Consider the following 144,179-nt stretch of genomic DNA (forward strand, 5'->3'; position numbering starts at 1 on the left):
AGTGCAATGACATCGTGGTTCTTACTGCTGTCCTCAGTTCTTTAAGGGTAGACAAGAATTTGTTTAATTTCTATTATTTGCCTCGCAAAAGGAAGTCTTCTTAGAAGAAGGAGGAAATTACAACAAAACCGTTTGTCCTAATGTGCTTCAAGCATGGTTCCACATTTATAGATGAGACATAGCTGTGCTTCTGTTATGTGCTCTAATTAAGCCAAAGTGCAAAGTCCCACCATACCCAATAGAAACCTTTGGCTTGGAAGCGTGACTGGAGCCATCGAGGGAAACAAGTAATTCAGTGGAACGAGGTAGTCAGTGCGCTAATTAGTGTCCAACAGCTGCATCAGAGGTTTGAAAAAGGTAATACTGAGCCTGCAGCTGAAAGGACATGAGATGTGCTTTCCTTCGTGCTCAGCCACATGTACCTGTCCCTCACTGTGTTCACAGCAGCACTCAAGGGGGTCAGGTCAATTGGATGAGGGAGTTGATCTGGCTGACAACTAACCCTAAGGGAAAGGACAGGAAAATCCAATACAAGCAGTATGTTTCTGGGATGAGGAGGAGGGGGCAACTGGTTGTAAAACTACACCCAGGTATATGGAAAATAACATTTAAAACATCTGATCTACGATTATTTAATGCTGTGCATCAGCAGAGTATCCTGTTAGCAGAGAATAAATTCACTCGAGAGTTCTCCTGTCTCAGTTCACCAGAAGATTTGTATTTTTAAGTTCCCCAACTCAAACACAAACATGTTTCATCGAAGAGTGAAGTCTGCTTGGAATTCATAAAATGTGTTCTTGTATTCTGGGTTCTGATATTTATTTTAACTTTCTGGAGCACCAGAAGAAGAAGGTTCATTTATCAAATGATCTGGTGCATTTCAGCAGGAGAAAGCTGCTTCCATAGGGGTGTCTGTCTGCTGCTGTTAGGAGGAGAAGGGCAGCAGGTCTCAAAACCCAGGGAGTTTTGTCTGTTTATACTAGAGGTCTCAATTAGGTCAGTGTACCTCGTTTGCCGAAACAGGCTGCAATGAGATTTCCAAGCTGACATTACTAAAATGCTGTAACAGAAAGAAAAATTATCTGACTTGTGAACTGAAATGAGGCTTTTGATAACTGCAGAACTAGAATACATCCTATTAATCAGTGATATTCAGATGGGCCACTGCATAAAACACGTCAGCATCACTGATTAGACATCTGCCAAAGAAAGGCAAGTAAACCTCATAGGAGAAGACATTCTTCAATCAACAGGGCTTGTAACGCTCCCCATGGAAGCTGCTCCATTACAAACAGTTCTGTTTCCTCTACCGAAGGTGTGGTGGAAACATCTCATTTCTATTTAGCTGATCAGACAACCATTTCTTTGCAAACTGGAGTGTGGTATAAAACATTCAGAATGAGGTCTTTAAGAAGTTTTACATTTTCTTGGACAGTTTTAAATTTTAGACCTCTGAGTCTTGTTACTGTCCAGCCAGAGCTTGCTAGCACTTTGGGAGTGCCAGTTTCCTTAGTGTTTGAAGTGACAGCTACATGAACTGTGACATTTTAAAAGCATGATGTCTGCTAGGCATGTCTCAAAAGTTGTATGTGTTTGTTAAGCCCATAAATCTACATGTTCACTTGTTGCATTACAGTTTTAAATTCAGATTCCAACTTTTGCTTCTTTTTGCCAAAAAAATTGTATATGCCAGTGTTTAATATTTCACTGTAAATTTATTATAACTGGAAGAACTCATGTAGTGTAACACTTTCAGACAGAGGGGGTGTCTATACTGCACCGTGGAGGTGTGACTGCAACTTGAGCAGACAGCGGAGCTAGCTTTCATCTGGCTTGCTGGGTACTGATAACAGCGCAGTCATGGCAGCAGAAGGCTGAATAACCCATCGAGATCTGTGCCTCTCTGTGGTCTCCAAGTACGCTGAGGCTGCTAGTTTCCAGCTAGGTTGGAGGGCTTTCATGAGCTGCAGTCCCCTTGGGTTTCTGACATGGATAGACAAATGGACAAGGAGACTATGTTAGAAAAAGATACTTTCCAAAGAAATTATGCCAATGGCTGTTATGGCTGTCAGATGAACGACTCTGGAGTTTCAAAAACAGGTCAGAAACCAAGAGTTCTTAGCCACTTTTCCTTCGACCTAGGTTCTTCAAGGATAAGGGCAAGTTCCTCTTGCAGGTTAATAAATGGCCGAAATAAAAGGTATTAAAAAATCCATGTGAAAGTGAACAGAGGAAAGGTCCCCCAAGGACTGTGAGAACCAAAACAGATGCAACCTCCTGGCCAAGAAGTTTCCAAGCCACAGACTGGCATAATATGGAAAATATATACAGAAAATATCACAGTATAACACCTGTTTTTTTCCCTAAGCATCCACAAGCCACTATCAGAGAGACAGGGCTGTGGACAAGATGCACTTCTGGTCTGATCCAATATGGCCATATAGCTTCATTCTTATGCAAAAGCTAGAAGAATCATTTTTCATTTCCCCAGTGGAGAAAAAATACGCACAAGGAGTTGTCTCACGGAGTGTTCCTGGAGCTGTGCCCCTTAAGCAGGCTCAAACACTATTTAGGAAATAGAACTAGGTCTTACTGCAGTTTGTCCTCTGAAAGCATCAGCTCTGGGATTCACACTGGTCTAGAGAGCAGACATGATCTTAGAGTTAGGAGAACACAACTGCAGTGCTTGCCGCCCCCCTGTGTAAATGCATGGTGCCCCCACATCGTAAATCCCTGATGCCGTTTTGGCTGCTCAGTCTCTAGCAGGATGCAGCAGAACTGCAAAAAGGGAAGGCAACAAGGATATTGGAGAAAAGTTCATCGAGGGCAGTAAAAGACAAGGGTGTATTGAACTTTCATACGTGGAAGCAGTCAGTGCAAAAGGTACTTTGACTGAAAAGAAATGACTGTGTTGAGGGTGGAGAGGATAAGGAGATACAGTAGAAGCGTGTAAAATCACAAATGCTACAGAGAAAGTAGATAACAAAAACTTAGATCTGTTGCAAGGACAAGGAGAAAAGGAAGTCAAACCTACTGCTTTGGGGACAGGGTGCAAAACAGAGAGAAATATTTCTAAGCCTCAGTATCTCTTGCTGAGCCCATCTGAGAAGAGGTGCTTCAGCTCTTCTTTGGATGAGGTGAGTAAAGGAGCAACCAGAGGCTCTGAGATGTCTCGGGATCTGCTGGATGATAAGCTGGGAGAAGGCAGGAGAGAGAAAGTGTAAGAGATGCCCCTGGGGCCATAACAACTTGTGGGAATGACTGTTCACTCTTGTCCATCCCATGGGAGCAGGTCAAGCAAGCTCAGAACAACCAAAAGGAGGCACCTTCTCACCTAGGGTGTAATTACAACATTGGATGTCCCTGCCACAGCATGTAGTGGAGGCCAAAATATAAAAAGCATTCAAGAAGGAATAAAAAGCATCAGTGGCTATTAAGCCCTGTGGTGGGGACGCAGCCTCAAGCTCCAGGAGTCCACAGGACATGAAGTGCTACAATCAGATGCTCTACCAGGAGGATAACTCTACACTTACTCCATTGCTTATACTCTTTCCTCAGACACCTACAGACCACTGCAAAGGTGCATCCTGGGCAGGGTGGCCTTTCAGTCTGGCCTGCTCTGACAGTTTTATGTCACACCCTTAGGCAGTTCACTCCCTAAACAGACTGGCTTCCTCCATATGTATTTTTTCATTTCAAACTTGCCAGTGAGATGAAGTGACAATGAATCATTCAAATAATGGCAATCTACAAGAGTGACAGATCTAGGATCAAATAAGATATATTTTTTAAATCAGTTGGACAAGCAATTATTTCCTGGAGCACAGTAGGAACCAGGGTGAGTGCTGCTCTGTTAGCTCTAGAGCACAACATCTGCAATACTGAATATTTAATAGGAAACATGCTTGCTGGAGTGGATCAGACCAGTGCTCTACTGTCTTCATCAGTAGCTATTCCCAGAGGCTTCACAGGAAGGCACAAGACATCCCATAATAGACCACTAGGAAATAATTTATCCATAAGAAAACCATCTCCTTAACTCATTTTGGTTAATGATGTCCTCCCTACTTTGAAGGCTGATACCTTTTCCACTTTAGACCTCTTATTATTCATATAAATTCCTAACCCTGCAGAGCAGTTGGCCTCAGTAATACTTCCTGGCAGAAAGTTCCACAGGTTAATTATGTGTTAATTATTTCCCAAGTTCCCTTTAAAAAACCTGCATCCAAGTCAAAGAAAATCCTCACCTCCCTTTGGTTTCAGTAGACTCAGGGGCTCTCAGACCTTGGCAGTTGGGGGTGGCATTGACAAGGTGGTAAGGAATCCAGCTATGCGTGTAGTTTGCGTTAAATGGAGCATACTCCAGCTGCCCCCATTTTTGATAGAGATCTGAGAGCTGCAGAGATTTAAGGTTCCCCACAGTGATCCATCATGACTCTAGACGCAAACAGAGCTGTGTTCTGGGATGTGCAGCTCCCCGTGGAGCATTTTTCCACGCCAACAAAGAAGCCATTGTGTGTGTGTGCGTGCACGTAGCAGATGGGGAAGGAGGTGAGCGGGAGCGAGCCACAGCACGCAGACTGGTATCTTCCAGAAGTATTAAGTAAACTTCTTCTATCTCACCACCGAAGTAAACTGCTAAACGCTTGCTGCGTCTGACATGAACATGTTTGATCCGTGCCTCTGCATGGGCTCAGTTTCACACCACACCTAGTCTGACCCAGCCGCCAACAACTCCCGAGAGCAGCATCCCAGCTCTCCATCTCCTGCCCATCGCCATCCATTTCCCACACTTTCTTTGTGCTGGGACTGTGCGGCCGCACGCAGACGCATTGCCTCATCAAGTAACCACAGCACCGGGTCAGGAGCTGGTCCTGGTGACGCTCCCATGGTTGGTGTGACGGGAGACATGGGCTGGGAGCACACGGCCGGCGACCTCGCAGCAGCTTGCAACCAGGGGAAGCAGAGACTGGTGTCAGCCCGTTTCCCCCGCCTTCAGCAGCCCTGCCTTCTCCCTCGTGTTGGTGCCAGTGCTCCTGAAGTTACGCAGGAGGTCAGATGAGGAACCTGACCCAGTTGAAAGCTAACATGACCATAAAACAGAAAAATAAACAAAGATATGCTGCGATGGGGATAGTTCCCTCGCCCGGCTCAGTGTGCAGTCTGCAAACACCGCTGCTAGTGCTGGGGGGGCAGAGGAGGGCAGGAAAGCAAGGTCGGATATCAATCTACACAGTAGTTAGCTTACAGGGACTGAAAAATCGTAATTTTTTTCACCTTTTACTCCTTACATTTGGGAAGCTCTAAACACGCTTCCGACCTAGGCAGCAGCCGTGGGTTTGCACAGCATGTTGCACACAGATGCCAGTCCGTGAGGCTGAGCGCTCCCCAGCACACGCTGCGTTCCTGCCGCGCACGCTCCCCGGGGCAGGGGCAGGTTGCGAAGGGGAACGCGACGTCCAGCAGGAGTCCAGGTAAAGGGAGCCTTGCAAAGAAAATGGAAACCAACAGCACAGGGCGTCTCAGGGATGTGAAATCAGAAGAGGACAAGGTGAGGTAGAAGCAGATTTGTCTTCCAGGGCACACAAGCTTTAGCACAAGAGCTCTGAAACGTCGTATGTCTCTCCCTCTGGGGACAGTAGCTGCTAGGACATGGTGGGAGGTGACACTTGATAGACTGGAGTCTCTCACCCAGGTCTGAGAGACCAGACAGACGCAATGTCTCTGCTAGACAGGATGGACATTTTTTTGCAGACCAGAACACCAAAGCTATTAGCCGTGCTTAACGTCACCAGCGTTTCAGCCTTATCTTAATGGATAGGAGGGCCCTATTTTTAGAATCAGTCAAGAATCTAAGAAGATCAGCTCAAACAACTGTTTCCTCCAGCAGTCAGCTTACATTGCTCTGAATTTGAGGAAAGAGAATAAACCCAGAGGCCACAATTTCAAAACAGAAACAAATGAACAGGGATATTTTAGGATATAATTTTCACAGGTCACGGAGTGCTTGATGGATGTGGCTGAACGTGTGCTAGCATCAGAACTTCTGGCTCCTAACCCAGTAGCCGTTTCCTTCCATATTTCCAGACGCAGAATATTTTTTTCCATAGTCTTAGTGCTGCATTAAGGAGGGCAGCACCAGGACAAGGACAGCTGGCTGTGCACCTACAGGAGCTTTCCTAGGGAAAGAAGCAAGGACAAATTTACCCATTCCAGCCTCAAAGACAAAAGGACAAAATCTGAAAACCTGGCCTTCATTATTTCGCTCTGTAAATGTTGGGGATTTTTAGCAAGCTAAAAATTACGGCACCTAAATACTTGGGGGACAACAGTCATTAAGAACATTATAAGCATTTCTGCTACACCTTGGCATTAGTAGTGACTGCATTGTTTTCTTTAGAAGCTTCTGAGTGGCAGAAAAGTGGATATAAAAAAGAAGAAATAGTTAGAAATTGTACAATATTCAAGCAGACTGTAATAATGTTAAATACCATTTTAAAGCCCCTAAACTACTTTAAAAACAACAAAAAAGGGACTGATTTACAACCTGCTTCACAGCTGAAGGGTGGAGTCCAGTAGGAGTATTTGCCTTTGGATATGCTAGTAAAATAACAAACCTGTATTAATCCAGCCTTGAACATAACTGCCAACATTTTGAGTGTATCTGTCTGTTAACAGTATAGCAAAGCAGTCAAAACAGACTTTGTTTTAAAAAGGAATAAAAAGATGAAGGCACCACTAAGACAGAAGTCAGTTATTCATTATAATGCTTTTTGCAGCAGTGCTTCATGTCAGAAGCTGTGGAATTGATTCTTTGCTTTGCTGTCAGATGGCTTGACATGCAAGTCATATATGAGCAAGTCATATATGCATATATATAGTGTGTGTATTTATCTAGATAGATAGATAGATAGATATACACTAAAGATTGAATTAGTAAAATTTTTTACTTGGGGAAGAAACATGAGGTATAGATACATGTTCCAATGCACAAAAAAATCATATCTTGGACTTGGTTCACGGGCACACTGGTAGAATAAGGTCACCTACCATGTACCCTCTTTTGACCAGCTTACCCCAATGTCATCAGCTAATGGGTGTTAAGCAGGAAAACAACTACCTTCAAAGTCATTGAACTGAATAAGCATGTTTGAATTGAAATATTACATGGTCGGGCACAGTCCTCACTGGCCCGCAAAAGGGGGAAGAGTTACCTAATACCAGCAGCTCCCCTGTTACCCTGCCCTGTAGGAAGACGCGAACTGCAAGAGCAATGCAGCTGTGAGCGAGAGAACAGCTCAGTGATGTCTCTCTGCAAAACTCAGCTGATCAGATCATGGTGCTAACAGGCTTGCTCAAAATTGCTAACAGCTTGGCCATTACTCACACCACACCGACTATTACAGGGACTGAGCTGAGATGTCTCTTATGGAAACCATTATAAAGCAAACCATTGGGCCCTATCTTCTCTGTGTAAATGAACAAAGCTCAACTGGGTCAGCAGAGGTTCCCCTTTTTACAAGAGCAAAGAATGTGGCCCCCCTGCTTTGAACCCTCCAAAGGTGCCAAAACTGTCACCTTCGAGGGCTGAGTGATCAAGGTTTGCTCTTTGCATCCAAAACGATTCTTTCGGCAAGTCCTTGAACGCAGGTAAAGTAAAATAAAGTAATTGAAACATTCCAACCCATACTTAAAAGAAAATTAAATAATAAAAAAGACAGACTTACAGCAAGAGAAAGGATTGTGCTTGATTCTTGGTGCCAAAGTCTTCCTCAGTGAGAAGTTTAACTTTTGCCTATTTGGCACGTAGTTGCAGACAGCGCGGCAGAGACTCAGGCCTGCCCCAACACCAATACCTGGCAGCTCACAGAAGACATGGGATAGGAGGAAAACACCTTTCTGTGGTACATTGGGATCTTGTAGAGCCACACTGCTTATTGCCCCCACCATTGCTAGTCATTTGTGCGTAAATAATAGCATCCAAAGATGTCAGTAACAGCTTTTCACTGTGCAGGTTATTCTACCAACCTGAGTGAAGAAACCTTCCCTGCACAACGTAACTTCAAATACAAAAAGCAGAAGTCTAAGGGCATAAGCACATGCAACTATAAAATAAAAACACAGCAAACAGCTGACCTACACACCTGTTCCAAAAAGGACTTGTTGGACATCCCTCATTGTCCGTGGCAGAATAGGTACATTTTGGGTTGAAGACAACTGCTACCACCATGCTTTTGCTTTGCTTCATAGTACAGAGAAGCAGCCTTCCACCTCAGCACCATTCTCCAGTTACCTTTCTGCTGGTACATCCACATTAAATTCAGGATGACACTGACACCCCAGCTAGCTAGCTCAGTCAGGTCCAAAACAATATCTGTCATTTTAATGAGGAAAGTTTATAATTATGTGGTAACTCATCCGTGTCTTCGGCTCCTGTATGCTCTCCTCATGTAAAGCAAAAATATGTGCCGGTGAGCTCCTGACAAGACTGAAGCCAACGGGACTCTCAATATCAGCATCAAAGGATCAGGATTTCAATCCCTGCTCTAGCTCAGCGTAAATCGCTGGCTGGGCAAATCACAAATTTAAAAATGTATTGCTTTTGGGAGAGTTACTTATTTCCCTCTGCCTTTGTTTTCTCCTCTGACAGGGATAACACTCAGAGTTTTATAAACCATAATTAGCAAGTTTTGAAGGCACTTTGTGATCTTGAGATAACAGCACGCTACAGGTGCACAGTGTATTTATTCTTCACTTCAGGCCAGTAGTCCCTGACCTCGGGAGGAGCTGCAAAGATGTACCTTACAGAGATGGGTTGCAAGTTCAGTGGAAGTACAAACGGCAAATTAGTGCTCACAAGTAGAAACTGTGACACCAACCCAGAAGGGGTATTGGGACTGAGGTCACGAACCTGGTAGTGAAACCAGAAGACAGGTCCATCAGTTTTGCTAGTTCCAGAATGGCTTAAAAAAGCATGCTTTGTACTGATAAATATGTTTCCACTCAAGGCTAAAATGCAAAGTGTCACAGACCTGCTTTTCTCTTGAGCTCTCCCTCAAGAACAACAACAGAAAGCTCTGCCTATGCCAGTGATCTACTCAATTAGATTTTACTTCAATATGTGTTAAGAGATTGGACCAAGATTTGAAACAAATGTTTACCCTGAAAAAAAGCCTTAACAGACTCAAACCTATGTTTGCAATGGGTATGCATAATCTGAATAATAATAATAATAATAATAATAAACCTTTGGGATATACTGTGAACATCAGATTGGCTACAAGCTTTACTGCATGGAAAATTTCCTGGCAGGTGATTGCAATCCTTCTAGAAAGGATCAGGGCTGGATCAGCAGCACCTTGGGGAGTTAGGTGCCCATCTCTTATTGGATTTACACTGTGATAATCTAAGCACAAAACTGTTGCTTCTTGGGTTACTTCATTAAAAAGCTGAAATTTTCGTTCATGATGCCATATCTAATCTAAGCACTTGGCTTGCAGTGAGTTTATTTTCTGGGTTTATCAATGGTAAACGGCCATTGTCTTCAACTTTTACAAAGCTTACTGGTTCTTCCTGGGCATTGGACTCTCTCTTTGTCCTAAAAAGCATATTTAATTTTTCAGAAACATTATGTTCTGGAAAATGTTTTTCATAGGGCAGTAAAAAAAAAAAAAAATCCCCCCCCCAAGGGTTTTCATTTGTCAAACATAATTTATGCCCACGTAAGATTAATTCCTTAAAATAAATATAGAAACCTCAGAGAAAACCCTTGTGCGGGGTTTGCAAAGGAAAAAAGTGCCGCATAAATGGGAGCGGCGGTTCGCTGCAGCCCCAGCCCCGCTGGTATCCTCGGTGAGCAGAGCAGCAGACCGGGGTTTTTACTGGCCTCTGTTGTGTCTGTTGAACTGTTGCTCCGTCTTTAGTGAAATCTCAAGCAACAGAAATCCTCTATTAAAACCACCTGCGCGGCTTTGTCAGCCGAGCTCCGTGCTGTCAAATAACTTAGCTTCTTAAGCCAATACAAGTCATTAAGAAGAAGGTGAATTAGAGATTTAGACGTTGCCGATAGTAACTATCTCTGATCAATTGATATCTTCCTCTGATAAAGTGGCGCTCCACGGCCGACCCCCTCCTCTGCCTCATCCACGCAGACCCCGACCACTGGATCTAATTACGGGTGAAGAACACCAGGCCCTCGTCAGCGCTGAAAGGCCATCAGTAGGCCTATCCATTAATAACTCTCCTGTGCGCTGTACATTGTAATTGTCAGACTGCAATTTACAGTAATCCTCCAATGCAAAAACTTAAATAGCTGCAGCTGATTTGAAATTCATACAACCAGTTGAAAGAGAGAAAAACAAGATGCACGGGTTAAAAGGCCAAATTGTGCAAGTGTGTGCGCTGAGTGACAGACATTTTAGTACTAGCCTGGGACCATATTTTAAAAGGTCACTGAAAACTTTTGGCTTGGGCCCTCTGACAAACAATGAACTTTCCATATATTTATTTGCCATCTCTTTGTTTTTACAGCAAGCAGAATAAATGAGTTAAATGACGTTGTGCGGGTCTGCACATTGTCAGCACAGGTTATAAGTCATTATTAAACTCCATCAAATCAGACCAAACCCGGTCTAGGCAATGAGACTAAAAGTTATTTGCATTCCTTCTGTCATAAAAAATCATATCCCCTTACCCAAGACTTTCGTTTCTTTATTAAATGCAGCCACAAGAGTATTTCAGGTCTGGCAATGTGAGCTCAGGAAAACCTACTCTGTATAACTCAGTGTAACAGCTTAGAACCGATTCCACTAAAATGTCCCAGTTGAGTGTATCTGGGCACTCAATCAAGACACACATATTACTTTTAAATAAGATTAGCCTTTATATTTTGCTGCTTAAGTTAAAACTTTTCATGTCATTCTCTCATTTTATGTAAACTCCAACATAATTCTGTTTTAGAGAATACTTCAAACAAATTAAAACCCTCAACTTGAACGTGTCTAGCAAAACTTGCCTAATGGCATAGCAAGCTGTTTGGTGACACTAAAACACTTTTAAATAAGATGAATTTTCCCTGCGTTGCCCTGGCTTTGTAATTACTGCTGCTGAACAGCATACGCCTTTGGTTACAATGGCAAAAGCAGCGGCTCGCGCTCTGAAACTTATTTGACAAATAACTTACAAGTGACCTGCAACATCTGTTTAAAAAATCGTCCTTTGGTATCTGCCTCAAGTCGAGTTCAGCATTAATTATGAAATGCAAACATATCATCTGGGGCCAAGGGCAGCTTTTACACATATACAAGGCATGGCGCGGGGAGGGGGGTGGGCTGCAGACGCCTTCCTTACACCAGTCAAGGGGAAAGAAAACGTTTAAGTAAACCTCCATCCGAGCTACCAGCTTGTAACATCGTGCTAGTGAGATCCAGCTACGCTCAATGATGGGCCTGATCCCGGTGGTGCTGAGCTCCCAGGCGCTCAGGGAGGCACGAGCCATGGTGGGATGGGGTTTGGAGAGGCGGGCGGTGATGCCCAGCACCTTCAGCCACCCTGGACATCAGCTGGAGCGGTGGGACCGCAGCACCTCTGAAACCTGGCCCTGAGCCTCACTCGTCTGGAAGGTGCCAGCAACAGCTATGGAGGTGCCTAAGTCACGGCAAACCCGCCGGAGCTGCAAACACCTACGTGAAAAGCAAAGTGCTCCACAACCCAAAGAACACCAGCGAAAGGCTTTAATAAAACTAATGACAGCCCAATTTACACTCACAAAATCCGACAGTGATAGAGAAGTTGTGTTCTTCAGTCGCTAAGTTTTAAAATCTCTACCCGGCCCTACCTCTAGATAGTTTACTGCTGTGCTGCTTGGTATAATGTCAGCTCAGGATGAGATTCAGCTCATAGTACAAAAGCAGATGGAAGAGTGAAATAGAGCACTTCTCTCTTCTTCAGAGAAGGGAAACGTTTTTTCAAGGTCTTATAAGTCTTTTTTATGTGGAAGTCAGTAAAAAATAAAAATAAGAAACTCCGACCCTATGTAATCCTGAATTACATTATTTTGGATCTGATTTAAAAACTATCCAGCATGGTTTGATTCAAATAACATGTGCAGTACAGCTATCCCTTCACATCAATAAATATTAATAGCATAACTATTGAATATAAACTTTTAGAGAACTATTTCATTATTGCAATCAAAATAAACTGCTTCTAACCTATATGGAAGCACATGTAAAATACAGTTGGACAATACCGAAACTATTGATTTCTGCAGCTTTAAAAGATATTTGCTTGTAAGAGATCAAAGACAGATCTGAAAGTTTACTTCTGCAGATCTCTTTTCTCTGCACTGCTTTTTTCATTTACCTTCTTATACATGAACTTAATCAGCAACCGAGCTCAGCCATCAGGTGATAACATTTCTGCAGCTAATTGTGGCATATTGGAGTCTAGTAAGGAATATTATTAAACTGTCCTATAATTCACATTTCGTGTGAAAACCGGGACTTGAAAAACACCTGCCCAAACAATTCATAAACACACTGCACAGCAAATACCTATGGTAATTCACTGGATTTACAACCATCATATTATATTAAACATACAGTATCAAAATTTATCACCCATTACACAGATTCCTGTTTTAATAATATCTTGTACTTGTACAATAGCACCTTCTCTCCCAAAGGGTCCCGAAGCACTTTAAAATCGTACATACAGGAATTGCTTCATTCGCTGTGGAAATACAGCTGCCTCTGGGGTGGAGCAGGGGTTAGGGGAGGAGAGTAATTGTGCACGGCGGTTATAAACACTGACAGTCGAAAGAGATGGTTGGGGACGGGGAGTGGAGAAAATTATACCCAGGTCTCAGGAGCATAATATAAAAGGCATAACCCCAGTTACAGGCGAGGGAGGTGCGTAGGCAGCCGTGGCGGGACATGCGCTGATTCGGGGTATCCCTGCGGTAACCGTCACCAGTGAGCGGTCCCGACCGTAGGGCCACGCTGCAGCCTTGGGCTCCAACCCTCAGGCAGTGGGTCAGGGAAGGGGATGAGCCTCCCCGTGGTGCAGCCCCGGCTGCCGAGGGAGCCGAGCAGAAGGCTCCGTCTCCAGTATCGTCACGCTGCATTGCTCAGATTCCCCAAAGATAACCCCAGCTGCACTTCCAGGAAACCATGGGACAACGGGAGCCCACTGACCAGAGACCTCTGTGGTGGGCAACTGGGTGAAATTTTCCCAAAATAATGCAACATTAGAGAAAAATCAGGCAGATGCATGGATTTATGGCTAGGCCATTGACCCAGTCAGAACTTGGCCGTCAAAGACTGCTGTTACCTACATTGCTAAAAAATGTTTGTGTTCCTCAGTTGATTGCAATCGCGGCTTCGTCTGCTTCTTCATGCTTGCCGTAATTGCCGAAGTAGTCTCCTGTGGCTTCATGTGAGCCCCAAATCTCTCCAGCCTGGTCTCACTAAGGACCTTTTCAGAGCCTCTTTGATCACAGTGAGGAAAACAACTTCTGAACGTGAGGTTAGGTTTAGCTTTACAAGAAAATCAGTCGAAAGCTTAAAACTGTCCTCAAAGTCACCACCGACGGGCTTACTGCTGCCTATTAGACTTCAACCAGACAACTGAAACCCTAAGCTGCAATTGCTTCTCTCTAGTTTGAAACATGTTATCTTGGTGAAGGCTCAGGGCAGAGATGCTTTTTCAAAAAAGACAGAAGACTGTGCCGATGCAGGGGATGAGCAAATGTAACTCTCAATGTGAGCAATCACAAGGTGAAAAACAGCAGGGGATTTTAAGCCGAGTGATGCCAGGCGGCCACATCTACAGTCCTCTCTCTAACAGCAAAACCAGTTTCCCACCTACCAAACACAACCCTACCGCGCCTTCTGTCTGTGGCATGGCTGGCACAGAAACTGTACCTTTATTGTTGGCACAGCGGGCAGACCATGGCTCTTCTCACCACAAGCCTGCTTTGGACACAAGGCAGAGTTTTCACCACTGTAGTTATGACATGGAGTCCTCACAGGGGTGACACGCAAAGTCACAAGTTCTACACTGTTGCAGGAAGAGACAACGTTCAGGGCAAGATGGCCCCTGGACTGCAGGACTTGTTTTGGACCTGAGAGGACTAAGTTCAGGGATACTTGAACTTCCAGTTTATTGGAAATGGCAAAAACTGGTAAGTGACTTCTGCAGTACCTGATGGCCAAGGTCAACCTCTGCTTCTTGTAAGACTCTGCTTCGCTTAGTTTCTTCTTCTCAGTAGCTCCCACATGTCCTGCTGTCGCCTTAAAACCCGATGCTGGAATACGTGAACTTTGGCTCTGCCCGTTTTCGCCATTGCCCAGCCCTCCTCCACAATGCCCTCCGCTTTTGGGGGAGCTGATTTAAAAGCCAAGTTGCCCAGGTCTGTTCCCTTTCTATATCAGAGGTGGCTCTGAATCTTGGCATTTCTTTCAAAATACTTCCAGCCTACAATTTTATTTGTTGACACATCTCAGGTGTTTATGCAGGTCCCCCATCACTCCTTGCCTCAATCACTGCAGTTTCTGGGATTTTCTGACACACATCAACACACCATATCCTATATAAAAAGCAGCTGCTATATATCTAGCATAGATTACATACTCATGTTTAGTTTAGTTCCTGCAGCCCATGTACCATAGGCAGTTACAATTTATTTAGCTGCTGCATGAAGTAACCCTTCACCTCAGCTAAACTGCCAGTAAACCAACATTACAAGAAATCTTCCACAGAGGCTGCTGTATGGTTATTTTACACTAATTTAGTGGCTTGCAACCAAATGTTAAGTAAAATAAGGAGTACCCTTGCAATGCACACACACAAGGATGTGTGCTTGATTCAGCTCTGCAAGGTGGGTCAGGAAGGTCTAAATTGCCCTTCTTGCTGTACCTGCTGGGGACAGCGGTGCTCTTTGGGAATTCAGCAGGCAGCACTTGGTGCTCAGTGCGGGAACCCTTCTAGCTGATGGATTCCACAGAAAGGGCAACTTTTTAAAGACCAGCAAAGGCGTTGGTCCAGGAAAAAAAATGGTTACTACATCTTCCATAGATCCCTTCCCATCTCCACCACCGTTGTGGAGGCAGAGTCCTGGGAACTTTTGCCCTTGTTTTAAGTGAGCTTTTTTGCTGGCACAGCCCTGCACAGCAGCCAGTTGGCCAGACAGGGAGTACGGCTGCCTGTGCCATGCTTGTTTGTATAATGAGATCTCTTTTGCCTGGAGCACATGTACTATGTAAAGCTGGGAGGAAGGTGATGAGTGTTGCTGGCAGGAACATAATGCCCTGCTATTCCAGCTAGAATCACCCTGAAAGCAATAATTTCTTAACTTAAAATTGGTGCTGCAAAATACTATTAATTGCTATAGATGTGTGAGAATAGGGCAGATCTTAGCTATCAAGATACTGAGGCTTGACTGAATGCAGGGAGGGTTTTGTTCAGACACCAGGGTCTGGCCTAAATTCAGGTGACTGGAGAGTGAACACATGAAAGCAAGAACAGCTGGTGTAGACAACTGTGGTATAAGAACATGGAAGGAGATGTCTATGCTTAACAATACCTGTGTTCACTGGCGCTTGTGCTAATGCTAGTAGTTGTGCAATAAGCAAGTCATACAGCCATAGCACTGCTCCTCTATGTTACTTATAAATGAGAATCTAAAACAAAGTTAAAAACCTAGAATTTATGGCAAAGTGCCATTCAAGTACTTCTGTGAAAACTACTTTCTTAAAAGAATTATATAGTTGAAGACTGGACTGGTGATCCTGCAGACCCCTCCTGTAGCTCAGTGCTTCAGTTAGGTAAGTGAAGTCTGCAAACTTAGCATCATTTTATTACAAATGCTGGAACAGCTGCAACAGTTCATACCCGCGCCCCTGCTTCAGGCCAAGTGGCAGTAAAGAGGGATCATCCTCACCTCGGCAAGAGATAAACGTGACCCTGGAGTAACTAGTGACTCCCTGGCCATGCTGCAGCTAGATGAAATCTCTTCTCCTTGCCTCATCACTTTCCCTGAACAAACATTTCCAGCTTCAAGCTACAGTGTGGGACCCACCTCATCAACTGAGTGCCAGCCCTGGGTGGGGAAGAAGGGGCCTCTCTCTCATTCAGCTCACCTCATGTTGAAAGGGTGATCTAAGGGCAGGAAAACCAAACGGTGCCCTGCGGCTGCTGACGTGGCTGCACTGAAAGCAGAAGAAATGGGTGGGAGTGAGCCCAGACGCAGCTCTCTGCAGAGTGCACGCCTGAAGTTAGCTGAAGCATCCTAGATGTTAATAAAAGCTGTGAGGAAGATTGCCCTCGTTCCTCCCCTCTAACTCTTGCCCAGCTGGCAAAAGAAAAATGGAGCAAGCAGTTGGACATTCACCACGATAGGTGGGCTATCTCAGAAGTAGGTAGCTGGCAAACATGCAACCCTTTTTACATAAGAGCCTCAAAAATAGAAGCAAAACAGAAAAGGCTGCCTTTCCGCATCACTACATTTCTCAACTTTTACTTGACATCTGGAATTTACGCTTTTTATATCTGAAGGACTTTTGTGTTAAGTTCAAATGCGCACAAATTACAGAGCCCGAATGGATGTCTTCCCAGTGACTTCAAGTGGGAGCTGGACAGGAACCCAAAACTGCAGGAAATTTTCAAGTTAACAGAAGAAAATTACTCCAATTTAAGAGTTAGCATGAGGCTTCCAATAAAATATATATAAAGCAATGTTAAAAAAAAAAAATATATATAAGCCAGGTAAGTGGAGGTGGTTAAGCTGCAAAGTAAATGATACTGTTTTCATAACATACGTAAGGTCCTTTGTTATTTTACTCACCAAAATGAAAGTATTGTTCAAATTCTACAATAAGGAAGGACCTAATCACAGCTATGAGAAAAATAAAACCTGCTTACATGTCAGTACTGCCTGTGTCCACTGACATGGAGATTTCCTCTAAGGAACAGATCCTGCACCTGGACTCTAGCAGAAGTGTTAAGGGAAGCCCAGCCAAGCACCAAATCTGCTCCACTGTTTCTGGATTTGACGTTATGATTAGTTTTGTTACTACCTCTTTTAAGGGCTAGCATATTCAAAAACTTACTCCCCTCAGTTTTCACTCAAATTCCTTTTTCTGTATGGTTTTACTTAAGAAGAATAGCAGCTAACCAAATACATATCTTAGCTCTATTGATGCAATTATGAAACACATTTATTCTTACAGTAAGGACATGAGAAAACAGTACCTGTAAACTCTTCTTCAGATAGACGTATTCCCAGTTCCTAGAGTGGCCACTGAAGTTTGTCAGGATGACAAATGTAACTATCCTGAAAATTTGTGTCTTGATGTTATAGCTTTACTAAAGTTAATTATTATTCTTTTTAAGTCAAGCCTGATGTTCCTTTGAGGGGCATGAACCACCCAGTCATTGCTGCATTCTGAGCAGCTTAAACTAAAAAACTAAAAGGATCTTTATTTAATGCTATGCAGTTTCAAGACCATTGCTAATAAGCTGTACTCAAAATCTACAGTAAGTAGGTGCTGCTCCCATACTGGCAAAAAATGCAGTCACCTGCCTTTGAAGCAGAACCTTTATTCATTTTACACTTCGACTTCCTGGAGAACTCTGGATGCTTCACATTACTACCCAGCAAAAGATGGACCACTTCCTTTGAGACTCAAGTTTAGATGGCCATCCCTCATCTCATTCCTCCACAATGAACAGGAAGATAAATAATGGTATCTTCAACTATTTTTTTTTTTAAATTATTCTTTTCAGGCTTATTTTCCTGTAGAAAATTTGGGGAAAGGAAGTTTTCCGATTTGACCCACTTCCTAGAACTTGGTGGGTGGGAGCTGTGTTGTCACCCCCTACTATGGCTTACTAGCCTATACACTGGACCTTAAAGAGACTTACCCACCAGTGCCATCAGTGTCAGGGTGGAACCTAGAGGGGGGAAAAAAAAGAGCTGGAAAGCCACAGAAGATCCACAAGGTTCCTCAGGATTCTCAGCTGAGAATTGCTTGCTTCGTTACAGCTGAGACAAGGAACAAACTGACACTGTTGAAAGACAGGTGATTCGGCCCTCCTCCAAGTCCCAGAAAAAGGTACCGCCATGCCTGTCAGCAGTTCAGCAGGCTTTTCTCTAGAACTTAAGACAAAACACGTAGTAGAAGTTGCCCACTGCAGATGCCAAGAAACCAACTGCTGCATTAGGAAGTTGTCAAAAAAGAAGACTCCTGATCTTTGACTGGCAGGTCTGCCTCGTCTCCGTAAAACATAGACGTGACACTGGTGTGCCAGGCAGAACACTCTACAAACATGCTTTCAATATTCGGGATAAGTGAAATAGCAATTGAAAACAAATGGGAAAAATAATTAAAATCAATGTTATTAAAGTTGAGACTATTAGCTTATATTAACATGTTATTCTTAAAACATGCTGAATTGTGCAAACCTGTGTTACTGAACCCTTGTGCTCTGGGGCTTCCCAGCTCCAACAGAAATTTCGCAGGTATAATGGTCAACACAGGGATCAAATTGTAGCATGTACGCCATCATTTTTAACCTGAGCGTCCCTTAAGAGTCTTCACATAGCTATGAAGACAGTTCATTCATCAGAGGAAGGAGACAAGCAGACTTGTTTCTAAACAATGTCAAGAAATAAAGTTTTCACAAATTAGTTTTTTTATTTAGATTGAGACTGAGAAGTAAGTTTTTGTAAACTCTAGAAGATTCATGGAAAGATAAAGAACTAAAAACAAAAGCAAAAAAAGACAATACAAGGTGAACAGACCATAACTTTATTGGAGATATACTCAGCTACAATTATTACAAAAACTATTAAAGGTAATTGTGATCCATAAGGTGCAGATTGCAAACTTCTGCAGCATGATTACAGTATGAATGAATTACATTTTATGTCCCTTAAAGACAGCTGCAGCATGTGATGGTAAATATTTTATTGTCCATCAAATTATATGTTATTCATTCTACTTGATTTTAACCATCTTTTCAGTCAAACTATTTACAATAAAAATGCCTGCAATTTCCAATTCTTGTTCACAATTTTCTCTCCAACTTGCTGCTGCAGTAAATTCTGAGTGCATCTACAAAGCAATTAAAGTAGTCTGTGGTTGCCATTCAAATAAAAGAGGGAAAAAACCCAAGGACTTTATTGGATAAAATTTATTTTTAAGAAATGTAGTTAGCTTTGACAGAAGTTAATTTTAACTGCTAGTGGAGTATACTACAATGACCTCTAGATATTTGCTAACATAATTCAGATTGAGTTACAGTTGATATTTAGATTACATTTCATGGTCATGAACTGTAGTGTTTTAAACCTAATACAAAAGTAAAGAAATTAACTTTAACTTCTTGAAAATTAGAGCAATTGGAAAAGGATCAACGTCAGTAATTAAGTACCAAAAATCAAAATCCCTCTCGCTTCACTCGTGTAATAAATACAGAGATTTCCATGAGAATATTTTTGTAGGGAACCCCACCTAAAACATACAAACCCAGAATACTGTCAGAGGCAAGTGTAGTATTACAGCAGACCATGATGCTATTTGTAATTTTCTGATTACATGTGCTGCTGTGACTGGGATACAAAGATTTCACTGTCTAAACAGATAAATGCATCTAGCATAGTTATGTCATATGCAGTAACATAAACCCCACATTTTCCAGTTTATGGTTCTGTATTTGCTTACAAGGAGGAAAACCCAAACTCTGCAACATACATATAAGCACAAGATCTTCAGGAATGTAAAAGAATGCAGTTCCATTGATTAAAATGATACCACATCAGTTTGCACTAGCTGAGGATCTGGCACCTCATCCCTGGGCCACCACTATATTCCTCCCCAGCACGGAAACTGGTTCTTGTCCAAGTTCTGTACTCTGCAGTCACAACATACTATTGTGTAATGAGACTTAAAAATAGTAGGCTTTTTTCTGTACGGACTTTAGCAGCATCAAGCTGAACAAACACTTCAGAAGTCACTACTGGGCACTCAATATTCAGACCGAGCAGAGATTTAGTTGAGGTTGACCAAATTACTAGGGGCTGTCTTCTCACAAAAACTACATTATACACATAATATGTTAGTTTGTTCAGAGATAACTACTGGAGTGTCAGAGGTCATTCTAATTTTAATTACTTCACATAACAGTAAAATGATGTAGTAGAAAAACAATAGCTTTAAAATACAATCAAGTGTTGTTACACACCTTTGTTGTATTTTTCCACATACAGTAAAAATGCCACAGACATTACAAATGACCTATTTAAGTTGTGCAAGTAAATGACACATTGCAGGCATTATAATTATCTTTTTCAAATTCAGTAAATCAGAACAGCAGCAAGGCCAAACCACATTTTTCCTCTCTGTTAAGCATTTTTTTCCTTGAAATGAGGTAAAGCATGGTACCAAGTGCAATGCTTATTTGTGCTACATGAACAGAACAGCGCAAAAAAAGCCATAAAAATAAAAACGCAGCATAGTTAGGAGGACTGTTTAAAGTACAGTATAACAGGACTTAGATAAAAAAAAACAAGGTTCATGCCAACTAACCCCCACACTATTTATGATGAGCCTGTGTGGTTGCTTTTGAAGATGGGTTGCAACAGTCCGCTTACACTTGTGCTTATAGCATGTCAAGTGATTTCTATCCCAACCTTCAAATGATCAGATTTAGGTCTTTAATAGCATACACTGTCCAATATAAAATCATATCAACTGTAGGGTAAAACACACAGATGTATAACATGGAAACTAATATGAATTTTCTATCTCAAAGGATAAAAAATATTTCAATGAGGTCACACTGGAAAAAATTACGGCATTTAAAACGCATTTAAAAACGCATCAGCAGCAGAAACTACTTTATAGTCAGCCACTACACATTTCAGATTTCCAATTCATAGGCTTTATCTAGTAACAAAGTGATCATTAAACTATTCTGAAACACAGAGCAAGTTCAGTTAATTTTCTTTGCATCAAAACACTCTGTAGCACTTTACTGCTAACAATTACCTGAAACCCCTGAGAATCTATGACCTTGTAACAATCAGTAAGAAATTTTAGGCGTTCAAAGACTAACTTAAATTTTAGTTTTTCATAATGCAGTTAAAACTACTTAAGACTTTCTAGATGGTCTGATTTTATCTGCTAATTGATGTCTGGCCAGAAACACAGAATTGTTAACATTAGCAATCATGTATTTTCTCTAAGAAACTTCACTCCTACCACAAAGAGCGAGCTATAACTTACATCGGTAACCTTTTTTTTTTTTTTTTTAAACAGCTAACTCAAAGCAATTTACCTTTGAAAATTTAGACTGCATGTTTTTATGTTCCATCTCATTTACATTTGTTTTATACACATCAAGACTTGCAGGTCTTATACTTCCCTGTTATATTTTCATGACTTAAGTACCAAACAAATGCTAAAATTTTTTGTAAGCTAGTATTTTAATTCTCGGTCTGACTGCTGTAACAATGCTGCTTTCAAATAAAAGAATGGTCCTTTTTGCAGAATGAAAAATGATAGAGATAGAAAATATATGAACATTTGAAAACTGTATTTCAGAAAAGCTTAATGTCTACCCCTTGTCACTAAGGCATTTATTTTATTTTTTTGTTAAGAAAGCAAGAGCTGACAGTTTTTGTTTTGTTTTAGTGTGCATTTGTGAGGAAAGGAATAGGGTTTAAAAGCAGGAAATACAGTATTTATTTGTAATTTAATACGTAAGACACAGCATCAAGTTCAAACTATTGTGCTGGAAAACGTTAAAACACCTTGCTCTGCTTTCTCAAACTTCAAGCATAATTAACAGGGCAAAATTGCAGCAAACCTCTACTGATATTGGTGGGAATACGAGACCCACAGCTTTTTTAAAAGGTAAATTAAGAGGTATTATAGTTACAGTGCAAAAAATTAAAATTTCAAGCATAATATATAAACATAGCACCAAAACAGAAAAAAACAATGCATGCAAAAAAAGAAGGAAGAGAAAAGAAAAAAAGAACTGAGGTATTTAAGTGAAGAGTGCCTACAAAAATCTAATTAAAGAAGTATAGGCAAAGCCTAAAAAATAAAAGTATGATTCCCCCCCACCCCCAGTAGACCAAAACACCAATGAGCTAGTTTCTCTAAATTAAGGACCTAAATCACAGATGTATCAAAAGTACGGCAGTTATATCTCAAACATCAACTTTCATGTTATTTAACAGCACAGCTTTGGTAGGTGAAATATGCATGCAACTCTGAAAAGTACAGTAAGAAATTTACGTGGAAATATCTCTAAGTGTAAAGGTGCTCTGTTTGTTAAATACGTAACCAATTGACTATAAAATCTGCAGCATATTTTAGGTGTGATATGTCTAAGGTTATTTTGTTAGAGTGACAGTTTGCACTGTGCAATTATTGATTACTGTTTCCAGTATTGGAACTATCTAGCTTGCAGGTTTGTGTAAAATTGGAATTTTAGCCAAAGACCATATTTTGTTTATGGTATAAAAAAAACTGTAGACTAACCACCTCCTCAGAATTGTTAAAAATAACCTTATTACATATATATGAATACAATTTCTATTATAATCCTGTAATAAGTCACAGCTATAGTAATGAGTTGTACTGTAAATATAGAGCTGTATCATTGTAAAATGCGTAACAAAATGACGGGAATGTAAAACAGTTTGTTCCAAAAAAGATCAGAAATTAAAGATTATTAATGAGGGTTTATTTATTTTTAAGGCAAGAACCTTTTTTTATGCAAGACTGTGTGGCATAAGGAAACTGAAGTTTCATTCTACCAGTATGCCAGCCATTTCAATTAAAACCTGTCCCTAACAAATAAGTGCAATAATGATTGGGAATGCCACCTTAACGTAAAAAGATGACATGGGGGGGGGGGGGGGGGGGGGGTAAAAAAAAAAAAAAAAAAGAGAAAAAAAAGGAGAATACTGGCACACTTATTCTTTCTTATACCCAATCATCCAGCACAGTTTATCAACTGTTTTATGACTGGCACTAGTGCACAGATTGAAGAGTTTCAAGATTACTATATATAAATCTAGCAACTGCATTAGGCGTAAGCTCCCTGGCCTTCTAACACTAAGCAAAGCTTTACTGACAATAAAAGTAAACCAAAAAGACCTGACAACAATTATTCTGAACACTTGCTAAATGTCATCATTAAAGCACTCTTGTGATTAAACAAAGCAGAAGTGAGGAAAGAAGACAAGATTGTGTTTGCGCAAAAAACTATAACTACAATTAGTTCCAAAATTTTATACATGTTAAATGTTTTGTTATCTATTCTGTTATCAAACAAACTTTAAATTCTGTCTTCCAATTTGTTCCTCTCAACATCAACATTTTTAAAAATTTGCTTTATTTGTATGTGGTTTTTTTCCCCCATTTTATTTATTTTTAAGAGGAGTCTCAGCTGTTTGGGACCTGAGGTTGATTTGCTTTGAGGCTTCGTAGTGCTCTTCTCGCAGCTGCAGATTTGGCAATCCTGTAGCTTCTGCCAACACCTTTAAACTTTCCCTTTCCTACAACTTCCACTGTTACTCTGACCTTTCCATCGTAAGTTCTTTCTGCAGGACTGCAAAAATATACAGAAGAATTACTTACTGCCTAGGCAAGTTAATGTGAAATAAGAGACCTACATTCTCCTTTCTACAGAAGTTAGAGCAGTATAGTTAAACAGAAATAATTGCTTTTCTCAGAAAGTTATGCAAGGAAAAAAAAAAAATCAGTGAACATAATGATCATGCTAGCTGCTTAGTGCAAAAGAGATTAAAAGTAATTTGTGACATTTACAAATCCTCAGTAGTTTATGAAGCACAGCTTGAAAACATTTTATGGCAGTGTCTACCAAAGGAAGTGTATTCTTACCTAAATTTGGCTGTCTCTGGCTCCATCTCCAGCAGCTCTCGCACTGGGGAACGGGGCACATTAGCAGAAAATTTTTCTATTTGGAAAAAAATAAAAACAATTTTTTTTAAATTAGCTTTGTTCTCTTCATAGCAGATGGCACTTAATTTTTAATTTTTTTTCTGAAAGCTCACAATACCTATTAATGGCCTCATCATTGGATAGTACACTTGCCAAACCATTTCCAAAGACATTCCACTATCCATATAAATGGCACCAGCAAGGGACTCAAATATATCCCCCATGGCCTTTGGTACTTCAATGTCTTCCTCTTTTTCTTCATCTTCTTCAGATCTTCTGAGCTGTTTGCAATTAAAAAAGCCAGGGGGGGCAGGGAAGAAGGGGAGGAGGAGAAGAGAGAGAAATCATTGCTGCTTTTAAAATAAAACAAAGAACTTCAGAAATGTAAGCTCTCTTACATCCTATCCTGAGCTGCTCCTTTAAGTTTTTTGACAACTTTCCACAGTGAAATTGTTCTTTTATTCCCCAATGAAATCAAGTTGCTGGATATATCATTTTTCAAATGTGAAAAAAATCCCAAACACCATTGCGTACAAAGACCTTATATGCTTTGTGAATTCCTCCTGTAATAATTCTGTAGGATTTCACCACGGGTCTGTTTTTTCCAATAAGAAACAGACTTGGCTCTATCAGTTAATACTAGAAAGCTACTCATAACAAAGGAAGAGTTCATACATTAAACATCTCCTAGAAGGAGACTTTAAAATCTGGAAGTCCAATCTCTGGATGAAAGTCAGATGTACCTTTCCTTACCTCACCTCAGAAGACAAGCATGAAACAAGCATTAGTAAAATAAGCCATTAATAACTGATAACCAGCAACATCAGATTGAACTAAAAGGCACTTAGGTATTTTTTTAAATGTAGCAGGCAGTGTTTTCTTCTATGCTACTGATTTAAGACAATAGTCTATTCTCATTACTAAAACTAAACTTTCACTGTATGTCTTAAAGGTCTCAAGTTAATCTAATCCTTTACTAAAAATACCTCAAATACATATAATATACATTCACCTAAGTCCAAACAAAGCAACCTGAAAACAAAGTTTTTGATGATTCCTCTGCCTAACGAGAAAGAAGCTTCTGTCAGTCTTTTCCCCCAGCAGCTACCCTCTCACTCCATTTGGCCTCTATTTGGGGTTCAAAACCTGATTCAGTCCTCTTAAGAGTAACCATAATACTTCATAAACTGGTCCCACCCAATATTTCTACCTAAAATAAATCAAACAAGAAGTCACACCTGATGCGTACACACTCTGAATGGGAATTTTGATGTTAAAAAACAAATTCAACTGTTTGAATAGCATATTTCATGCAAGAGCAAACTGAAGCACTTTTGAGTTATACTTAAGTAACAGAAGGAGAGAAACTAAGGGCTATAAAGCAAGGGACAACAGATGTTTCAGGAGTGAGATTTGCAAAAAGAAAAGCAGATGACATGGAGACACACATGGAAACCAGTCTAGCTGGCATGAACTGCAGAAACAAAGACTCTTGCATTAACTCTGATGAAATAAGAGTTTCAGTAATTCAGTGCCAGACCAAGATAGGGAGCAGGCGTAGGGAGATTGAAACAAGAATTTTATTTGAAACAGCTATCACACAATTTCGCTGCAACTTTGGTGGAAGTTTCTAGGCAATCGTTTTGCATACTAGCAAAAACTGAACAAAGCTAAAAATCACTATTATGAGCTCTTAAAGTAAGTTTTTAGCCTTTTCACTCATATTGTGAAGAAAACAAGACGGGTAACAGAGTTTGATCCACTGATGTAAAATAATTTATCTAAATTTCAGTGACAAATTTCTCAATGTTTTCTGAACTTTCCCATAAAACATATGGATTTCACTCTGCAACAGAGTGCAAGGGCTGTAAACACATATATGCAACTGAAGTATTTTGATTCCCAAGCTTTTAAATTGTATACCAGAAAGAAAAAATTACTAAAGACAAAAGTAACATGTTTGTTTAGCATTGGAGTATTCTCAGACGGAGTGTTTTCTAAAGGATTGGTCAGTTTTTCAGAAGACAAACTATTAGGGATGTCTATTGGATAACACTTTTAAAGAAAGGATAATAAGAAAGTCCATCTCATCCAGGACTCTGATTAGAATTTGACTCTCAAGGCCCTTGCTCTCATACATTTTCTGAGCAGCTTATCTAAATGAGTTAGTTTTAGTCCATTCTCCAGCGAACAGATGTTCATTATCATTAGCTTTCCTGCATAGCACAGATACGAGCTGTGTTTGCAAGTCTTCAGTTAAACTATTTTTCAAGTGGCTTATTTGAAAGATGCATATAATGTTTTTCTTGCTAGCAGAGATAAAGCCTTTAGGAGCATGTCAAACACCCTGGAGTACAGTGCAATGACACCTGCTCCAGCAGAAATCAGACAAAAACGGTGGAAATCTCTGTCAGTGTGCTACATTTAATAATCCCAGCATTGTGCCAAGGTACTATTGTTCATGATGCTGCATGGATATCCTATCCTGAGTCAGCATCATGTGACTTTAACCCTTCATCACAATTTTATGGTATAGTAGTGCTTCTAATCTGTCAGTAAAGAAAGCAAGCTAAGCGGTTTCCCCCCATCATTTTGTTCTAACAGCACCACAAAAGCAAAATAGTGACTGAAAACAAGTGTCACAGAAAAATCCAAAGGCAAACTTGTTTCAATTTAATTACTTTCTAAATGCTCTTATTGACTTTATACTTTCTGAAGATTGTATTTTACTTTGCATATTGCATACTTTATTACTGGGAGCCTGCTTCTATGGCTACCGTGTGCGTAAAACTAAAACATTATAAAAATCTGCATCACACTAAGAAATCCAGTGACATGCTTCAAATCAGATACTGAACACAGTTCTTCTACTTCCACTAACCTCAGAATCCATTCCTTGCATTTCATTCTTTTCCATTTGAAACTGCACAAAATCATCAATAACATGAAACAGTTCAGGAGAGACAGCTTTGAAGTACTTGTGGTAGTCATACTTTACAGCTAATGATGCAAAAATGGTATTATTGACTAAAGCAGATCGTAGGTCAGTAAGAACTCCTGGAGAGTGTTGTCGTGGGTCTTCATAAAGGTGCTTGGTTATGAGGTAGTCCAAAATTGCATCTCCCAGGAATTCTAAGCGCTGGTAACAATCTTAAAGTGTTGGAAATAAAAGAATGTACAACACCACAATTAAGTTTAACACACACATTCTTTCCAGGCCCTTCTGGACGAGAGGTTTGGTATGCTGCCATGTAAATTCCACAAATTAACCAATGCTCAGAGAAGACAATCTGTTTTTTACAACAGGTATCTTTATGTTTAAAGAGATTATTATCGAATTATTAAAAAGAAACCAAAACAAAAAATAACAGAAAAACCAGAAGTTATATTTAATAATAAAGCCGCTTTTGAACTAAATGTTAATTTGTCAGGCTAGCAAAACACTTGTGTTTATAATCAATTAATGTTTTTACTCAAGATCTTCACATTGTGCTGAGAAACATCAAAAAAGTAAAATCAAGGGGTTCCACCAGCACGCTGATGTAAAAACAATAACAATTAAACCTCAAAAAAATTAATAAAGAAAATCAATGTATTAAAAGCAGGGGGAACATACAATCTGAGATTTTTCATCTAATCTGCCACAGATTTAGAGTTCTCAAAAAGCACTGAACAAAGATTCCCATTCAGAATGGGTCTTTTAAACTGGAAACTAAAATTGCCAAGCCTTTGCTGTTTGGAAAATTGACAGAGGACATGGGAATGGAGAGCTATGGAGGTCTATTTTTAGAATACAAACAAAAGCAAAAAACCCTCTTGAAAGCAAACAGGGATAGGTAGGTAGAGAGGGAAGGAAAACAAAATTACTACAAAAGTAACATGAGAATGAAATGGCTAGTACTAAGTTGCTTTTATAGCAGCTGAACATAAGATGCTGCCAAATCTCAACTGCTAGCTACTCCTTAAGAGAAAAAGTTACAGGTAACAGCAATTCACAGTTGTCTTACTTGATAAATAGAAATGGAATCAAAAGTTTCTGCTACCAACAACGTAATTTCATCTAGACACCATACCTCAAGCTTTCTGTTTGTTAGTGTATATATATAAAAAGAAATCATCTACCTTGTATGTTTTGTGAAATATTTGTAAAAAGTAAATATATACGTGGGTAATATTACCTAGAATGAAAAACCAAAGGACCATTTCAGTGTTTTGTCAGAACTGTTTCTCAATGTACTAACATTTCAAAATGACTTATTTCTTTAATTAAAGCAGAGCTTTCTTACTCCTTGGAATAAGGAACCAATTCACTACAGGGAAAATTCAGACTGCTGACTGCACAGGAATTTGCCATTCGCTTCAAATAGGGTTGGAATTTTACCATGATTTGTTTTTAATCGCATATTACCATAGGAAAATATTTAAAGTTTTAGAATGAACAAATACTAAATTAATTAGTATAAGTAATTCAAGAAGATTACAGAAATATGAATTTGTACTGCTGTAAAATCTTTTATGAGATCACGTAAACATTAAGCAGTTAACCTGAAATTAATATTTAGTCTGATTTAGTCAATTGCTTCAAACTTGACTTTAAATATTTACTCAATAAAATGCCTAGACTTAAATTAAACCTTCCAATTCACAATTTCAAATGGAAGTCTCTGTATTTTACTACCCTACAGACTATTCAGCTAATAAAAGTTGTACAGTCCACTTTTAAACTTCAGAAGTACAGTCAAAGGGTAATATTCTTGGGATTAAATTATGGGACAAATTTGCTTAGTATACTTGCAAAACATGATCACTACTTCTAGAAGTATACTGCAATTTTCCAGAGTTCTACAAGAAATTATTGCAGCTAAATGAGGATCTAATGTCAGTCATATACAACTAGTGATACAGCATCAGAGATGAAAAATGCTCCTCCTTCCCAGAAATTGATTAGGCTTTGGTAAATCTTCTGTCTGTATCAAGTCAAAATATGAATAAATCATTGAGATACAGCTTCAACAAGTATCCCTCTCTAAATAAGGGGCAAGATATTCTAAGATTTTGTATTCAGAGACTATTGACTTCTTAAAGTAACACATGATGTCTAAAAAAAGACTACGTATGGGAACACAACATATACTGCTTCTCTTGCATTTACAATATGGGAAAAAAAACCTAGTTTCTTTAAGACAACTTACCAGTAATGGTATTATAATGGTACGAGGCATGAGTAAATGCCTGAAGAAGATAAGCCTTGTTCTTAAAACTGTAGTTTATTTTCTTCTCAAAGTTTTCAAAACCAGAAATAAGGTGATTTAGGGTTTTTTCAGCATCTGGGTGATCAAACATACACCTCGGTGGAATCTTCAAACAGCCATACTCCAGGTCTTTATACAGACAAGGCTCTGAATTAGCTACAGAAGCAGAAACAGAGTTTGGTGAAAGACTTTTCTGCTCACTGTTACTATTCTCTCTGGTAGCACACAAAGTGCCTTCCCAATCAGTCTTTTTAATTACAGGGAGCACCTTCAGCCCCAATGAACACAGGAAAAGCTGAGCAGCTCTTTCACCACAGCTGGTCAGATAGCAGCCCAACAGGGCTTCCACACAGTCGGCAATACTTTTGTCAGCAATACACTGCTCTGTATGCAAGTCATATGAGATAGACTGTTTTCCTGCATCAACACCACAGTTTTCTTCTGATGGATTCCAGAAGCCCACTACAAAATCATCCTCTTCAACAGCCTTGCTAGGATCCAGGTAGCACATAGCATCCCAAGAGCTATAGTCAAAATCATCAAAATCTGATGAAAACTGAACATTACCCAGGGATGACTTTTTGGGTGCTTTCCATTCATAGTTTGAATCAGTGGTTGAAAAGTGTGAGAGAGAAATTTTCTTCACAAAAGCCCCTGATCCCATTAGCATATTATCAATAAATTTGATATGCTCCTGATCATACTCCAGAAAATCATCTTCAAAGTCTGTTTCTTCCTTGGGTAACCTCCACATTAGGTCTTCATCCTCTTCATCATCATCATAATCATCAGGTTTACCATTAGCCAACAAGTTCTCCTTTGTCTATGAAAGAACACAAAAAATATGGTACTGAAGAAGGAAATGAGAAACTTTTATTCCAGAACTGTCAGAAGAGTAGCATTTGAGTAGTGTCTGCACAATACAACCTCAATTAGCACTAGCATTCTAAGACTAGAATAACTGTCTTGGAATAAAACCCCTTTATTACTAACCTATAATAGCATATATTCAACATATAACACATGCTGCATTTCATAGGAACTCGTGCTTATACTTGAGTGTGATGCACATACAATTAACTTTAAATCCACTGAAATTATACACTTGCACACCAAAGTAAACAAAAGAAAGAATTCTACATTAACAAATTCAGAGAAGTACAAGAAACAGTTCCTGGATGCATCCTTCTCCCTAGCTGCAAAGTACGGCTATTACAAATGTCGATTCAATGTAATTTTGAAGATTCTTTCTACATCCTTCTATGGCAAATACTAAGGGACCAGCAGGGTTTACTACAGTCACAATCACAATAATCTCAGTTTTGGGACACACAAACGGAAAACGCATTCAATGAAAAAACTGTCAGAACTTCTTTACCCTAGTTCAATAATCATCATTTGAAACAGCAAAATACATTTTTCTATGCTCTCAAACACGGTTAGCTGCAAATGAATTCAGTCTACTTGGGAAACTAGTAGAAAGTAAGTGTAGTGAATCAGTGTAGGTGATTTTTATATTACAGATCAAAACCGACAGTCTAATACCAGTTAGTTGGCAAGAATCTAATGCTTATGTGGGTGACAGTCTTGACTGCATGTATTGGGGATTCAATAAGTGATCTTGCTTCTTATTAGACATTAGATATAGGCCAATTTTTACTTCTGTAAGAACCACAGTACAAGCTAGTAATTCTTAATTTTTACAAATATGAAATCTCTCCAGTTTGTCATACATTTACTATCACCAAGATTTCAATATAGCAGGTCTAAAAATGGAAAAGTAGAAAAAAGGCACGCTTCTGTAGTATAGGTTTTTGATGTTTGTTTTTAAACTGAGTGTTAACATATACATTAAATCATGAAGTAGGATAATATCTCAATACAACAACAACTAGTATGAATCCTATGTCCTTTAAAGTACACACTTGTTTAAAGTTTGGGGTTTTTTCAGGCTATACTTATAGCCTTCACTAATTAAAAGGAAAGTCAAAGTTGTCACCAATTTTTTAATACCCACAACAGCAAAACTAATGATGTCTCATGTATTTTCCCTGCTCATATTCAGCAAATTCGTATGGACTGATATAAATTATAAATTGAACACAGATAGGCCCAAGCTATACAAGGCTGTTCAATTTGCCATGGCCCCAATCCAGGAAAGCACTTAAACATGTTAGCTACATGCACAAGTAGCCTTCCTAACACCAAAAGGACTATTCACAGGCTCAACCCAGCCTCACTGATGTCAGCAGGAATTCTGCCACTGAATTTGACAGGAGCAAGATCAGATTCAAAGTGCTTTTCTGGACTAGGTCCTGAAAGCCAACACCATTTTGAAACAAGTGAAACAACCTATATCTGCCCTCAGTCTATGTATGGCACATTGTAGGTCTCAGTCACATAATCTTGCAAATCGATGAACCAGATGCTACCACTGGGGACCTCTCCCTCCGGGCCAAATGTACAACATTCTAGAGGTGTGGATGGGTGGCAGCTGTAAGGTGCACTAGGCAGCACTTGAAACCATCTAAGGATCAAACAGATCATGACTTCCTCATCGGGATGGAGCAGACTTAGTCAGGTTTAGAATTTCTGCTGCTGTAATTACCCATCCCACATACATACAGCAGGGACTTCTGTAACTTGAACTGATCAGAAAGACATAGCAAAATTTGATTTTAAATAGTTATTTTGGATACTAGTAGCAGTATAATGCTCAAAATAAAACTAACCCAGTCTCAACTAGAGCTAGTGCTGATTTTTTCTTGTTACACACCACCTGTCATATCTGTCACTGAAATAAAAATACTTTCTGAACGAGACATGTCTATATAGACGATTCAAAACAGATTTCTGTGTCTGTTTTTGCAAAGATTTAACTTTGCAAATTTGATTAACTTTGATTTTAAGAATTTCATTTTTACTACAATTTCATTCATGAGTTTCTTAAAATAAAATTAATTTTAATTAGCAGGACAGCTACATGAACTACCCTAACACTCTCTGTACATTGCTTCTTGTATAAAATAATCAAATTTTAAGTGATGACAATGAACAGTAGGTAAAGGAGCCATAAAACAATTCTGATAGTTGGTTTTTTTCATCATCAGACAGCATTTCAAAAATAAAACAATGAATCCCAGAAGAAAATAACCTTTTCTTAAAGAATACCTAATTAATTTTGAATAAGTTATGGCCACTTACAAGCTGAAGTTAAAATACATGTAAGTGCTTTTTCCTGCTTTTTGGAAATCAGCTATTTGATCAAATGAACAAAGGAAGATTATTCCCCTTAATAAAGCTTGATAACACAAAAAATACCAACGTTTGACTAGGATGTTTCAGTAATAATTTGTCATAATGAGATTTCTAGCCCCAGTTATAGACAATCAGCCCCTGGATGGAGATGTAAATTTACATCCGAGAAAGCAAAATATTTACTTGGCACAAACCCCCACTTCTTAGTTGCATCACTGTCTGTATTTTGGTCTGAAATTGTGTGTTTCATTTACAAATAAACAGTGACTAGCAAAGAGGAAGAAGCCACTGGAAAGTTATGGAGAACTGAAAGCTTTTTAAAACCAATGATTAGCTCCTGTTCCAAATGTACTATCTTATTTTTAGAAAGGTATAGCAGTAAGACTCTTTGAAATGAAATCTTGGCACAATACAGAACCACAATAATCAGGCTGTTTTATTCTGCAATAAACATTTATTTGCACAGTACATCTACCTAATAGTCCTCTCATGTGCCCTCTGGTGGTTCTACAATCCGAGTGTGGTCTTCAGAATTGGGAAAAAGAAAAAAAATCCCTCCTCCTTCTCCTTCCCCCGACCTCCAAACCAGTCTCAAACACTTGAAGATTACATTACTGACTGCTGTGCTCAGTGATATTTCTTATACATACACTTCTACTCTCGACATACAATGAGTTTAGTCAGAAAATACTTTGAATCGTTCCTCATTAAGATTTGTCATTCTGAAGCTTTTGGTGACAGACAGTGAAGATGTCTAAGCCAGCATTGTACTTTGGATGAGAAGTAGCTCTCAGTCATACTCATGGTATAACTAACAGCAACCAATATTGAACATTTTCTCAAGCCAGTTATAATCTTCATTCTGCCTTTGCACTATGAAAAAAAGCAACTTCTTTTTGTATATTCTATAAAGGTGAACTCATTTATTAAAAAGCAGTCTTCTGCCTATATGTATATATAGAACAGCAAAACCAGTAATGATAATTCCGTTTAAAATTTTGAAATTTCAGAAAAACTCCTGAGAGCATGCTAGCTACAAGCAAAAAAAGGTTTTCTTCTCTGCTTTTCCATTAATGTATATACTCATTATTGGATGATGTTCGGTAAATTTCCTTACTTTGGGTTCTATTCGGGATCAGTTTTCCTCTCATTTTCCGTAAGTTACAGTGAAGTTTTAGAAAAGAAGCAAAGATACAGGTTTACTTTTGTTTTGCTGAAAACACAGCAAAATATCTCGGTGGTGGGAGGAAGTAAGGGTGAGAGAATACAGACACGCAAATAATTATTCTCAACATAGTTAAATAAAGTCTTACCGTTTCATCTTTCTCCCACTTATCAGTGTTGCTCTTGTCCTGGTTTACTATGTAACCAGGAGGAAGCCAATTGACTGGGGGATCAAAAATCGACACCACCATGCGACTAGGCAGTCCTTTCTTTTTTCCAAGGCGATACAAGTTACAGTTGCTGACCTTCAAGAAAAACAGTCTGATAAACCTCTGGACATACATTTACAGAAAAAATAGGTTAAAATGCAAAAGGTGCAAAACAATTTACGTGTAAAGCCAGATCTTGTACCATTTTCTCTAGTTCTCAAAAGGGAGTTCAGCTTTCTTAATATAGTACAACCAATTCACAGCAAGGTACAGATTTTTTTAAAAAAAATTTTTTTTTTAAGGCCAAGCATATTAGTTGTGACAATTTCAGTTAAAGAAACCCAATAGATTAAATTCTCTTTGCAAAACAAAATTATTGCTACTTTTAAAATAATAGTAAATATAACCTGTACAAGTGTCATTAATTACCAGTATTAATAATCAACATTCAGACTAGATTTGCAATGAAAAATGATTGCTATTATGGATAGATTGACCTAAACCTTGGCAGTAGAAAGTGTTAAAACAGTTCGTATAACAAATCTTATTAAGTCATAATCCAGATGTTATTTTGACAGCCTCCAAAATTCTTTTAAATATTTTAAAGTGAAGGGAAAAAACCACTCTTGCATACACAAACATACTTCCTTTTCCTTTTTAACTATCAACTTCTGATCTTCATTTCTCATTTTAACCACACTTTTCATGTTTCTTTTTAAAGTCTTGAAATTTGAACTTGAATATTCAATCACTGCCTTTATTTGACCTGTGCAATTTATTTAGCTCTCCTTATTTTCCAAGATTAAACTACTCAATCATTTAATTCTCAGAGTGATGCATTTTATTAGAGGCAGACAATCAAATCCTTAGCATTTAATTCAAGTTATCACATTATGTGGGGAAAAAAAACAAACAAAACAAACTTTCACATGATTGATTATTCCAGAATTTAAAAACAGCAGCAGTAGAACTGAAAGCTCTGCTCCCTACTGTTTACACTTACTTTAAAATGCTTTCAAAAGTTTTGATGCAACAGTTCTGTAAGATTTTTTGTTGTTTCATTTTTAGTGCTCCTGTAAGACTATGCTAAAAGTTTTCAAGGAAAGTAACTTATTGAGGAAACAAAGGAGAGGTCAAATACAGCTACAACCTAAGGTTCTGTGCTGCTAACTCAATCCTTCCTTCAAGTGCTCCTGTTAAAGAGTTTCTACTCAATACAGCTCTAGTGTTCAGTCCAAACGTCCTCACTAACCCAGAACTTTTAGTTCTATTCAGTCCTGTCCTTTCTTAGGCTGGTAATCAGCTCGTTTAGATTTCAAAATGAACTGTACAAAACAGTTTCAATCAATCAGAGTTATGGCAACATTAATCCTGCAGTCCTGTATTTTTATTCCTAATATGCATGCTACCCAATGTATAATCAGTAAAGCTGTGGAATTAAATCAACCTGTTGCCATTCAATCTTCTAGCAAAATTTTTATATATATGGCTTGTTACAGCATGCCTGTTACATAGTACCATTGGATTGTTATTACTTACTTTTTTGCTTCTCATATATGACAGCCGTCCCTCATGAGCATCAGGGTAAGTGCAAAACAAGTATGTAGTGATGGCATGCTTTAAAAATGAATCACCAAGCATTTCTAGCCGCTCCAGATTAAATCCATCACTAGCATTTGAAAGAGTCAAAGCTTGAAGAATGAGACCAGGATTAGGACCGAGAGTTTTTGAGGAGTACCCACTGGAAGGGTTCTTTTCAGAATCTGCTCTGTCTTTTGAAAGATTAATAGCTTTTGAAGTAATGGTGGTCACTGCCATTTTGGGGCATCCATCTGAGGTAGATCTGTTAGCATTTCCATCAAGGTATTTATTACTCAGTAGAGTACATTCATTGCTGGGCTTGGGCTGGTTCTCACTGTTGTATAAATTCTGAATGGGATATGAGGTAGTTGGTTGTACAGGTATTTCCTGCCTGCAGTAATTCAGCTGATTTCCTTGGCAAAAGTCTCTGTTAACTAAATCACAATTGCCATTGGCAAGATTTTTATTATAAGAAACACCATTAATTGCTGCAAGTTCTGCCGAGACATCAATTTGGAGTTTACTGGGTGACTCATTGAGTAATGTTCTGTAACTCACAGACATTTGGTCATGGTTTTCTGCAGAAGAGGTTCTATTAGCACCTTGATGTGCAGCATTTTCAGGGACTACAATTGTGCTGTGCTTACAGTAATTTTCATTCTCTACTAAAGAGGAGTTAGGTATAGAGATGAAGGATTTGCTGTCAATAGACTTTTTCCATCCGAAGTCCAAGTTAGGATATCTGTAAAGATACATGCTGATTTTGTTAACAAAAAAAATATTATCACAAGACAAGAAGACTCTACATGCACATACATGTTTAAAAAAAGCCACGTTCCTCTGAAAAGAACAGTGACCGCAGCATCTAACTTCACCATTCACAATCAAGTCTTTTTAAACTATGCTTCACTGAAAACTGACATGAGTTAAACAAAGTGTATCAGTTTTAAATTCATGCAGTAATGGTTAAGTTTCCACCTTGTTTTCCAATTAAGTCAGATATATTGAAAAAAGACATGCCTGAAATCTGCAGGAAGTGATTTAACCCCTACACCAGCATCAGTGGCTGTTTGAGCTCTTAGTTCCTCTGCTGTCAAAAGGCAGTGCAGGCGATAAAGTATGCTGGGAAGGCAAACTGCTTTTCTCCACAATGACGCTGGAATAGGATGTATAGCACAGAGCTCTGGAACCAGTATCTGGGGAGAAAAGGGGGGAAGAAAAGAATTTTACCTGTAATGGTAGTCATCACATCACTGTTAAGAGAGAGGCAATTGAATTAAATACTTCTATTTTACCTGCTTATTCTGCAAACTTTCCCACTTTGCTTTCCTCTTCTCAGCACTGCTTAGTGGAAGTGCTTTCCCCTTCTGATTCAAATGGCGAGGAGTCAAAAGATTAAGTCTAAAAAACATGTGAAAATACTTTAATGTAAGTACATAATTAATGAATAGAACTTACTAGCCTAAACTTTCTGAAGTGATGACTTATGCTTAGTATTCAACCTTAATGCATTGCGACAAGCAAGTGGAAGTACAGTTACCTCTGGAAAAAAATGGACTCAAGTTACAGTTATAACATAAGTGAAGTACCTCAAGAAAAAAAATCAGTAGTTATTTTGGAAAACACAAGCCCTCAGCTTTATCCCATAATTAAAAAAAAAAAAAAAAGGCACTTTATTGTCAAACTACAAACAGCAGACACAAATATGACTGTTGTTACCTTGAAGATGTGTGGTCCACATCCAGCAGTGGCTGGTTGAGATTGGTAAGGTCAAGATTATACTTGGTTTTATAATATTCAGCAAAAGTTTCATATTCAGGGGAAGGGAATTTACTGAGTGGAGTAAGATCAGTGTATACATCAGCTACATAGAATCGATGAGGCTGATCAAAATTTCGATACCTAAAAAAAAAAACCCAAACAATATTTTGGCATATGTTATAGTGTTAGAGTAAAGCTTGTGCTAAGTTCATGTTCTAATGTGGTCAGGTGATAAACCATTAAATAGCTCACTTGAGGTTTTTGGTTGGTGGGGTTTTTGTTGTAGAAACCATTTTTTTTAGCTAACTCAAGTACTAAATGAGAAGTGTGCTATAAGGTAAGTAAGAATAAAGTCAATCTATAATCTATGAAATTCCCTCTACAGAAACATTTAAATTAAATGCAGGATTTATGTCTTTAACGTCTAATACAAAATCAAGCTCTGGACAACAATCTCCAAGACTAATGCTGCAAACGACAATTTCTTAATTCCAAACACCTAACAATGAAATTTGGTAATTGGGCTTTTTAATGTCTAGTCTCCTATGTGCTACTGCATACAGAGACTGTACTACCTCACATCTAAACTGGCATTTTACCCAAGTCATCCCACAAATAAAGTTAAAATACAAAACCCCAAATACGTAGTAAGGTAAATTCACAAGTCTTCCAAGGACAACGCAGTTCTTGTAATAAAAGCAGAATGTTAGAGAAACAAAGCCAGAATGCTGCAACACCTCTACTGTCGCTACTGATGCTCACTGGATATACTACAGTGATAAACAGGCAGAGGAAAATAATAATTAAAAAATCATGAAATCAACATTCAATATATAGATTTGCACATTAACTAATTTCATACTTTGATCTGCTGCATTTATCACTTTAAGCTTCTATGCAAACACTGTTTATACACTATTAGTGAGTCTTTTCAGCTTCCTTCCAAAGAGAAAATTCAAGAAAACCATGTTCCCAGGCTGTCTGAACTTCTTCACTGAAGGACATGCTGGTTAAAGGAGCTTTCAGCAAATCCTTTTTTCTTATCTTATTCATAATCATGCCTATTCTGAAGAATTCAATCAGAACTGTACCAATACACAGTCATTGTATTATGCTTCCCCTGCGGAGCTTACAACCAAGTAGGACAGAGAAGGATAAGCACATATTTCCACCATTTTTACATTGACTGAAGACAGAAGTACTTGAAATTCTGACATTTATTAATCTATGAAACAAGGTCAAAAATGTTTTGGCTTCTCCCAAGCCTGAACATTATCAGATGGCAACTAATAATTCTCATAAAAGAGATGTACTCAGCCACCTACCTGAGCCCCAACCCCAATTTAAAAAAAAAAAAAAAAAAAAAAGGGGGGGGGGGGAGTGGGGGCAAGGGGGAAGGGGGAAGAATAATACTGGTTTAGACACTGTGGCCGGATCTTCAGACAGGTGAAATACGGTAGCTTCACTGAAGTCCAGCAAGTGTGCTAATTTGCACCACCTATGAGCTACTTCTACAGGGTTAACTCTGATCATATGAAGTAATGCTTATACACAGTGATGGTTCATCACCACTTTTTTACACTAGCATTTTTACCACGGTATTCATCAGCACTGATAGGAAGATATTTAAAGAAAAAAAAAAAAAGGTCCAACACAGATGAGGCCAAAACAAAGTACTAGTATTTATCTTCCATATATATTCTGCAACTACCATTGCTTACAATATACTAGGTACAAGCACAAGCCAGTCAGTCCATTTCATTTTTTCACATCATGCCAAACATGACAGAGAATAATTAAGTCTCCAAAAACCCCACCAATTCTAGAGAACCTTTGCATATCCAGTACATAAAATGATGTAAACTTCTCCTCTAAATACCACTCCACAGAAAGATTCTTTTAACTGGTCTTTTTCAGTTGTTAATTTTTCCATCTATCAACAGCACACCTTTCTTTAGCAGGCCTTTGGTGTGTATAAGCAGTAACCAGAGAACACAACTCCCACTCAATCTTCCAAATTAAAATCAGTTTCAGTAGGCCAGTTCTTGATGGAGTCACAAAGTTTTATCAGAATACTACATAAGTTTTGTGGTGAACTCTACTATTCCTAATAAAAAGGTAATGAGTCTTGGGAGGCCTAAACACTTAAATCCTACTATATAAGATTAACTATTGACTAAAAGTTATCTTTAAATTATGAGACACCACCAGATACCTTCAGATTAATACCATTCATTTCTTACAAGCAATTCCGTTGCAGACACTAACATCCCCTTATTACAAGTGTTTGTATAAACACAGTAGGTACATACCTAAAGTATGTATACAGTACTCACCGTGGAATGATAACTGCATCCTGGTAATCTTCTAACTTGAAAATAAAAGGCATTTCTTTTGTATATTGTGTACTAGGAATGCCTGTACGCGCCTCAGATTTCTCAATGTCTTCCATAAACTTAAAGTCAATGTCCAAAGTGCTGGAGTCATCAACTTAAAAAGGAAAATGTGTAAACTCAGTTATTCAGGGGACAGTTTTCCAGGCTGAACTTTTCTGGGAAGTTGTAAATTACAAAACTTTTTTCTTATTCTATAGACATATTTAATTATTTCAAAAAAATTTCAAAGGAGATATATATACGATTTTAGACCCTTATGGAGTCAGCTGAAACATACTATAAATCAACTCACATCATCAAGTTAAAACTAATTTGGAATTGCGAAGAAGTAATAAAAATATAACTGACAAATTTTCATACTACCACATATGGTATCATTTCTACAGCAAACACCTGAAATTTAACATAAACATTAACAAACATGTTGCTAAATTAATTCAAAGTGAATATTTAAAAGACAAGAGCTCTGTTCTTACCAACATTAAGAGGTAGAACACAGTAGGCTGAATCAGCTTCTGTGGGTTTGAACTCTAGTGCAGGTTTCTCAAGACGAAGAATATGTGAAAAAATGTACTGGTGGAGTCGCGTTATCAGCTCAAGCATTTGCAGAGACAGAGTAAAACCAGATTTCTTAAGCTCAATAGATATTGTAACCTCTCCAGAGCGAGTATACACAGGAAAGTGAGGAATCTAAATAAGAAAAAACCAAAAGAAATCAAGAGAGAAAATCCAGAGTAGGATTCCTCTACAGAGTACCAGTTGTTTAGTTTAGATGCTGAAGCAGCACTTGCCTGACCACACAGCAAACTGCATCAAACTGGATCAGAATTCTGATCCCTGATGACCTTCAATTATAGATGAGATTTTGAAGGCTTAAAGAATGGCTGCCTTTTTTTTTTTTTTTTTTTTTTTTAAATAGTTCTCCTTGTGTTTTACAGCTTTTTATACAAGATCAAGTAAAAACAGGAGTCTTTTCCATTAAGGAGGAAGAAATGTGAAAACCAGCAATATTCCTGAAATGTTTTCTTCTGTGGACAACAGAAAATATGATTTGAAAAAATCTTCCTCAGCTGAGTCTCATCCACAGAAAATGCCTTTCTATTAAAAATTAAAATTTTCTGAAGCAAGAGGTATCAATTTCAATTAACATGGCCTACTTTTTCTGTTGCTGCAGGCTAGCAATGCTGAGAGGACTTGTTACCATAGCTTTCATACAGATAAGGCAGCACTGCAGGCCATCTCTGTAGCTGATACGCCATTCCTATCATACCTCATGCAAAAAAGGAGGACCATTTTGAATTTGCCACTGCAAAATAATAAAAAATAAAATTGTAAAACAAAAGTTTGGCAAAAACAGAACAGATTGTTCCATCACTAAAGACAGAAAAATGAAGTGGTGACTGGATGGGATGGATATTATTGCTTATTTTCTGGAAGTTACTTGATACAAGCAGCACTTAGGGTAATTTCCAACCCTTCAGTCTGGGGGTGAGGAATAAGTGGAAAATGACAGGTTGTAAGGCATGTAGAATAAGGAAAGGAGCTAGATTCATTACCTGAGGTATAGGTTTGGCTGTCAATATGCCAAAACATCTCGTCGTATCCTCAGGAGGATATAGCTTTCGTCTCCTGAAGTTGAGCTCATCAGGTAGAGGAGTCGTTAACACCATTCCTATTACATACAGGTAACAGGGCTGATCAGGTTTGGGATAACTATCCCTCAAACATTCTGGAATCTAAAAATCAAAACACACAAAAAAAATTTAACATGATAAAAATCTGCAAAATTCACCTAAAGACTATTCTTCGAACAAGACTTCACATGTTTATTTGGAAAGATACTGCTAAAAATGAGGAATAAAAAAAAATTAATCTGGACTTAAGTAATGTTTTCTTTCTTAAGCAAAAACGTTTGGTCAGCAGCCTGGCCTGGCAGCCACTAGATCTGTCCAAACACTTCCATCAAGGGAGCACGATACTCCCAGATCTTCCTATTTGCCAAGAGGCAACTTCCATTGCATCCCTAAACTTCCTCTGTGTCCACCCTGTCTTAGAAATGCAAGTCTAACTGTAGAACACAGACAGCACTTCACCATAAATACAAGTGACATTCTGATGCCAATTTCCATATTTAGCCAGTAACTCTGGAGCACACTTTATGTCCAAGGTCTTTGGACCTTAACAGTTGGGGGTGGGGTGGGGTGGCGTGTAGAAAAGAAAAACGTGTGTGCACAGGAAAAAAACCTACATCCCAGTAATTCAATTTTCATATAAGCTTGGCTGAACCTACAGCTTCATTAACATGGATTCTTTTCCCTAGCAGAACTGTTTAAAAGTATCAAAAAAGTTTTATACGCTTGTGACAAACACACAAACAAAATTCAATACACTGCCCCTTTGCCCAGGCACTACACTATAGAAGTTTTCTAATAACAATTCTAGCTTGCAGATGTGAATACTCACAACACCCACAAGCACTTTTAACTCTGCTGCTCATGTTTGTCATAGACCTTAAGAAACCAGGCTTTATGTTTGGTAGGAGTTCGTTATTTTGTAGGTCTCAAAAATGATCCTCCTGTTTATCTAAAACTAAATTGCAATACATGTAGTCCTGGATTTTAAAGTTATACTGTAGCAAAACTATGGTCTTGGCTTAATGGAAAATTACTCATAAGTTTAATAACTATATTAAGCCCAAGAGGATCTTGTAGACCTTCAACATTTGCCAAAGCTTCTTTTCCAGATGTGAAAAGTTGGTACAAAAGCAAGGGAAAGTATTCTTGGATTCTGCATTAAAAAAATAACTGAGAAAGAATGATGCATCACTTGACAAATCAACTCCTCTGAATGAGAGATACCATAATTGTGCATTTTATGAGTCACTCTTATTCCAACAATCACTCGTGAAGTAAGAGGACTGAGAAAGGCACTTATAACAAGAAGCATCAAGAAACAATGTGCAAAGATTCAAACTGTTTGTGAAGTCTTGCAAGAAAAAGGTTTTCTCATCTGTCGTTCCCTCTGTAATACACTCTGATGCCACAGTATCCTTTCCTAAGCTTTCCTAATAACCAATTATTTAAACTATTAATAAAATTGGGGCATGCAGAGGATGCCAAGAATGGAATTACTTAAGGGCTATCACCATAACTGAGGCTGCACACGAGAAGTACAATGTAGCACTGTAGCCTACTACTGTGAGGGTACGTTGACATTCCCGTATGTGACCAAAGGCTATCAGTTTCTCTGTGAAATGCAAGTATTATCAGAAGCTACTATGCAATCTATTCTGAACGAGTTACCTGTCCTATTCAAAGGACTTTAGACAGAACCTGTAACAACTGCAGGGCAAGAAGGAAGGTTCCAGATTAGTTGCAAAATACTCCGACAAAGCTTCTTTTCTCCATTTTCTCTTAAAGTATTTGATGTTCCCCCATAAATACTATCCAAGAAGTGCAATTCTACAGACTGCTGTGGCTGAAACCTGTTGTAACAGATCTATGGATAAGTCACTTAATAATGCAGAGTTATAGTATGACCCCTTTAGTGTATTAAGTATAATATTTAGAACTATTTTAAAAGTAAAAAATATTAAAAATATACTTCTTTGGTATTCTAAGATTTCAACAAAAATTTATGAAATTCTGTGTTCAACCAGTAAAGTCACCAAACTAAACCAAGCATCTAAAAAAAAAAAAAAAAAAAAAATTTTTTTTAAATTTCTGTGTTTAGCACCCGACAGATAACTTTGATCCCCTGGGTATCTCCCTGAATCTTCAATTATTTGTCTAGAAAGCCAGTAATTCTTCATTTGCTCTAGTATATTTACCTGAGAACGTAAAGATTTTACAGATTATTAATGCAAGACAATTCTTCCTCCCGGTTATTTCTATAGTTGGCAAATACAGCCAACAAGCTTTACAGAAAGCGTACATTCTTTGAACTACAAGCATGCTTCTAAAGCATATGGTCCCATAAGCTCATTCAGGTAATAGTGCAAGTTTCCATACAGTTAAAACTGCAAAATATTTCCACTACAAATGCAAATCTTTATTGTAAAAGATTCTTATCAGATTAAAAGTTGGCAATTTTGCCTTATCAGTACATAAAGCATTTGATCAGAGATGTGGACAGCAGTAAGTGATACTAACAGCTTTAGGATAGCACTGTCTTCGTTTTGTAGAGCCTGGCCTTCCTGGAACGCTGGTTTCTTCTTCATCATGTAAATCAAGCTCCTCCTCATATTTAACCGTTTCTTTACCAACTGGCATCAAATGATCATCCAGTTCACCTGAATATTATGAAAGAGTACAGAGAAATAGCATTATGAACAATCAAATCTTGGTTCCTTCAGATACTACGCAGTAGGTGTGATTGCTCATGAAAACACCTCACCAAAATTTTTAAACTACACTTACTACCGCAAGGCTCCCAAAGTATAGCTTTGGAGGAGTGATAAAGGTTTAATTTTTGGCAAAAATATTTATAGTAAAAACATCTGAAATTTTAATAAAAAGAATTGAATTCTATGACAGTATCAAAGAAAAATAAACTCTTCTTGCCCATAAAAAGCAACCAGTGACTGAAATAGTAATTTAAAAATCACTCACATGGAGTTATGCCAAGAAAGAGGGAACAGTTATATTTCTGTATCATTCTAAAAAGGGAATTACTACTGTTGAATGTGCACTCTCAACACTGAGTTGAGCAATCATGGTGTTATTCTTGGATACATTTATTGGTATGAATTCAGTGATCAAAAGGTTTAACTCAGACAGAAAAAAAATACAAACCCCAGACCTACAAATTTTTTTGCTTAAAAGATACATAAATACTTCTGTACTTCATCAAAGTACTCATAACATGGAATTCTCTTTAAAACATTCCACAATAAAGAATATGCTCCATTACACTTACTAGAGACAAGAGACCTGAAGTAATCCTGCAATGTCCTATTTTTGGAACATGACTTACAATACTGTAGAGAATACAATAAATTTAGGGCTGTGTATTTTATATTTTAATTTGTTACAATTGACTTTAAAAAACGAGTTATTTTTTGGCTGCGGGATGTAGTCCCTGACCTATAATCAACATCTAGAGAACAAGACTCTTTTCCCCTTTATTAAATATATTCAATGTCAAAATCTACGTGTCTTATATTAACATTGCATTTGCTGTTTAAGACAAAATATGTTAAATAACAAGATTACCCTGGAAAATTTAACTTTAGCTTACAAGGTGTAAGCTAAATTAGTAAGTACATGATCATATCACAAAATAAGGCAAGGGAAAGGAAGCTATAGTAGATGGCTATAGCAGAAATGCATGTATATGCATAACATCCATACCATGTTCAATTTCTCAATTATAAAATATTCTTTACCAAAGAGGTGTTGCTTTTCCAGTTCTTACCAATTTTGTGCAGTTTTTCACAGCAAATAAGAGCTACAACTCTCTCAGCCAGTCTTGCACAACTCATTGGAGGACCCTATAAACATTTAAATATTTCTTAAGAACTTTGGTTGATTAGCACATTATTTACTATACATGTTTAATTAGTTTAATTTAACACAAACATTTTAGGTAAGCAAAACTTTTTTAAAAAACACACTGATGACAGTTTTGTGAAGATATTCAAGCTTATGTTGTTTTTCCACAGAAGCCAAAATTACAAAATTACAAGAACACAACATACTATTGATTAAAACTAATGAAGGACATTTTCCTACAACTGATACATAAATGTGTGAAAAAAAACAAGGCACTGGGAAGAGTATCTAAATATTTCTACATTTAGAATAAAGAGTAACTGCTGGAAAACAGATTATAACAGAAACAAACAGCAATCTAAATACAGTTACAGAGCACAACACAGGAAAAGAAAAAGTGATTTTCATTAACAACAATGAAACTAATTCTAGAAATGGCACAGACACATCTATAACAACATATTCACTTATTTCCATGCTTTTCTTTCCCCAAATACCTACAACAATTGAAGCTCGAAGAGGTGAGTTGATTGGCAGGTAGAGAGTAGAGTAAAATGTATGATCAGGTAGTTCTCGGGTTTTACACTTGGGAGCTAGGTGTGTAAATGGATCACTCGGTAATCTAGCGCAGTACCTAAGTGCACAAAACATTTTACAAATCATCAAAACCTGCAAATTGAAACCTAAACACATTTCAGTGGAATCTTACCTTACTGGCCTAAACACTACAGAAGATGGTTTCAGGCCGTGCTGAGCACTGCAAGGGTACACTGCTGACTCATATTCAACTAACCACAGAGCAGAAAACCTCCAAGTCCTTTACTACAAAGCTGGTCTCCAGCAAGGTGGTTCCAAGATTGTAATGATGCACAAGACTATTCCATCTCAGGTCCCAGAGTATGCATTTGTCATTTAATCTTCTGAGTTTACTGTTATCTTATTCCTCTTATCTGTCACAGTTCTGTCCTCTGAATGGTAGTCTTTCCTCCACTGCACTCACTTCTCCCTCTCCCAGCTTGGTGTCAAATGCAAACATGCTGATGTTAAACTGTATTGGACCTCCTAGTGGCCCATGAGTAATACCACATATAACCAGCTGCCAGCTAGCCTTTGAACCACCTACCATTACACCCTTCGAATCTGACTGCTTTGCCAGGTTTTATTTACCAGGCAGTCCACCGAAACAGTCTGCATCTCAAGAATTTGGGTACTAAGGTACTAGGGCAATTGCATCAAAAGCTTTACTTAAGTAAATGACATTCACTGCTTTTCTGCGGTTCCTAGGGTCAATCACTTCATCACACAGGAGACAAGGTTGGTCAGGCAAAAACTACCCTCAATAAAACTCTATTGGCTGCAGCCAACCCCCTTTTCCTTTATGCACCTGGAGACTGCTTCCATGAGGACTTGGTCCATAATATTCCATATGACTAAGGTAAAACTGACCAGTCTGTAGCTCCCTGGATCACCTTCCTTGCCTTTTTTGAAGTGTCATAACATTTATCTTTTCCTGTCACTGAGGGCCTCCTCTAATTGCCACAGCCTTACAAAGATGGTACTTGGCTAGCCCCCTTGGAAGCATACCATCCTGTCCTGGGGACTTGTATTATGTTCAGCTTTATTTTTGTTTTTAAACATGACAACAGATTGCTATTACAAATGTGAATAGTAGAACTGGAAGATTTTACTACGGTTTTAACAAGCCACTTTTATTTATTTATTTGTTTTGGTATGTTAAAAGCTAGCTTGTCGAGCAAAAAAAACCCCAACATGCTCTTACTACCCCTTTTGAAACTGAAGTTTTCAGGGCAGCTTTTAATTAAACAGGGACTGACATCACTATTTTTATTATCAGAGCTAGAACCTCTGTAGGATAAAGAGACAAAAAGCAAATTATCCCTTCCAATCACTGTGACCACTTTCCTTAAGAGAGAAGAGCCTGTCGAGATTTCTAAGCGAAAATGTGTACAATGCCCCATCCTGTGCTTCCATGTTGCAAGACAGACTAAGAAACTTTTTATTCAAGACAAGAAGTGAATATGCCTCTTACCTATTTATGTGTCCAATAGCAGTATTAATAGTAACTCTTGGACTGTTCTCATCTGGCCTCAACACATAGGGTGGAAATACATCATCATCATCAACAATGGGTTCAGTTTCAGTTTCATTGGTATCAACAGATTTTGAGCATTTGTTTCTGAGGATCTTAACATTTCAAGAACAGAACATGATGAGAGATTTTTCCCTTAAAAAAATACCGATATATTTAACAAAACCAGGCACATTCCTTTGACCTCATACCTTTTCAATTGCTTTGTATGTCTTAAGATCTTCTTCAAAACTTTTGATTTTGTCTGTATCTGCTAACATAATGTAATTGGAAATTGGTGCTCTAGCTCTTCCTTTTGACTGCACATAGGAACGGTATTCTGTGGGCAAATCAAAACGCACCACCAAGTTGCATTTTGGTATATCAACACCCTCTTCTACAATACTAGTAGCAATAAGTAAGTTCGTCTCATGTGCTCGAAATTTTCTAAGAACCTGCAAAAGTAATGAAGACAAATTTGAGAGATTAGTCCCAGATCCGTTTCCGTCACCAGATTCATCAAAAACCAGTAAAAACAGAGTGGATCAGACATTCCAAAAACTTGTCTAAATATGCAGATATAAAACTAGTACAAAAAAATCTTTTTGGAAACACAGCAAGACTATTTATCAGAACAGGCAGATTTCTAGGAATCAAACCTGGCATGTGGAATTACATGAGTCCAAGAAGCTAGTACAGCCACTAGCAATGGAGAGGATCCCATCTATTTATTTACAACTTTTCAGCTGTAGTAGTAAAAAAAAAAAAAAAAAAAAAAAAAAAAAAAACCCAAACAAAAAAAAAATGCTGCTTTCAGGACAGCATCTTTTCCAACCGTTCTGAGGTTGAAACATCCTTAGGGGGTGAAGCACATTCTAGAGCTGGTATTTATACTATTTATTAAACAATGTTAAGGAAAGGTGAGGTTTTTGGAGGGAAGTCTGAAAGACAACCCAGCCAGGGGTGAGGGATAAATGCATTTGCTTTCAAAATACTTTACATGTTTTAAGTGAAACCAAAATCATGTGGTTTTATATTAATATCATTTAACGATTTACCAAATTCACTCTCAGCAAAAATAAATATTAAAACCAGCTCAACTGTTGAAAACATCAGGAACTTTGATCTTCTTTACAGTATTACTGTACTACTACTAACCCAATGCAGAAAAATTAGATGGTTGATGATCTGACTAGACACAAACATGATTTTACATGAAGTTTTAATTTCTGTTTGTGTAATGTGACATAGCAATGTCTCCAAACATTGGGGGTTTTTTTGTTTGTTTGTTTTTTTAATGATGAATATCTGTATCTCCAGTAAGTATGCATATCTGTTAAACCCCGGGTATTCCCTGAACTTCCAATGACTGTGCCCCAGACGCTGCCTGTTAAGGGTTTTTTTTGTTTTTAAAGACAAACACACACACACAAAAAAAAGAAAAAAAAAAGGAAGAAAACAAAAGGTTCTGAAGGTACTGCTAGTTTCCATTATTTTTCTTTAAGTTACCTCTTCCTGTTTTCTGAATTCTACTTCCATCTGCTTGTTACGAGGCTGGTTCTTGCCAATGCCATGTCCAGTTATAAAATTGCTACTGATGTAAGCCAGTTCTGGATCTTGCTTGCCAGCTTCTTTTATCAACCTAAAAATATTACATGCGTTTTTAGAAGTCACACAACCCAGAAAATGGAAGACAATCTTTTGTTTGGAAGACCTACATTAATAGAAAAAAATGGAAGCATGACAATTAAGCCATGCTAACACATAAACTGACCTCAAGCTTCTCTAAAAACACTAATTCTAGTGAAAACTTCTGTAAGGATAATAAAAGACAGACTGCATACGTACACAGCATGAGTGTGCATGCATCACATGCATTTCAGACCTACCATGGTAAAACCAGATATTTTTAAGCCAATCTATTATTCTAAGGCTCCCTGTTGTTAAGGCACCCTACTCACAACTGCTTTAGTTAATCTCATTTTCTGTAAATTATGACTGATTTTAGCAGAAAGACCTGTAACTGCTCTCTCAACAAACTATGTTTCCTCAATATAAGGTGTTAATTTTCAGGTTAAAATACAGATTCTTATTCTCCTTAATATAATAATACATATTCTGTTCAGGTATACTAATGACAAAATGTTGACCTGTTTTTCTGAAGAGCAATGCTCAGCCTACCCAGTGAGATGTTTACTACTTTTGAAATTAACCCAAATGTATCTACAATTAGAGGATTTAATCCAATTCTTTAAAAGGAACACTGAACAGGGGGGTAAGAATCATCCATGCCCTCAGTTTATTCCCCTATGCCTGTCTTTAGGTTACAGAAGCAGAAAAGGCTGGCTTCTGCAGTGTTTTGATTTCCGACAAGGTCAAGATTGCTTATATAAATAATGCACTGAATCTAGAACTAGGCATTTATGGATTTAAAAGCATAATTACATTATGCAATCAAAGCAATTATGCTGTAGCATCCTTAGTTGATCTGTTTTCAGCATGAACAGAACCTGGGATTTCTCAACCATAACAGGTTTTTGAGCAGCAGAGCCAATAAAAATCAAGGGATCATATACAAAAAGTTACATCCCTTGCACATCTCACTATAGCCATCCCAGGACCACTTTGCTCATAGCTCATCTGTCATGTCTACTACCAGGTGCTCCTCATATCCAAAGGACAGCCTGCCTCTGCGTACCTCCAACAGTAACTCAAACCTTTCCCAACTACATCTCTAGCAGTTCTGCCTCACATAAGATGGGTGCTGCGCCAGTCCCCCGCTACATGCCTACCACCTGCCCAGCAGGCTACTGCCAAACCAGATGGAAAATGGCAAAGTTCTCTCTGCCCTTTCTACCCTTGGAAAAGTACTGAAGTCTCTCCCCTTTACCTGGCCACTGTTTTAAACAAGATTTATGGGAACAAAAAACACCTTGAAGACTTCCTTTCCTTCCTTCACAATCTGTTAAAACTGGAATGGACAGGGAGTATAGGCAAGAGAATAGAAAAGTGGCAAATAGCTTGCTATGCTTATGGAAATAGACTGGAAGGATCATCCTGTACTAAAATGCATGCGATTTGTTAGTTCAAGGCTAAATGGATTCATGTTTCTGTATGCAGTCTAGGCTCTTGAGACAGACGTACTAAGCATGGGTTAATAACTGGACAAAAACCCTAATTATTTTTTTTATATTTCTTTTTCCACATGGCATATCTGTCAAGTCATATAGCTTCAGCCTGAGTACCTACTAAGCATCTCAAACGTTGTTACTGTATCTCACTTATTACAGAAGTGGACAATTAAAAACATCTGAATAAACATTTCACTGTGCACATCTTTAGCAAGTTCTTGAGAAATATTCAAGACTTCAACCTTGTGGTTAAAAAAGTATTATTAGTGGTAGATAACAGGTGCTGTTTTTCAAACAGATACAAAACCTTCTGCTTTCAGACCCCTCTCAGAGAGAGTTGAGAGGCACCGCGATGAAAATGGAAGGAAACTGGGCTTTAGAAGATGCTGTCTCTTCTGAAAAGGAGCTTACAGACACCAGAACTCAACTGTATACACCAAATAAAACAGTAAGTGTGCCACTTCATCAGTTGTGTGTAATAATAAAGAATAAGTTGAAGTTGGTTTTTTTTTCTAATTTGTAGTATTTACATGTGCAGTGGCTGTTGCTAAAGATCTCTAAAGAAAGATATTATCTCTAATTACTGCTTCAGAGAAAATTCCTACCTATTTCTCCCAGAAAGTACAACACATGCCATGAATTTTGCCCTTCCTTAGCCATCATGGACTTCATAAAATGGGATTCTAGTCTCTAAATACTATCATAATAAATATTTTTTAAGAAAAATTATATTTCTGCTTTAACTTAGTTCTGTATAACGATCCATACCAGATTACTGTAAGCTCAACTGGTTTTGATATACTAATTCAAACAATCATGACTTCCTTATTCAGGAGACAGTCTTTCCACCTGTATATACAGCATAAGTATAGCTACAATCAGCTGAGGCCCTTGAACTAAATCCACTCAATTGAAGTGAGCCTACAGTGAGGTTCTCCACTGAAAGCTTTCAGTCTTAATTCCAACAGCTCAGGTCTGCTGATCATCCAGGTATTTTGAGACCAGATATGTTATATGAGGTGAAGGAGCATTTTGAGAGTCTGCTAGGTAGCTTTCAGAAGTGAATAATAAGTTACATATAGTTTTTTTTTTTTGCTGCCAATAACCCGTACCAAACATGCCTAAAGGTTAAATATGGCAGAATTTCGTTACTTATCTGATCTAGACGTCATATTCTGTCAGGTTCAACAGCAGTTAGGATATAGTATAGTGCATAAATTGGTCTACAAGAACGCACAGTGGAAAAAGTATAATTTAAATCACATTCATAACTTAACAGAGAAAAAAAAAATTCACAATTCTGTTCACTCCCTGTAGGATAATGAAATACTTATTTCAGCTTAGCAAAAATTTATCAGAATCTGTTAATGTTATTTCTTCAGGAGTTATTAACAGAATATGTTCATTTCACTGAATGGCTTAGTTTGCCTCATATTGCTTATTTATGTAAACATATCTAAAAATGCAAAAAAGGCAAAGAAAAAAGATGACGTTCACAAAACACATAGGGAAGTCTGCAGATCAAAGAATATATTATGCACTCAAACTACTGACTCACGCAAAAAGGTAACAACAGACTGGTCAGATTCAGAGGTACCCAGAATGCAATAAACAAATTGCATAGGACATTTAGTACACTATCAAAAAACCCCTACCAAATCCTCAAAATCAAAATAGGTGAATAAATCAGATGTCATCCATGGTTTGCGGCAAACAGCATTTAACAATTAAGTGTTATGTAAAACTAACATGAATCACATTCAGGAATAAGAACTGATAAGGAACTAGAGTATTCCATAGTATACCTTGGCAAATACTCCAGGGTTCATATTTTTCTTGGTGGAGACTTTAAGAAAGTGCTTAGTGTTTGACTGAATAGGTTTTTTATAAACACCAACTGTTAAAGTAGTACTGGTAAATCTTAAAGATATTCATGCAAGGGCAAATTTGATTTTCTGTAGACTTGGATCATATAATAATGTGATTTAGTAAGGTAATGGTAAAATTTCCAGGAGCGTTGCACTCCGTAGGTTAGGGAAGTTTCCAGCATCCATTGCAAATATAAATTTAAACACTGATTAAGACAAATCAGTATATGACTATTTTACAAGTTAAGTACAGTGTCCTGGTTTCAGCTGGGATAGAGTTAATTTTCTTTCTAGTAGCTGGTATAGTATTATGTCTTGGATTCAGTATGAGAAGAATGTTGATAACACACTGATGTTTTCAGTTGTTGCTAAGTAGTGTTTAGACTAAGTCAAGGATTCTTCAGCTTCTCATGCCCAGCCAGCAAGAAGGCTGGAGGGGCACAAGAAGTTGGGAGGGGAGACAGCCAGGGCAGCTGACCCAAACTGGCCAAAGGGCTATTCCATACCGTGTGATGTCACATCTAGCATATAAACTGGAGGGAGTTGGCCTGGGGGATCGCTGCTTGGGAACTAACAGCATCGGTCAGCAAGTGGTGAGCAATTGCACTGTGCATCACTTGTTTTGTATATTCCAGTCCTTTTATTAGTATTGTCATTTTATTATTGTTACTATCATCATTATTAGTTTCTTCCTTTCTGTTCTATTAAACTGTTCTTACCTCAACCCACAAGTTTCACTTTTTCCCTTTTGATTCTCTCCTCCATCCCACCGGGTGGGAAAGGGAAGTAAGCGAGCGGCTGCGTGGTGCTTAGCTGCTGGCTGGTGTTAAACCACGACAGTACAGTATTTCACATTTTGCCTTCTAAAGGAATCAAATTACAAACTCAGGTCCAAAACAAGCCCTTGAGTACAATTTTCAAAGACACATGCTCTTCCCATCCACCCCATATATACGTAGAGTGAATTTTTTTGTTGTTGTTATTCTTTACACAGATCCAGTATGATCTCCTAAACCAACTTTAAAATAGAGTTCTGAAAATACAAGACAATCCCCTACATATTCATGATATTAACATCCATGTGCCTGCAGCTGAGTCTGTCTTTTTTCTTTTTTTAAATACATTTAAAAAAAAAAAAATAAAAAGCTTTACCTATTTAGAACAACTGCTGTGTATCTTCTTTCCACAAAAATAATTCCACATAAAATATTAGTAAAGGGAGATGGGAAATTAGTCTCTGGCTTCTCTTTCTCCTCAATTTCTTCATCCTCATCATCATCTTCAGAATCACTCCAAGATACGTAGTTATCCTGATTCCTATTGTTATACCATTCAACACTTTCAAACTGCTGCCGTTCATAAGGTTTATATTTGCGCAAGATTTCAAGCAGCTTTATTACTTTTGGGGTTACAAATTTCAGATCAAGTGAGGCAGGCGAGAAGTGCTCTTCACAGAGTGCATGTATTTTCCTTAGGAAAGTGTCTGTAAACAATAAAAATTTCCTGTGCAGCTCCTCTTGTTCGTGTTTGATATACTTCTGTAGCTCTCTCACCATCATCCCAGCTACCTTATCTGCACACCAGGGTCCCAGAACAACCAACACAGCTCGACAGTCTGACAGTATCTACAACACATGAATTCAAATATCAGTTCAAAGAGTACATTCGTGAACTATTCATTTAAGACTGAGATCTTGTTTCTCATATAGCGCAATCTTTGTAAGGATTATGACAATTGTTCTATTATAAAAATATTTAGAAGTCTGCTTTTGTTATTTAGATGACCTTAGGAACTTTGGTGTTTCTAATGAAGCAAGTTTCCCCCTCCCCCCTAAATTACTACAACTATACTTTGAACTTTGTATGTTTCTGAATCTGAAAAAAAAAAACCACCTTAAAAGAGTATTTTAGAATTTAATGGAATTGTAATTTGAAATTTATCTTAAGATAATTATGCTAAAAAGGAGAATACTTCTTGAGGCAGCTAGATAAATAAAGCAGAAATTATTATCCTTTATATTTAACATAAAACTAATAAAATAGACAGTTTACTGGGCGTTTTTACTTTATTTGTTACTGATACTTGCCACGGTTTCAAAAGCATCTAACCAGAAAGTTGTACAGTGGCCTTAGGGTAATCTTAGCAAGTCTACCCTCTCAAAGGAAAAAAATTAGGGGTTTGTATGTGTGGGTGGAATAGGAAAACGAGAACTATACCCTACTCAGAGACCATAGCATAGGTAGTTGAGTACCATCAACATCTTATCTGATGGCAAACTTTCCGCCTGAAGAGTCAAGTGGTCAAACAATAAACTAGGAATCCAGAAACGGGGTACATTGATAATAGTATTAAAAAGACTCAGGATTTGGATGTACCATTACAACAGAAGAACTACAACAGAACTGTAACAACAGTCAGGATGATACAGTTTTCAGTTGCTGCTTTAATTTCTCTTCCTTCTTCCCTTCTATGAAAATGTAAAAAACAGGTTATCATCCTCTTTACACTATCCTCCCTGAAGTTTGTCAGCTGTAAGTATTAAGGGCAAAATTTGTCTAAACTAATCGTAATTGCATATAGAGGCTGGATGCTCTCTAGTGCCAAGACAAAAGGCACTTCAGGCTGAAAACTGATTTCTTTTTCTTAATATGGGGGCCTCCATCTTCTTGGAAAGCTATTGGATCAGAAAACAAGCACAGAGGGTTACGCGCATTAGAAGCATAGCAGTTAATCCACTCTTCTGGACTATGGAAATCCTGGGGATTGCCCCCAGCCACCAGCATTCTTTATATATTTTATCCTATTACATTTTCAGTTTAGCACAAAAGTAACCGAGAGTTTCTTTTTCCATGCAGCTGTGATAGGCTGCCTTATGTATCATCCTTCCCTCTGGCCCAAATAATCTTTTTCTGGACAGCGTCAGAGTGCTGGGTTTCTAAGAATGTTGAAGGAAACTGGAATACTTTGGGCTGAAGAAAGAAATACATTCTCCAACTTCCTCATGGACTATTATAGAAACGTGACTCACTACTGACTTCTTGTTAATCAAAGACTTCAGTACCTAAATAGTTGTACCTCAGGAGGCAATTCCAAACCACAAAGCCCAAGAGGGAAAAAAAGCTGCCTGAACCCCACGTGTCACAGGTCCCTACTCAATACACCATGCCTTCTGGCCTCTACTCTGCCATCTCGCATGACAACATAGAGGCAAACACATGGAAAGTTAGGGGCAAGCTTGGGGCTCAAATTCCATTCCAGCAAGATGTGACACTAGTCCAATATTGCTCTAAGATAAATTGTAGAAACTGTAGATCTATGGCTGGAATTTTTGCCTGAATTCTTACTTTATCATCCTTTAATACACCTGGGTACAGTTTTTCCAAATACTTCCTGAGGCATTATTTCCTTTTCTGTACTCAATTATTCAAAGGTCATGAGAGATCACAAAGGCATCAAATTCTTGACTCCAGAAATAAGGACCCACAACATCAGGGTGCAGAATTATTTTACTGCCTTAAGCAAATTTGAATCTCAGACTAGATGAAGGTCTAATCAATGGCTGACATTCATGCCCCACTCATTTATGGAAAGACCTGCACTCTTAGTGAGTACAAAAATCAGAAGTCTTTTTGCTCAGATAGTCTAGGATGGCTAGCTTAGAAAGTTTCAATAATGTAACATACATGGCAAAGAAACACAGCAGTAAGATTTCTGTTCCCCAAGTTTTTCACATAGCTTAATGTCCTTACCTGCTTAGAAATTAAGGTGGAATCTCTTTCTTTTGAATGTACAGATATGTTGCAGTCATTTAGAAAAGCAAGCGCTTCATCCAATTCCTTTAATAATCTTCCATACAACCCACTTTTGTCAGTATATGGTCCACAGTCTACAACAATCTCACATGGCTGAGAAGTATATCTTAATTGAGGGCAAAGATCAAGTTAAACACAGCTTCTCAAAGTCAGAGCTATTTCAGCCTGTTAAGGTTATACAGCAAATAACAACAGCAACATGAAGTATATTCAAGCACATTTCTTTCCCCACCATGAATTAATAATGATGAATAGTTACACAGTTAAATATTTCAAAGTAAAATACCTCCACCACCCCAAATACTTCATTCTAAAATACCATTCCTTCTAATACACTCCCTAAAAAGGAGGTTAATTTCACTAATATTAATTTCAAATATTGGAAAATCTAAGGCAAAGCAGATTGAATTTACTTGACCACCATCTTCACTTTTGTTTTTCCAAACTGTACTCTTTTGATATGCCAAATACAATCCACATAATGTCAGTTTAGGTCTATATATACACACTTACACAAGTAATTACTCTTCTTGAATGACAGAGCTATGAGTGAGAAATTTTTAAAAGCAATGGTTCACTCAAGTTCAGAAAAATGCCTTTAAAAAACACACCCACAAAACACCTGTTTCAGAACATGAAATAACCATCTTTGACTTTGTCTGAAACTCAGTTCACCAGTACAGCTGGTGCAAGAAAACATGGTGCATATGAATCATTTCACACTAATTTCCTCTACAACAAATCATCATTCACAGGATTCTACATTCTGTAAGAACATATAGGAAAAGACCCACTTGCTCTGCTACTTCAATATTGGTTTTACTGCTCCCTCACATCTCCCTGTCTTTCATCAGCCTCTAAACCCAGGCTGCTCTTGGGGAAGGGGCGGAGGGGGGAAGAAAAAAAAAAATCATGCAACTTTCCTGGCATTAAGAATATCTTGTACTGTGGCTGTTGCAACATTTTCCTAAATTAAATAGCAACATTATGGCACACACTGAACATGAACCAGTTACTCTCCAAACATAAGACACTGCATTTTACAGGTTCAGAAATATGTTGTGTAACATGAATTTTTTGGTTGGGGGTGCGTTGGCGTGGTTTTTTTTGTTGTTGGTTGGGTTTTTTGGCTTGTTTGGGTTGGGTGGTGGTGGTGGTTAGTTGTTTTATTGCTTTTTTGTTTTCATTTGGTTGTTTTGGTTTTGTTTTTTTTTTTAACAACTACAGAGAATCTCTGAATACCAAGGCCAATCAGCCTTTGACCTAACTTTAAGGAAAGATGTACTTCAACACTGGTTACTCAAAACACCATTTAACATTCCCCCCCCCAGCGCAAATAGAAGTAATGGCATCACATACACATAAACTTTCCTAAAATTTAAGAGAGCAAATATTTCTACTGGTTTATTCTTCTAGCCAAAATGAAAACATAGGCATCAATTTAACAGCCATAACTGTACAACATACCTGTCTAAGACCACCAAATCAGTTGCAGTTTCAGCATTGCTCTTTAAAATTTTCTCCAGTTTCTGGATCTTCTCCTCTAACTCGGCAGGATCACATTTCCCATTTAAAATGGAAGCTGTTAATCCCAAGATTCGAGGACATGATGGATAATCCTCACAGATCTGTGAAGTAAAACAGAATTAAATACCTTAACTATTGCAAATCTACCATCAAGCTAGCAGACTGCAAAATTAGATGCTTACGTGGAAACTAGTATTTCAATAGTAGCTGGTGGAAAATGAACCAAACATTGAATGAATATTTTCTATTCTATCAACTGGAAGTTAAAGTAGAAATCCAATAACAATTTAACAGCAATCATCTTTAAAGGTAAATATTTACAATGTGAAAAAAGATAAAGAAATAAACAGTTAGCATAGCACAGAGTATCCTTGCCACATTTACAACACACATATCATAATACTTCCACACCATGTGAAAACTAAAGTATCATCTAAAAAAAATAAAAGACATGCTCTGGTTAAACTTGAAGAGAGATTTGGAAAGACATCTATTATACAGGTTTCTCATATTGTATAAGCCAAATATCACATGGCGCCAAGAATACCCTCAGAGCCCTGCAAACATCTACAGAAATCAGTATTTTAAAATAATAAAAACTTATTAGTGCATCCCATTCCCAAACTCATGTATTTTGTCAATGAATTTACAAAATTCCCCTAATTCCATAAATTTAGCTTCTCTTTTCTGTTAATGCCAAAGTTTTCTTTAATCTCCACCACAAAATACAGTGAACACACTATTTTTTTTTATCTTATGATATCACTGAAATCTCAATTCATTACAATAATTTCACAGTCCCAGAACATGCTAAAATATGGCTCCACTGATATTTTTCCTTCGTAGCAAAAGCTGCCTTAAATAGTTCCCACTTCTCCAGCCCTCCCACCTCACTCCTCCTCCTCAACCAAATATTAGAACATCATGCAATGGAAACCCACCTTCATAATGTCACGGTATGGGTGATCCTGGATTGCAAGATGGCACTCATCAAACACCAGAAGATTAATATTTGACAGGGATAAATACTCATTTCTCAAAACAGTCAAAGCAACATGACATGTCATAACCAGAACCTAGATTGAAAGGAAAAGAAAAAAAAAAAAAAACAAAACGTGTCAGTATAAGAAAAGTACAAGCTGGCTTAGGTCAAGGTGAAATAGGAAAGCCTTCTGCAGGTCTTGCTAGACAGTATTAGCAAATATCAGCTACTATTCATTTACATAGACCAGGTAAGGACAAAAGAGAATAAAACATTCTCTACTTGAGAAAGTAATCTGTCTGAAGGTTTTATATGTCACATGCCTAGGAAAAAAAAAAAAAAAAAAAAGAAGTAATACAACAAACAGACGATATCAACACCAGCCAGACCACACAGAACAAATGTCATTAAGTCCATAACAAGTTAGTGTCCCTTATGTGTCCCATCATCAGGCCTCTGGCAAGAAAGATAATTCTTCATAAACTCATAACCACCTGCAGCTACAACAGAAAAGCAGGATGTTATCACAATTCTTTTTAAAGGAAAACTCATTTCTTGTATATTATCACAGATAAAGAGTTGAGCTTCTTGATAAAATTATGCACTATTTTTACGATAACTTTGAACTCCACCAAGTATAGTAACACTTCCACTTGTCAGAGTTCCTCAGAACATAGGCCACTATTAAATACTGGACAGAAAACCCCAGAAATTACAAATATTTGCATTACTGCAAGATACTTAGGTCAGCATGGAAAAAAGATTGTAACAGAAAGGGTCCAAGAACCACCAAGGAAAATGTTACCATTAAAGCTACTGATTTTCTGTCTAAAAAGAGAACTAGAGAGAAACAGTGTACCCAAAAAGGCAGAAATAAAATGCGATTTTCTATCTAAAAAGAGAACTAGAGAGAAATAGTGTACCCAAAAAGGCAGAAATAAAATGCGATTTTCTGTCTGAAAAGAGAACTAGAGAGAAATAGTGTACCTAAAAAGGCAGAAATAAAATGCATGCCAAAGAGAATGTGCTGCATCCCCAAAGAACATTCAATTTTATCATCTTTTTTATTACCTAATATTTAAACATCTTTTAATGGCACTTAAAGTACACTATGCACACTCAGAATTTCTTCTGCACTCATCATCATAATGAACCACAAGTCAGGGAGACTGAAAACAAAGGATTAAAAGGACAGCTTTTTAAAACAACCTGAGAAGCCCTATACATGTTTTGCCTCAAAATTCATATACAACTAATACCAATATGCTGAATTTCTCTTAGAAAATAAGTTAACATATAATTGGAAGAAATTATCACTTCTGATCAAGCCTAACTTACTGTAGACTCTGCTTATTTTTATAGTTTACACTTAATACATCACCTGATGCTTAGAGAATTCCTGACTCCACTTCTCTTTTGTCCATGATTCAGTTATCTCTAAACTTGAATACTCTCCCACTTTAAGATCTGAATGTGTCCTGACAGCTGACACTTGTTGAGCAACTTGATTTGCTTAAGAAAAGAAATACAAAAAAAATCTCAATCACATAAAGGTCTTTTCATACATTAATTTTCAAGATGCCTGTCATATTACCTAGCACTGTGTTTCATAACATGATCTTTAGCTTAGACTAATGTTGAACTAGGTGTACATGGCAAATGCCTCCATAGAAAACCACAGCAAGGAAACAGGTTGATAACTAAACTGCACTTCAGAGTCAATGTCTTAATTTTAAACCAGGAAACAGAAGATGTCACAGAGATAAACAGGTTGTATTGAATGGATCATAAACAAAAGATGAAAGGCATCACATTCTTTAATCAGTTTAGCATCTTTGCTGTTGGAAGACTTTATGCAAAAGTTTCTCCCAAATTTGCTTTCACACAACTTCTATTAAGGAATATTCCATGGAAATATTAGCAGCATGTTCAGGAACTTAGTATACTTTTCCTCTTACCTGAGTTGACCAAGAACACAGTTCTTTTTCCATTTTTGTTGAAATCTCCCCTGATCTGATAGGACAGCTCTTTAGTGAGTAGTACTGCAATAAAAGTCTTCCCTGAGCCAGTGTTTAAGCAGACTATTGTATTATGATCCAAAGCTGCTTCAAGCAGTTCAACCTAGGTTTAAAAAATAATAATGTCCTTACTTGCAGCAATACAGTGAAAAAGCTGACAAAAAAAAAAAAAATAACAGAAGTGGTAAATAAACTACAGACAAGTCAGCAGTATCCCTAGAGATCTTTCCAGTGCCAAAGAATACATCTCTTTCACAACAATGTATTGTCACGTTTTTTCCAAAAATATTAATACACACTATATAGTCTATCTTCTAAATCTAAAATCCTTTAGTATCACAATTAGCTGCTATTTTAAGTAGCTTTCTAGCTATATCTTTTTAATAGACACTTCTGTTGCTAGATACATTGTGTGAATAAAGAAGCTAGAGCTTTTAAATCTAACTGTATACATCAATTCAGCCAAACAAGCAAGTATATTATGTCAAGGTGATCTAAGCTTTTCAGTAAGTCTGACCAAATGCTAGCTTTCAGGCACCTCTGCAGTGCAAAGAGAACTGAAATTCTAGGACTCAGAAAGAGGTTTGCATAGCAAAATGAAAATCAGAGTGCTCCAACGGGGTTTCTGACATTACTGAGCTGCTTTGACCAGTATGTGAACCAAAAATCAAGATTCACCATGTAGGAGACAGAAGGTCAGAGGGGGAAGGAGACGTGATTGTATGCATACAATCAATATGCACAGTGTAATGTTTTCTGTATTTGTCCCTAACAGCATTTTGCAGAGAGCAGCAAGAGAATACTCTGGTTAAAAGTTGTTCTGCTCATTAGAGCAAACTGAGAAGAGAGAATAGAGGGTATTACAAATGTAGAACATGGCCAAGCTAAAGACTCCCAACAGGTGGAGCTGAGAGAGACATGCCTAGACTGACTGTGTGCAACACTGCACATTCTCCAGCTGCTCTGGTTCTTTTTCTACTCTGGTTCTTTTTCTATTAAGTTAATGGATTTAATTTTACTTTTTCTTGACATTACTGTATTAGTATTATCACTAGTACCTGATATTTTCTTGGTGTGTAAATGTTATCATGAATTGCTTCTTGTTGCCATGGTAGTCCAAAAAATGGACCCATTGGGGAGGAAGCAGGGGTCATGAGCTGCAGTCCCGCCATGCTGAGGGATTGCAAAGCAGGGCTTTTCATTCATTCATCCAGTGTTTCTTTCATTGCATTTTTGTTCCAGCACAGCCTACTATGAGAAGAAAAAGAAACAGTATTAGATACAGTCACAATATAAAGCAAGAAGAGAAAATTTATTCTAAGAAGAGGACATTACTTGATTTTACTTCCACTAAGTGCTAAATGTCATACTATTTTCAGCAGAAAATGTTAATTTTAAATTTACAGGCACTTTTCAACTTAAAGATGTGTGTTTATCAAAGTACCAAAGAAATTCCAAAGGAGCTGTACTTTACATGGCAAAGTTCATTCTAGGCATTTGGATTTACGCAAATACGTTTCAGAATAGAGTTCCATTTATGTTCTGACAGAATACCATTTAAAATATCTTTAAAAACAAATTAAAAAAAATAAAGCTCTTTTAGCTTTACTTCAAGAAAGAAAAAGATTGATTTTCTAGAGCACAGGCATAAGTAAGTATCACATTTTCCATTTTTCTTTCCAACCAGAAAGTCCCTATGGCCAGTTAAAGTTTTACATATACACATGCAAGAGGAACTTTATCCTAATCAGAAGGGAAAGAATAATAACTACACAAGAACATCAGTATTTTCAAATCAACAGATTCTGATAAGGTTAACTATTTAAGGAACTGGCAGAAGTATTACAAATAATTGCTGATGATTCTGATACGGACTAATGGAGAAACGGACCCTTATCAGGTTAACCACCAATTTCCAGAAAGATATTCTAATTGATAAACAAATCAACCATTCACAACTTGATGACAATTACACACTAGAAAACACTTTCCTACTAAGCCTATGAAGTCCTCATCACTCAGGGGTTTTTTAAAGTGTTTGCTATCTGTCAGGAATAATCAAGGTAAAAAAAAAAAAAAGGAAAAAAAAAAATCAAATCTACCTTGCCCAGGGAAACTGATTAAGGCCCGACGATATAGAAAAATATTGCTGAAGTGCAACACAAACAGTGCATCCAATCTAAGACATTTTGAATACTTCCCCCCTTCAAATCAGATACGTACCCGAGTCAACAAAACAGTATTTTCAAAAGTTAGTTTTCCTCAAAATTCCTAGATGCTCTATATTCATTTTAGCATCAATCTCAAAATGAGAAATACATAAAAATGACAATGCTTTCAAATTTAATCATTCATTAGAAATTCATGAGGAAAAGCTAATTATCATCCTATTGCATAGAAATGTCCTTGCTTTTCTATATAACAGTAAAGTTGGTTAAGTTTTGCAAATGTGCAGTAGGGAACAAAAAACTAAGAAAAGTATGATATGATATCTAATAGAAAATATTAACCACTAATGGTTATGAGAAATAACTGCTTTGAGAGATTACAAATAAAGCAGTACAATTTAAAAGTATTCATTTATTTTTGTACCAAGATGAAATTTTATTTAACATAGTCTTCAATTAATAAAACATTGTAGCTCTTTGTGGTATATTCACATTTTTAAGTTAAATATTATAATTTGGGCCATGTCTAAACACTGATTTATATTCTAACTTAACTAGTATAAATAACTATGGGAAGCTCTGACAAAAGAGATTAAACCAATTCTCTCTAGTTTTCCATCTCAGGTATATCTTGTAAAATAAAGAGAAGGCGATACATTGAATCACATGGTCACTCCTCTTGCAGATTCATGCAGAAGTAATCCCACTTCATAGAAAGTAGTCAGAGATAGAGCTTTGTCTCAGTTTTTCCAAAGGAACAGGGGGAGTCCTGAAGGACAGTGTGGTTAAGTTGAAGTATCATTGTTCTGTTCCATAATAAAGAATTATTTCTCTTTTGAAGTCAAACATTCAGTAGTAAATGCTACTTAGTGAAAGAGGGTAAACGTAACTTCTGGGTCTTTGGCTCAGCAATCAATGTAGTTTCCCCTCCATCAAAAACAGGATTTCTTTACTAAGAGAACTGTGATGATATTGCTGGAATCTTGTCTGGTATTTTAATCTGAGCTTCACAGAAACTGTCAGGGTGAGAAGACTCCAAAAAGAAAAGATTTATTCAAATGTTTAGGAAAAAAACAAAGGAATGAATGTACATTTTCACAGGACATATTAAAGAATGCTCCTGACATTTCATCTGACTTTTTTTTTCAGTTGCTTTTGAATGAATCTCCAAACTCATGCAAATCTTATTTACTTTTTCAGTCCTGTAACCTAAGCTACCATTTCAGCCTGAGTCTTTCAGATTATCTAAATAAATAAAATGGATCAATGATATTGCTTTATTTAGCTGCAAATAGAAAACAACATAGTCTACACACATCATAAAATCAGTAATATATCATTACTCATTTCAGTTATAATACAAAAAGACTCATATAGATTTTTAAATTGGTTTTGTACATTTCAAACAATGCATACAAGCACATACAGGTCCTATTCTAACAATTCAATTAGTAACTTTATAGAGCATTCAAATCTGGCACAAATAAGAGATGTTTTGGTTCAATGCCTCTTTGGAACTAGTGGCTTCATGGCTGTTCCTCCACTGGGTCTCCACAGCTCTGGGTCACGGGAGACAACCAACAGGAAAGATGTGTATGTGCTATATAGCTGCATGTAGCGAAGATGATCATCCTTGACATTCTGACCTACTGAGCATTTGCACATCAAATGTACTGATGTTAATCAGTATGTGACTAATCAAATGAAATCTGTCACATGGCAAGGACAGTAGCATAATACACAATATTCCCCAGCCACTGGTAGAAAGCATCTGGGAATTCTGGGCACTGCTAACATAAGTGAAGCTTTTGTATGAACTAACAGCTTAGGTATATGAGAGCAGGGGAGAAGGGAGAAAACATCGGGAAATGCGTGTCGTCCCCGACTCCCCCACCCCAGCTTACAGATGAAGCTCCCCTTTAATACTTCAATATATCTAGCTTCTCTTTTTATATTCCACTGAGTAACATGCTAGTTGGTAACATGAAAAAAAATCCTTTGATACAAAAATCTTTATCATGACTACAGTATTTTGTTGAAATGGTCTCAGGAATGTTTCTCTACTCACATATAGCAACTCATGTGGCAACACAAGTGTTTGCTTTGTTAAAATGAGCCCTGGTCACAGCCATCATAACTGCTCAAGACTAGAAGGGACCAGGAAAAAAAAAAAACCCAAACCTTTTGCATAATAAAAGCTAAAGTCAATTCCCCAATCATTCTTGTATTTAAGCCCAGCCACTTCAGTTTTATATATCACTTTACATCAGCAGTGCCTCCTCTTCATTTACTGTTCCACCTATTTTGGTTTTTTTCCAAATCATAAATACAACTTTGAAAACATATAAAATACCTATATCACATCACCAGGAGGAAATTAAGGAAAGAAAATCAACCTTATTTGAGAAGGCTGTTAACAAGAAACAAGTATAGGATCTAATATTCACAAATAAGCATATCTCCTTTGCTACACACTTCATGACAGTGATATTAGGTTAGCTACCCCACTGCAAGAAGCAAGGGGATTCATACTTACATATGGTTGCAGCTTGATCTGGAAGAGCTGTGAAACAACTTATACTCTCAACTACAATTTTGGTTTGTGTATCTTCATGAAAGACCTGCCCTAAAGTACAATCATCTCAAATCAAAAAGCATCTCAAGATCAAAAAGCATTCTCAAAAAACCCTTTGAACTGCAAAGGAAGAAGTACATATGCATTTGTAACTTTAAAAGTAAGCACAAGCAAAACAACGTTGCCTGCCACTATTAACCATACTGTTATTACCCTGCAATCTGACAAAAAAAAAAAAAAAAAAGGAGAATTTAGCTATGATAAACTGCCCATACCTGCAGGGCTATGATCTTACTGGCATCATGGAGACACGGTGGGATGGCTGCTACGGCTGCTATGACGGGAGTGTTGGAGTGGAAGGATACAGGCTCATTAGGAAGGACAGGCAGGAGAGATGAGGAGGGGCTGTCACCCTCTATGTCAATGACCAGCTGGACTACATGGAGCTCCACCCGGGGATGGATGAGAAGCCAACCAAGACCTTATGGGTAGGATTAAAGCAAGGGCAGGGACAGGTGACAATGTAGTGGGGATCTATTACAGGCCACCCAACCAGGAAGACTGAGCAGATGAGGCCCTCTACAGACAGATACGAGCAGCCTCACCTTCACAAGCCCTGGTCGTCCTCAGGGGGGACTTCAATCACCCCGGTATCTGTTGGAAGGACAACACGGCAGAGTATAAACAATCCAGGAGGTTCCTGGAATGCGCTGATGATAACTTGCTTCTCCAAGGAGCCAACGAGGAGAGGTGCTATGCTGGACCTTGTTCTCACCAACAAGGAGGGGCTGGTGGGGAATGTGAGTCAAAGGCAGCCTTGGCTGCAGTGACCATGAAATGGTGGAGTTCAAGATCCTTAGGGCAGCGAGGAGGGCGCACAGCAAGCTCACTACCATATTCAGGAGAGCAGACTTTAGCCTCTTCAGGGATCTGCTTGGCAGAGTACCATGGGATACAGCCATGGAGGAAAGAGGGGCCCAAGAAAACTGGTTAATATTCAAGGATCACCTCCTCCAAGCTCAGGAGCAACGCATCCCAACAAATAGGAAATGCAAAAACGCCAGGAGGCCTGCATGGATTAACAAGGAGGTCCTGGACAAACTCAAACACAAAAAGGAAGCCTACTGAAGGTGGAAGCAAGGACAGGCAGCCTGGGAGGAATAGAGAAATTGTCTGAGCAGCCAGGGATCAGGCTGGGAAAGCCAAAGCCCTGACAGACTTAGATCTGGCCAGGGACATCAAAGGCAATAAGAAAAGCTTCTGTAGGTACGTTGGTGATAAAAGGAAGACTAGAGGAAATGTGGGCCCTCCTCCGGAAGGAAACAGGAGACCTGGTTACCTGGGATATGGAGAAGGCTGAGGTATTCAACGACTTTTTTGCCTCAGTCTTCACTGGCAAGTGCTCCAGCTACACCGCCCAAGTCGCACAAGGCAAAGGCAGGGACTGGGAGAATGAAGAACCGCCCAGTGTAGGACAAGATCAGGTTCAAGACCACCCTAAGAACCTAAAGATGCACAAGTCCATGGGACCTGATGAGATACATCCGCAGGTCCTGAGGGAACTGGCGGATGAAGTGGCTAAGCCACAGTCCATCATATTTGAGAAGTCATGGCAGTTCAGGGAAGTTCCCACAGACTGGAAAAGGAGAAACATAACCCCCATTTTTAAAAAGGGAAAAAAAGGAGGACCTGGGCAACTACAGGCCAGTCAGTCTCACCTCTGTGCCTGGCAAGATCATGGAGCAGATCCTCCTGGAAATTATGTTAAGGCACGTGGAAAATAAGGAAGTGACTGGTGACAGCCAACATGGCTTCACTAAGGGCAAATCGTCTCTGACAAATTTGGTGGCCTTCTACAAGGGAGTTACAGTGCTGGTGGATAAGAGAAGACCAACTGATGTCACCTACCTGGACTTGTGCAAAGCATTTGACGCTGTGCCGCGTGACATCCTTGTCTCTAAATTGGAGAGACACGGATTTGACGGATGGACCACTCAGTGGATAAGGAATTGGCTGGATGGTAGCACTCAAAGAGTTGCAGTCAAAAACTCGATGTCTAAGCAGAGACCAGGGACAAGTGGTGTTCCTCAGGGGTTGGTATTGGGACCAGCGCTGTTTAACATCTTTGTTGGCGACACAGACAGTGGGATTGAGTGCACCCTCAGTGAGTTTGCTGACGACACCAAGCTGTGTGGTGCTGTTGACATGCTGGAGGGAAGGGATGCCATCCAGAGGGACCTTGAGGTGGGCTTGAGAGGTGGGCCTGTGCAAACCTCATGAAGTTCAACAAGGCCAAGTGCAAGGTCCCGCACATGGGTCGGGGCAATCCCAAGCACAAATACAGGCTGGGCGGAGAATGGATTGAGAGCAGCCCTGTGGAGAAGGCTTGGGGGTGTTGGTTGATGAGAAGCTCAGGATGACCCAGCCATGTGTGTCTGCAGCCCACAAAGCTAACCGCATCCTGGGCTGCATCAAAAGAAATGTAACCAGCAGGTCAAAGGTGGTGATTCTGCCCCTCTACTCTGCTCTCATGAGACCCCACCTCAAGTACTGCATTCAGCTCTGGAGCTCCCAGCAGAAGAAAGACATGGACATGTTGGAGTGAGTCCAGAGGAGGGCCATGAAGATGATCAGAGGGCTGGAGCACCTCCCCTGTGAGGACAGGCTGAGAGAGTTGGGGTTGTTCAGCCTGGAGAAGAGAAGGCTCTGGGAAGACCTTATAGCAGCCTTCCAGTACCTAAAGGGGGCCTACAGAAAAGCTGGAGAGGGACTTCTTACAAGGTCATGTACTGAAAGGACAAGAGGAATGGCTTTAAACTCAAAGAGGGTAGATTTAGATTAGATATGAGGGAGATATTGTCCACTGTGAGGGTAGTGAGGCACTGCAACAGGTTGCCCAGAGAAGCTGTGGATGCCCCACCCCTGGAAGTGTTCAAGGCCAGGCTGGATGGGGCTTTGAGCAACCTGGTCTAGTGGAAGGTGTCCCTACCCATGGCCGGGGGGTTGGAACTAGAAGATCTTTAAGGTCTCTTCCAATCCAAAGCATTCTATAGTTCTATGAATTAGCAAAATAACAGAGTTAAGCTCGCATGAGGCAGAACACATTTGAAGTAGCTTAAATTCCCTCCCACTGTATGCTAACTCGGGTAAAAAGAAAAAGTACTCCTCCCTAAACCATCAATGCTACTTCTTGCTGTGCTAAAGTCTCCTAGTCTTCATTTGTATTATTTGTATTGGAAGTACATGAGATCTGACAAGATCAATGTCAACATTATTATGGGAGTAAGCCAGAATAATGAAGTAATTGTATCATTCTAAGTATTTCAACAGCAAGAAGAATATCAAGTTCTTCAGTAAAAGAAAAGCAGTACAGGACCATCTAGAAATAAAAAGGGAAAAAACACATCTACTTGAAGAACAGATTTTAAATTGAAAACATTTGACATGTAAGTACATGTGTTCAGAATTTGTGGACAGAAGTCAACTGAACCTAGCTAACTGAAACTAGCTAACAGGGAAGCAGAAAAAAGCCCAAACTAGTCCTGCTCAGCCACTGTGAGTAACTGTCATGGTTTAAGCCCAGCCAGCAACCAAACACCACGCAGCTGCTCACTCACTCCCCCCTGGTGGGATGGGGGAGAGAATCAGAAGGGTAAAAGTGAGAAAACTTGTGGGCTGAGATAAAGACAGTTTAACAGGTAAAGCAAAAGCCGTGCACACAAGCAAAGCAAAACAAGGAATTCATTCACTACTTCCCATCAGCAGGCAGGTGTTTAGAAATCTCCAGGAAAGCAGGGCTCCATCACAAGTAACGGTTACTTGGGAAGACAAATGCCATCACTCTGAACGTCCCCCCTTCCTCCTTCTTCCCCCAGCTTTATATGCTGAGCATGACATCATATAGTCTGAAATATCCCTTTGGTCAGTTGGGGTCAGCTGTCCCAGCTGTGTCCCCTCCCAACTTCTTGTGCACCCCCAGCCTACTCGCTGGTGGGGTGGGCTGAGAAGCAGAAAAGGCCCTGACTCTGTAAGCTCTGCTCGGCAGTAGCAAAAACATCTCGGCATTATCAACACTGTTTTCAGCACAAATCCAAAACATAGCCCCATACCAGCTACTATGAAGAAATTTAACTCTATCCCAGCCAAAACCAGCACAGTAACAAAGACACCTGCTAAGATGTTCTATCTTTAACCACTGCGTTATTTTGCAAATTGATAGAACAAGGAACTGTAAGAACTTGCTGAAGCTGAATATGGAGGGATAAACACAGGAAACAAGTCCTGCTTCCTGTGGCTTTAGACTAGGTTACAGAAGCTGGACAAAGCAGCACAGTGCCCAAGCTTATCTGTTCTACTAAAATAATACTGAAAAGTCCAGTTTTATGGCCATCAATCTTGATAATTTTAACAGCAAAATCCACAACTTGATGTCCTTACTTTAATGCACATTTATGTGAACAGACAGTGAACTGCACAGCTAAAACTAATCCCTTGTTCTATCATTTAAAGAACTTTATTTCAGAAGGGCACAAGGTTGGGAATGAACAGCCAGCAACGTTTAATAGCGGTTTCTTCTCGTCTACAATAATTCTGTAACTGTGGTGTAGGTTTTTTAGTCACAGGACTATATCCAAGTTGAAGCAGTCCCTTAGTGCACAAAAAAATTTCAAGGAAACACTAAGGAATACAAGCCAAACCAAGTAGGGCACTCACCTGAAGTAAGACATCCTGGATCTAGTCCTGTTCCAAGGACTATTTAAAACATTTACAGAATGACACTCTGAAGTAAACAGAGAAGAGACTAGAGCCCTGGGGATACATCTTTCAAGTTTTTACCACCATTTGCTTGCATAGTATGTGCTATATTCATACCAAGTTAATGCAAAACTACAACTATCTCCTATTAACAAGAAAAATGTATTACTGCCATACACAATATATTTCATCTGCTTTCTTCACCAATGTTTATTTGTAAATTTGTACCCAGCATAATCCTTGTGATACAAAAATTATTTCTAATGCTGTAGGTTTTCGTCTTTGTCCAGGAATGTCTAATTTATTCTCTGAAAACACGCTCAGCATCAGCCAAAAAAAAAGTTAAGTCTCAAGGGGTAAGAAAAAAAAAATCCACATACTCTGAAGTAAACAAATCACAATCTATACAAAAAATATGAATAGAATCTTGCTGCTTGAATATTCTCTTACATGAACACCTAAAGAGTGTGAATATCGCATTCTTTATAGTAAGTTTTATGTCCAAATGCTACATGAAACATTGACTTGCCGAAAGATCCAACGCAGAAAATTCTTACTTGGATAATAGAGGAACAAATAAAAAGAAAACCATAAAATATTACAAATATAAAATACAAAGTAGAAAATTAATGTAAATGTTAATTTACAAAATGTAAAATATTCGCTGAGGATGTTCTATACCAATTACTGCAGAAGTCTGCAGTAAAGTGACTTCTACTTACACTATAAACATTCAGTGGCGAGAGTTGTTTTTGCCCAAGTTAAGGTAAAGAACTTAAAAAGCCCAAACCAAACACACCCAGTTTTTATGTGGAAAAAAAAAAAGCCCCAAACTCAAACATCTCAGAAACAAGTGAAAAAGTTTCATTTTCATGGGAAAAGTTGTGTCGTTGTGTCCCCATCCCCCCCACCTTCATTCAGCAGCCAATATCTAGGATACTTTAAAAATTAAGCATTGACATTTCTGCTCCCAACTCAGAATTCAAAGTTTCTGAACAACATCATTCAGCCCAGAAGGTCTAAGTAAGGCAATACTGTCAAAAAATATTACTCAATAAGATGAATCAGAAATCTCTTTTATATTATGCTATCTTTAACATACAACACAGCTGCATGAGACACTCCTTATCTGTTATCCTTCAAAGTTTGCCTAACAGCAGTTTTTATATTTGATCTTACAATATTCTTAAAGGGAAAAAAAAAAAACCAAAACCGTATTTCAGATCTGTTCCCTTTAAAGAAGGGCAAACAGAATGCATAAATGCTTACAAAGCTCAAATGTAAGCATTCCTATAAGAACAAGCTTCACTGGTTTCCCTAGCACAATCATCAATATTCATTGTAAATGTTCATCCTGATCTAGAAGAATTTTATTTGTTCTATTTTTCTGATACAGAACCAGTCTAACAGCAAAAGCAGAACGTTGGCCTCTAATAGCAAAGTAAGACATACCAAAGCAGCAAAGGCTGCTTTCTGTTGTTCATAAAAGTTTCATTAAAGAGCTTATTAAATGAAGATTACACTGAGGCTCTACATTTGAACGAACTGCTTCTGCAGCATTTTTACAAGCAGTACGGTATAGTTAAGAGCTGGAATTCCTGGCAGACTCCTCCTACATGTCTGTATATAGGAGAGAAATGGAGTATGACATGACACTTAACAGGCTCAGAAAAACGCACAAACCCTTAAGTCCCTCATCTGGTGTTCAGTCACCAGTATGACCAAACCTGGATTTGAGGCAAAAGCCTAATAAACGCTTTCCATTGCAATTAGTCTAGCTCTACCAACAGAGCTAGCAAGACACAGTTCACACCCAAGTTATGCTGCTGTATGTTGTAACAGTCTCTAAAGCAAAAAGATTATACCACTATATACCAGCATAACATACATGGGCTGTAGGGTATTTACCAGTACAGAAATAGAATGTGAAAACAAAAATCACTTTTCTAGCATATCTAGTGTGACACCAGTACATGAGGCATTCAGAATAAAAGTTTAGAAAGGGGATGTTTTTCCTTTAACAAATACAGACATGCAGCCAGATTCTGGGACAAACTATTTCATTTTTTAAAATGATGTGTATAAGGCCCTGTACAACAGTCCTAACTATGTAGTTGCTTAATCAGTGGTGCAGAACGGGTGCTATGCAGATTCCTCTTCTTTCACCTCCTTAACACAGAGGACAAAAGCTACAACGTAAAGTGCACGGCACCTAAGATGCAAGGCAAGGTGAGGACCAGGGAAACTAGATACATCTGTCTTCCCTATGTTATCAAACTACATATCAATTTTTCTTCTACATAGCTTTAATCAGATAGCCTCTTTTCCTGTTTTTGCTGAACTCGTAATTCAAACTGAAGCATACTATTTAAACTAAGGCCTTAACAATTTACCTGTCATTTACTTTCCTCACCATTTACTTTGTATCTCCTATCTGGAACAACATAGAAATTCAATTCTAATTCCAACTCTTCGTACCTCCCCTCTTCGCACTTTTTTTTTTTTTTTAAATTGATTGTATTTCACCAACACAACCACATCGGAATACAAAATCCACAAGAAATATTTAAACACACACATCCTTTCAAAAAAATGAATACATTTCTAATCATATTCAGCTTCATAAGAAGTATCACAGCATGTGTTTCATGACAAACATCTTTTTATCTCTGCCACTGCTGTATCTAACAATCTATGGATAGAATAAAGTAGCTAGTTTCATTATTCTTTCCAAAAAAGTTCACAGTAAAATTCTATAACCTCACACACAGAAGTTGCTTTACTCTAAGGTCCTGAAGAAGCTTTAAATATAAAATAGGAGAATACAGTGAAGTGATACATAAAAACCTGCTTCTCCCATACTACAAAGCATAGTCTTACCGTTTTAATTTCCGCAGTCTCTGTGTTTATGCTTCCCGAACTGCATTTTGACATCATGGTATCAGCTTGTAGATTAATCACATAATTTGCAAGCTTCGGCTCTTAAAAACAACAACAAAACCTATGAACTATAAAAATGGTTTGAAAAGGGAACTACCATAGCAGGGTTAATTGTGGCAATTCAGTTGCTTATAAACATTTAGATGTGTCAACCCCACACTGTAACTTGCTGACAGAAAATGAACTATTTAAGTCCATCCTGAACATGAATTATTTTAGTTTAGTATTAGAAATAAAAATTTAAGAGTGATTTAAAAGCTAATTTTTGGTAGTTTAAATGTGCAAGGAAAGCGAACTTCCCTAATCCTCTTTACAGGTTACTATGATTAATATTAATAACTGGTTCATGTGAGAAATACAAGAGTAGTATGTTCTACATAATTTTACTATGTTTGGTACAATTGTACTGCTTTTTCCATGCACATGTACTTTCATTTCACTTGAGTTAAACATTTAAAAAGAAAAAAAAAATCAGAATTCAAACTTCTGTACAGTATTTCAATTTGAAGCCGCAATTAATACAGTAAACTCATGAAAAAAAACAATAACCATTTCTTCCTAAGTACATTAACACGTTTTTTAATAAAAATAAAAATATTGTGCAATTAAGGTGGTGATTTGCATAAAAATACATTTAGCTATACAAGTAAAAGTAGGAAAGACATGACAAAGAATTTCATAGATATATTAGTCATTCTATACAACTACAACTTAAACCAAAAATACCATATCTAAGCAGATCTACAATGTCCTCAAAGCTCTAAAATATTTACGCGATATATTCACCTAAAGTATGAGTTTTCCCAGACCTAAAAAGAGAGATTCTGAAGTCAATTTTTTTAAAATCAGTACTGAAAACTTAAATGCTGAATGGATCTTGATGAAAATTTCTACTCCAATCAGTTCCACAAAGTTAACAAGAAGGACACTCCCAAGATTACTTCAGTATGTTCATTTTTACCTCAAATGCTGATGCTGAGCTTTTCCAGAGTCTCCAAGCCTGTAATTTTGTTTCACCCTAGGTAACCTAAAAGGCAATATAAAAAAGAGAGCATTTTAACATGAACTGCCATAAAAATCAATTGTGCCATGTGGTAGTCTGCTTTCTTGCATTTTAATATTTAGCTCTGTAGCAACAGCACATGGTCCTCCAAAATCTAATTATCATATGTCCTTTTTTGGCTAGGGATACAGACAGTCAGTGTCTGAAAGATCAGCCTTAAGAGCGCTCAGGAGATATTTGCATATTTTGTTTTATCTGCTAAACTAATCGCTAGTTGAGTCCAACCAGATTTACCGTTTTCCTCCCCTGTGCTCCCTCCACGCATGTTTCACCTAATACAGTAATGAAAACTTGAAGAAACTTATCATTCAACACATTTAAAAAAAAAAAAAAACTTAAATAACTTATGTGTTTCCAGAAAACAAAATAAACAGTTATTGTTCTATTTTACAACAAGAATATTTGTGGAGCACAGCACAGAAAATCTGATGAGTACTGCATTCATATACAAAATAGACCTATGAAAATTTTATTCCCAGGGCTACTTTTTAAATTCGTGTTTGCACTATACACACATCCTTTTCTTCTGCACAAAATACAGCAACTTGCTGCTAAGATGCAGTGACTAGACTTAAGTTTATTATAACTGTTATGCCTAGGTTATTCATTTATTCACCACCTCTAGAACATGAACCAGAATATGTATTCCACTGAACCAGAAAATAGCGTAACAACAGAAAACTATCACACCTCTGCTAAAAATACAGAAATATACTGCACTTTATATTTGCAAGAAAAGCAGAAAGGAACAATACAGACAGCCTTTAGTCACCCCACCATATAACAAACATGAACAGAAGAAAAAATAGTTCAACGCTGTCAGTAAAGCTAACACCATACATGGCTTCACATAGCAAATTTACTTTTTTCCCTAATCGTAGATGGCAAACAAAAAGCATACAGATCAGCAGGTAAAATCTGGGAGAATCAAAAAAAGTATGTAATTCTCCACCAACCCCAACAATTTCCTTTGGCACATCAAAGCCATAAAACACAAGATTGCAGCTTTAATCGATTGGCAGACATGAATTACAGTAGGCCCTTTTAATGCCGAAGCCAACATAAAACCAGACAGGCCACATTCCTGAGATGCAGTCAAGTTCTAGTACAAAACAGCGAGCTTATATCACATTAGCATCTAAATGGTGTTGGTGCACCCACTTAGACAAAAGCTTGTTGCAGTAGACGGCCAATCCTTCCCGTCTGCAGGCCAAAGGCATCTGCAGCTTGCCAATGATCCCAGCCAAACAATAGACACAGCTAGGGGTTACCACAGCAAATAACATAACCAACTACTCCAGCATTTAACAACTGTAACATTGGAGTCCAATCTGACAAGATTTTTTTTTTTTACCACATTTAAAAAAAAAAAAAAAGAAAGAAGAAAAATCTCATTTTACTCTACAGTGACTGGGGATCTTGTTAAAAGAAAGCAAAAGGGTCAAAAAGGAAAAATTACTGACACTGACATTGCTAAAAATTAGATTTCTAGAATGTCTTCTATTGAACAGTAACGCCACCATATTTTTTTTTTAAAAAGGTTTCTATTAAGAACTCAACATTCACATATTTTATCTACAAGGTAGAAGGTGAGAGTTCCAAGATAACTAGCCATTTGGAGCATTTAACTAGACGCACCACAAACACATCAAATACTCAAAGAATAAAGCAAAAACATGAAAAAAAAAAAAATCAGCTCCTATAAAGACATCAAGAGAAGCATCCAAGGAGTGATACACCAGTCACTTCTGCAAATCTCCAGTGCTCTAGAAACCTGCAAGCAACCACTACCTGCAAATCTCAGCCACGAAATTGAAGTATCTTGGCTATCTGCTACTTAAACATTTGCTAATACAAAAACCAAGTATCCAAATATATCAAAGAGTATGCAGAAGAATATATCAACAGGTTTTATTTTTATTTCCTGGTTTTGTAATTCAGTATTTGAAAATAATCATGTTAATATGACACCTAATTGTTGCTATTAAAAAAAGATTGTCAGAAAAAGGAGGACCGAAATTTGCAGCAAAAGACCTACTGACACATTACAGGCAACAGTCTTAATCTGAAACAGACTATCAATGTTTTTGCTCTTCAACATCTTCTACATTTGAAATTAAACAACTATCCCCTCCATCCCAATAATGATGTTAATATTTAATTAAGCCATTATTCAAACTGTTAACAACTTGAAAATGAAGTTCTTATCTTGCAAGATCTATGCAATTGGACTCTTAAGCTCAACAACAAAGCTATGATGAAGTGAATTAGCTTCATGCAAATACAAATGAATTCCAGCACGAATCAAAGTCCTATAGCATCAGAGGGGGTAAGGTAAAAACTACCATTATGATTGGGAGGAAAAAGTCTGCCTGGGCTAGCATCCTGTCTCTCTCTAATTACAGCTGGTAGCAGATGCTGGGGGGGGAGAAGGCACGACTATAAAAAGGGACTCTTCCTTCTCTTCCATGTGTTATTCCAGCAACCTTTAATTTCAAGTATTTTTCTTTGGTTTATTATAGTACAAACAATAAAGTTAGTCAGAAACCACAGTACAAACTCCATACTACCTCAGATTAACTCCAAAACAAAATACTCTTAGCATCCAAGGAACTAAGCCTTCTCAATGGAAGTCAGGAAAAAGAATTACACTCAGGACACATCTCTCTAAATAAAAAAAATCTGAGCTATATTAACACTCTGAAACACATTTAATAGATTTAACAGCAATCAGAATTGAATTACTCCCCGTAATATTTAATTCGATTTTTTTTCAAGCTGCTGCTTGAAAACTAACCCACAGAAGAATCACTGCCAAGTTTATAGATCCTAATTTATATAGGTAACTATACTATTATTATATCAATATCACAAGAAGGGCTAATATCTGACCATATCTGTGAATTTATTTATCATTTGGTCCTTTACTTGGGTACTGAATTATTTACTTGTGATTATTTAGTTTATTTAAAGGTTATGTTCAAGCCTTTCAGGCACCTATGTCTTTCGACAGGAAAGCAATTAAGCAGACATTAAGGCAGGGATTTCTCTCTTCCTCAATCTGGGGGCAAGCTGTGAAGCAAGTACAGTTCCAAAAACACCAATTATTCTTGCTTATGATAAGTAAAAGCAGCAGCTGCCCCCTGAATATAACCCCATGTGGGGATTTCAATCCCATTATTTGCATAAACATAAATCCTTTCTCTCCAATGTGGCAAAAAGTCAAGCTCCCCAAAGCATGGGTGTTTGACAGTTTTCTGTTATCTCTGTGCCAGAACATCCAAAATTACTGAGTCCTACATTACAAAAGGCTTTCTCTGAATTCAGTGATTGTGTGATGCAAACCCCAAATATCTGCAGGTCTTAAGTCACCCTCTAGAATTCCACCAAGTCTAAAATGAGAATTCAGATCTCCTATAGTTGGTCATAATATCAATTTATGTATCACCCAAGAATCAGTGTACAAATGTTAGGCTCAGCTTCAAAAAAGAATGTATTTATTATTAACAGTGCAAACTAACTCATCCTAATGCAACCTTAAAATACGGAAGTATTATGTACTGGTTAGCACGTTATTTACTCCAATTACATCTTGGGCTTTGTAGTTTTTGATCTGTCTTCCTAAAATAGAAAGGCTTCTTACCAGTTACACTATGCGTCTGCACATGTTCTCTCCCTGCAAAGAACTTGCGGGCACACTACTGGAATTTTCTTTTACGTGAAGCTAGGATGAAGTCAATATTAAGTTCATAAAAATATGTAGTATAAAGAGACTATTTTAACTCCCAAATTCAGAAGACGCTCAAAGCTGCTCAGATGCCACAGAATCCAACCTCCAGAGAGGTAACACCAGAAGCAAGGGGGGGAACAAAAACCTCAACATACTTCATTGATTCTTTCATTTTATTGAAGAAAAAACTGAGTAATTGGTAAGACATTTCCACAGGCCCACCAATTTTTTTCAGAATATGTAAGAATGTCTAAAGGTGTAGATGAAAATGCTCTGTGGAATACAGTGTTGCAAAGGCTCTCACACAAGGTGAAAAATAGAATTTCCCATGTATTCTTTTCTCGCAATCATAACATGTGCCTGATTGTAAAATGATCCAAATTAATTCCAAATTGGGAAAGGCCATTAGAAAAGGAAATTCTTAGTATTTTAACCTAAATATCTGGCTAACCAATTTACTGTGCAGAAGAGCCAGAAAGAGATATGAGAGTCAACCAGGCCAGTGTTAATTATTTGCGTGATGACAATCTCAAATCAACAAGCGTAGTACATTCTGCAGCAGTAATGGACCAATGCTAAAAAACTTTGTGCACCATGAAGCACTTTGCACAGATTCCAGTTATTCTGAATTTTCTATTTATAAAAGTATAAATGACCTTTGCCTCAACAGTAGTAATTAATGCTTTCTGTTTGAGACAAACTAGAAAGAACTGCCATCTTTAAGGCAGAGGCTTTTATATCCTACTGAAGCATTAGGCCTCAGCATAGAAGCAGCTACTTAGATTATACATACGTAGTTGAATACAGTGAACATCATGTTAAAAAGCTACAGCATTTTATAGATAGATATTTCTCTCCATGTAAATATATGCAGTTAGAACGTGACCATTCCTTTACATTCTTTACAGCTAAACAAACTAATGTAAGACTTCAGCAAGTCAAACCAATTAACAATTTCTGTTTATTTTAATGCATCCATCTTCACTTTTCAATATTGTCCAATGAAGCACATATTTGCATACTGCCTGGGGTTCAAAGCTGGTAAGAAGCCATAAATATTACATTTTAACTGTATGAAGCCAGAAGCTTCATGTAGTATTTTCATATCACAGGTTATTTGTAGCACTGTTGACCTTCAAGAACAACTGACATGATACCGAAGCCGATTCAGATATATTCAAGAATTTACTTGGTGAAAAGGTAGTGATGAGAGAGCGGAAGTCCTTATCTGAGGTAAAGTGGCAAAAAATAACTGTATGTGATGAGACATGCTAGTGTTGTATACTCTCAGTCCTGAACAATAGGTAAGAAAAACTGGAACAGTTTGTAAAGATCTGAGGACTTCATCTTGTGCTGTATAATTTAAAGTTTTCATTTAAGAAAAAAAAACTTTAACAGGTGCCTTAAATGGAAGTCTTAGGTTTAAGAGTAAATATGGAATCATGACTGACTTTGAAAAATCAAAATATTCAAGATCCACAAAATACAACTGAAACAGGTTCCTCCCCCAGTATGTGGGATCATAGGTGTGTCTAAACATTGACTGAGAAGCTTCAAAATTTAAGGTTTTTTTTTCTCCTCCTTTGAAAGCTTTTTACATTCTGATGAACTATGAAAGCTAGCACAAGGTCAAACAGATAAACAGCCTACCATGTTAGAGCTAGGAAGTAACCATTCGTAAGGGTCCCTTAGCTCCAATACTGATGCAACTAAGCACCCGTAACACTTTAAGTGCACAGACACAAATCAGAAAACAGACCCATTCCTGATTCAGCCATCTGTCAATCTTCCACAGTAGCAGAACAAATGCAAGATGAAAAAGAATAATTGGAGAAAAAATATGTATCCTTGAGAGACTTCCCTGAATATATATTAATAGGTATCTTTGCCTAATGCCAAGTCTACATTACAGTTAAAAATCTTTTCAGTCCAGTGCAGCATTAGTCCAATTTTTCACATTAGCTCTGCACATTACATGTATAGTAATGGATATTCATACTATGTGGCTAAAAAAAAAAAAAAAAAAAAAATCAAAGTTGCTCCTCCTTTTTGAATGATAAAAAAAGCTTCAAAAACTGAAATAAGCTGTTTTGCTAGAGCCACCATTAAAAAAAAGGGGGAGGATAATTTTTTACCCTTCGTTTCTCAGAATGGAGTGAAAGTTATTCCTGCATATAAGCAAAAGCATTCCCAGCTATGCAAATGAAAGGATGGTTCCAGACATCAAAGCAGTTGTGGTTTACTGAGTATGGCATTCCTTCTAACCTGCCTCAATAATAAGCAAAGATAATGGAATATTGCTAAATAATTCCACTTTTTCTATATTATTATCTAAAACCACTCAGGGCTGAGAAATAAGGTTTTAAAGGAGTTAAATCCCTGTCAACGGTGCAGTTGAAGGTTTCTGACACTAGTTTGGGTTCTGGAAGCAATATAATTAAATTAATATAGTACTGCACCTGCCAACTAACTCTTCTACCAAGCACAACTCAGAATTAATATATTCCTATGGTTCTTTCAATTCCAGACCATGTCTGGACAACTGGCACAATATTGCACCAGAAAGACAGACATTCCTACAGGATCTTGGTCCACAGCCATCCGTTGAAGGAGGTTCCTCTCTTCTGTAACACTAAGATATAGTCCTGTAATTTAATCAGTTGTGAACTGCATTTTCAGGTCAGAACACAAATATACTGGTTTCAGTAGAGCCTCTTTTCTAAAAATATCACTGTAGATTTTGCTTTACCTGGTATTACCAGCTCCACAGCTGGTTATCAAATAATAGTAGTATGAAAAAATAGAAAATATGAAGCAAAAGAAGGAATTCTGTCCTGTTCTTACCACATCAGCTGTAGTTTGCACAGAAGTTGTCAAACCAACTCTCATTATGCCTAATATCATCTAATTACCAGAAGTATAATAGCAGACATTATACAGGTTGCTTGACTGCAGCAATATTAAGCAGCCAACATCAAGCAACCATCAGCAAAAACTTGAGGTGTTTTACTATGTCATCAGTTCTGAGTTTTCAGAGAAAATCCAGTCAGTTCTGCAAGGTCTACCTGACAGCTACAACAGCAGAGCCTGGACTATCTCCCCTTTCTGCTGGTCTCCTAAACTTCTACTCTGGATACAGGTACATTCACTGCAGAAATCCTGGCAATTGACAAGACAAGACAGGGAGATGACAGGAGAATCAGATAAGCAGTAGAACACATCTCTACCATTTTGAATTTGGGAAAAGAAAATACAGATTCACACACGATCTTTTGTGGTTATCACCATATCATTCTTCCAATCTTGGCAGCTCTGCAAACACGTCAATACTTTCATTTAGCAATGAGTACTAGATTAGGAGTACCTTCTTGCCCTCATTTATCCTCACAGTACCCTGCAGATGACCAATTCCAGCAGGTCAGACTGACTATGTAGTTCTCCTACGGTCAACCAAATCCAGACTCTCTGAAGATGTCCACGAAGCAGCACAGAAGGGGATAGACAGCAGAGCAGCTGTAATGAATACATAACCTTTTAGGCAGGATTAGAAGAAACACTGCCAGCATTTAAATGACAAAGAACTCAATCTAGTTATGAGGGAATCAAAGGAAAGGAGCAAGTTTCTAGAAGCAAACCAGAAAAACATGAATGCAATCAAAGTCTTGGAAAAGTAGACATACTTCTGCTTTAAAAAAAAAAAAACACCTTACTAAAAGTCTTAACATACCAAATAATTTGGTTTAAAAGTAGGGCAATATCAAGCATTTTAAGGTAAATTACTCCACCATTAACATCCCACTACAGCAAGTCTGATTAAATCGAATCCATTAACACCCCTTATTTTAATCTTGATTTATATTGGGAAACCTTACATATAAGGTTTCTTATATAACTAACCTTTCTATCAGTCAGAAACTTATTTTGGTTTTGTAGTCTTCTCTAGAAACAAGTGCTTCCATATTGATATTGTTTACCTTGATTTGCAACTATCAAATACAGGCATCTGATTAATTAGGAGAGTAGTGTCCCAGCCATTATTAACATTCAAGTAATTACACCATCTACCTTACTAATTGGTATATGCCATTATGTATAACAATTTCCCCCCCTGCCGGTTACTGTGTATTTGGAAAGAATTTACAACTCAATGCAAATGTATATTAAAATTATAATAATAAAACTTTAAATTATGCAAAATAAATATTTAAATACAACTGGCTTTCAATTTCATTGATTAATCATTTGCTTTTATCGGCTAATGACCTGACTTATGTGAGTAGGCATAAACAGATGCACCAAGATGCCTAAAGAGGCAGATAATTGATTGGTATGACTTTCAGAATGATTTAAGCAGATTACATGCCTAACTTTCAATGGAGATTTGAAACGTTTCCCAATTCTTCCTCAGGATTGCTTTCTCAACCCTGAACAACAGAAAATCTCTCACTTCTCTTTAGTTAACAGATGAATTACACCACCTTTCTTGCACAACAAAAATCAAAAGTACTGTTATTTGGAAAAATACATAATTAGCTTTTACCATTTTAAAGACTGGATAGACAGATATTTACTGAAGGTAGGATACAATTCCAAAACTCAAAAACTTTCCTTTTCTCTGGAACTACATATAATTCATTCAAAAATGGCTGATTTCATAATTTCCAATTCAAGCTACTCCAGCATCTTTCAAACACATACTAAAACTAACTGGTGAAAAAAACCCAAACTAAACAAAAAAAAACCCCCAGGCTATAAGTCTAGGCCTTTAAGACTTGCAATATAAAATAGTTTTGGAATTAAATTTTAAAGGTATATTGTTTTAAAAAGTTTGACTCTGCTGCACAGACAAGAGCTTAGAGAAACTGAGACTAATCAACTAAGGCAATGAAGTTCATTCAAAAAGTAAAAGTGTGTTAAACCCTTATGGGCAAGCTGTCACTGAGAAGAGTGACCTTATTACTCCTCTTCTAGTAGGACTAAACACAGAGCATATGCAGAGGTTTAACATACCATAATTTCACCAGATTGGTATTTCATCTTACCTTCTCCAATATGCTCATAAAAATTTGTGTCTGGTTGTACAGTCAAACTTTTCTAAAATAATCACCAAAGAAATATGATCTCTCTGGTGTAGACAAAATACAGGAAATCACTTTGTATTTTATCACTTTCCTTTCATTTTCACTCAGCAGCAAGACAAAATGCTGTATGATAAAGGCTCCCAGATCAGAGCTTAACATGCATTTAATATGGCACCGCTATACGTACAAGAGCACCACTTTTATTTACTCTTTAACCTACATGCTGCCTCCAACCCCCTCTTACACTGGCTGGCACAACTGTTTCCAGGTAATTTGTGGCCACATCTAGAGACAGACCATAACAGAATAAAGAAATCACACAGAATAAAATTTTTTCTTAGATTAATTAAGTCTCCTTAATCCACTTTAGCATACACCTTCAGAAATGCTTGCACCAATAAAGCTTAACAAATACCACTACGTGGGGACACATACATATTTTCTTTCTAGGCAGAAATGCCATCTAAAATGCACGTCAAACTACAGCTCGAGATATAGCCTGTGCGCTTTGGATGCCTAACAGGAAAAGGATTTACTGTTTTGAGTAGTACCTCCATGACCATATATCCCCTAATTAGAATGCAAACTTTCAAAGAATATGAATATTTTATATTAAACTTTTCTGCTTTTGTTGTTTTAATTAACCCTCTAGAGAGGATCATAGTATCAATTGCAAATAATCCTGCATTAAGTATTGGCTACTATTTCATATGAAAATTATATATACAGTCAACTAATATGCTTAGAAGTATGCCTGTAAATTGAAAATTGTAAATATTGTTTATCCCATAAATCCAACAGGGTACAAAAGTTTAGCCCACACTTTTAAGTGCTGAACTAACATTGAAAGGCACATTGTTTACATTTTGGATATCCTTGCTCAAAGATTTAATGTATCTTAACTGTACTATCACCATTCAATTACACATTTTAACAAAAACTGCAGTCAATTTTCACCATAAAACTGAGCTTAACCTATTGAAAAAGCCATGGTCTGGAAAATTTGTGTAGCCTAACCCCACCCCCAGTTCTACTCTGAAAGCAAATTTATGGGGTGGCAAGAAAGAGAACCTTAATCAAGTTGGGGGAAAAAGAAAAATCAGAAATTTTTCCTGATTCACAAAGGTGACTTGCCTCTCTCAACTAGTCCAACTTGTTACTTTTGAACTTCCCACATAATTATTTAAAGACTTCTGTGGTGGATAGTGTGGGGTCCTAAAGCTTTGATTTCAAATTAAGGATTACAAATCTCTACAATATTGGTGGTAAACAAACCAGGGAGTTGTTTGATTGTTTTTGTTTTGGGTTTTGTATCCATGTATGTGGGTTTTTTGGTTGGTTTGGGGTTTTTTTTGTTTGGTGGATTGTGTTGGGTTTTTTTAAAATCAGGACAGTGATTTGCCTTTCCTTCACTGAAGCCTAACCACTTTGCTTTCAAGACCTTTTAAAGCTAATCAGAGTATGCCTGAGAACTTGAACACACAATTACCAAAAAAACCCATCACTTTCAGAAGAATAGAAAACTGGATAGAGGAAAACATTCATTTTTTAGGTTATTAGGCTTTGATTTGTATTTGATTATATTACTATCTTGGAATACATAATCACTACATTTGAGGAAAACTGGAAAAGATGTCCTGAAATTTTAAGCAGTTTCTTGCACAGCTCCCTAATTATGGAGTCACAACTACAAATCACCTCTAGATAAAAATGAGAGGTTTTAAACTAGGCAGAACTTCGGATCTGAACTTCCCAAGCTAATAGCCAGAGTCTGTGTTCCATCTTGATTTCTGCACTTTCTGATGGTTGTTACCTTTGTTAAAAAGCTGTTAAAACTTCAGAATAGTACTCACTAAAGAAATGTAGTTAAATCTAATTGTATTTTTATTCCATTTTCATAACACACCATAAGCTTTCCCCCCCCATTTTGGTTCATATCCTGGATTTACCACAGCTGATTTTCATACACAAAACCCACAAGATTACTATAATAATACACCTGTTTATAAGAGCAGCTATTAACAGTAAGTGAGAAAGTAGAAGGTTGAAAAAAATATGAAACAATTATTTTAATTAATAGGTGAGAAAAGAAATCAATATGCATACAGGAACACAATCAAGTGGAAAGTAGTATTTTGGAATTAGATTTCACGAGAGTGCAGATCCAATCCGATGGCAACCTGGTGCTAGATGAAGCAACCCCATTCTCACTGCTCCTTCCCTTCTCTAAACACCTTTGACACTTGTCCAACTCTTTGGGAGGAAATGGTTCAGCACACTAACCAAGTGATTTTTTTTTTTTCTTGACATAGGCAAGTTTTCTGCTGGTTCAGCAAGCTGAATTAAGTAGTTGATGGGGATCAGACGAGTATTAGAGCTGGCATGAGGAGACAGTTGTCATCCATTTTGACAGCCACTAGACTGCCTACTTTACAGAAAACAAGCAAATTGGATTCAACAGGTTTTTGACTGTCACTCAAAACCAGACACCTGCTTCTCTTCTCTATCGCCACTGTTGCTGAACAGTGCTACACTAATGACAATAAACCTAACAATTCCAGAAACAAAACTTCTTGCTGTCTAGTCCAAAACTATTTGAATGCAGCAAAAGGAAACACCTAGTGGCAACAGACAGCAATAACAAGGTGAACCGATAAAAGATCTTAACAACTGTTAATAGCTGGCAGTCAATGTATATATTAGTAACATTATTAGCATGCTACTCAAAATGCCTGCCAGAAATCAGCACCTGCTTCATCATTATGCCAGTCACTACATGCCCTAAAATCATCCAGTAATTCTTTGTAGACCCTCATCCAATGATATAACCACCAGTCAGTTGACCGTTTTAACAAATCATTAATTTTGTCACTGAAAACTTGCCTTCTATTCAGTTGAGGCAACACATAGTCTTGAGAAGACCATTTTCCAGACAATTTAGTATTAATCAAGGCAAGTTTCACTTCTCCACTTCTACATAGCAGAGCATTAACTATGCAAAGATTACCATAAGGAAAATTACTCATCTCCTGGAAGTTGATCATATGTCTTTCAAAGACCCAGGGAGCTCATGTTTTTGGCATTCTTCCAGTCCTTTTTCAATGAACTACTTCAAGGTAGGAATGCAGGCCTACATTGCCCATTACCTTCACAAAACCTACACCTCCTCCTCCAGAGCTTTGTCACCTGTCACAGCTCAAACTCTTTCCTCTCAAATCCCTCAGTAGATGGTATAGCCACACTTCTTCAGAGGAAGATTTCACTAAATCATAGCCTTTCTGATTACACAATAAACAATGAACTGATCTATTCAGCATATAAACCTATGGACTTGAATACCTGGGTATACATTTCTTGATTTTTTATTTATGATTTTTGAAAGTATAAACAGACAGCTGCTTCTTGCCCTATCAGTCACAGTTTGCTATGTTTTTTAGTGTCAAAATAAGTCAACTCAGGAGGCTGATGCTGACAGAGTTCAATATTCTTTGGAAACAATGAAGAAACTACCCACACCCCCCTCCTCTTTTTTTTTTTTTGTTTTTACAACTAGTAAAAAATTATAAGACTGTCCATGGGATTTTGTTTAATTTTCCTAAGTGAACAGAAAATGCAGACCTTGCTTACAGTGACTGTAGAAATAATGAGAAAGAGAGAAGAGAAGGATAATCCCATGGCTCTTAGTAACAAGCTTCTGTCACTTTCCTCTTACAGTCTCTGCCATTCATGCTGATTCTACACTGTAGAAAATACACTACATTGGTAGAAAATATTCATTTCCTAGGGTCAATTTTCCTCTTATTTTGCCTCACAGAAACAGGAAAGCATAAGTAGCAAGAAGAATAAATTAAGAATACGCACACCTCTTCCTGGGGACTCACAGAACTCATACAGGAGAAACAGAGGTTTGAATATTTTTTATTTATTTATTTATTTTAAGTAGTGTTCTTTTTCATGCACATTATCCACCTCCAATAGTAATTTGGTTTCTAAAACCTTGGAGATTATTGAGACAGCACTATGTTAGACAGCAAGAGTAATGAAAAATGATTTTAAGCAACTGGAGGGGAAGGATGAAAAGGGCATAGTCTTTTTTTCCTCAAAAATTTTTCACAGACCTCATATCAGTTCTTAATAACTTTACATAGCAAATTGACAATATAGGCATTAACTTTAGTGGAAAGATGGCAAAAGGTTGTGGGTCGCTGAAAAAATGAGAGGTCAAAGCTTTTAATTGTACTGTAAGCACTTTCTTTCATTTTATGTCCACTTCTAAATCTGAAAACCTACTAGCTATTGACCATGGAGGTAGCAAGGCAGACAGGTTTGTGTGCTCAGAAATAACAAAGCTTAAGTGAGGAACTGAAAGTCTTACTTGAGATTGATCCCAGGCCCTAATATTCTGATTAAAGATGATCAAATATAATCAATGAACACTATGAATTCATAAAGTCACAATTAGTAAGTCAGCTTAAGTACATCTAAATGTCTTAATGTACAAAGGCAGAATATAAACATCTAAAAACCATTTTTGATTTAAGCACTTGAAAGTTAAACTCAAAGGAGGGGGTGAAAAGAGATACACCTGCATTAACTTGCCAAACCTCAGAGTCAGTGAGAGAAGTTAGGTCTTCTGAATACTAGACAACGTCCTAACCATTAGATCACCTCTACAAGTTTTTACTATCAACTACGAAGCAACTTCACCTTTAGGTAGGTAAGCCTTGTTCATTTCTTCTTGAACAAGAAAATATAGAGCCAAAGTCATCATAAAAAGCCAGTAACAGTTGCAAGAAAGCTGTAAGAAACTTGATCTAGATCAGAAACAAAGCAGACTTCGCAAAGAAGAGAGAAACATGAATTACAAAGTTAGCCAGCTCAGACATGCTTGCATAGCCAAATCATCTCAATGGAGTCAAACAAATTTAACTTTAAAAAGCAAGCTGTGTTTGCCTCACCTCCTAAGGAAAGGAAATCTATGCTATCAGTAAGTGGGCATGTCTAAAACTTCAAACTAGTTTTCAAAAATAAAAAATTTTTTTTTAAAAAATCCTAAATTCTTAAGTTTTCAAGGAGACTGATTTTTTTTTTTTTTTTACTGCTACCCAGCTACTTACTATCATCTCTGCTGAGGAAAAGGCTGCTACATGGCTTGACAATTTATCAGGAATCAGATTCCAAAGGAGGAGACAGGCACTGGAAACCAGGTTTTAATAATTAACAGTAAAGGGGTTGTTTGGGGGGGGTGGGGGGGGTGTACAAATGAAAAAACACAAGGATATTTATGAGCAATTTAAAACAAACAAAAAAATCCCAATGCCAGCTACAATAGTCCCAACCTGACCACCTCTGTTTTCAGCAACCAATCCCTTAAGTCAGCAGCCACCTTGCTGCATCTCAGATATAAATGCACACTTACTTGGCAAACCCAAAGGAACTAATCCTTTATGAAGTGTAACAGAAAATGCAAAACATGGGCAGAAGCTGATCATGCCAGCTTACATAGCATAAGTACTGAGACACAGGCATAAAGAGAAAAAAAGGAGAGCAAAACAAGTTTTTCTACAATACTATCGTATACTAGCAAGGGTCAAGAGAGAACTGTGCCAACCAAAACGAGGATCACAGATTCACAAGTGTGTTGCCCTGAAGTAAAAGCCATGACAAGTGGTACTGAAGTCTCTTGGATTCAGGAGTATTTATGCAAGGAGAAGTTGGAGAATACTGCTCTTCCTTCTTTTCCCACCAGGGAAGGGCATTTCAACCCCTCCAGCTGTGCAACAACGCAAGTAAATTTCCTTGATACTAGTTCCAGTTCTCTGCTTCATAACTCCAAAAGCTGCAGGAATTTGAAGGTGACAAACGTCAAGGAAAATTTACTTAACTAATGCAGTCTGCAATATAGAGCAGAAATAACAAGGGAATTTGTGATACACTGCTCCACATTCAAACTTGAAAAATTATGACATTACTAGGTAAGGCATACAAGAACTACCAAAACCAAGAGTTCACCTAATATAGTATCATGGTATACATTAAAGCCAGCACTGCTTTGTCCTGTAAATTAAGTACTTCAGAATGGTTATTTTAGTTACATTCCTACATCTGCCACCACCCCAAACGATCAACACAGTTTGAACACTGAACGTTGAAATCCCAACCAAAGACTGCAGTAACTTCAGCTAAAAAATGAACTTTTAGTTTTTACTATATATCAGGTTTCTTCTCTTCTGGTTTATCACAATACATATGGAAGTCATGAAAGGCTAAAGGATGAAGACAGACGTCTGGATGGTGTAAATAAAAATCATACTCTCTCCTCTACTCCAATCATTCTTAGCCTTCAGGGTTCTAAAAGCATATTGCACACAATTATATAGATGCTCCTGTTCTATACAATACCATAATTATACTTTTACTTTCTTTAAAGGGAGCCACTTCCTGAAAAAAAAAAATTAAAAAAACCCCATCAAACTTCTGTGCTATGAGTCTGAAGAAATTACTGTTGAACATATGAAGGTGATGGGATACAGATGGTCAGTGGTTACACAGATGGGCATTAGGACATAGGAACTATCTCACTGTTCTGCCAACAATCTATTAAGCTCAGTATACTCCCTAGTTTGTACCACCTACATGAGAGGAAAAAAACCCAGGATTTCCTCACAGAGAATTACAGAATAATGGAAAAACCCATCTCAAAGAATGTTCTGATGTTCCACCTGCAGCCTGATAGACTAGCTTATGCCCTGAAATAAAACTCCCGTCTGTAGTCTTAGCACTTACTATAATGCTTGTCATCCCTAAAGCGTACAATCCTTTTCAAAATCTTCCTGAACTCTTGCTCTCACTTATATTCTACAGCTTATCCAAAGAGAAATCAGTATTTCAACTCCAAGTTTACCACATCCATTTTACTAAATGGCTCCTTGCTCTTCTAAGAAGGTTACACATGTTTTTGTATTTGGTTTTGCTGGTAATTTGCATTCCGTTACAGATCAATGCACATTTAGTCAGTTCACACAGAAAGTGAACATGGGTGAAGTAGTGAGATTCCAATCAGTGGTGCTAAAGCACCTTTGTGCTATCCATCAACTTTTCTGAAAAACAGGAAAAGTACTTTACAAATTTTTCATGTGGGAAATAAGAAACATCTACAGAGTACACAAAAACCATGAGAACAGTTTTTCTGAACTGCAGGTTCTACTTTTTTTCTTCTCGTAGGCTACAGAAGATCAAGGTATTTCTCAAAAAAAAGTGTAATTTCTATAAAAACGTTAGTGTAATATTATGTCAGGCAAAATACCTTTCTAGCTTGTTGGCTTCCCTCTACCAGTAACCAATGGAGGACATGGGAGTATAATAGCAGGGCAAGCAGGAATACCTTCCACTGACCAGTCACCTTGATATCTGCCGAGTCTGAGGAGATACTCCTGTGTTTGACAGTCTCTGATGATTTTCCCTACAAATTAATTGTTTCAACTTCCTTGTAAACTTTTGGCATTCCCAATATGCTGCTGCACCAGGTCTTTTAGTTACACATGGTGTAAAGGAGCATCTTTCTTGTTATGAATCTGTAGGATACAGAAATCTTTCAAAAAAGGGGAAACAAAAAAACCTCCAAACCCAACAGCTCCCTGTCTACGTTCTTCATGACTCCTAAGTTTCATAATGTCTCTTATCCCTCCACTGGTATCTCTTTCCCTGGGTGAAAAGCCCTAGTCAATTTTCATTCTACCTTTCTCTTAGCCTAATACAATCTTTTTGAGGTAGGAGAGAGATAAAGGCAAAGTACCCAAACTGCATTTAGTAATTTAGTAAGTATATGGCTCCAGAACGGATTTATACAGTGGCATATTGATGCCATTTTCTTCTCAATTAATTGTCAATTCTAGTATTCACTTTTTGACTGCCAAGTACTGAGCTGCCACTTTCACAGAAACTCTATCACCAAGACACTTTCATGAAAAGCACTAGCTAGTTCAGAATTCAGCACTTCTGAATAAATACTTAATGTTTTTTAATCCTATGGATTAATAAAGTACTATTCCAAAGTTTATACATGCAAAAGCACTTTCCACCTGAAAACTTCTAGTGGCATCATCAAAGCTTTTAGATAGACCACAACGTATCTTGTGGAGACAGACAATGGAAAAGACCCTCTTAAGAGAAGGATTTAGGAGAATAATTATGGCATAATGGAAATCAATTTCAGTTTGTGTCTATATCAACTTGTTAAAACAAGCACCACACAACCTACTGAACATACACATGCACTTTGCACTTCAACAGGGCATCCAAACTGGCTTATTTAAAAAAAAGCCTAAATCATATTAAAACATAGCGTAAACTGAGTGTCTGCAAAGTTAATTGCTTTGATTTTCCATTTTGTTCTGTTTCTCTAAACGTGGTAATCATATCCCAACCTACACACTTCCACCACTCAAGCCCAACATATAACTGGAAGTTCAAAATCTTAACATCAAAAATACTGATCATCTGAAGTACCAAACATCCTCCAGACTTTTAGCAGCTGAAGTTCACTGAAGCACCAAGAGATTCACTTCTTTGAAACAGTAATTTCTGGTCAATGATAAAACACAAAAAATATCCCCCTTTTTTTTTTCAGATGTCAGTATCGCAATCCTTTTCCTACTCATTCGGGTTTTTTTAGATTACCTAACACAGCAACAAATTCCGGTGCAAAAATATTTGTCTTTTTAACCTTTTGTTTTTCAACGCAAGATCGCGCAGCACAAGGTCTGCCTTAATCACGCTGCCAGTACGTTTTTTCACTCCATGCGCTGCCTTCATTTAAACTGGAAGAGGATGGAAAGGAAGCAAAGGGAAGAGCGAAGAGTTTCTGATACCGCCTTTAACATCAGCACTTCAGAGTGGAAGCTCTTTTACTACCCTACATTGCCTTCCCCCAGCCCCTCGCGACACGGCAGAAGGGCTCCAGAGACGCCCAGCCCTGGGGGGCCGAGCGCCGGCCCTCCGAGCACCCACCTCGGCAGGCCCCCAGCGCGGCTGCCCGGGGGGCGCGGAGCCAGAGGAGACAAAGCCGAGAGGGGCCGGAGCGCGGCCCCCGCCGTGCGGGCCCCACACGCCGGGCCCCGGCCCCTGCCGGCGTCGGGGCCCGCAGGAAGTTGCCGAGGCCGATCCCGGGGCCCGGAGGTCGGTGCTGGCGGCCCCGGGACCCGCGGGGACAGGGACGGCCGCGGGGACGGAGGCGGGGCAGACCCAACCGGGCCCCGGCGGCGGGAGGGCGGGGAAGGAGCTACCGCCGCCATCCCACCCCGCTCGGCGGCGCCGGCGCCGGCGCTGCGGGAGCTCAGGCTGGCGCGGGCGGCGGGCTCCGACACCCGTGCTCGGCCGCCATGCAGCTCCCAGGGCGAGGGGCAGGCGCGCCCGGGCCGCCATCTCCTACCTGCTCGGACGGGACCCAGCCCGGCGCTTCCCCCCACTACAGGCCGCGTCTCATTGTGCTGCCGCCGCCATTTCCCCGCCGCCGCCGCCGCCTCACTCCCCCCAACTGTCAGGTTCCTCCATTCACCTGGGCCCGGGACAGCCTCCTCCCCCTCCCTTCCCCCTGCGCTGCCGGCCCTACGCAAGCGGAGCACCTCCCCCACCCCTCCCACCCATACCAACGGGGGCCGCCCAACGCCCGCAACGCAAGCCCGCTCCGAGAATTCCACCCTGCGCAGCTCACACGCTCCACATCCCCACGCTATGAAAGGAGCCGGGCGATTGGCAGCGAAAGCCGGGTAAAAGGTGAAAGGTTCACAAGACAGCCAATACGATAGCGGGATACAGCAACTGCCGGGGAGTCGCCGGGTGGTCCAGGGGCTCACGTGTGTGCGCGCTCCCTTCCCCCCCCCGCCGGAGGACTGCGAGGCTCTCAGCCCCCGGCGCCCCCCCCTCCGCGCACGCGCTTGGGCGGCTCCCGCGCGCGCGGGAGGCGGCGGGCGGCAGTGCTGAGGCGAGGGTGGCACCCGCCATCTTGGGGGGGGTAGGCCGGCGAGAGGTGGGGGGGTGTGGAGCTGCCGAGGCAGCCTCCAGGGCACCGCTCTTCCAGCTGAGGCAAGGCCGGTGACGGAGAGATGGTTCTGAGGGAATGGGGTTGTCGTGTCGTACGGCTCCAGGCAAGCCCTGGGACAAAGGTGATCCTTTCGACAGTGTCTGGGCAGAGCAGCGCTGAGCTCTCTCATCGCTGTGTAACGAAATCCCACCTTTCCGTACACACGGGCGGTCGTTTCCATCAGGAGTGTCCTTCCTGCCAAAGGCAAAGTGCTGCTTTTCCACCCGGGAGCTGGCGCCCTCAAACCCTTGCTGGTGCTAGGCCCAGAAGTTGGGAGAAGAAAGGACCGCTGGAGGTGGTTGGGTTTATGTGTACTCCCTAAGCAGCATCTCCTTTTGCCATTGTTTAAGGCAGATCGTTGGCTAGCTGGACCACTGGTCTCACTCCAGTTTCTTGTCAACAGTCACTTGCTTGAGTGGTGTTACTAGCTACTACTAAATTTTTTTAAAAGTGCCCTGAAATTTCTTGGATTAAACAGCTGATACAGGGTTAACTCTCTTCCACCATCAAAACCCTTAAGCCACAGATGATGGAAGAAACCAAGGGAAATGTGTGGTGCTGAAACACAGGAACACAATTTCTCTTCTGCCTCCCATACATACTGCTGTTTTTCAACTTTTATTTTCATTATAATTGACATAAAAATCTGGAAGGTGTGTGCTTGGAAAACTGGGGAAACATAAAATGATGAGAAAGCTCTGAACAAATTACTTACCTAAACTGGGCTGTCAGATGACAAGACAACCATACAATGCCCGATGTAGGAGAAGGTTCAGTTATAAGTGTGAATAACTGGTCACTAAGGGAGGACATAGGGCTGGAGTGAATCAGCTTATGAGAACTAGCACATTTGGAGCTACCTTACAGTTTATTTTAATGCCAGTCTCAATTTTAATTCCCTTGTTCCCACCTCCCATGGCATTACCTGCCAACACCATTCTCTTTGCAACTGGTGAGAAGACTGAAGCCTCCTCAGAGAGATGTAGCTAATAACCAAACCTCCAGGCTTGATTACTGCATGACTTAGATCCACAGCCTGGACCAGATAGATGCTTAGGGCAAGTAACGAAATGATAACTGTTGAAAATTCAAATTTGGAGTTTGAAAGTCGCTTGGCCTAGTGTAAGTGCTGATGGATCGTCAGAGAGCTGAAGGCAATAATCACATCCCACTCGTGTCTGGTCACATCCCCAAATTAATGGCAGTATCCTGCTGAATATCTAGTCATCAATTACAATAGCAGTGGAGCACAAAATCACTGCTTCACTCCTAAAGAGCTGTGTCTGGAAGTGATCATGAAAAAACTGCGTCTGACTCAAATCACCCTACCTGTTCTTCAATGCATTGTGCTCATCTTTTGCAACGTCAGTGAATGTTTGTCAGTGTCAATGTCCAGCTGTTAAGATTATCCTGTTACTCTCCATGGAGTTGATAGCTCATCCTTTCTACTTTGATGCCCTTCTTCTCAGGGTTTCATTTACATTATGGAGAAATGAAATTGCTGACCAACAAGTAAGGGTTTGGTTGTGGGTTGGTTTTGTCAGTTTTTTTTCTGAGCATGGAAAAAAGGATGGTACCAAAAGATGGACATAAGTAGTGAAAATCTTTAGTGTTAGGGGCCCCAGTTTGCTTTGGTGTCATTTAACTGCTAAATGCACAATTCAGTTTTCAAGCTGAACTCTTCCCCCCCGTCCTCCACTCACGTCCAAAAGCTTTATTACTTTTCAGTAGTTTTCTTACTTTTTGTGCAAGAAAAAAAAATCCTGTATTTTACCATAATTTACCATTGCGATGGGATACACACACTTAAAACTCAAAAGAACAGGCCTACCTATAGCGCTAATGAGTGGTCAGATTTATGGACTGACTGCTCATACAAATTACTGCACCAAAAATGTAAAGGTATAGTCACATGTGCGCAATGTGGTCACTCTTGTGGAAGGAAATCTTTAAGTAATGTAAATATACATTGGTGGCCCCATTCTGCCTCCTCCTGGCACCTCCTTCCCACCATGGATGGATTTGGTTGTGTGCTGTACTTCGCCGATCCTGTTTGCCCTGTTGCAAAACCCTGCAAGGTGTGCAGGTACAGAACCAGTTACACTTGTGTTAGGCTAGGTAACCAATTTAGAGTCTCCTAAGATCACATATACTTGCACAAGGACTGGAGATCATCCTTGCTGCCTAATAAAGACGACGACGATGACCATAAGTGCAACACAAAGCCACTTCTGGCCAGCCACTCCCCTTTTAAGTTGTGCTGAAGGTGGTGTATATGCAATGGAAGATCTGTCACTGGAGGTCCAGCTTCCCTCATTCCATCTGCACTCTATCAGGGACTTACCATCTTCTTTAATGTAACTCTGCCTACAAAATCAGTATGAGAAGATAAAGCTAACTGGAGCACTCTAGGGTTCATTTAAACCAACCTCAGTAAAATTATTTCAGATTAAAAGTGATATAGAGGCCTAGGGTATTATCAAATGAAGTGTTTTCTTGGCTCAAACCTCTGTTGCTATTTAGAGCACATCTTCTGTAATGCCCATGTTGTTAAATATTACAGTATTAGGTATTTTTATAGCATTGAAGGGGCATCCTTCTGGTTTTTTATGGATGGAGGAATAATTATATCCCGTGACAAAAGCTTAGGAAGAGGAGCAGCTGTTCAGTCTTATCCAGTGGGAGCTGTGAGAACATATGGGTCTATTTTTCCAATTTTAGCTGGAGTACTGAAGGAAATTGGCATTCTTGATTATTTCTAACATAAAATAGAGCAGAAAGAAACCCTCCTTAATCCTCTGCAGGCCATGATTAAATAATGAATTTTATCTAATTCAAGTAGGTTCAAAGAGAAGGCAAGCAGAATACTTAAAACACAGAAAACAAAGCACACAAATGCCAGGAGAATTCTGGAAGTTATTTTCACGTAAAAAAAGGGTGTCTTTCTCCACAGCTACTTCCTCCTTGAGCCTGCCTGCTGACAGGAGTTTTTGATTTAAAAGCACAGTTAGGATAAAATTTGTGCTGTTCCTTATTATTCTATCACCACTATCCTCTCTCCATTTTAAGATGGATATGTCATATGCTCGTATAATGACAGCTAACCTTCAGAGTTCAAGACCAAATAAAAAGTTGACTTTTATGTTGATTTCACGAATTTCTTAGAAAGATTTTTAAAGTAAGATGAATTCATCAGTGTGATACACAACTCCAAAAAATTCCACCTATTTCAAACTGCTTGGCATTCAGTGTTTGGTAAAAACCATGCAACCAACTATAAAAACAAAGGAAACAGGCCATTGGATGAAAAGAATAGAATATCCAGCTAATTAAAATCCAGAACAGAGTAAGTAATAATGTAGCAAATTATGGCTTTCCCCATATCTTTGTACGGGAAATACTTATGTTTTACTTTATGGGATAACTGTTGTAAGACAACAAGAAAACAGAGACATTTCTCTCCATTTCCCTTTTTAAAAAAATCATACCAGTAAGGGATGGGGGGATTGTTTCTGTTTTTTCCTGTTGCGTAAGAGTAAAAAAAATTGTGTTTGGGTTAGAAAAGAGGAAAATTGCAACTAAAAAAAAGTATAACTGCATCACAAGTAATTGTCTTTGTTCATGCTATAGAACTGTGTAATCACGCCAGCAGAAACTAGGCTTTGTGCTTTTTGGCCCTATGCGTCTCATCAGGTTCTAAAATGGACTCTGAAGAGATTCCTTCCCATGAGATGATGGTGACCTCTGTTGTTCCCTTCTGTTGATACCAGCCATAGTGCTGTTTTGTCATTGCGTCACACACTGTTTCAATAATGCACTTTGAAACAAGCTGGTAGTTATCGAGAAAATATGGGCCAGCATGTTGCATTCAAGTTTTTGGCCAGGAAAGGTTGTGCCTATTCTGCACTCCACTTGAGAAAATTTAACTTGAGACTTTCCTCTCAAACAGCCCCTAGTCTGGCTACCAGGTTTTTCAGTTCATAGCTGTGAATCACTGCAGAAAAGAGCAGTTGCAAACATTTTAAACCACAGCGCTAATAATAACACCTGCAACATATTATGAGAAAAAGCTGCAGGTATGATTATGGAGGAGGAAGTTGGAAGAAAGAAAGAAACGACCTACTTAGAAAAGATTCCATTCCTAAAACTGGAGCTGAGATTTTAGAAGGGTGTTAGGTTGCATAAACTTTTTGTTCCCCCCAAAGATGCTATTTAAAAAAAATTTTTGGCGTGCTTTCACACTTCAGTGACCCAGACTTCGTAACTCCAAATAAGGATGTTTTACCTAGTGCAAGCGAAACTTCAGTGTTTTTAACTGGTTTAGTGGGGTTTTTGACCTCTTTAAATTGCTGGTCTACCTTTTTAAATCAGTATAAAAAATGGGATATCAACTCATTCACTCTTACTATGCAGGGACTCAGCATTGATGACTACTGCCTAACAGAAAAGTTGCCGTTCCTGATTGTGGAAAGCTATCGCTTAGCAGAAGCATAGCTGGGAATCTCTTCCAATCCACATCACTGACAAGTCATGTAATTTCTGCATTTCACAAGCAGCTGCAATGACACAGTACGAAAGAGCTGTGATTCAGTAATTAACAAAAGTTCCTAATGTCCTTGAAATACACACTTTTTTATGCTCCTATTTGCCCGAGAACCGAGAAATACCACTTTGCAATGTATAAATGTACTTAGCTGCTGTATTTATGCTGATTCTTGCTAACATCCAGAAAATACATGTCAGCAAAGTGATAAATCAGTTCCCCAGGGTACAGATCAGTCATAAAAAAGGCAAAAATAATCAATTCAAAGTATTTACAGTAGATGGAGCTATACATTTTGCTTTGATCATATGTTACATGATATTCCAAGGTAAAGTGTACAGTTTGGCAAAGACAGAGAACTGCCAATGGTACCGTCTAACCAAGGAATGCAGTTAGTCACTAGAAGGCATTTCATAAATTACTGCAATTAACTCTCCTGGAAATAATCCTTGTAACATTGAGAGAAATAGCACCTCAAGAAAAGATTATTGCTGTATACTGGTGTCTTAATAGAAATCACAGCTCAAGTCTAAGGCTTTGTTGTAGCTGCACAGCAATTTGAAGGTACTCCTGCCCCTGCTGGCTTTTGTCTACCAACTGGGTAAAACAAGCACTGAGGAGAGAAAAAAGCTTTCAGGATACACTACCAACCACAATATATGCATGATGTCCACAGGTTACCCTTAGGAGGTCTGGGCTCCTCCACAGCCAAAGTGTGCATACTCAGTATGCATACCTGTGTACGGTTCCTTACCTGAAATGAACCCTGTGCTTTTCTTTATTGCTGCCATGATCCAGATGGGTATGTTTCCTATGCTGCATTTGCATCTTCTTTAAGCTACAAAAAGTGTGTTTACACAGCAAGGATAAGGGAGATTATTTCTGCAGTTTCTATCAGAATTACTTTTATCCCAGAGCAGTGAAAAGAAATCAAGTCCAACAATTTTTTACCATGTTTGAATTTGAACTAAAGTTTGGATCCCATACTCATGTAAAAGCTTACTCTACTCCCACGTTCTGAGCTGACCCACTTTGCCCCCTCCCCCGCAGTCCGCTTGCAAATTCCTAATCACAGTGTCAGTTGCAAAAAATTAACCAAATTAAAAAAAAAAAAATCACAAACTTTTTATTCTCCGCTTAAGTATCATTCATAATACCAATAAAAGCTACTGGTCTCAAATTGTACTTAGACATTTTAAAGTTACTGTAATGAACAGGTAGTAGATGCCCCATCCCTGAAAACAGTCAAGGTCAGGTTGGACGGGGCTCTGAGCAACCTGATGCAGTTGAAGATGTCCCTGCTCATTGCTGGGTGGGTTGGACTGGAACTTTAAAGGTCCCTTCCAACCCAAACCATTCTATGATTCTGTAAGTCAGCACTGCTAACAGGACCGGACCCAAATATCCCAAATTCTCAACAGCATTACAAATACTCTTTTACTACCTGCAAGGATTGGGGGGTGGGTGGTGGTGGTGGTCCAGTAGGCAGGTACCAGCTACTCCAGGGGTGGTGAGAAACACATTGAAAGCATGTGAGATGATTTGATTTTGTAGAAGGAACAGAGGAACATTTACAATTCCTAAAGCATGATACCCACCAAACTTTACATTTAATTGGAGAAGAAGCACTCCTACTCCATTCCTCATAGACTATTTTCTTTCTCTGTGTTTATCCAGTGTCCTGGTTTCAGCCAGGATAGAGTTAATTGTCTTCCTAGTAGCTTGTACAGTGCTATGTTTTGAGTTCAGTATGGGAAGAATGTTGATAACACTGATGTTTTCAGTTGTTGCTAAGTAGTGTTTAGTCTAAAGTCAAGGATTTTTCAGTTTCTCAAGCCCAGCCAGCGAGAAAGCTGGAGGGGCACAAGAAGTTGGCACAGGACACAGCCAGGGCACCTGACCCAAACTGGCCAACGGGGTATTCCATACCATGGGACGTCACATCTAGTATATAAACTGGGGGAAGGGGGGGGGGGGGAATTGCCACTTGGGGACTAACTGGGTGTCGGTCAGCGAGTGATGAGCAATTGCGTTGTGCATCACTTGCATATTCCAATCCTTTTATTATTACTATTGTCATTTTATTAGTGTTATCATTATTAGTTTCTTCTTTTCTGTTCTATTAAACCGTTCTTATCTCAACCCACAAGTTTTATTCTGTTCCCAATTTTCTCCCCCATCCCACTGGGTGGGGAGGGAGGGAGTGAGCAGCTGCGTGGTGCTTAGTTGCTGGCTGGGGTTAAACCACAACGTCCAGTTTAGGTATCTTTTTCAGGAGACAGATCATGGGGCTGGTTCTGAATTGTATGGCATCTCTGTCATACTTTATTTTCCTTTCCTCATATACTACAAAGGGAATTAAGGTGTAGGGGGGAGGAACATAGTACATACAAATCAGTACTGCACCTGGTAATTTACTAATCCACAAGTCTAAACATTTACATAGAAACAGGCCAAATAAACTGAATTGTGAGAACCATCTGTAATTCAGCAGAACTGTTTTTGTAAGCTTTCCCATGGCTTGCCTTTATAATGCCAATTCCTATGCATTAATAAATTAATAAATCTTCACCTTTATATAAATTTAAAATTCATTCTCTTTGTTGACTGGAATAAAAGTTCAGATTCTTCCTCCAAAATTAAACGTCTCTTTTTGGGTAGGTGGGGAAACAATGCACTTTATGAATTTGCTGCATTTACTGAGATCTTCTCTGCTAAAAAGTGAATATTGTTTCTGGGCATGAAAATAAATAAATAAATAAATAAAATATATATAATAATAACAAATAAATAAATAGAATAAAACAAAATGGTGATCTCTCCTGAAATGAGATGTTTGAAGATATTTTCTTGGGAGGACAAGGACAAACCCACAGATAACAGATTATATACAGGAAGCCTGTGCATTTATTTCAAAATTGGAGATTTTATAAAATAAAGTGGAACTATCCACTAGTAAATACTATTCTTATTACAGCTTAACAGTTTCTAAAAACATTTTCTTTTCTACTGTACCAGCTATACAGAAGAATATATTTCTCTCACAAAAATTAGCTTTGAGCAACAAGTGCAAACATTCAATACATACCACTGATTGAAAGCATTCAGAAGAAATGTATTTGAAAGTACACAAAAATGCATCTCCTTCAGAATATCTTTTGATACCACTCAAATCTTCCCAGCATTTGTTGTCATTTAAATAACTATAATTCCTCACCACTTGCCAAAGAGAAACATGTATTTTAAATATTACATTCCTTACTTACAAACTATTTCTTCAGGATAGAAGTCCCTTATTAACTCTTTAGCAAACTAGCGCTTTACAGATTACATTTTAAACTGGAGAACTTTAACAAGAAGGGTAGAACACTTCCTTCAGCTTTTTACACAGCAGAATACAACAGCACAAAGTGGTATGCCTACTAAAATATGTTTTGTTCACGACAAAAGCAGAAGTTGAATTTTTTTATTACAATAAAAATAAACTTATTTGACTTGTGTAAGTTATTTGGCATTAAAAAATGACTGCATTATTTCTCTCAAAAAATGAGCAGCATATAATTTGAAACTTATGTGATTTAAATCAGACCAGCCATTTCTAACTAAACAATGGTGATTTTCTGTTACAGTCTAATAATGGCCATGGACCAGGACCTCTGTGTACAAATTGGTCCTTGGACACAGAGCAAATCTATTCCATGAATCAAAGCGATTCCAGGAAGGCCCAGTGAAAGTGATGAAACTACTTTGGGAATAAAGTATTACCTGACCTGAACACAGCAGTGAAGGCCAGGATCTAGCCTTTCTTGGAATGGTAGGTTTTAGTATATCTCGCTGAGGTAAAATTAATTATATTTATTGCCCCTTCTAAACTTTTCATGAAGAAAGAACTATATTTATCACCCAGGGGCCAATTTTATGTTTCAGAGACATAAACTTTGACATTCCCCTCATGGTGAGAAACTAACACAGTCCTTGTTTTCCAGTATCAGCAGTAGCATTTGCCTGGAAAGGAGTCATCAAAAGTGCCACTGAGGTGGAAGGAATTTTTCCACATCTCATTTAGAGGAGGAAAGAAATACTTTGATGTTCCACAGAAATGGATGTGGCACTTGAGAATAAAACAGTTAATTTTTCACCCTTTGTGAGCTCTAGAGTTGTGTCAAGTGATGGACAGATTAAGCAAGCTATCCCACTCAGAATATGACTTTGCCGTATTATTTAATGTGCATATACCTCCCATCTTCCTGCATGAATAGCTTCACGATCTTAGGGTGGTGTGGGTGGGAATAAGCCATACTGCAAGTCCTGTTTAGATACAAACCTGGAATGTGAACAATCATAAGTTGGGCAGCTGTAAATTAGTGTTAGCAGTGGTATGCCGAGGGGAAGAATTTGATGTTACTTACCTGACAAAAAACTGCACGATGTGGGAAGACAAAAACTTAGGGTTTTTTTACCTCCATTCAGATCCACTACCTATTAGCTCAATGGAGAACAGCAGGCAACCTATTGTCAGGGTAAGAGCTTTCTGCTGTAGCAGTTTGGGAACTTTCACGGCCACATTCCAGCCTGTAACCTCACCCTCATCTTCCAACCATTCGTTCCCCTCTGCTGTTCTCTTAATCAAAAATGGAAGTGGATGTTAACTTTCTAAAAGAGAGAGGACTGATCCTGCAGAATTTAGGCAAACAAAAGTTACATATACAGTGGGGTTAACTGAAGTCAGTGGCATTGTTTGTGTACATTGGATTTGAGGGGATCCAGCGCTAAGGGCAACGCACAGGCTTCAGCTACTTCCTGGCCTATGTGATTAATGTTGATTTAAGTCCCCTCAGGGCGAGATCCTGTAGTGTGTGCTTAGCACACAGATGTGTTGCATTGACTTCCACAGAAGTAGAGGAACTGAACACATCACTGGATGCATTCTAGTTTGCGCTTGGCAAGAAGGGACTCCAAGTACTTAAAGCTAGCGTAAGTGATAATGCACTATTGTAACTATTATCTTGTTGGATGGCTGAATACAATATGGCATACACTGGCAAATTAATCTTCTAAAGGTCTGATTCTGTGGGGATTGGTGCAGAAAACCCTAAAAAAACCTGCTGGGTATTGCATGGTACCCCCATGAACTCGATGGAGCACTACTTGGATAAAGAAGTTACAGTCCTACTGAGCTGGAGTAAACTGACAGTCTCCAGAAGATGTAGAGGATTTAAGTGTGTTTAGACACCAAGTATCAACATGTAGAAATTTCAGCCTCAGAAGTTTTAATGGAAGAAAGTAGCTTAATCATCACTCAGTATATTTTGCAACTTTAGTTGAAAGTTTAACATCACAAAACGACATACTGCTATGCAGCTTTAAGAATCACACAACTGTATTCAATCATTTCCCATGTTTTTCAAGTCTACTGTTCATTAAAAACTTTTTGCCTGTTTGCAGTTTCCAGTTTTCAAATGGATGACACAACCGATGCATAGCTTAATGTTCATTCTCATGAGTCATAATTAATAAATAATCATCTCACATACATAGAATTTTACAGGTACTCTTAAAATGGGTTTACAGTTCTATTAAATATATAGATAAAATAATCACTGCTATATAAAAAAATCATTTTAAAACAGCTGAACTCTGAAGCTTTGCATAAAATTCTGTAGACACATTCATTACAATCTAGAAACTCAATAAAAAACATTTTAGAGCTCAATCCATCAAAAATATTCATGGCATTGAAAAGTGATTGTCGTTTTTTTACTGTAATCTGTGCTTGCCCTATCTGTGCACTGATCATTTCCTACAATTTGGCAAAGGCTTTATTCAATTCATTTTGCAGATTATGTGACTGTTTAACTAATTTCTTCAACTCTAAGACATCTGCACCATAAATGTTTAGGGGGGGTCCTGTCTTTAATAGCATATCTTTCCTTACACTTTCTATAAAATCACAATGAAACACTTCACAGTTAAGTTACAAGACTACAATAACATTGAACCATCCTATTATAGTTGTCTCTCAGTCTTTAATGGTGCTTCTGTGAACACCAAACATCCTTTACCCAGTGATCCTCAAGCACTTCCTGACACTTACACTTCACCATAGTCTGCTACCCACACATCTGCTCAACAACAATGGGTTTTAGAAACGGTCTTAACAGACTGGTACCCTTGTGTATCTGAATTCTGCTGCTAAATCAAAATACCAAATGTGGTCATTTCAAGCTTAGCATTTTTCAAAAACTCAGGCAAAAATTCAGGGAAAACTTCCTGATTCAGACAGTGCACATATCTGTTGGAAAATGGATAGATGACAGATTGCCCACCAGCCTTAAAAACCTCTGCTACCTCAAGCCAGTCCTCTGGCCAGCAAATTGAAACAGGCTTTGCCATAGTGAATGCTTCACAATCAGGCTTTTAGACTGTAAGCTCAGAATAGGACACAGTCTAACAACAAGCAATGTTTTCAGAATAGGGCACTTGCATTGAGGGATTGGATCTTGCACTGTGGAAGAAGAGATGCAGGCTTACAAGTCAATTTTAGTGGGGGAAGCTGCTGCTTATGCAGATGTCATTTTTTGCGCTTCCAAGTAATGGCAAAACTCCTGAAGAGTTCAGTCTCTTTTCACACAAAGTTGACCATACCAGTATAATCACTCTTAACTCTTTACCCTGGATCTTCTTACCCATGGAATGGCTGAGTAAGGTAGACTGCTTCTGTTATAGCAAAACCACAACCAAACCAACCCAACTATGGAAAGCAACTTACTACCAAGTATCATGGACTAATTTAGTATTTTTTTCATCTATTTTGCATAGAAGAAACAATCTCCATTTCCTAATGGGATAGGCTGGAAAGCGTACATCAGTTTAAACATTGGGTGAGATGATCAAGACAAGCGCTGGCTGCTGTCTGACATTTAAATTGCTCATTTCACTGTTTCAGTCACTGTTCATCAGTGGGAGGCAAGAAAGAAACCCCTGGGTTTTCTCCCTCTTGAAAGAAAATACTGTGTAATGAAGTTGCCAGCATCAGTGCATTCCTATTCACTTTTCCATTCTTTACGGGTGTCAGTTGTTTAGATGAGATATCCAAAGACCTCCTCATTCAGATTAATTTTCTTAGGAAGAAGGAGAGAAGACAAAAGGGACCTTACTTTACTTGATTGAACTTTGATAGCTGTAAAGTTCTATGAAGAGACTGTATTCCAGCTCCAGATAATCTCTGCTGAAGACTAAGAAACATGGAAGAACCAGAGACTAATATAGAAAGGCTCAGAAAAAGTTGTCATAAACCAAAGGACCCTATGAAGAGTGGCACATAATGAAGAGCTGTCAACACTTTCATTCCAAACTGGAATCCCAGGGAAACAAAATGCTTATCAAAAAGCATGAAGTGTGATGGACGGTTAGGATTACCCCAGCAGATAACATGACTACAAACTGGTTTTAAATACCTGCAAATAAATTGCTGTATATTCTGATGTGTCCTGATCCCAGGTACTATTAGTTCAGCTGAAAACTAACCCAGGGCAGAGACACACCTTATGCTAAAACAAAATATGTAAAACTTATAGCCACAAGTTGTAACTTTCACTCAATGTAAATTATGAAACCCTGATTTTATGAAGCACATTGCAGTCAACCTTATGAATTTTCAGGTGGAAGCAACAACACGACATAATCACATAAAGCATACTATGAAACTAAAAATGTGCTGATGAAAAATAGTGACTAAAAGTCACACAGAGGAAAGTTACTGCTATTAAATTGAAGACGTCTCTTTTGTCCTGTAATGCACAGGTACACCTTCTCTGGCAAAAATCCTAAATCAAATACCCTAAAGTGATCACTCAGGTGGACAAAAATTACAAGATGCAGAAGTGGCTCAACTGTGTCTATGGACAAGTCAGAAGAGTCTCTTCAGTTGCACTAGAAAGTCAATACCAGCTCTCAACATTTCTCTGTATTTAGTTTTACATCTGTCATTTCTTTGTCTGTTGATTTGGGCACTTGAAGGATATTTCTAGTCCTTTTACCATGCACTTATGTCTTAACAGTAGCCTCAGCAAATTAGGTTACCTATTATTTTTTGTATCTTCAAAAAAGAGAAATCTTCACATGATCTGGTAATTAAAAGCAGCAGAGAAAGGGAAGCAGAAGCAGCCTCAGAAGCAGAGAGGTACTTTTAAAAAAAAAAACAAACCCAAACCCCTGGTATCTGTTCCTGATAAAATTATTAAGCCTCTTGAACATCTTTTCAAAGATGGCCACCACCAGTAACGTATAAAAAGTGTATTTCTTCAGGTATTCTCTACAGAAGTTCCTGGGCTAAGATTTCCTGTATCATCCCTCCTAAGAAAGAGCTAGCATGTATGTTCTTCACACTTCTCCACACCCAATTTATTCCTGTGAATTAAACATAAGAAAAGCTGCAGGATAAAAATTAATTTAAATCCTAAAAAACCAAACTCCCCTACCCAAATAAACCCTCAACCTGATTTTGTTGCTCCACTGGATTGCCATTGGAATTGTAATCAATTCCTGGGGTCAGTGTGTTCTACCACCTGCAGCTCTGCTCTGTCTCCAGCTCTCTCGAATTGCATGGAAAACATGAAAAAGCATTTCTAGCCTTGCCCTTGCAGGTGGGCCAGATTCATGGGCAAGTCACCACCACCCCTCTTCCACAGCTGTCAGGCCCTACGTAACTAAATGAAGCCAGAAGAATCATTTTTGAAGACTAGAGCTCTGAATTGTTCATATTTCTACTGATAATTATCTGGTTTTATTTAGCATCTTATAAAGCAAGGCACAAATGTACAAAATCGCGTCTACTAAATCAGGTCCTTTTTATATATATATACACAGTTATCGTAATATAAAATGTGCTTAGACACTGTCATAGCACAACAGTAGAGGAATTGAGGACAACCTGATAATAAACACAAATACCAGGTCCTACATTTCTGTTTGTGCTTCACCTGAAGGAACATATTCATATGCAGATACACAAAGCAATCCAACCACCGTCCTTAATTTTTCCACACCTCACAGAGATCAAACTTTGTTGCTAAGAAGCTGTGGAAGGAGTAAAAGGCAGTAGACCAGCACCCAGAAGAAAATGATGAAGTAGAATAGCTCTGGCTGCTCAACAGTCGTAATCTCAGGAGTTGGTGCTGGAGTCTCACTTGCTTCCAAGTCTTTTTTCTTCCTGAAAACAGGAGATAATTTGATAAGAGGCAGGAAAAAGAAGAAGAAACCCTCACTGTTAATATCTACTGTAAAGATCAGAGGGCAGACTAAAAGACAGCAGTTTAATGAACCATTTCAATCTAGTCAGTTGGAGTGCAAGTTAGACTAGGAGGTGCATAATGGGCTGTAACAGTGTGTTCCCCCAGGAGCAAATGTACATAGCAATTAATCCTCCAAAAACTCCGGACAAATTCTCAGGTAGTTTAAATACATGCCATTACAGCACAGTCCTTTGATGTAAGGTGATTTCCATCAGTCAAAAAGATGCCCTTTTATATTCAGAACAGTAAACATAGCTCTGGGCAACACATATCACACTTCCACAATTTTACTTGACTTGTATCTGACTTGATATACTTTCACCAAATCATCAACTTTCAGAGCTGCTCATGTCAGACACCAGAAGATTAAACAGAATTAAATAGAAACAGATAAACAGAAAAAGCCCAAGACTTCCAGAAACCAACTAGCAGTTGGGGTTTTCTAGGACAACTCCAAAATTCCAACTTTCCAAAATTCCAGCTCATAAGGTTCATAAGGGCAAAGCCTGATGGACTTTGCCAGCACCACTGAGCTCTGATGAAGACAAGAAAAGGTCTTATTTAAAAAGGTATGAGTTGGTACACTCATTTTATAATTTTATAATACTACATGAATCACCCTCTGGTAGACCTTTTTTTAATCCACTTTTGGAGAAAACTGGTTTTTGGCCTGTTTTAATGAGTTCTTTTTCTGGCTTGGGGCATCATACTCGCTCAGATATGATACTGGATATATACCTGAGTATTACACAAAACTTGCTCAATATCAGCAGTCTGCAAACAGGCGTAACTGTGACAGGTATTCATGTATTTTTTTTACAGAAGCATAAGTGAGACCAGGACACTGGATCCTGATAATAAATTTGTGTGTTTTGTGCATTTAAATGCAACCATCATTTTAACTAGAAGTTCTGGGAAGTACTATTCAGTATCAACTGAGAGGGAAAACCTAAAGCAATCCTTGTTTCTAATAGATATGTAGACCTTAATACCAAACGGATACATACTCTGTGTTCAGGATCCATCACCCTACGTCTAAACTAAACACACATACAAATTATAAAAACTCATGGGTGCTCTAACAGAGGCCAGAACTCCACTGAAGTATCATCTTTCCCTAGCACTGACCACACTAAACATTGTCTTGACAGTCTTCCAAACCTGGAAAGAGTCATCATTGCCAGAGGGCCTCATATTTGAAGTCCTCCCACTCTTTTCTTGGTCTGAAATATCCACCATGTGGGGAAAGTGCTCACAGTCTTGCTTAGACAGCTGAATCTTTCCTCTCAAGACAAGAAAAAGCATTTTAGTCAAGGGGGAGATTGAGCAATAAAGAAGCTTTGTATCTTACACCTATGGGAAATATGGACTCCAAGCTGTTACACAAGACATCCAGTCAGTCTCTACCATTATAGTTAATTTTCATTTCCCTTTGTAACATTGTTTGAAGTACCTAGGAGTTAATGGATTCTTTGCAAAAGGCTTTGTCTGAATAAGAACGACTCACCTGATGATTAATGGATTTTCATCCATATCCGTCATCTTCTGCTCGTTTACACCATAGGTTTCCTTAAACAAACCAGGAATAGATTACGTAAAAAGAATAAAATTCAGCATCTCACAAAGATGGTAATTGTGTGTGTATTTTATGCAGAGTATGTCTAACGTTTGCTCAAATAAAATGAAAGTGTGCTTATAAATTTATTCCCTGCCAGCACATCCACAACTGCAGTCTGGTACACACACAGAAAAGGGAAAAAGTTGTGAAATAAGATATTTTTGCTTTCAACTACTTTCATTCAGTTGAATAAAGCTTCCCTCATTCATATATATTTCTAGTAGCTCTGACAGTGTTGCAAAACTAAAGCATCTGTGTGAAATCTCCGTTTCATTCAACATTGGTGGCAGCATTTCTTTAAAGCTCCAAGACAGTCAGAATTTTATTTTGTGCTGAAAAGAGCCATATTCCTATCCTTGCTCAGTGTGCCCAGCTTGTTGATGCTGTCCCTTCCTTCTGACTTAAAAAATAAAAATCCAGAGCTCAGTTGTATAGTGTGCTCTCAAGAAACCAGTGTGAATTACATCTGCCTTGAAGGATGCAGTTTCACATTATAGGGTTAGCTGCTGCCATTGAGATAATATAATACACTGCTGCTATGAAGGACAGGGAAGGAGCCCAATCTTTCATAAAAAGTGCACATCAGGAGACACCCAGCATTTTTGCAGGGCTGTGACCAGGACTCCAACATACATACAGAGAATGCACAAACTAAAAGAAACTGGAGCATCAAATAAAGGCAGCTTCAACGAAGCGAAATGTTGCAGCTATACAGTTATGATGAATTAAGCCTCAAAGTTATAACAGATTTAATTGTAGTATTAGGTGCTCCTTTGTGGGTTTGTTCAAGGTTCAATAAGGTTCAGTTCCATATATTTAGGAGAGTTCAGTAAAGCTTTTAAGCTATGCCTGGTTTTGGCACTAAAATTATTAGAAGTCACAGGGTTTTTGTATTGTCACCGAGCTTTATATATAGAATAGACCCTTTTACAGTATATGAACTTTTGGAGTTTAAGAGACATAGAAAAACAGCGGTAGGTAAATTTCCACATACTTACCTCCTCAGAAGTATTAGGAGATCTTTTTCGGAGATAAATGTTGGAATCACTGTCACTGGTTCTGAAATGTATGTAAAACCAAAGTTTTTAAATTCATAAAGCTAAGTTTTGTTTTGACTTCAAAGAGAGCCACTGCAATTGCACATGCTAGTTTTAAGCTATGCAAACCCACAAATATGCATTGTTGCATGTATTAGAATATGGACTTGAATTTATCAGTAACTTTATAAAAAATAGCTTTGCGAAAATCTGACCCATGATAAAAAATCCATATGCTCAAATTGGAATCTTTTCTGAAAAACGGTATCCGATAGGGTTTTTGCACCTTTGATATCATTCACATTTAAGTGAGAGTATACCCCAGGTTTTATGGCTATCTATATAAATAAAAAATTGACAGACCTTGCAGGGAGCAGAAAGCTTGAAGGAGACAATGGGTTTTTCTAAGCAAACTCTTTCAAGTTCATTAGACTGCTATAGTGATAAGCATCAACAAATTACAGTTCATGTCCCACTCAAAAACATTACCTAAGAACTAAATTAGAACATAAGAGGGAACAGAAGTGAATGGAGTAAAATTAGCTGAGTGTTCCCTACAGCAGCCCCTATAGTGCTGTGCTTTCTATTTGTAGCTAAAACAGTGCTGATAACACACCAATGTTTCAGCTATTGCTAAGCAGTGCTCACACAGCACCAAGGCTGTCTCTCCAACCCTCCTGCAAAGGCCAGTAGGCTGGGGCTGGGCAAGAGGTTGAGAGGGGACATAGCCGGGACAGCTGACCCAAACTGACCAAAGGGATATTCCATACCATATGATGTTGTGCTCAGCAATAAAACCTAAGAGAAAAGAAGAAGCTGGCAAAGGGACACATACACACTCATTATTAAGGCATTTGTCTTCTGAAGCAACCACTACGCCTACTGAGACCCTACTTCCCAGGAAGTGGCTGGACATTGGCTGCTAATTGGAAGTAGAGAATAATTTTTTTTTTTTTGTCCTTTTTTGCTTTGCTTCCACACATGGCCTTTGCTTTTTTTCATTAAACTGCCTTTACCTCGACCCATTAGTTCTTCATCTTATTTTCTCCCCCCATCCTGCTGAGGATGGGGAGTTAGAGAATGGCTTGGTGGGCACCTGGTGGCCAGCCAAGGTCAACCTATCACAACCTTGTTCACTTGTTCAGAGACAGAGAAAAAGGCCAACAAATATCTGTCGGAATGAAGCAATGTCACACTTCCACATGGTGTCACAATGCACATGAATTATTTAATCTATATTACAAAACGCTCCTTCTGTTGGAAAAACAGTTATAACACTGCCACGTTCAAAATGCACTGGGGTTCCTGTTGGGTTTTGCATAGCAAAGTTCGCATAGCAAAGTCAAATCAAGTCCTACTGGCACTGAATCACTCAACATGTTTAAGATAAACACAGGAAGAAACCAATGAGTCCCAGTACACTGCTCCTAAAAGAAGTCTACAAGAAACATCCAGTGGACAGGGCACACTTCAAAAGACCAGGCATTCATAGCAGTTAGGTGTATTTAAGACAAAGTTAATGTGAAATACCTGGTAAATTCCTGACAATCAGCAATTTCTTCCAGTTTATCTTGTGACAGAGCAGTAGTAGCAACTTCTGAGATTTGCAAGTCTTCTGCTTTGATCGTATTTTTCCCTTCTTCCTCCCTATTACTACTTTTTTCTGGTCTCTTTACGGCTACTGATAAATCCTCTAGATATTCTACTATGGCCTGTTGAAATTAAGAAATATTTTGCATTAGACAACAAGATTTCTTCCCTACCCTTCTAAATATCTTAGTGGTGTAGCCTACTCAGATGTTAAATTGCATGTAGTACAAGATTGAAAGTCTCACTAAAGAGAATAAAAAGCAATTCATTTCTTGAAAATAATTTTGGATACATTAAGCTATAAAGTATCATCAGTTCAACATACATACAATTACTTGTCAGTTCTTTTTATGTAAGAAGACATGACAGGACATGGGTCTTTGAAGTAATCCACTAAGATGTTTTTTAATCTATCCTCAATTAGTCTTTGAAGCTAACAGCAAATTGACTTCATTACTCTAGTCAAGCAACTTGTCTAAGCAACATGTGAAGTAACATTAAATGGACACTTATTCCTGAAAAGCACTGTCTAAAATTACTGCGCTGGAAAACATGTAAGACAATTCAAAATCAGTGTCTGCAAGAAGAGATGAGTAGCAAATTGCCTAAATCCAATACACAGAATAATTACCAAAAATCCCTATTTCTCCACCTCCAGTGTAGACAATCCTTCATTTTACCCACATAACTTATCTTACTCAAATTGGTTTAAGTTTTTGTAGGCAAACTTATTTGGATTCAGACAAAAATTACCTTTGCCTGTACCCTTTCTAAATCAACAATACTACTTTCTGTTCATCTCATTACAAATTATTAAAAATACCGTCTGTGATAATCTTTTATGCCCAGGGATTACACAGGAGCCTCAAACTACTTTAAAACATAATTAAAATTCACATTTTTGCAGTACTATTAGTATTAGGGCTTATACTCTCTTCTAATGTCAGATCTTAGGGATCTGCAATTCTATTCATTCCAGTAGAGGGCTGTGGCAAACAGCATTACTGGACAGGAAACCAAGTACGTTTTACATATTTCTCCAAAGCACTGCAAAACGAAAGCAAATGAAAACCATTGAGGTCAGATGCTAATCCTCCATATATACACAAAGAAATGCTGGTAATAAACAAAATACCTCAGGGTGTTGTGGAATGGTGGAATCTTGATGGTTGGCGGCCTTTTTGCCATCTTTTTCAATTTCGAACTCTTCTCCTTCTAGTAATGGCACTTCTTTTTCATCGAAAGAATTCATGTGACTGTTAGTATCTGTTGTGTCCTCCTCGCCATTCTCAGTATCCATTTCTGATGGAGGGACACCTAGCTTATTCCCTAAGTCTGGGTCTGGAACATCTTCCTTGTAGTTCTGTTCTGGTAAGCCCTTCTCATGTAAAACATCTGTTACTGTTTCAGAAGAACATTTGTCATTTCCAGTACCATAACCTTCAATACAAGGCTCAAGGTAAGCATTCAAAACTGCTGATATGGGAACATTATAATGTGGATAATAAAAGAGATCATGGGGTATTACAGATACTTTCGAAGAACTGGGTAGCACTTCAGCTGAAGACTCAACTTCGTCACAGCTGTCCAGGTCCTCTGGATTTTTGGGTACATCTGAGAGAGAGTCATCAGATGCTTCAGGCTCTGTAGATAGTTCTTGGCTTTTGAGATTAGAACCATTCAGTGAAGAATGGTTAGTTTCTATTGTCTCAAAGACAGGTGGTTGCTTTGTATGTTCATTTTGTGGAAGCTTCAGTACTTCCTCATTTAGATGAAGAACATACTCATGCGTATCTTCTTGTTTTGAGGTACCTTCTGGTAAAAGAATTGAATTCTGGGGTTTGCTCTCTTCTACTTTATTTATAGATTCATCTGTAAGTATACCTGAAGTCCAGGATAATGGACTCAAAGAAGAAGTGTTGGCTGAAAGGCTCTTAGTTTCGTTGTCGTATTCAGTAGAGGTTTCTTTAGTTAATTCTTCGGAGTAGTCTTCAAAAGAGTCAACAGAATTTTTCTGATCTGTCAGAACAGCTGGAGAAAGGTCATCATTCTGTTCCAGTGGATCATCAGATATGCCCCCTTCACCTGGCATGAATTTATCACTTAGAACCTCCCAAGAGGAATTGGATTCAAAACTGACAGATCCTGTAATTTTCAGTGAGGTAGGCCTCTGAGGCTCCTCTTCAGATGTTTCCTGTGAATCACCTAACACTTGACTCAATTTCCCATTACATTTTTCAGGAATGGTTTCTGACAGAATTCTCTCAGGGGTGTCATGAATATGAACCTTTGGAGGAGCTGGATGACTTCTTTCGTGATTAACGGTATACATGTTTTCTTCACTTTCACTTAAAATCAAGATTTTGCCTTCCTTTTCTGAAGGTGTGTCTTTGATGTGGACATACGTGGACTCAATTGGAAGCTCCTTGTCAGGATCTGTAAAGTCTTCCTATAAGTGATGATACACCATTAAAAGACAAATCATACCTCAGATACCATTTTACTTTTTCCAAACACTCCAGAAAGAATAACTACCCAGCCCATCATCCCACTACCTTGTGAATGGCCAATTAATGACTCACTCATTTTGAAAGTAGGGAAACCAATCTGGCAAGTCAAGTGACTTGAACAAAGCTCAACGTCAAGAAGCCACTTGTACAGGAAGATTAGAATGCAGACAAGCCTACTCCTCAGTTGTTATGTATTCATCTCTCTCTGCTCCACCTGCAGAGACAACTGACTTGGCTTTTTGACACAATCCCAAACCCTGGGAATAAAATAAATCTAACAAGTCCACTAAATCCACTGTGAAATATATTACTATACTAGATTATTCCATTCCAACAGACTGCATTTTAAAAAAAAGAAGTAGGCTTTTTTCTTTGTCCATTAAAATACACACAAGTCTAAATGCCAACAAATCTTATTGCTCATCTAATCTATTAATAATAATTAGATTATTATAATAATTTTAATTCCAGTGAGTTTAGTAACACCCACCAATTTTATAAGATAAAAAATACCTACCAACTGGAACCTTCAGTCAAGAAATGAGAGGGGTAGGAACCATCATTTATGTGCATGTACGCTAGTGCAAAAACTTACCCAGATACTTGAGGGACCCAGATACTCCTTGGGGACCCCTTCAAACCAAAAAGACTATGTTGAACTAGGTTTGTCTGGAAGTACAAGAAGCCTCCAGAACAGTTTTTCAACTCATGCAGCTCTCTCCTCCAGTTCCTGGGACTTCCCCTTTTTCCTCGAGTTTTCTGTCTCCTATCATTTATTCCTCTCTAAGTTTATCCTCTGTTTCTCCAGAAGACCTTTGTCAATCCCTCACACTGTCAGTCCCTGCTTGCTCCTCAATTCTTTATTTTTGATAGCCTGCATTAAAGTCCTGGTCCTTTAAGCTGCAGTTTATTTCATGCTTACAGTGAGTGCTTTTGACTGCTGCATTGACAAGATTCAACCTCTGGTATCTTGTGTCTGATACCTGCTAAATTCAGATTGACTGTGGCCCTCAAACTTGAGAAGACAGAAGTCAAAACGAAATTCAAAGTCTAATGAATCATCATAGATGAAGGGATAAATTTCAGCCTTATTTAAGACTAATATAGCAAAGTAGTAGTGCCCTATGTAACCAGTTCTAACCTCTGAAAGTTATAATTGGATGTAAATGTTTACAAGCATAATTCTATCTATCTAAAGCATTTTAGCAATCGCCAATGAACTAGATTTAACTAATTGACTAGATTTAACAAAAATGTGAAAAATAAAATCTGAGTTTGTGGTTTATTTTAAATAGCTTAGAAAGAAACCTAGAAGATAAATACAGCAATATCTGACTTTATTAAGTACACCAAAGCAAATTAAGAAAATGACATGATGTAGCAGTAAACACATACCCCTTCCAGCTCTGGGAAGTGTTCCAGAAATTGTGCCACGTATGTCACAATTGACTGTTCATCGGGTGATTCCACCATGATATCTGTGGAGACAAGACACAAGGGGCTTGAGCACACATGGATTTAAAACACTCTTGCAGAGGAACAGATCGTCAGACATTTATGCCTTTATGATGAGAGAAATAACAGCTACAAATGCTTTTCTTTTTCTGACAGATAAGAGAAATACTTTTCACTGTTGATGGTACTCAAAAGAGTTCTCAACATCTTATTCACATTCATTTTTTCCTGTTTCCAAACACATACCAAATGCTGCTCAGGGTCCCTTTTCATCCAGCTTCATACTGTCATTTATGTTGTTGTCACTAGACAGGGATCTTGTTGAGTGACAGCACAGAGGTTTATTTTTAACAGGATGGCCCAGTCTTCTAACAGGTGACCCATGAAAGCACAACCAACCAATCTGTGCTTTCAATTATAAAATCAAGGCCTAACACCTGTCTAGTAGAGTTCAGTAAAAAACACTGCAAGAAGCAGCTCCATTTATATACATAGAATCATAGAATCATTTCAGTTGGAAAAGACCTTCAAGATCATCGAGTCCAACCATTAACCATGCCCCCTAAACCATGCCCTGGAGTACCCTGTCCACTCGCCTTTTGAATATCTCCAGGGATGGTGACTCAACCACTTCCCTGGGCAGCCCATTCCAATGTTTGACAACCCTCTCAGTAAAAAAATTTTTCCTAATATCTAACCTAAATCTCCCTTGCCTCAACTTGAGGCCATTTCCTCTTGTCCTATCTCCAGACACCTGACAGAAGAGACCAACACCCACCTCACTACAACCCCCTTTCAGGTAGTCGTAGAGAGCGATAAGGTCTCCCCTCAGCCTCCTCTTTTCTAGACTGAACAACCCCAGATCCCTCAGCTGCTCCTCATAAGACTTGTACTCAAGGCCCCTCACCAACTTGGTTGCTCTCCTCTGGACACGCTCTAGCAGCTCAATGTCTTTCCTGTAGTGAGGGGCCATGTATTTATATACAAACAAATATGCTGATATTTAGATATATAAATATATATGTGTGCACAGATGCATTGTAAAGGAAAAACTGGGAGATGCAAATACATTTGAAATGTATCTACCCATTTTCCTGGTATGGCAGACTAACACTCTTCATCATGGAGTGACATTTAGTCTCTGCAGACTGTAGGCATTATGAAATGGTGCTAATGCATTAAGACCCTTCTTAGCCTGACAGGGTGGTGATTAATGCTCACTAGTAATGCAGTTGTCACATAGCATCTAAACATTAACCAGGACCGGTGTACATAGCTAAAACTATGGTAAGATCTCTGCCCCCAAGGAGCTTACAAATATGACTGGAAGCACACGACTATAAGCCAGTGACCAATTCATTTTTATTATTCTTATCAATCAGCCCAACACACCGATCACATTAACAGCATAATCACTGGGAGGTTTTTTGTAGGTATCACAATGCAATATTCATGAATTCATTACAGTTTGAATGTTACCCAACAAAACTGATGTAGGCATTTTACCTTCTGGTTCTAGGAGTCGAGGAACACCCAACTTATTTTGTGCTATGCTGAAAGCATCCTCCAGGTTTTCTCGAGACGATTTCTCCAGTGCTTGCTTCATGTCTACCAAAGTACAGTCTATTGCTTTTATGATAGCTAAGAAAGCAAGACCACTCCTCCAACTGCTGGCAAAGTCCTGAACTGCAACACCGTACCTGTACAGAATTACATACAGTTTATATGGGTGCTGGTGTTACAAAATCCAAAGTAAAGGCATCATAATTTTCAAAGACTCCTGAAAGTTAAAAGTAAGGTTCCTGAGTTGCACTAGTCACATCTGAGATCTTTTTGGATTTCAAAACACACAGAATACGTCCATAAAACACAAGGATTCACAAACTGGATCAGTATGGCTAACAGCTGACATCAACCTGCTTGTAGGAAGTAGTTAGTAAAAACAAAGCCCTCAAGAACTCAGCAACCACATTTAACATTCACAAAACCAAATGTCTCTGTGATTCCTGTTTCTGTTGCTCTCCAGCATTTTAATGCCAGAGTTTGGGAAGACTGCCAACACTTAAATATTTAAACACATAAGCATAAATGATTCACATTCCTGTGTACTTGGCTTTCTATAGCAGAAAACTGTGCTTTGCCAAATGCAAATGGTGTCAGTATATGTATAAACCACAAGTGTGTTAGATGCCCAAAGTTTTGGAGGAAAAAACAACCATCAAACTTGCAATGAAATACAGCCCCAGAAGAGAAAGTTCTGCACAGGTCATTGGATAACAGGATTATAACGACGCTATTATGTTTTTAATAGAGCAGTTGCAAGAACAATTTTCTCCTACTAGATGTTCTCAATTTGTACTCTTTGACTGGACTGAAAAGTCTATGGCCTTTACTTCTCTGGTCCTTGCTTTCCTTGTACCACGTCTCTGTTAGTGTCAATATCAGAATTATTTTGGGACTAAAACTGTGCTTCCTCTAAGGTCTGCACTGGCAGCAGTGAACTACAGATCTCAGTGGGACAAGTTTATCTGCACAACAAGCACCCTTAGCTTCACTGGAGATAACCAAGGGATGATGTGGCCCACAGGACCAAGTATTTAAGATGTAAATGTGTATCTTCAACACTAGACACAGAACATTTGTGTTCACAGACAGATTTGGACATATAAATCCATCAACAGACAAAAATGCCAAATATTCAGCTATCCAACTTGTATAAGTAAGTTTGACCCTTGCCCTCTTTAAAACTCTCTGGCAGTCATCACTTCAGATAATAATATATGTAAAATATACTCCAAGCATTTACACATGCACTATACATCTCACACTAAAGTTTTTTAACCCAACAGTAACTCTACCAGGTTAAAGCATTACTAGACAAAATGCTTTGGTGAAATAACTACTTTCTTATTGAAGAGGAGAGAGACATGTGGAGCAAGGGAACTGGACCCAAATGTTACACATTCATAAGAAGCTACTTAAGGTTCACTTCCTTCCCCTCTAATTCTGAGGAAAGAGGGACTCTTAACAGGTGCTCTGTCCTTCAAGGCACTCTGCAGCACACAGAGAAGTTCCCTCAGGGCTGCTGCTTACTTTAAAAGGCTGTTGCTGAAGTCTTTCAATATATTTATTTTTCCAGTTCGACCCTTGTTTATGCCGACGCTTTAATTAGCAAAAGATATCAAGTAGACTGCACGAAAGCTGGGGGTAGGGGGAGGAGGGAACAATCCTGTTTTAAACAGTGCCAAGCAGATTAGTTCAAGTTAACATTTAACACTCAAATCATGAAGCCAGCAATGCATACGGCTTCAAGGTCAGATGGCCGCTGTAGACACATGGCTGTTGTGATATACCCCCCTGCAGAGACCGTACGCTTGCAAACTTCAAAAGCAGAAGAAGCCACAGCACACGGTAACGCACACACGGGGCAGAAGAGAGAAAAGAGATTCAGCTTCAAAAGGGCAGGTGGCAAAACACAGTTTTATACAAGGGTTTGTTAGCTTACTTTCTGGTTTTCCTCTGAACCCAGATTAAAAGGGCTCTGATGGCTTTCCGCTGATCCTTCACTGTAATGGACATGTTTCTCTCCACGCTGGGAGTGCTGGGGTGGGATGTGTCTGACTCCGGACCACTGGGCCCGGAGGACAGGCTGGAGGAGGAGGAGTTCCTGTTGAGGTTGCCTGTCAGCTCCTTAATCTGTAATGAAAGGTGAAACACGCAATGCTCTGGTTTAAACACCAGCTGCACGGAGAACTTGGTGCTTGTTTTCATGCAAACTTTAAAGATAACAGCGCCATAACTGAATTTTAAAAGGTAATTATAGACCTGGCCATTATAACTCTTGACTTGTATTGCACAGGCGTGACAGCCAGCAGCAGCCCAGCTGGCAACCCCAGGAAACAGACAGGGCAAGGTATCAGTTCAGGCTGGACTGAGCAAATTCGGATTAAACAAAAAGCAAAAAACCACGCCCTTGAATGAAAAATTAGTTTCACTAGAATTGTTCTTTTCACAGGACTTGCTTGAGTGAATATTTTTAGTCAAGAAATGGTGACCTGCAGCAGCACTCCTGTCCTTGGTCAGCATTGACATTTGAGCCCAAATTATCCACTCTGCTGCTCTTAGGTCCCCCATGCCCTCTGCTGCCGGGGCGACAGACTCTGGTCGCACCATCTCTGCCTGCGAGTCCGTCTGGCCAAACTGGTGCTATGCAGCACTGTTCAGCTTGAGGAGCTCAGCCAGGGAGAGAAACCCCAGTGCAACTTCCAGATTATTTTTTAAACCTATAGCCATTTCTGAAATGACCCCAAGAGAATGAAGGAGCCTCACAGTCTTACGAGAGTTGCAGAACCCTCCCTCCATCTCTCTCTGTTCATTAGAATTTGGTATTGTCTAGAAGGTCATTTTCAAAATACATGTAGGTTAGGGAGCAGTTTTAATCTAAGCCTGGGGCTAAACCAATTTTCAGGCTCAAATCAGTTTTATCAGTTCCAAGCCCTTCAAGATCTTTCATTTGGCCATCTACATCAGTTGTGGATTTTTTCCATGATGAGTAAGTCTCTGGAGATCAGTGATTCTGCATGGAATTTCCCACTACATTGGACCAAATCAAGAAAAGGTTATTGAAAATAAACTGTGACCTGGAACCAAACCCGAGATGTTGGTTCAGATCCAGGCAATCTGGAACAGAACCCTGGGAAGGCACAGGAGAGAAGGTAAAGTAGTAATCCAAAGTTCTAACTCTGGTCCAAGTCAAATGAGGGCTTGAACTGTCTCCTATTTACACCAAAATAGGTCCAATGAAGTAAAATGAAAGCAGCTGCAGGTATAAAATTAGCATGTATTAGGAGGGAAAAGCCCAGGTTTAGCATGCTTAATTATGTTCTTTAAGATTAAAAATCAATTTAAAAATCAATATTCAGCTGGAATAGATTGTTACCATGAAGACTGTTCACTTATGATCAAAGTATTAAAGTTTTATTACCTGAAAAAACAAGATTATATTCCATATTAGCCCAAGTACCAGGGAAGAATTTCCATCTGCTATTTCTGCTGCATCGATGCTAACAAGCTTTACCTGTAGAAGAGACCATAAATTCAGAGCCAAATTCAAAGCAGCAAGGTAAATGCAAAAAATGCACTGAGACTACTGGATATGTCCAGAACACTTCTGCCACTGACTGGCCAGCCAAAAAGCAATACTGAAATCTTGTGTTAATGATAGTTTTCCCTGATCTCAACCAACCTGCTCATGGAACTCTTATCTCAAGCCCCCATCACAGTCTGCAGAACAGAAGTGAGCCCAGTTCTGCAGCCTCAAGACCACAAATGTGTTTCCTCCATACAAAAATGGAACAAGATGGTGCCCCCTCCAGTGGATCCTATTCTTAAAAAGTAGAGAGTCACTTCTTGTACAAAAATGAAAATCCTAATAAGGGCTGCTTACTTCTGTTTTGCTATGCATCTCCTTTCTCCTTGCTTATCTCACCTTACACAGCTTGTCACAGAGTTCTGATTAAATCAGTTAGCAAAAGGATAGGGTTGCCTACTCCAAGCAAACTAGACTTTCCCACAGTGAGGTTTCTTCCACCTGATAACACCAGGATGTTATTCTCTTAGACAACACAGAGTTGGTTTTGGCAAAGGTCATGGAGGAGGGAGGAAGCAAGGAAGCTGTCAGTACTGCACATGGCACCCAGACCGAGTTAAAGCCCAGCATACAGCCCATTTATCACTTGGAAATCCTGTACATGATGAATCAGTTAGCAGTGCTTTACCCTGCTGCCCCAGTTCCACAGAAGCGTACACTGACGGGTTCCACCCACTGTGGTTTAATATCTAACCCTGAAGGTCTTGGCAGCCAAGGCATTTTGCCAACACTTTCATCACCACCCTTCACTAACCGGTTTGGTTACACTGAAAAAAGGAAAGCAAAATAACTTTTTATCTAGTGGTTTGCACAACAGTTTTCAATCTTAGCAAGAAGATACCTCTAGCTGTCGTATTTCAAGGCTCAGATTTCTTGCTAGCTCCGAGGTATTTGGCATGGGAAAACCTTTAAGACCTAGTACATTTGAATAGCAGTTTCTCCAAAATGGGGAGCAAGTGGCATTTATCATTAGACTGTTCTCAGTGTCAGCTCTGTCCTCTTACTGCTGCTTATGTTTGTCACCCAGCCCAGTCGAGATACTTGGCTAGAAGATACTGACTGCTTACTCTTAAAGAAACAAGAAATCCACAGAAAAGTAGGTGTTTTAGCACTACTAATTAAAGGGCCGCCTGTGTCCAAGGCTCCTCCTGCCTGGCCCTGCTCATTGAGGTTCTAGATTGTCCCCTAGCGAGGTCCTGGCAACCAGACACACTTCAGCTGCAGCTCTGCAATGTGTTGATGTCAACAGAGAGAAAAAATCTCATCTGCCAGTGGGCCTTAGCTGGATTTGGGTAGAAAGCATCAATTGGGAAACTGCTAAGAAATCTGTGAACACGTAAAATACTTCTTAGCAGTTCTCTAGCAGGACATGTAGACATAGACATTGAGGGCCAGATCAGCCCCTACTGGTGGAGTTTCCAAAAGGAGACTGGAACACCTGGAAGTTACTGGACAACTTCTTGACCTTTCACATCCTCTCCTGGGGAAAAAGGCAAAGGAGGTTAAACCTCCCACATCTACAAGGTCGTAAGAGATCTACTAAGACCTCACATCACACTCATTCCTGCACTGAGCTTTGCAGTGACTCTCCTGCATGACTAGCACTGCTGCAGGATCTCTGGAACAAGAGCTAAGCTCACTGCAGGGAAGCAGCAAAGTGACATCAACTGCTGTTGTGGCATTCCATGCAAGGCAGGGTTTTGCCCCTGTGCACACACCGGATCCCTCCTCACCCATAAAGTTTAAACCCTGCTGCAGTCCTTTATAGGACATAGTCCAATATTTGTTTTCTCTTTCTGAAAGATCTAGGTATACCATGTATATGACTTGTTACATGGCTAGGACTTCTCTTGACCCCATTACTTTTCAACATTTTTCAAGAGCAGAGAGTTTTCAAGACACAGGCCACATCCATAGGGCTTTGGAATAAAGTCCTAATGGGAGAAATAAAAAAAGGAATGAATCATTTCAAGCTACAGGGTCTGTTCTTGCTTGATCACTTACAACTTTAGGAAGTGATGTTGCAGTAGTGCCACAGTGACTATGAGGGAAGTTATATCCTTATAAGGTTTTGATTCCTGGAATTATGCATTTATGTTATTTATCATGTTCCCAGATTTAATCTTCTCTTGCCTTTGACTCATGATTAGCTGCTGCAGCAGTTTACCAGATAAATACATGATCTGTAATACTGAAAGTATTTCTGATGGAAGAGAGTCATCTACCTTCAATGTAAGTGAAGTAATGCCACTAAGACCCAGTTCATAAAAATTACTTGCATTTCTTTTTATTTTCTTTTAATATTGGGTTCCTGATCCTTTAATCCTGTTGAACTTTTACATTATAAAATGAACAAATAATCCTTGTTTTAGACTCTGTCGGTGTTCTCATTGTGCATTTTTATGTGGCTTTTCAGCCTTGCTGCTAGGGTAAGTCAGAGTGCCTTTAAGCAGTACATTCCTCTTATCTACATGCAGCGCATCAGACTAATTACAATTACAAAAATTACAATTTGCAAAATACATCCAGAGAAGATATCAAGACCAGCCTTTGGAAATACTCACATTACTGTCCTCCAAGAACTTAAGTGCTTTGGCTATGTTGTTCAAACGAAAAATGCGGTGGGTTGAGGATTTGTATTCGTGCATCTAGAAAAAAATGAGCGCCACACTGTTTTTAAAAATGGTGGAATTATTCACCACGTCATATGAAGCTTAAAAATCTACAAACACAGAGGCAAAATAAAGCTAAGGAAATCTACCTATGTAAAATTACTGCCACCTTTTCTGATCAGTAAAGTCCTTCAACTACATGATCTGCCCTTGCTGTAGCAAAACAGGGTTAGCAACCAGCTTTCCTGCTCTCCAGAAGTTATTACTCTCTTGGACCTGCCACGTCGATTATGTATGTAATCACTCCCCAACCACGTTCAGTCACAGGGTCAAATTTACCTGAAAATTCGTAATAATAGAATTTTTTTGTCTTGCATTAAATTAAATGATCCTAATTAGGAAGAGTGAGCAGTTTCCATAGCAGGCACAGGCAGGTGGGAGGCAGAAGCCTCTACTTTGGCAGAAATGAAACAAATTCATTGCATGCCTGTCTGCCTGCAATTCTACTTTGGCACACTGTTTTTATCACGTGTGCAGGAACACCTAACTGTCAGCACAACAAGTTTGGCCAGCTGACCTTACCTCCTTCCTTGCCCTCCTCCCTGACCTCCCGGGGCATAGCCTAGCGTTTACCATGATGTGTCTCCCCCTTCAATTCCTTTCCAGCCTGGCTCTCAATGCAATCTGTGTGAATGCACACAGAGACACTGCCGCTTCTGCTATAGCTCCCCAAAACTGCAAGAATATTAAAAAAAATAGGCGGTTCTGAGTGTATGACCACAGTGGCCGTTCATGCTGCAGTATGCAGATGGTTCAGTCACTGTAGAGCATCACCAGGCGATTGCAAGTGCATCTGCAGTGGTGAGACAGCTGCAGAACAGGAGTCTCCTCTTATCCAAGTGTGATACCCACACAGGAGAGCGTACTTGCTGACAAGACTGATGTAGAAAGAAAGCATTAAAGTCAACTGTAATTGGTCATTTGTATTTGCACTGGGTGTTTCCATTTCTGGTATGTGGAACTTTATACAGCTCTTACAAAGAAAGGAGGAGAGAAAAAGATTCTCATAAGTGAAGCTTTGCCCTTCTGATTTAGACTATATCAGTAAGACTAATGGAACCTGAGCCAGGATACCAGAACTAAACTCACAACTACACCAAGCATCAGCACACCTATTAAGTGTCATAATGATCTCAGACAAAATAGAAACAGAATTTATGGATTAAAAAAATAATATAGCAAATATGTCTGTTCCTGGTAATGTGACTTGGGTGATCTCCAAATGGAGTATGTGAGCATTAATGTATTAAAGCCTTAAAAAACCTGAGGGGTAGGAACATTTACACTGATCACACACCATTTACACCTCATTGTTATAGATTTCCTTGAAATCTAAGTTACAACTCAGGACACCAGACTGTAACATAAGGAAATCACAACAAAGTTGCTGAAATTCTTATTACTATACAGAAGACATGGGACCAAATTCACCCTTATTCCTTGCATGTCCATACACTGTTGCTCGTAACACACAGAGCTCCATACCTAAGGAGGTTTCTCGCTCTTGTATACATACCAGCTTTTGTCCTGACAGGACTTCCAGTAGCGCCATCAAGATTTTGCCATCTTGTATATCAATAAACAAGTCTTTTACTTTCAGAGGAGGCTTGCACTGTGAAGAAAAAAAACCAGATAGCTTTTAAAGCAGTACTGCTTGGTAAGTCACCATGATTTCAGAGAGTAAGAAGGAGAATTTTACAAGACAGAGGTCCTAGAAGTAAATCATAGCCTGCAGGAAGAAAGGGCTGACTATTCTTCACATCAGTGGCAATTCTGTCCTAGGAATGTCGGAGCTAAAACTGAGATATAGTACTCATGTAACTGAGATCAGACAAGGACTTATTTCAGATTTTCCATAACAGAACCTCACCCTAAATACTCTGCCTAGGAAGCGACCACCTAAGGATTGGGTGCTGATCCCTCAGACTAAGACAAGTCCAGCAGAAGCAAATCCCATTTTATGCTGAAATAAGACCGTGGTCCAGCTGGCCACAATGTCCTGTCTCTTCTGTAAGGTTTCTGCTGGTGCCATTCTGTTTCCCAGTATTTTCTAAGTACTTTAAATAGCAACTTCTTGTATTGTGTCTCTCTCCTCTCAGCAAACCTCCAAAGGGAACCATCTCCTCACTTTACTGAGGTGTCTGATGCTGTGTGCACTGAGGCACACAGCCAAGTCAGCGCAGGCCTTAGGGGTAGTCTCAGCTGCAGCAATTATGCTCTGTTCAGGTGTCACTCACTCACATGTCCCTAAAGAGCCCAATCTTTTTATCTGCGGTTGGGCAATGCACTACTGTTTGATTAAACACTGCTTCAGGCAAATGGGGACCATACATTTTTGTTACTAGTCTTTAATCTAGCCAAGAGTACTCAACGATGCTCCATACTGAAAGAAAGCAAAGTATCATTCATTTCAAAATTAAATAACCTATCTGAAAGCCTCAAACCCAAATCTTTTTTATTCTTTCAGTACTTAAGACAAGAACAACCAGAACTCAGAAGATGCAGACTACTCCCTATTATCCCATGACCAGCAGAGTCAGCTCCTCTCAAAAGATGACCCAAATGGGATGGTCTGCTCTAAAAGGGGACACACCACACCGTAAGTTTCCTGAAGAAGTACAAGAAGACGATTTCATTGCTGCCTTTAAAAGAAACAAGCCATTCTGCAAGAAATGCTTCTTTGAGGATAAAGGCAGAAGCCACCTTCCTCAGTGGGTGTCCTTGGGGAATTACCTGTAATTAGAGAGAGCTTTAGCAAAGCCCTCATTATTTACACGGGTATGTTTATTATGCCACTTCCAGGAAAAATATCAGTATAGCAGCAGACTTTTGTCCTTTCTTCAGAAAAGCATTTTTCTTTGTTGAATCAGAGAGGAAAAAAACTTGTATGCACTCCAGAGAAAACAGTTCACCTGCCCACAAAGTTTCTAAGACTTCATATGCTTGGCACAGCAGAATTAACAGCACCCTACAGCCTTTTCATGATCTAATTCCTTCTGTAAATCAAAGACCTTCTCCACAGTCACATATCTGACAACCCTTTTTGACAACTTCCAAAATTGCAGTTAGTTTAAAGCCCTAGAGCCTGATTCACGAAGGCATCACGTAACACTGTCTTTGTTCTGAGAGACCTTTGGGAGCAATTGCTAGTCAAAACATTTCCAACTAGCCTTATTCTGTTTTTCCAGTGAGATTTAAGAGGATCCCTTTACTCCTTCAGCAACACTCACTGCAGAGTAGTGGACTTAAGCAGCTATGTATGTGATGCCTTTCTTCTAAAACCCCTTTACTTTACTATGGCTGAAATGCAATCACTTCCCAAGAACTACAGGAGCTAAACTGAGTCAGCTTGTAGCCCAAACTTAGTCCCAGTCTGTACTTTGTGAAATTTAGCCACAGATACTAAAAGCGTGGTGAATCTCAAATCGCAGTCCAAGCTGGGACTTCGTCTAGATCAGGAAGCTGGTCTCATTCCTTGATCCTGCACTAAGCATTGCTGCTGTCTCAGTAATATTAAGAATTTTTTTTTCTTTTCATCCTCAACAGCAGGAAAATCGTTCTCTGGATGGCAGACTATTCAGGAGAGTTAGTACTTATCTACTATCAATAAGAACAGTAAATTAGGTTTAATAGCCATATTATGGTATGATTAAGAAACAATTACATCTTAAAAATATGAAGTGATGTCCAAAAATTAGTTCTCCAATGTAAGTGGATATGTAAAGATCCCATCATACAGCCCCCGCAAAACATGACTGACAAGGAATTAATGTTTCCCATCTGCAGATCTGGAATGAAGCCAGGTTCTGAAGAACATCTGTCTTTGGCCATGATGCCTCAGATGTTTGAACTTCCAGTCCAGGGAAGAACACAGTCATCATCACCTCAGAGCAGCCTCAACCACATTTGATTTTATGTGGGTACATTCTGTGGGAAAATTCTAGTCTCATGATAATAGTCAGTAGCATTAAAGACTTAAATGCACCTGAGATTAACTAAAGCCAGCCAAGCATTCGTTGTGCCTGAAAAGCAATTTTAATTTACTCAGAAATATGCTTTCAGCTTCCCCTCATTCTCCTCCAAATGTCCCCATATGCACAGAAGTCAATTTTGTTTCTAAATTTTAACTACTTAAAAGGAATTAACTGCAATCTATCTATGGTTGTGTCCTTGTATCTCAACATCAAGACTGTTTGTCAGTCTTACCTTTCCCAAATGTAGGTTTATCCATCTGGTAAAGGTCCTCTTCTGTACATTTTCCCGTTCCACTAGAAATACCAGAAACAAAAAACAGCACTTAAGTTTCCACGAGAGGGAAAGCTGGTAGGAAATTTCAAAAAACGATGCACAAAAAAGTCAGAATTCATGACAGCCCTGTGAATAAAACAAATATATTCCAAATTGGGAGATATAAGGTTGAGCAATGGTGTTTTATTCAACTTCTTTGCCCAGACATGAGCTATACACTTGTAGATGCATTCTAAAGGACGTAGGAAGAAATCTCTCTTAGTTCTGCTGTCTTCAATGTAGCTTTTCAGAGGTGAACATTTATGTGTCGTCCACAGCTCTCCAGTGATGTTAGCCTCTCAGCAGGCAGCTTGACCCTTCTATGTCAATTTATAGGATTATTGCTCCGACACCCTCACGCAAATTGGGCTGGCCTGGATTCCAATGTACTTACTTGCATGCACAAGGAAACAGGACCGCATTAGCCAACACAACAATTTTGCCTTCATTCTTATGAATGGAAAAGCCTCATCAAATCTCATCTTCCCAATCTCCTAACTAGTGCATTTAAAATCAAAACTCCAAGTCCCTACATTGAAGAATCATTTTATTTCTATTGCAGGAAGACGAGGAGTGCCTGTTCCTTGCCAGAAGTGCTGTATGCTAGGTGCTGTACAAACAGCTCTTGCGACAGCTGAAGAGTTTTTAATCACATCTGCCATTTCCTGAATCCATTTCCATAGTAAACTACAGCAAAAGTGTAAGGGGAATCATATTACTGACCAACTTTCTTTTACCTTCTAATATAGAAAAGTACACCATATATTTAATATAAATGAAGTAGACTGACACAGTAATATTTTATTTTAGAGACAATTATTCTCATGGGGTTCTCAAATTTCACTTGAATTAAGGAAATCTGGCAATTTATGAACAAAACCCATTAAAACTAGTAATATGCTGTATTTCAATTTACTCATAGAGCATATCAAATATATTTTAAAACCATTTTGTGTTTCTTCAGCCCTACAAAAATAGCTAACCTATCTGCTGGGAAATCACATTCTGTAGAAGTCTGGTTTGTTTTTATCGGTCAGACTAATTATAGGCTAAGTAGTAGCTTCCGTAAATCAAATTTTAATATTGTTCTTTTTGATCATTTTAACTGAAGGGTCAGCAGCCTCTAATCAGATGTATAATTGTTTTCCTCATTTTGATGCATTGGAATAGAGCTTTCAGCATGAATTACATTTGTCACTGATGGCCCTTCAGGCCTTTTAAGTCCTCTTATTCCTGTAAAACCTGATTTTATGTAAGATTGGTTAAAAAAAGTCATTACCCCTTAAGTGCTTTAGAAAACATGGAAAATGCCAAACTAATTATTGCTGTTGGCTTTTCTTTTAAAATATCTTAGAAGAATGTGCACAGATTTGAAACAGCTCTCTACAAACGAAACTGTAAATTATATTAGGGTTCCAGAATATCTGTAAAAAACCCACAGCATTTACCACCTACAAATCTCAAAGTACAATAAACTAAGAGACGTGACACATCTTTCTTGGTCTTCCCTTCCTTCAGCACCTTGACCCCAGAACTGGCTTTCCATGCACTCACACATCCACGGCTGAGCAGCAGAAGTGCTATGTGTCACCTAGGGTGTAACTTCCACAATCGATCTGTTAAAATTAACTTTTCAGGGTGGGTGGAGGTTAACATTAAGCCAGATCCGTTCCCAGATACACTTCTTTATGTTCAAATACGTGTGTTGGTGCAAAGGGGAAGGCAGAACAGGCGCAGGAGCTAGCGGCAGGCAATGGGGCCACCTCTTTCTTAAGCTTGTCCGAAATGCTCAGGAATGCTCGGATGGGCAGTGCCAGGTTTTGGGGAGGGCAGGAGACCTTATCAAATGGGCTGGATATACAGACTTCCAGTGTCAACCAAAATCAAACAGGAAGCACAGAAGGGTACACAGAAGCAAAATTAATGTTTTTTGATTTCATCAGAGGCTTGGTTTCTTGTTTTCGGATCCTGTTTTTCACCAGTCGCTTTGGCAACCTTCATTTTCACGGTCAATAAGGATGCAAAAGAGACCTGTGTTTATTTACAGATCATCCATAAAACTGAGCACACACTGGCTCCTAATTTTGCTGCAGAAATTCTGCCATCGATGCAAATTAGAGTTGCACATATGCCTGAAAGGGTGGGTGAGCCAAGCTGGTATTACTGCTTCAGGGAGCTCACACACCAAAAAAAAAAAAAAAAGAAAAAAAAAGGCACATTCAGGAAAGTACTTGCATATTGTCCTGCTTTCGGCTGGGATAGAGTTAATCTTCTTTCTAGTAGCTGGTATAGTGCTATGTTTTGGATTTAGTATGAGAAGAATGTTGATAATGTTTTCAGTTTTTGCTAAGTAGTGTTTAGACTAAGTCAAGGATTTTTCAGCTTCTCATGCCCAGCCAGCGAGAAGGCTGGAGGGGCACAAGAAGTTGGGAGGGGACACAGCCAGGACAGCTGACCCAAACTGGTCAAAGGGGTGTTCCATACCGTGTGACATCATGTCCAGTATATAAACTGGGGTGAGTGGGGCTGGGGGATCACTGCTCAGGAATGAACTGGCCATCAGTTGGCGAGTGGTGAGCAACTGCATTGTGCATCACTTGTTTTGTGTATTCCAATTCTTCTGCTTATTATTATTATTATTCCAATTATTATTATTATTATTATTGTCATTTTATTATTATTATCATTATTATTATTGTCTTTTTTATTATTATTATCATTATTATTTTCTTCCTTTCTGTTCTGTTAAACTGTCTTTATCTCAACCCATGAGTTTTACTTTTTTCCCCTGATTCTTTCCCCCATCCCACTGGGTAGGGGGGAAGTGAGTGAGCAGCTGCATGGTGCTTAGTTGCTGGCTGGGGTTAAACCATGACACATATATACACAGGTTTCTGATACTAATCAGTGAACATTTCTACAGCAAACAGCCTCTTTCCAGTAAGAACAATGACCCCAGAATGGACACTATTTGATTCTGTAGTAGTCTAAAGCAACAGTAACTGGATGGGGAAGAGGAAAGGGGAGGAAATGTGTTTATAAAATCCCTAAGGCAGACAAACCCTTAATGCAGTCCATATGCTCTATGGTAGAGTTAATGGGAAAAGTTCAGCACAGGTATTTACTGATGTGTGCCTTTAACTGTTATTCTTCTCCAGCTTTGTGGACCTCCCAGTTTCAGTACAGCTTCTCTTCTCCACAACCTTTTCATTTGAGACGATTGTAGAGACTCTATAAACTTTATACAGTTTCTATAAATTAAATGGAATCTTTTTTTCTCCTTCGCACCTACTATTGTATAGAAGTGAAGAAAATAATTCAAGTCTAAAGTTCCTATGCTTATGTATATAGTTTACTGAAACTGCACTGGGTTTACTGGGTGGCTAGAGAGCAATAACACCATTATAAAATAATAATTACACACACCATATGGCTGGCCTGCACACAAATCCTATGCTGGAAAAGAAGGATGCCTGCTGTGAGGGCTGGATTCAAAGATGTAATGCTGGAAGGTAGTAAAAAGTTAGGAATTGCCATTTTGGTTTGGTTCAGCTCAGCTCAGGCCTTGGCATAAGAGAAAAATTATAAAGAGAAATTTTGACAACCACACAGAAGCTGGGGCTTCCATATTCTTTCAATAAGTGCAATTGCAACATGCTTTCACAGTAGGGTCTAAGATGGTGCAGAAGCACAGTATTTGTATCAAAGTACACTGGTAAGGCACTGAGAGGCATTAGCTGCAATAATTTAGAGGGGAAGAAACCCTTAGAGCCGGAAAAGGTGTACTGGTAAGATGATGAGCCTATTGTATAACCCACACAGCTCTCTGCCCCACAACTGTGTCCTAGAGGACAGCAGAATTTGGCAGAATTTGGCTCAGCCACAGTATCTGCACCCTAGCCAGTTCGCAAATAAATATTCACAAAGATAGATATTCTGGTTTGTCAAATCTTACGGCAAAGGCAACTTATTTGTCATGGAGTAAAACTAAGCTAGTTAAAAAACCACTTGGGCAAATTCAAGGTTAAGCTGTTAGTGGACGAGAGAGGTTGGCCGCTTCCCTTTGTGGCACCATTTCCTTCCCCACCAGCCTAGAAATTCCTCAGGCATTTACTGCTAATGCCATTTCTTCCTCCTTCAAATCTCCTCAAAGGTTACTACTGTTGCAATACCTACAAGAAGCCAATCCCCTAACAGCCTCTATGTTCAACAACAAATTGAGATAGCAAATACTGATTTGCTTTTAAATACCATTTATTCTGTTGTTGTAGAACCAGTTATGAATAATCCTCTGAGGAACACCACCACAGGGCTGGGCACATGAAGGAACTATGAAATGTGGAAGCTGATTTGAGTGGAACACTTGTCAGTGTGTAATTACATAGCTTCAGAAAACTACTTGATTTGCATGTATGGATATTACTCTCAAAGCAAAGCGGAAGGTCACTTAAATTTGTTTCCAAACCTATTAGCATTTCATCCAGGATACCATCATCACATGACATTAAAACCTTCACAACAGGCCAAGCTGGCTTTTAGATCCACTTGCAAGTCACCTTCAAGACATCTTGCTAACTACTAGTTTTATAACATGCACAAAAACCAGCTTCCTTGTTTCTACCGCAAGTTACAACCTCTATAGATACAAGATATACTTGTTATTAACATTAAGCAAGTTTTCAGGACAGAAATGGTGGTGTTGGCCACCTAACTGTGAAAGAGGATGCTTTGACTGCCCTTGGCTTCAGAGGCAGTAACTTGCCAGGAGAATCATCCCATATCCACTTCATCGGTAACCAATGGCCACCACGGAAACAGCTCATAAAGTCTGTGACTCTGGAGGTATCTGAGCAACTGCCAAAGTCTTAGATCAGGAGAAAACAGCACTTCTTATTACCCAACAAACTACATGGGCAAATGTATGATATTTAAATACTACAGCCTAACTCCAAAATGAAACATGTCATTCAGACACCCTAAGTCTTGGGAAATGCAAATTCTTCTCCTTCCACCTTCCTCACCCCAAAACCCCTGTTTATAGAGCCAAGCAATCAATCAGTCTCTAATGAACGCACATTGAACAATCTGCTTTGGAACTACCCAAACTCTAGGCCACTAAATAAAATGAGAACTTCATTTTAAACTGGACTCCACGGTGTTCCTACACTGTGACTCAGCCTTGGTATTTCTGATTACTAGTCATCATACTATCAAGTCTGAATACTGTTTTCTCTGCAGACTTAGTGTTCATGAAGGAAGCCAGACTGACATCTTAGAAAACAGATTTTACCTAAAATTGCTCATTTGCAGCCTACAACGTTCCAAGCTTGTACTGCTATGTCTCAAACACCGCAGAGTGCATTTCCAGACACAAAAACCCATGTTGCTTTTACAGATCATGACAAGGCTGCCAGCAATACCATTAGCTAAAGAGAACTTCTTAGTTTTTCATTTGTTTGTTTAATTAGGTGGCTGTATCTTTGCATAGGCTCAGACCAATGGCACTGAGAAGCCAGGTTGAATTTTGGTGTCAAAGCAGCAAAAGAGGGTGACATCTGACTAAGATCTGCCTCAATAAGCTTCTGTGTGCAGTGCAGGTGGGACACATGAATCCTAGCACGCTGTTCAACCTTTTTTTGCCTATATAGATGCAAGTAATTGCATATGCCATACAGGCAAATAAAGGCCATGCCATGAGTTACAATAAGCGGTCAGGCATTAGATACAGGATGTTAAGGTTAGGTACAGGATATCGACAGCTGTAAGGAAGCACAGATCCTTCTCCAGGAGACCTTTTACTGTTCAAACACAACATGTGGGACAAAGTTCAGATGCAAAGACAAAAGACAGGGCACATGCAAGCAACACATCCGACATGGGAAGGGTGATTAGAGGTGAACTGTAACAAAAAAAAAGGGGGGGGGGGAGAAAGGGAGACTGGATAGGGGACAACAACTGACAGCAAAATAAATGGAGAGTTTAAGATGAAATGTGTAAAGCAGGGCAGGGGAAAGTGCAATTCAATTTTCTACTTTTGCTTCATCTCAACACAGAGTTACATTAAACACATTGAACTATTAATGCTCAGAGACTTAATCTCTCATATATTTTCATAAGAGGCTGAAAAAATAGCTCACGATGTAAGACAATATGTAGGAAAACATATTCAAGTCTAAATGGTGCAGTCCAGCTACGCTGCTCAGTGAGTACTCAGTACTTACAAGAAAATCTCCGTATTTGTAGGAGTGTGAATTTTAATGGCATAATCAAAGTATAAGGAATAATTTTATCCAAATTGCCCACAAAATTCATTTTATAAGCTTCTGAATTCCTGGGAATTGTATATTTTCCTTGTGCTTAAGAAACTCCCGAACAGCTCAGAAGATTAATATAAATTTTCTTTGATCTATACAGGGGTTGAAGGCTTTGTTGTGTACCATATGCCAATCTGATGTAATTTGGAGCACATGAAATATTAAATCTTAAAAACTCTGGTTTTCTAAAGGAAACATTAACTACACTATATAACATGAGACTGCTCTCAAGTTACCTCCTATGAAATAGGGCCTCTAAGCCTTCCAGATGAAGTTGTTAAGTTAATTGTTTGTTGAAACTGACCCATTTATTAGAGTCCTTATTAAATTTCTATGGCAGGTGTTGAAAGCTTGAGGCTTTTTCATTCCATCAAAGTTGCAGAGTCTGAGTCTTACTGGTTCAAAATTCTTTAAAACTCAGGTTGGTGCTGCAGAACACAAACATCGCAGGATCACAGGCATTACATTTTCATTAGCTGCAGCTAAACAGGTTTCTTTTTCAGTTCAATGTCTGGTTATAGCAAAATATTTACTGCTGCAATTGGTATATTAGGATTACATACAGCAGACAAATATTGCAGGATGAATATGAGATTTCTAAAAAACTCTTAGTGCTTCAATCCTCACAATGTCTGAGACAGATGTTGCTCTTACCAAAGCATTAGAAAGATGAATTTACTTGTAAATTCTACTGGGCTCTGGAAGAGAAATCCTACATAAAATATTACTATTAGAGCGGATCAAAATAGCTTCCAATGAGAGGGATTTATTTTTCCCTCTTGAAAATTAATTTAGTAGTGGCAGATGGTAAAGATTCCCCTCCCTGTACCCTTCAATCACACAGCAAACAACTTTGTTTGCATGACTTTTTATACACATGGAAAATGTTATTGAACAGATGATTAACAAAATTTCTCATTTACATACCAGATATGTTCTTACGAAACAAAATTTTACAATTTTAAAAAAAGAGAAATACAATTCTGGTCTGAACACTTCAAATGAAACAAACATCAGTGATTACTGGGAAGGTTACTGGACGCAACAAAGTAGTCATTAGGTTAAATTCAATGGGTTTGGAATTGATCTAACAAGTGATTTAACCCTTGATCCAGCAAGGGGTTTTCCGACTGTGCACACGACCTCTTGTTGTATATTACGTGCTGCACAAAGAGCATAATACCTCCTTCTGTACATGAAAAAAAACAGGATTTGCTATTACCAGCAATGGCCATTAGAAGCAATGCACATTTACAATGTCTTGGTTCAAGAGTTGCTCCTAGCCCAGGGTTCACTGTGTTCCAGTGCTGTTTGCTGCACTAGTACTGGTTTCTACAAACGGTTCACCTCCTGCTGATGTTTCTTGGGGGTATTTAGGTCCCCAGCTCTGCAGTGGGCAAAATGTCCAACCCTTGCCGTTGCCAGAGTGCTGAACTCTGCTTCAAATGGCAATGCTTAACTTCAATTTCAACCTCTTCTTGCACCTCTTCTACCCACTTGAGTATATCAGGTCTGATTCTCTTCACTTGCTCAAAAATAAAATCAGGAAACTAACAAAATTATAGTCACTGCATTCAGTCAGTTACCAGTTAGCCCTATCTTCTTGTTAGTTAGAGGAATGGCTCTTGAATCAAGTTCACATCAACATGGTTCTACTAGCACTAGCACAGCCCTTTCCCTCCCACATGGAGAAGAATGCCCTGTACCTATACCCATACCTGCAGCAGTATCTGTATGTGACTCCTAACTGAAGATCTTGGTGCTCATCCTGTAGCATCTAAGAAAAGAACAACATCTTCCAGAAGCCATCCTACCTCAACCAAGTAAGGGCTAGTCACAACGTCCAGTCCGTTTCATCTCCACTGCTCTGCATTTACCCTCATTTGTTGTGGCAAACCTAGAAAGCCTAGACTGTGAAACACTCCTTATTGTTTATGTTTTTTCCTTCCAGAGAGGAAAAAAAATCCTTTTGGCTGGCTAATTTTGTTGAGACATCAAAAGCTGAAATGCAGTAAGATATTCTGCTTTACATCAGTTCTGACAACAGTGTTAAAGCCTGAATAATTTGAGATGAGCAAAGAAGCCCAACAAAACCCACACTATGTGTCAGGGTTATTTCTTGACATTCAGAGTCAGATGAGAACTAGCGTGTGCCCAGAGTCCCACTGTTTCCTATATTCGTCAGTTAATGTTAGTAGGTTGGTGGTTAACTGTACTTTTGTGCATCTGAAACCACTGTAACTGAATTTGTAAGTAGAAGGAGGAAAACTCAGGCACAGGAGATGGCAACGCATCCACTTCCAACAGAAGTCCTGGGCAGCTTCCTGAGCTCCTTTACAGGAGTCATTCTTTAACACAAAATTTGAACTCTCACAATTAGTAACCAGGACCTTCGAAGAACTATGGGATGGTATAGAAGGGCTGAGGAGACAACTGCCAGAGACATGTAATCTTCTTTGGAATTTGCCTTTACCTGTGGGAAACTTGTACTTAGAAGGCAGTAGTTCCATTTTCTAAAATCAGGTACGGAAAGGCAACCACAAATGTGGTATGACACAGAACTACCTTGCAGAAGCGTTGAAATCACAAAGAATTGCCTGTTGGGGTGCCTGTGGCTTCTGGATTTCTCTTTTCTGCTTTCCCCATTGTCCCTAAACCATTCGGGGACATTACCCAGCCAGTACATTACCCAAACCAAGAAGGCTACAAAGCCTTCTGAACAGGACACCTCAGCACTAGAAGAGGTTCAGAAGTAAAACTTAATTATACATATGCAGTACTGCAAAAACAGTATCAAAAGCCAGAAAGAGTAACATGCTGTCTGGACCACCAAAACTTACTGGTATGCTCAAGAAAGGGAGCAGCCTCAGATGGGTCTCCCCAGTGAAAAATACACAGAATCACACTGCGTTCTGCCTCTCTCCCACTTGTCCATCCCTTTAATGTCCCTTACCAAAGCCACTAAGCAGCACAGAAGAAACAGAGTGAGGAACATGGTAGTCAGGTGAATATTAGAAACATGCAGAAACACATGCAACTCTAAGAGCAAAAGATTGAGGAGATTTACGGACATTAATATTAACTAGCGCAAAATCCTGTGGCTTTGGAGGAATAAGCAGATGCTTTGTCCATTGTGGGCCAGACACGTGATCTGAAGTAGAGGGTACAAGACCAGGCTTGGAGGGATGGAGAGGAAAACAAAACCAAAAACACAACGTAAGAGACGGGAGCTACACTGTAAGGTGCTGTGTCGCAGAGTAAGGCAACTGCCGTTTAAAAATGGATGAAGGCAGAGTGTAAGCTGCCAAAGTTAGATTAAAATGACGAAAAAGCTGAACTACAGCAGAGGTCCCTTTTAAGATGCATTATAAAATGCAAGAGCCTAGGAGTGACCAGTGGACACCCCCGAGGAGTTGCCATTTGTCTCAACTGACCTTCTAGGAGGTATGGTTCAAGAGAGCTATGCCTGCTTTTCTAAGAAAAGGGTAGCTGCCACAGAAGAAGTTACAGGCAGATCAAGGATGACAAAATTCTGAGTGTTCAGCTAAGTCAATCATGCAGCCTCTCCGAGGAGACTCTGACTAATTCTGCCCCCCTCTACCCTAACACAGGCTTCATGGGCAGCACAGCAGAAAGCCTGGTCCCCTTTGCACACTGATAAGCATCGCTTTAGGTAGCACAGGGAACCATGAGTTGGAAGTCCTGGGCATTATTCTGAGTGATGCTATCCAGCTGCCAAAAGTTAGCAGAGAAGTTATTTTTGTGAAGTCAGTAGCAGTCTTTCTTCTGCTCCAGCATGCTTTGAAACCAGGCTATAACGTGTGAAGATCGTTCGGAAATAGCATTGGCACAGCCTACCAATTAATCAAAACTAGAAGGTGTCAGACAAAATCTTGGACTGGGCTTGGATTGAGGGTGCTGCAACACTCGGGATCCCAGTTCTTCCTGACTCCCAGAATGTGGCAATGCAGCCCTCAAGTGACTGACTGAAGTTCTTGATGGAGCTCCACATTTTTAGCTGTATGCCTGAAGGCAGGTTTCAGCAAATCTGCCAGGATGAAAACCCAAGGAAAAGAAATGTGTATACAGGTTCTCTTGTTCTGAGGATCCAACACTAAAATAGTACCATTTCATGGCATTGAACCAATGCCATCAAAAGACCAGAGCACAAAGAGCTGTAGACACTGCAGGCATCTTCAACACTGACACTGTCGTGCCTCCTGACTCTGTCATTAAATAGTTCACCTGTAACCTCCACGACAACAACCACCTTTCTACTTCTCTATTTTTCGCATCTCTTTTCCAAAATTCAAACGAGAACATGGCAGGAACCATGAAAACTCACTCTTTCTCCTTCATGGCCCCCACGGAACATCCACCCGGAAGAAAAAGCAAACATAAAAGAATTTGGACTGAAGTGCCAAGCAAATGTTTGTATTATTTATGGACATTTCCAGAAACAAAATTTAGCAGAGAAGCATTCCTCATGTACAGTATTACTCATAGCAAGACAATCTTCTTTCAAGCAAAAAACCCGTTACTAGATAGCTATACTCTGCGTTTGCACAGTACCTTCAACCCAATGAGCTCTGTGATCCTCCTTATCAGACTTTCACATCCTTGGGGACAAGACATTGTCTTCTGTTACAAAGAAAATGGGAGCACCAAGAACTTCAGGGACTAATTATCATGCAAGCAGCAAGCCCTTCCTTTAATACACTCAATTGCGCTCATACGGCATCACATATTTCCAGAAGGCAAGTTTAAAAAAAAAAAAAGCTCATGGAAAGAACACGTATTTTGTTGCTTTGAACTGTGCTCAACATGCATAACGATCCCTCCTGAGATGGATTTAAGAGATATATTTCAAAACAGGACATAAGCCATTTTGTTTGCTATGTTAGCTTGTACTCAGAAGACCAGTAATCAGACATTCCAGAGAAAGGCGGACCTTCAAATATATGCCATAGTCCATAGCACAAGAGGAATAAAGGCACCTTGGAAAGAGAGGGAGCTTCTGTCAGAGGGTCTGGTTTCTACAGCCCTTTGAATCAGTTCTCCACTTTTATTTTTCTTTTAATGCCAATTAAAATGATTTTTTCCAAGCTTCCTGGTGCTCTTGGCCACTCCCCAAGACTATTACAGACGAAGGTGAAGGAACCGTTCAGTCACTGAAGCCTGCTTGGTGGGACTTCAAAGTTGCACCATGCAGAAGCGTAGTTTCACATAGCCTTTAACCCTGTACAGATCCGCACTGCCACTAAGAGGCTTAGCCAACACTTCGGCCAGCACAAGGGAGGGCATCAAACAGCGTTTTGGCAGCAGAGCTGGCCTACTGTGTACACCAGCCCTTGGCCTGAGAGTGCTTATATGTCTAAACACCACCGCATTAGCTCACTCTTCCCCCCCACGTTGCTCTCGCACTGCCTTGCATCTCTCACCCCAAGCCCGCGCACCAGTATTCTGGTTAATGTGTGTTCCTCGCATTTTTTTATCCATTTGCCACATCAAATCATCAATGTTGTGCAATGGGAATTACTCAGAGCATGAGGACTGACAGCATTCCTACTGCCGTAGGAGTCAGGAGAGCTCTAATCAGCCAGCTCCTGTTCTGCCTCCTTTTCTCACTCTGACAGGCACACCTGCCAATTTCAGCACAGAGGACCGCTGGTATGTGCTGCATATGGTTAATAGGTGATGCATTCACCTTTTTTAGGCCTGCAAGCACTTACAGAGCTGGAATGTGCAAGCTCTCCAACAGACAAATCACTATTGGGCCTCCATTTTTCTTCATCTGTAGGATGCGAGATGGATGGATGAGCAATGGAAGAGGACAGTGAGGACACGGCTCCTTTCGGGACTATGCACTCCAGTTCCTTGCAGGAGCTCAGCTGGACAATCCAGTAAAATAGGAAAAGACACCAAAAGCACCAGGAAGGCTGCGTTGCACGCAGCCTCTGATGTCAGCAACACCTTATCAACAACATTGAGATCCGCTGAGCTAGTACAAGCATGGACATTAAATTCTGGGTGACAGAGGATGACGAGATGTTCTCCTCACTAAGGCCATGTCTATGCTTAGACCGAGAGACTTCAAAGCTGGTTTAGTACTATTTGTATAAGACTTGTATAAGATTCTTACAAAAAACCCCATGGATCTCACAGAGCCATATTAGAGCCACGTCAGAACCATTCTGTCTTCGCATGGTGCTTTAAGCTGAGAAGCTTTTGCAGATGGTAAAGGTCCTGTGCAGCAATCAGTGCCTTGCCTTCCTCACACCATTCAGCAGCTGCTTAGTTTTGAGAGCCTGGTTTTAAGGTGAGAAGCTTAACTCTTGTGAACAGTTTCTACTCTTTACAGCTGTATGAAATGACCTAAGGCAAACCAAACATTTCAGGAATATGAGACCTGACTCATGGGTTTCGAGAGCCTCAGTCCATATATCCCCAATGTCTGTCATTTTGGGGTCATGGAAAGACACATATTAAGTATTCCAAGGACTCTGGCAGGCTTGAAGTGTGCATGGCAATGAGCTTCATCAAAGCATTCACGGCACACAGGGTACAAGCAAAGTCAGACCAGAGAATTGAGTAATCATGACTAAAACATGATCATACAGTCAATTCCCCTCAGGATTAGAAACACAATGAAATCTTCATAAGGAAAAAAAAAAAATAATCAGGAATGCAACTACCTGATTGCAGCCTCTTGCACGGCAACAAGGAAACAGTAAGTCTTTAAGCAGAAGATGCTACTTTGAAACTGAGGTATCATTAAAAAAATAAAAGGACTCTCAATGCCAAACAGCATTTAGACTCTGCTACAACCTACTGCTAGGAAGGTCATGGATACCAGAGTATGACCTTTATTAAAAAACACTGTGTAGAAGATGGTGAGGAGAAGGCTTAAAGTCTTAAATGTCTGAAGGAATCCCTTTCAGACCATGGGCAAATTTCCATGATCTCTGTGCTTCTCATCTTTTAACAGTGGACTCATTCATGCTTTGAAAGGATCTTGAAATTAAACCCACAAACACTGACTGCAAAAGCAGTCAGATACTTCGGTGACAACTACACAGTCAGGCCCTAATGTTTGGAAAATAAGCAATTCATAAGATGATTTTTGTGATGCATCTATTTAACCATATCACAACTGCTGATCGGTAACATCATTTACACAGCCAAGAAAGGAATGCCAACAGGACTTGATACAACAGTGTGCCACTCTTGTGCTAGTTTTATCTGCACCTGTATAAATTCAACCCCAGTGCAGTAAAGTTGTAAAGACAGCAACACCTTTCACCTACTAAACCCTATGACACTGGAAGTAACCGAGAAGAAAAAATTACAACTGAACTTCATCAGCAGACCACTCTTCCCTTGCTCACCAACATTACATTCATAAGCAAGTCACCGGAAAAGCCAGGATGGGAATCTTGTTTAGTGTAACTTCACTTGGCAGAAGAGAGTGAAACTTTTCATGATTACCTTTGAGTTTATTTCTCCATTAATAATGACTGCAATTTAGCTGTAAGAATGGCTTTGAAAATATACCTTCTCCATTTCAAGTTATTTCTACAGCTGCAGAATTACATTGTTTAACCTTTCTTTCTTAAGTGGATTTCCTTTGGCTTTGGCTCCCATTTAATAAAGTGACGAGTTTACTGAAAACAGCCTTTGCAGTTTCAGTGGATTAGTATGGTAAAGCCTAACTTGATTGAAAAATAACTTCACTCCATGTTGCTTTACTGCTAGTCAGCTCACACTATTGACTACAGCTGGGTCTGGCTGCCAGACCAGTTATTTCACTTTTTGTTTGTTTTCAAACGGTCAGCAATAGCAATACCAATAACATGCACACTCTTCATTTTCACATTCTGTGGCGTGTGCAGAGTAGGTGGGAAGCATCTGACTGAGACAGGTCGTCAGAGGAGGGCTTTTCCTGCTTTGCTGGAGATCAGCAGGTGATAAAAGCAAAGAAAGCAAGTATGGACCAAAGACAGCAATGTAATTACTTACAGTTCTACGCCAGATGAAACATGTGGGTGGCAATTAAGTAGGACAAGCTTGACAGAAATCCCCAAGCACATAATTTAACCAGGACTTGATGCTATGACACCACAACATGCTGCACACCTCTTCTAAGGTCTGGAGAGCCTTCATCCCCCACTCATCTCACACCCTGCAGCGCTCTGGGCACCACTGTGTCCCACAGAGACTCTTCCCTGACACAGCTAAAGGAAGGCATCGGGATTTAGCTTTTATTTGTCTTCTAAAACAAACAGATTTAATCCGTAGTCCATTTTATTATGACATAAATAATAGTTACTCTGTTCTTTCGACACTGAAAAGGTTTAATATTATAGCTGTTTTACGGATGTTCACATTAAACTTCATACATGTAAGCAAACAAAGACTCTTTGACATTAACAGATGAGAAGCAAGGACCATGGGCCTTTCAAACTCACAAGACAAACTTCATCTGCCCTTTCCTGCTTTGGCCGGAAAACAAAAAATGTAGATAAATGCTGATTTTTCCGAATGCCAGTAATGGCTCATTATTTTTCCAACAGAGACATACAACTGATTGATTTACTTCTGTGTCCACTGAACATAGGATTTTAAAGCTTAATTATATAATTCCTTCCACTTACACATTTCCAGACCACTCTCTCCATTAAAAAAAAAAAAAATCATACAATCTAGTATAGAAGTACAATTATATAGTAAAGGACCTATTTTTGTCACAGACAAGATGCAGGCAAGAAAAAACTTTGAGTTTCAGAATAAGTAAATTATCATTTACAAAATAATGACAAAAAATATTTATACAAGTTCACAGCATTTGTGATTTCAACAGAAACCTCCCTGGTATAAAGAATATAAACTCTGCTCACTAAGTGAGAGCCAACGGTCTTCTAGAGAGCTTGCCTTGTAAGGAAGCTGCCAAGGGGTTAAGAGATGAAACTCTGTCTGCTTTCAGGAGGAAGAGCTAGTCAAAGGAAAAACTTTCAGCTGGTATAAACTGGCCCTTTTCCTCTGGATTTCTAGAAGCTTAATAAATTGATCCTCGCAATTTTGGGGACAAATGTAAGAAATTATAACTATACTGATTTTACGAACAATTTACAGTTAATTGACTTGTCTAGTGTCACACAAGAAGCCAAATTACATCTTGAGCCTTGCTCTTGAAGTCACACTTTGCATGGTGTGTGAGGATATGCTTAGAAAGTGCTGATTTGATTTCAGTTGCAGTGCAAGCGACAGATCTTTAAACTGCAGCTTGTGTGGGCCCTTTTCTTAATGAAATCCACTGAGATACTGGACTCCACAGTTAAAATAGGTTTTACCATACAGGTCTGAAACGGATAAATCTGGAGCAGAATGTACTCGCTATAAAAAGTAGGGGGGAAAAAAAAGCCTTCAAACTTACATTTGTCCCAGGAGTCACATAAAATTTCATGTCTCAGGGTTGTCTTCCAGAGAAACTAATGTTTCCCTGGAAACATGTTTCTAAATACAGTTGCTCCACTCCTATCTTGTACTAATGGTTTGTTCCTCAAGTACACAGATGGGCTAATCAGTGCTGAGCTAGTACCCCTGAAACTTGCCTGCTGTAGTCAAATCTCATAATTTCTCAGGATCTATTTTTAATAACTGAGAGAGCAACAACAGTGACCTGTGGTCCAACTTATTTCCAAAAGTCAGTGGATGCAAGTCCTCATGCATTAGGAGGAGCACTAATGCATTTTTGACCTCTGGCATAAAAACAGAGACTCACTACTGCTAACACTCTGCAAATCTGAGACAGTTGGTGCTTGAGCAGGCACCGCGGGCACTCCAGGAAAGGGACTGTACCCTGACTTTGTACCATGCCTGGCACGCTGGAGCACCAATCACTTATAAAAGAAGGATCCAGAGCTGCCCCAGCTAAGCTAGGATGAAATGCACATTTCTGAGCTCCTGGGAACCAGTGGAGGAAATCTGTGAAGTCACCATGGTACTTGGTTTCAGGAGATGGTTTCTCTCCTTGCCCAGGCACTAATGTAAGCATTAGTCTTGGTTTCTTCAACGATAAAGCATAAATGCTGGTGAATACTTCACTGTGAGAGTGCTAGAAGAAGGAGGAGTTGCATATTTCCAGCATCCCTTCTGGTTACCCTGCACTAAACTTCTTGCCAATATCCACCTACGACTAGGAGGCAGCGCTGGTCCTGGCATGTTTCCTAACAAGATCTCCAAGCTGCAGTGGGTTTGGCAGAGTGTTTGCTGTTTTGTGTCTCTGCCTAGGAAGAGCCAGCTCTGAAAAAAAGTGGGTGGGTGATACCAGCCTTTGCCCTGTCTTCTTTATGCTTTACCAGAACAGAGGTGCTGGAAGACACCACACTAATCTCTTGTGACTATCTATAAGCAAATGGATTTTTTCAGTGACAAACAATTCTTTTATCTTTTGATACAAGAGAGGTGGCAAGAGAAAGATTATTTGATCTGAAGAAAGAAAAACTTAAGATTTGACAGAGTATTTTTTTCTCTTTGTGCAAGGTCTCTCATGAGTGGCACTGAGAGAGACTAATTTGTTGTTATCTCTCCCAGCAAAAGAACCAGGGAACATCAAATGAAAACATCAGGAAGTAGGTTTAAAAACAAAATTAAGGGAATTGCCTCTTCACACACAACACAGTTGCCTTGTAGAAGTCCTCACAGCCAGACATTGTGGATTCAACACACTGGTGAGGGCTTAAGGCAAGGCACATTCACAGAAGGGAAATCCACCCATGTTTATTAACTATTTT

General features: G+C 38.9%; 2 protein-coding genes across 8 annotated transcripts in view; both read right to left on the bottom strand.

Annotated features, from left to right (window-relative positions):
- Nucleotides 1-18,791: 18,791 nt before the first annotated feature.
- Nucleotides 18,792-92,704, bottom strand: DICER1 (dicer 1, ribonuclease III). Of its 6 annotated transcripts, none has more exons than XM_052783070.1 (29): nucleotides 92,485-92,704; nucleotides 73,925-73,990; nucleotides 72,904-73,004; nucleotides 61,584-61,776; nucleotides 60,466-60,628; nucleotides 59,889-60,019; nucleotides 58,467-58,601; nucleotides 57,466-57,626; nucleotides 55,936-56,104; nucleotides 53,338-53,810; nucleotides 48,696-48,828; nucleotides 47,399-47,641; nucleotides 47,148-47,302; nucleotides 45,599-45,731; nucleotides 45,021-45,096; nucleotides 43,757-43,896; nucleotides 41,162-41,341; nucleotides 40,082-40,295; nucleotides 39,546-39,699; nucleotides 37,168-37,350; nucleotides 36,744-36,849; nucleotides 36,469-36,644; nucleotides 35,407-36,190; nucleotides 33,808-33,963; nucleotides 29,177-30,059; nucleotides 26,866-27,134; nucleotides 24,103-24,265; nucleotides 23,925-24,000; nucleotides 18,792-23,631 (listed from the first exon to the last, which is right to left on the bottom strand). In XM_052783070.1, exons 4-29 carry the CDS (start codon nucleotides 61,725-61,727, stop codon nucleotides 23,466-23,468), a joined length of 5,766 nt encoding a protein of 1,921 aa, XP_052639030.1. In that variant the 5' UTR covers nucleotides 61,728-61,776; nucleotides 72,904-73,004; nucleotides 73,925-73,990; nucleotides 92,485-92,704; the 3' UTR covers nucleotides 18,792-23,465. The 6 variants fall into 6 exon arrangements, with proteins under 6 accessions (XP_052639030.1, XP_052639031.1, XP_052639032.1 ...); XM_052783071.1 differs by lacking the exon at nucleotides 92,485-92,704 and adding an exon at nucleotides 92,394-92,417; XM_052783072.1 differs by lacking the exon at nucleotides 92,485-92,704 and adding an exon at nucleotides 92,268-92,387 and having other exon boundaries at nucleotides 61,584-61,773.
- Nucleotides 92,705-106,210: 13,506 nt separating this feature from the next.
- CLMN (calmin) overlaps nucleotides 106,211-144,179 on the bottom strand; it is a 74,332-nt gene continuing 36,363 nt past the window's right edge. For both annotated transcript variants that reach the window (XM_052783085.1, XM_052783086.1), the window contains exons 2-13: nucleotides 126,992-127,053; nucleotides 124,302-124,397; nucleotides 122,678-122,761; nucleotides 119,949-120,041; nucleotides 118,470-118,660; nucleotides 116,471-116,664; nucleotides 114,905-114,987; nucleotides 112,135-113,448; nucleotides 110,940-111,121; nucleotides 109,371-109,431; nucleotides 108,262-108,323; nucleotides 106,211-106,672 (exon numbers count right to left, since the gene is read on the bottom strand). In XM_052783085.1, coding sequence (XP_052639045.1) covers nucleotides 106,519-106,672; nucleotides 108,262-108,323; nucleotides 109,371-109,431; nucleotides 110,940-111,121; nucleotides 112,135-113,448; nucleotides 114,905-114,987; nucleotides 116,471-116,664; nucleotides 118,470-118,660; nucleotides 119,949-120,041; nucleotides 122,678-122,761; nucleotides 124,302-124,397; nucleotides 126,992-127,053 — 2,576 coding nt within the window. In that variant the 3' untranslated portion in view covers nucleotides 106,211-106,518. The remainder of the gene's footprint in view (nucleotides 106,673-108,261; nucleotides 108,324-109,370; nucleotides 109,432-110,939; nucleotides 111,122-112,134; nucleotides 113,449-114,904; nucleotides 114,988-116,470; nucleotides 116,665-118,469; nucleotides 118,661-119,948; nucleotides 120,042-122,677; nucleotides 122,762-124,301; nucleotides 124,398-126,991; nucleotides 127,054-144,179) is intronic.

This window comes from Harpia harpyja, chromosome 3, assembly GCF_026419915.1.
Source record: "Harpia harpyja isolate bHarHar1 chromosome 3, bHarHar1 primary haplotype, whole genome shotgun sequence".
Lineage (NCBI taxonomy): Eukaryota > Metazoa > Chordata > Aves > Accipitriformes > Accipitridae > Harpia > Harpia harpyja.

What these genes read in the sequence shown, in the direction of transcription:
- DICER1 (XM_052783070.1), bottom strand. Translation starts at nt 61,727, where the DNA reads ATGAAAAGCCCTGCTTTGCAATCCCTCAGCATGGCGGGACTGCAGCTC. An exon ending in AATTCAGAAAACAGGAAGAG is followed by an intron (nt 47,642 to 48,695) that starts GTAACTTAAAGA and finishes TTACTTTTGCAG; the next exon opens with GTTCTTAGAAAATTTCGAGC. An exon ending in GACAGTGCTATCCTAAAGCT is followed by an intron (nt 41,342 to 43,756) that starts GTTAGTATCACT and finishes TTTGATTTTTAG; the next exon opens with ATTCCAGAATGTTTGAGGGA.